At 49.6% G+C, this 144,179-nt stretch overlaps 3 protein-coding genes across 5 annotated transcripts in view; 2 read left to right on the top strand and 1 right to left on the bottom strand.

Moving 5' to 3' along the window:
- The first annotated feature begins 10,298 nt into the window (after positions 1-10,298).
- On the top strand, positions 10,299-67,834 carry LOC134981290 (cholesterol 24-hydroxylase-like). Its single transcript, XM_063948620.1, has 15 exons — positions 10,299-10,560; positions 14,237-14,314; positions 25,316-25,397; positions 27,312-27,385; positions 47,935-48,021; positions 48,192-48,330; positions 51,699-51,812; positions 54,434-54,590; positions 55,498-55,560; positions 60,888-60,960; positions 64,963-65,047; positions 65,579-65,689; positions 65,772-65,860; positions 66,919-66,985; positions 67,217-67,834. Exons 1-15 carry the CDS (start codon positions 10,406-10,408, stop codon positions 67,367-67,369), a joined length of 1,527 nt encoding a protein of 508 aa, XP_063804690.1. The 5' UTR covers positions 10,299-10,405; the 3' UTR covers positions 67,370-67,834.
- A 34,534-nt stretch (positions 67,835-102,368) lies between these two features.
- On the top strand, positions 102,369-103,412 carry LOC134980009 (loricrin-like). The gene has a single exon (XM_063946604.1). It carries the CDS (start codon positions 102,369-102,371, stop codon positions 103,410-103,412), a length of 1,044 nt encoding a protein of 347 aa, XP_063802674.1.
- Positions 103,413-113,687: 10,275 nt separating this feature from the next.
- The window catches only part of FOXN3 (forkhead box N3), a 166,570-nt gene continuing 136,078 nt past the window's right edge, over positions 113,688-144,179 (bottom strand). For 2 of the 3 annotated variants that reach the window (XM_063948622.1, XM_063948621.1), the window contains exons 5-7: positions 132,824-132,889; positions 121,201-121,309; positions 113,688-119,057 (exon numbers count right to left, since the gene is read on the bottom strand). In XM_063948622.1, coding sequence (XP_063804692.1) covers positions 118,520-119,057; positions 121,201-121,309; positions 132,824-132,889 — 713 coding nt within the window. In that variant the 3' untranslated portion in view covers positions 113,688-118,519. The remainder of the gene's footprint in view (positions 119,058-121,200; positions 121,310-132,823; positions 132,890-144,179) is intronic. The other variant, XM_063948623.1, reaches the window with a different exon arrangement.

Genomic DNA, 144,179 nt, shown 5'->3' on the forward strand with positions numbered 1-144,179 from the left:
TGTGTATAAGGGTTACTACAGTGGGGTGTAATGTGTATAAGGGTTACTACAGTGGGGTGTAATGTGTATAAGGGTTACTACAGTGGGGTGTAATGTGTATAAGGGTTACTACAGTGGGGTGTAATGTGTATAAGGGTTACTACAGTGGGGTGTAATGTGTATAAGGGTTACTACAGTGGGGTGTAATGTGTATAAGGGTTACTACAGTGGGGTGTAATGTGTATAAGGGTTACTACAGTGGGGTGTAATGTGTATAAGGGTTACTACAGTGGGGTGTAATGTGTATAAGGGTTACTACAGTGGGGTGTAATGTGTATAAGGGTTACTACAGTGGGGTGTAATGTGTATAAGGGTTACTACAGTGGGGTGTAATGTGTATAAGGGTTACTACAGTGGGGTGTAATGTGTATAAGGGTTACTACAGTGGGGTGTAATGTGTATAAGGGTTACTACAGTGGGGTGTAATGTGTATAAGGGTTACTACAGTGGGGTGTAATGTGTATAAGGGTTACTACAGTGGGGTGTAATGTGTATAAGGGTTACTACAGTGGGGTGTAATGTGTATAAGGGTTACTACAGTGGGGTGTAATGTGTATAAGGGTTACTACAGTGGGGTGTAATGTGTATAAGGGTTACTACAGTGGGGTGTAATGTGTATAAGGGTTACTACAGTGGGGTGTAATGTGTATAAGGGTTACTACAGTGGGGTGTAATGTGTATAAGGGTTACTACAGTGGGGTGTAATGTGTATAAGGGTTACTACAGTGGGGTGTAATGTGTATAAGGGTTACTACAGTGGGGTGTAATGTGTATAAGGGTTACTACAGTGGGGTGTAATGTGTATAAGGGTTACTACAGTGGGGTGTAATGTGTATAAGGGTTACTACAGTGGGGTGTAATGTGTATAAGGGTTACTACAGTGGGGTGTAATGTGTATAAGGGTTACTACAGTGGGGTGTAATGTGTATAAGGGTTACTACAGTGGGGTGTAATGTGTATAAGGGTTACTACAGTGGGGTGTAATGTGTATAAGGGTTACTACAGTGGGGTGTAATGTGTATAAGGGTTACTACAGTGGGGTGTAATGTGTATAAGGGTTACTACAGTGGGGTGTAATGTGTATAAGGGTTACTACAGTGGGGTGTAATGTGTATAAGGGTTACACAGTGGGGTGTAATGTGTATAAGGGGGATACAGTGGGGTGTAATGTGTATAAGGGGGATACAGTGACAATGCCTATATATTTATCCTATTTAAAACACTCTAAAAGGTTAGGAGACACAGTACGCAATTGGCGCAAAAGGTACCGCAAGGGTACGCCCTTAGTGTAGCAGACGCTGTGCACAGGGTGTGAGCACAGGCGTCGCAGACACTTACAGAATTAAACTTTAATAAATATACCATAAACAATGTACTTATACTGTAAACCCTTGTGCAGTGATAATGTGTAAATGCAACACAGTGTAACCTTGTTAGTCTAAAAGCTGTATGAGCGTATGTGACGCTCAGAGAACCCCTTAGCAATATAATAAACACTCAAATACCGGTCTAAGGGTCTAACGCCTTTTAAGGAAATGAATGAACGTTCAATTGCAAAAGAATAATACAATACAAGTTATACACTACCAAGATAACATAAAATACCTAACCGGATAACTACACATAAAATACAATACAGATACAATTACATTTAAAGGGGGGAAGGAGAGAGAGAGAATGGCTTATAACATTAAATAAGAGACAATATGGTTGCAGAGAATTTACACATGTGAGAAACAATCGCTGCGCAGTTAGTCAATGCTGAGACCCTTTGTGGAGAGAAAAATTGAGCTCACCCAGGCTGGCTGTCCCTATATACACAACACCCAGCAACAACACAATGGTCCCTACAATACCGCATGGGACAGAAGCTAGACTCCATTTTGGGAAAAACTCCCATGATTCCAAAGTCTGTAACATATGATTTAAAAGGGAATGTTAGCAGCCATTTTAGATTTGCAAGTCCAAACACATGGCACTCTCTGCTACACCACAATCACATAGCAGAAGACACAAGACTCCACTATATTCCAAAATGTCCAAGCCTCAACACAATGCATATGTTCTGATTTTACAATTCCAAACCATCTAAATCACCTTTCACAATTTCAAGCCAACACAGTATCTCAATAACCAGAGCATATGGTATGCTGACTATGCTATCCTTCCAGAATCAGCACCACATATCTCATGCTGTCCATATGAGCCATCACAAGACCAGATCACCAGGTACCCACAAGTATCAGCCTGCTATTGCTACAAGCACATGACTACAGTAACAAAAGGAAGTATGTTTTGACTTCTAACCTTCAGCAAGATGTATCATGTAAAACTACTATAATCTGTTATAAATCACCATCCATAAATGTATACCAGAGATGCTATGTTACAGATTGTCTACTGTTCCAATTCATTACAGATTTCATAGAGTATCATCCCAAACACCCAACAATCACACAACTGCACAAGCATCATTAACCTTAAGCCATTTGTATCTCCAAACTAACTATTCTATGCCATTATTTCACAACTACTTTACCACAAACACATATTTAAACTTTTCTATGCCATTAAGCCATGAGTATACAATACTTAGCCTTTCGCTTGGAGCCTGGTGATAAGCAAGCCATGCTTCTGGATGCTTGCTTGGTTCTGAGTGAGTCAGTGAGCCCCGTGATTTCCAGTGGATAATCTCATACCTGCATTCCAGCTGTGGGGGTGTGTCAACCACAGGAAGTGTGTGTCTTTCACAGCATGTGGGCTAGCTGTATCAGTGAGCAGAGCTGACCATGTGATCTTGGTTATGCACTTGTTTCAAATTCCTGTCTTGTGGGAAGCTATTGTTTGGCGAATACTGTCTCACTGTCCACTTTCAGTTGAGACAATGACATCCCAGCAATCATTCTTCTGGAGACAAATCCAGCCCCATTCGTAAACACAAGTGTTGGCCCTCCTCATTGAATCTCAAAGCTTAGTGTAATTAAAGGCTATTGTATTCCGTCTGCGGGACAGAAACTGACTATTCTTAGGTGTAATTTATTCGGAATACAATTAATCTTCAATTACTATTCCTGTGCTTAACTATGCATAAGAACATGTGAAGCCCTTTTAACATGCAAAGGGGAATCTCTAAGGTCTAAGAGCCATCTTGAGACCCACTGATACCTGTTGAACTCAGGGGAATATTAACTTATAAAATACATTATTTTGATTAAATATGCAGCGTGCACACGCATGAAGTGCATATATGGCAACGTGCAGCATGATATTTTTCTGACTTTGACAACAGTGTGGTGTAATGTGTATACAGTGTGGTGTAATGTGTATAAGGGGGATACAGTGGGGTGTAATGTGTATAAGGGGGACTACAGTGGGGTGTAATGTGTATAAGGGGGACTACAGTGGGGTGTTATGTGTATAAGGGGGACTACAGTGGGGTGTTATGTGTATAAGGGGGACTACAGTGGGGTGTTATGTGTATAAGGGGGACTACAGTGGGGTGTTATGTGTATAAGGGGGACTACAGTGGGGTGTTACGTGTATAAGGGGGACTACAGTGGGGTGTTATGTGTATAAGGGGGACTACAGTGGGGTGTTATGTGTTATGTGTATAAGGGGGACTACAGTGGGGTGTGATGTGTATACAGTGGGGTGTCATGTGTATACAGTGGGGTGTCATGTGTATACAGTGGGGTGTCATGTGTATACAGTGTGGTGTCATGTGTATAAGGAGGATACAGTGTGGTGTCATGTGTATAAGGGGGATACAGTGTGGTGTCATGTGTATAAGGGGGATACAGTGTGGTGTCATGTGTATAAGGGGGACTACAGTGGGGTGTCATGTGTATAAGGGGGACTACAGTGGGGTGTCATGTGTATAAGGGGGATACAGTGTGGTGTCATGTGTATAAGGGGGATACAGTGTGGTGTCATGTGTATAAGGGGGACTACAGTGGGGTGTCATGTGTATAAGGGGGACTACAGTGGGGTGTCGTGTATACAGTGGGGTGTCATGTGTATACAGTGTGGTGTCATGTGTATACAGTGTGGTGTCGTGTATAAGGGGGATACAGTGTGGTGTCATGTGTATAAGGGCGATACAGTGTGGTGTCATGTGTATAAGGGGGATACAGTGGGGTGTCATGTGTATAAGGGGGATACAGTGTGGTGTCATGTGTATAAGGGGGATACAGTGGGGTGTCATGTGTATAAGGGGGACTACAGTGGGGTGTGATGTGTATACAGTGGGGTGTCATGTGTATACAGTGTGGTGTCATGTGTATAAGGCAGATACAGTGTGGTGTCATGTGTATAAGGCGGATACAGTGTGGTGTCATGTGTATAAGGGGGATACAGTGTGGTGTCATGTGTATAAGGGGGATACAGTGTGGTGTCATGTGTATAAGGGGGATACAGTGTGGTGTCATGTGTATAAGGGGGATACAGTGGGGTGTCATGTGTATAAGGGGGACTACAGTGGGGTGTGATGTGTATACAGTGGGGTGTCATGTGTATACAGTGGGGTGTCATGTGTATACAGTGGGGTGTCATGTGTATAAGGGGGATAGTGGGGTGTCATGTGTATAAGGGGGATACAGTGTGGTGTCATGTGTATAAGGGGGATACAGTGTGGTGTCGTGTATAAGGGGGATACAGTGTGGTGTCGTGTATAAGGGGGATACAGTGTGGTGTCGTGTTTAAGGGGGATACAGTGTGGTGTCATGTGTATAAGGGGGATACAGTGGGGTGTCATGTGTATAAGGGGGATACAGTGGGGTGTCATGTGTATAAGGGGGATACAGTGGGGTGTCATGTGTATAAGGGGGATACAGTGGGGTGTCATGTGTATAAGGGGGACTACAGTGGGGTGTGATGTGTATACAGTGGGGTGTGATGTGTATACAGTGGGGTGTTATGTGTATACAGTGGGGTGTTATGTGTATAAGGGGTACTACAGTGGGGTGTCATGTGTATACAGTGGGGTGTCGTGTATACAGTGGGGTGTCATGTGTATACAGTGGGGTGTCATGTGTATAAGGGGGATACAGTGTGGTGTCATGTGTATAAGGGGGATACAGTGTGGTGTCGTGTATAAGGGGGATACAGTGTGGTGTCATGTGTATAAGGGGGATACAGTGGGGTGTCATGTGTATAAGGGGGACTACAGTGGGGTGTGATGTGTATACAGTGGGGTGTGATGTGTATACAGTGGGGTGTGATGTGTATACAGTGGGGTGTTATGTGTATACAGTGGGGTGTTATGTGTATAAGGGGTACTACAGTGGGGTGTGATGTGTATACAGTGGGGTGTGATGTGTATACAGTGGGGTGTCGTGTATACAGTGGGGTGTCATGTGTATACAGTGGGGTGTCGTGTATACAGTGGGGTGTCATGTGTATAAGGGGGATACAGTGTGGTGTCATGTGTATAAGGGGGATACAGTGTGGTGTCGTGTATAAGGGGGATACAGTGTGGTGTCGTGTATAAGGGGGATACAGTGTGGTGTCATGTGTATAAGGGGGATACAGTGGGGTGTCATGTGTATAAGGGATACAGTGTGGTGTCATGTGTATAAGGGGGATACAGTGTGGTGTCATGTGTATAAGGGGGATACAGTGTGGTGTCGTGTATAAGGGGGATACAGTGGGGTGTCATGTGTATAAGGGGGATACAGTGGGGTGTCATGTGTATAAGGGGGATACAGTGGGGTGTCATGTGTATAAGGGGGACTACAGTGGGGTGTGATGTGTATACAGTGGGGTGTGATGTGTATACAGTGGGGTGTGATGTGTATACAGTGGGGTGTGATGTGTATAAGGGGTACTACAGTGGGGTGTGATGTGTATACAGTGGGGTGTCATGTGTATACAGTGGGGTGTCATGTGTATACAGTGGGGTGTCATGTGTATACAGTGGGGTGTCATGTGTATAAGGGGGATACAGTGTGGTGTCATGTGTATAAGGGGGATACAGTGTGGTGTCATGTGTATAAGGGGGATACAGTGTGGTGTCATGTGTATAAGGGATACAGTGTGGTGTCATGTGTATAAGGGGGATACAGTGGGGTGTCATGTGTATAAGGGGGATACAGTGGGGTGTCATGTGTATACAGTGTGGTGTCATGTGTATAAGGGGTACTACAGTGGGGTGTCATGTGTATAAGGGGTACTACAGTGGGGTGTAATGTGTATAAGGTGTATACAGAGGGGCGTAATGTGTATAAGGGGTACTACAGTGGGGTGTAATGTGTATAAGGGGTACTACAGTGGGGTGTAATGTGTATAAGGGGGATACAGTGGTGTAATGTGTATAAGGGGGATACAGTGGGGTGTAATGTGTATAAGGGGGATACAGTGGGGTGTAATGTGTATAAGGGGGATACAGTGGGGTGTAATGTGTATAAGGGGGATACAGTGGGGTGTAATGTGTATAAGGGGGATACAGTGGGGTGTAATGTGTATACAATGTGGTGTCATGTGTATAAGGGGTACTACAATGTGGTGTCATGTGTATAAGGGGTACTACAGTGGGGTGTAATGTGTATAAGGGGTACTACAGTGGGGTGTAATGTGTATAAGGGGTACTACAGTGGGGTGTAATGTGTATAAGGGGTACTACAGTGGGGTGTAATGTGTATAAGGGGGATACAGTGGGGTGTAATGTGTATAAGGGGGATACAGTGGGGTGTAATGTGTATAAGGGGGATACAGTGGGGTGTAATGTGTATAAGGGGGATACAGTGGGGTGTAATGTGTATAAGGGGGATACAGTGGGGTGTAATGTGTATAAGGGGGATACAGTGGGGTGTAATGTGTATACAGTGGGGTGTAATGTGTATACAGTGGGGTGTAATGTGTATACAGTGGGGTGTAATGTGTATAAGGGGGATACAGTGGGGTGTAATGTGTATAAGGGGGATACAGTGGGGTGTAATGTGTATAAGGGGGATACAGTGGGGTGTAATGTGTATAAGGGGGATACAGTGGGGTGTAATGTGTATAAGGGGGATACAGTGGGGTGTAATGTGTATACAGTGTGGTGTCATGTGTATAAGGGGTACTACAGTGGGGTGTAATGTGTATAAGGGGTACTACAGTGTGGTGTAATGTGTATAAGGGGGATACAGTGGGGTGTAATGTGTATAAGGGGGATACAGTGGGGTGTAATGTGTATAAGGGGGATACAGTGGGGTGTAATGTGTATAAGGGGAATACAGTGGGGTGTAATGTGTATACAGTGGGTGTCATGTGTATAAGGGGTACTACAGTGGGGTGTAATGTGTATAAGGTGTATACAGTGGGGTGTAATGTGTATAAGGGGTACTACAGTGGTGTAATGTGTATAAGGGGGATACAGTGGGGTGTAATGTGTATACAGTGGGGTGTAAGGTGTATACAGTGGGGTGTAATGTGTATAAGGGGTACTACAGTGGTGTAATGTGTATAAGGGGGATACAGTGGGGTGTAATGTGTATAAGGGGGATACAGTGGGGTGTAATGTGTATAAGGGGGATACAGTGGGGTGTAATGTGTATAAGGGGGATACAGTGGGGTGTAATGTGTATAAGGGGGATACAGTGGGGTGTAATGTGTATAAGGGGGATACAGTGGGGTGTAATGTGTATAAGGGGGATACAGTGGGGTGTAATGTGTATACAGTGTGGTGTCATGTGTATAAGGGGTACTACAGTGGGGTGTAATGTGTGTAAGGTGTATACAGTGTGGTGTAATGTGTATAAGGGGTACTACAGTGGGGTGTAATGTGTATAAGGGGTACTACAGTGGGGTGTAATGTGTATAAGGGGGATACAGTGGTGTAATGTGTATAAGGGGGATACAGTGTGGTGTAATGTGTATAAGAGGGATACAGTGTGGTGTAATGTGTATACAGTGTGGTGTCATGTGTATAAGGGGTACTACAGTGGGGTGTAATGTGTATAAGGTGTATACAGTGTGGTGTAATGTGTATAAGGGGTACTACAGTGGGGTGTAATGTGTATAAGGGGGATACAGTGTGGTGTAATGTGTATAAGAGGGATACAGTGTGGTGTAATGTGTATACAGTGTGGTGTCATGTGTATAAGGGGTACTACAGTGGGGTGTAATGTGTATAAGGGGGATACAGTGGTGTAATGTGTATAAGGGGGATACAGTGGGGTGTAATGTGTATAAGGTGTATACAGTGTGGTGTAATGTGTATAAGGGGTACTACAGTGGGGTGTAATGTGTATAAGGGGGATACAGTGGTGTAATGTGTATAAGGGGGATACAGTGTGGTGTAATGTGTATAAGAGGGATACAGTGTGGTGTAATGTGTATACAGTGTGGTGTCATGTGTATAAGGGGTACTACAGTGGGGTGTAATGTGTATAAGGTGTATACAGTGTGGTGTAATGTGTATAAGGGGTACTACAGTGGGGTGTAATGTGTATAAGGGTTACTACAGTGTGGTGTAATGTGAATTGGTACTATTATGTGGCCCCACACCTTCCCAATGAAGCCATTATTTATTATTACCAGTTATTTATATAGCATACACATATTATGTACGCTTTATAAAATTATTCATTTTTGTTGGGAGCCAATTAACCTACCAGTATATGTTTGGATTGTGGGAGGAAACAGGAGCACCCGGAGGAAACATGCAGGGAAACAGGGAGAATATCCAAAACTCCACACTGTTAGGGCCATAGTGGGAGTGGAACCCATGACCTCAGTGCTGTGAGACAGTAATGCTAACCATTACGCCAACCGTATTGCCATGCACCTATATTGTTGTTGCAAGCCATCGGCACCCACTGACCTTATTTAATGGCAGAGTCTCGTGCACATGTGCAGGTCTCCGGGAACATGGCGTCTGGATATCTCCAGTGTGTATGCGCAAATCACTTTGAAATAGCCACGGTGGCTGAGTGATTTGTGCCCGCAGTGCAGGGCCGCATCCGCGGGACTCTGGAGGGGTAAGTATAGTATATGGGTGTGGTGTGGGCTACCGTGGATCATGGGGCCCGTGTGCACCGCACACCGTGGGCGTCTGGCGTCATACTGAGAGCACTTAATGCTGACCAGCATAAATAAACCCCAATGGGTACATAAGCCACACTTTTGGTATTAACATCCCCCTGACTCCGGATTCCTTTCTGGGCATGTTTGTTTTGACCTGGAACTTACCTCGCTCTCACTCACATTTTGTTCCCCTATTATGGGTGATTCTTACAGTTGGGAAGAAACTGATTTTAACTCAATGGATCTGTGCGTCTCTCCCAAGGTTGGAAGTTTTGAAATCCTCTTTGATAACACTATTATACTTTGAGGGGCAATCCACCTTGCCAGATTTAGGTACCAAAGTAACCCACTTTTATAAGAAATGGGGCCCCCTGGTGGAATCCTTAGCTCCTTTGCACTCATATATTACAACTGTTTGATGGCCTTTCGTTGACATCTTACAAAACTGTGTCTGAGGACTGATCATTTGTCTATTTGTTCTGTTATTGCCCCAATATATGTTTTTAAAAAAATAATAATAATTTATTCTCCTTTGGACCACTGGTAGGGGAGTCCTGATCTCACCCCACCCCCCCCCCCCCCTTTCCCTTTTTTCGTCTGTGTGTCTTGTGGTGTGAATGTGTGGTGAATGTTCTTTGGAATCTGTTTATTTTACTGGTTATGTGTATTGCCATTCTTTATACCTCTGGGGAGATGTTTGAGGAATACGTTTTTGAGATGACGATTTATGATCCCCTCCATCTTATCACATTCTGATTTGTACAATTCTAATGCTACATGGCTTTTTGATACAGATTGTCTGTTTGTATTCATTATTGAAAAATTCTCAATAAAAACATTTAAAAAAACAAAACAAAAAAACAATGGGGCAGGTAAATCTCACAATCCCCGGGATTGGAGCTTTCATTCCCGGGATTGAATCCCTGCCATTTTTTGGCCTAAATCCCGGATCCTGCCGATCTCGATCCCAGGATTGGCCTCCTATCTCTGCCCGCCTCCTCTGCAGGTGTTGGGGAGAGGCTGGGTCTCCCGGATACGTTCCCTGTTACATGGGTGTTGGTGGATTTAAAATAGAAAAAGCCGATACATTGTCATAACTCACGCCTGATATAGATAACTGTGTGGAAGAAACGTGTAATCACAAGAGCTGTGTTATTATACTAGTGTCTGATGAAGAGAGGATGTGTGGCCACAGGGTGGCAGTATTGGATTTCCTATCCAGAACCTGTAGGAATATTGGGACGTCTCCTGAACATCCTGTTCCAGGAAGACCAAAGGTCCCCTGGTTGACATTGCGGTGTGTACAGGACAGACAGCCGGCGCACTCGGTCAGGACGCAGGGCAGTAAGGGTATATCACTATGTGGCACCCTGCAGTGTATACCTGCCTCTCCTGGGCGTATTCCGGGCTCCTGCTGCTGATCACTGGAGTCCTTGTTGCTTTTCTTATGTATTGTGCCTATGTGAAGTACATCCACATGAAGTATGACCACATCCCCGGGCCCCCGCGATCCAGGTCAGTCACACGGTCACCATTAACCATCTGTGCTCTGTACTAAGTATAAAACTGCAATTTACTTTTTACACATTGACGTATTTCTTTTTACACAAATGACTGTGGCGCCTAGTTACTAAGGGGCAGATTTAACAACCGGTGATATTCTTGTCATTACCCGTTATGATAATTGGCGCTCCAGCCAAACAGCTCCTGTCATGTATTTGAAAAATGGGCGTTACAGTAGGGTCTGACCCACCGATGTGTTCACAATTCCGCAAATGCAGCCGCAGAATTACAAATGAATTGCAGAAATTGATTACCGGCGACCGTTGCGGATGACCCAGGGCTACTCGGAATAATGAGAATGCGGCCATACCAGGCGCTATGTTTTAAGTCACAGAAATCGCAGCTGTTGTCAGATGCTCGCCCTGAAAACTGGTATGACACGCCTGCGTTTTCTCAACCACTCCCGCAAACACCAAGTGTCTGCCCACGATTGCCCACCACCTGTCAATCAGGATGCAATCACGTAAGAATTGCAAATTGCAGGTCATGCGTGAGCAATGCGTTTGCAGTGCATGCGTTGTCCGATAATAGGACGATTTGCAATTTTGTGAAATTGCAACTGACGCTGAATACGGCCGTAAGTGCTGAAGCAATTATTACTGAGTGCTGAAGATAGTTGTGCTACTGAACAATAAGCTATATAGAAATAATTGTTGGAGAGCTGAGACTGTTGTTTTCTCTGAACCAAGGATGATCAGCTTTAGATGCTAACTTTGAATATTGTGGATTCTCATAGAAGGGGCGTAAGTTTATATCAGCGCCCGGAGGTGAAACGGATGTGGCACCCCCTCCCCCCGATGACTCCAGTTTATGCATGCGCCCACATCTGTCGGTGCACATGCAGTAGCGCAGCTGAGGGGGCAGAGGAGGAAGTGATTTGCCAGTACTCCTGCAAGTTAGAGGGGAGGTGATGCAGGCAGCTGTGAACTCTCAATACATCGCCACCCCTCGACACCTACTGCAACGATGTTAATCGCATATGTACTAACATATGCCATCAACATTGCAATGCGGTGACGGAGGCCCCCCGCGATACCTGTGAGGTGGTGTGCGGGGGGTCTCCGTCACCTCACAGGGGTCTCCACACTGGGAAGCAGCAGCAGGCTGCCCCGGCGCCGCCTCCACCCCCCTGCAGCCGGAGAGGACCTCCGGCTGCGTTGCTAGGGGGAGGAGGAGACTACCTTCCGGGTCCAGGCTGCCTGAAGGAAGGTATGCCGGGGGGCAGGGGGGGTCGGCATCTGTGGCGGCCAGCGATAAGAAGCCCATAGGCTTCTATAGGGTATCACCCTCTAGAGATGGTGATACCCTGGGCGGCGAAAAACTGGCTGTGGGGGTCTTTGTACATTTGAAAATGCTGTATACCCCGAAAACGGGGGTTTTAATGCATTTTTCCCTTAGTACATCCCGCCCAGAAAAGGAAAAACACTGACCGTACGTCTAGGTGGTACAGTAATAAAAGGAGGTGAGGCAACAAGGGCTGATGGTAGACTGAGTTGTAGAAACACTGCGGCAGGAGGGGGGTCCTAGTGATGTGGGGAGTGTGAGCAGTGTTGTGCCGGTGAGGCCTGTCTGCACGGGGAGTGTGGCCTGTGCCGGGGGGTAAGACCAGCGCCTACCTTCAAAAAACTCAATCTCCCCCCCCCCCCCCCACTTCTTCGCTAATATCAGTACCTCCCGCTTTCCTCTTTTGGGAAAAGCCATAAAGGGTTTTGGTGTTTCCTGCACCCTACCAGAGAGAGACCTCCCTCCGGCAGCCCCATAGCAGGTAATTGGCTAAAGCTATCTGAAGATGGCATTAGCCCACTAAGGCAAGATCCCCAGAGAGAAGCTTTGCGGCTCTGGTTAAACGCTGTTCCCATAGAAAACGATAGGGACGGCTATTGCTGGAACCAGCGTGCAGAGATATCTCCTGCGTTTATCATTGGTGCATCTCAGGGATACTCAATTCTGTTCTTAAACGTACAAAAGTTTCCACATACTTTACGAGCAGAATTGGTTAATAAATATATCCCCATAGTGAGAAGATATTAGATCTAGACAATTACTAAGGTTGCGATTCAATTCAGCGTGATATGAATATCCCCAGGACCCCATCGCGTCCCGCACTTTAGTTGTGAAATGTATGTAGGAGAAGAAGAAATTAGACTCTCACTGAAGAAATTCAGTTAAATATGACAAATTTTAAAACAACGTTTAATAAGTATTTAGAATATGTTTGTGTGTCTAAGTAAAAAATAAGAACAAAATGGAACTACGCTGTTTATCCCTATGCGTGCAGCCGCGATCCATTCGCTTCTATGGGAAAGCCGCGGCTGGGAATGAAACGCAGCCTCCGCAGCGCACCGCAGGAGCAAACGCTGCAAGGACGCAGCAGGGCACAGCTGGAATAACGGCGCAGGGTCACACATGATAATAGGTTTCCTGGTTCTCATAATTTTCATACAACGTATAAATTCCTAAACTGACATTTTTAAAACCTATAAAATCCTAAAACATGGACAGAGAAACCTAATTCTAGTATTTTAGATCCTACAAATCTGAGGCCTGGTAATAATTGTCTTTTGCTTGTTTGCTATTCGTTATGGTGGCGAGCCCCTCGTCATTTGTGTGCTGATCGTTATCTCCTGCACGCAGTTTGTGGACTCGTGTCCTCTTACTCCACTTTCATAGAACCTGCCAGACTAATCTGCTGATCACGGTTTGGCCTGGCCTGTCTGCTACAGCCTGAGAAGGACAGGTGGAGTGACAGGGCAGATCTACAGGAGCTGTAGCGTTGTACAATATTGCACAGCGGCAGAGAGGCGCAGGGTAGGGGCTGTGCGATACCGTGCAGCTCATATGCTAATGCAGCAGGAGGCATCTGGGGTAAGTAGACGCCTCCTGTCGGCTTCCGTGATCCGCTGCTGCATCTCTGCGGGACCATCGGTCATCTGAGTAACCTGCTGGAGACCAGTAAATCTACGTTGCCAGGTGCAGACACTGACTTTGGCGCTCCCACAAAACGGAGGTGACACGCCCCTTCCCCACCCCCACATGCCCTCAGCCTGTCCATCAGGCTTGCGTGCAAGGACGCAGTACCCCTTCTGCGCAGGTGCAGTGTCCCCACCATTGGACCTGAATGCTAAATGTCGGATTTGTGTGTACAAGTCTGAATCAGGCCATAAGTGCAAAATATATATAATGTCATTGGAAGTTTTTGTTTTGCTCTGTTTGGGGTCCTGTCCTGTTTGCTGTCAATTCTGATGAAATAAGACCAATAACTGCACTTCATGAAGCACCCGATACCCACTTCCTCCACCCCGTGTGTTTGTGAGGACTGGAAATGTACATCACTATACTGACCGGTGTTGGGTCCATCATTCAGACCCAGGATGAGAGCTGAGGTATAGATGGCCCCACTCCATGGTAAATATGACCATTAAAGTGCTATATATGAGGGGGGAAACCAAGAGCTCACTTATTTACAGTATAATTTTTATGTAACACAAATGTCAGTAGATGCAACAGGGTCCATAAACCCCTAATGTCTGAAGCGCATAAATGCTTTTGCGTGTTTACAGGTAACAGATTCGCACCCGTTAGACTGTGTTGTGTGTTATAACAAAGGTTCCTCATCTTCCCGTTCCAGCTTCCTCATGGGTCATTCAGCAACCATTAGCAAAGCCTCGAAGGACTACAAGGTGGTGCATGACCTCTTCCTGCGATGGTACGTCTCTTGCTGTAAGGGTAGGACCATTCTCTGTGTCTGTACATATGCTATTGTGAGAGACTAGGGCGTGTTAGACCCATATAATTACTGACCCCCTCCGTGTCCGCATTTATGGAGCGTATCCTGAACGTGTCACCCGCAGGACATATACCAGAGGTAATTCCTCCTGACAGCGGTGTTACTGGTTCCTCACACACAAATATGCTGAATATTATTGTTACTGGGAATAGTTATACATCAAACAACAAAGAGGAAGGGGGGTGCAAACCCTAAATTCCCTTCCGCACACTGAAAATTACCTGTAACCATCCCTGAACCTATCTGGTAATAAAATTCAGAGAATTAGTCACAAATGTTTGCAAACACATGTTTAGCTGCTGGCCACGTCACGGCTTCTCTGATACAGCAGTCCTAACCTACGTAATAGCAGTGCCCACATAGGGCCATGTAATTTGTCACAGTAGGCCTCATGATAAAGGCTATTACTAAAACACTTCTAGTTATACATCTCCAGGATAATCCCCAGCACTCATTACAGAGGTGCTACCATGGTAATGACAGATAAACAAAGAGGCCGCAAAGCAGGACCCTGCTTACAATCTATAGGACATGTCTTTTGGCCATGGATATACTATACGTTCCTGTCTCCGAGAGGAGGAGAGTGGGGGCACTGCCACATATAGATTTCCTGTCTCAGAGAGGAGGAGAGTGGGGGCACTGCCACATGTAGACTTCCTGTCTCAAAGGAGAGTGGGGGCACTGCCACATGTAGACTTCCTGTCTCAAAGGAGAGTGGGGGCACTGCCACATGTAGACTTCCTGTCTCAAAGGAGAGTGGGGGCACTGCCACATGTAGACTTCCTGTCTCAAAGGAGAGTGGGGGCACTGCCACATGTAGACTTCCTGTCTCAGAGAGGAGGAGAGTGGGGGCACTGCCACATATAGACTTCCTGACTCAGAGAGGAGGAGAGTGGGGGCACTGCCACATACTGTATAGACTTCCTGTCTCAGAGAGGAGGAGAGTGGGGGCACTGCCACATATAGACTTCCTGTCTCAAAGGAGAGTGGGGGCACTGCCACATATAGACTTCCTGTCTCAGAGAGGAGGAGAGTGGGGACACTGGCACATATAGACTTCCTGTCTCGGAGAGTGGGGGCACTGCCACATGTAGACTTCCTGTCTCAAAGGAGAGTGGGGGCACTGCCACATATAGACTTCCTGTCTCAGAGAGGAGGAGAGTGGGGACACTGGCACATATAGACTTCCTGTCTCGGAGAGTGGGGGGCACTGCCACATATAGACTTCCTGTCTCATAGAGGAGGAGAGTGGGGGCACTGCCACATATAGACTTCCTGTCTCAGAGAGGAGGAGAGTGGGGGCACTGCAACATGTAGACTGCCTGTCTCAGAGAGGAGGAGAGTGGGGGCAGAGTGGGGGCACTGCCACATATAGACTTCCTGTCTTAGAGCGGAGGAGAGTGGGGGCACTGCCACATATAGACTTCCTGTCTTAGAGCGGAGGAGAGTGGGGGCACTGCCACATATAGACTAACTGTCTCAGAGAGGAGGACAGTGGGGGCACTGCCACATATAGACTTCCTGTCTCAGAGAGGAGGAAAGTGGGGGCACTGCCACATGTAGACTTCCTGTCTCAAAGGAGAGTGGGGGCACTGCCACATATAGACTTCCTGTCTCAGAGAGGAGGAGAGTGGGGGCACTGCCACATATAGACTTCCTGACTCAGAGAGGAGGAGAGTGGGGGCACTGCCACATACTGTATAGACTTCCTGTCTCAGAGAGGAGGAGAGTGGGGGCACTGCCACATATAGACTTCCTGTCTCAAAGGAGAGTGGGGGCACTGCCACATATAGACTTCCTGTCTCAGAGAGGAGGAGAGTGGGGACACTGGCACATATAGACTTCCTGTCTCGGAGAGTGGGGGCACTGCCACATGTAGACTTCCTGTCTCAAAGGAGAGTGGGGGCACTGCCACATATAGACTTCCTGTCTCAGAGAGGAGGAGAGTGGGGACACTGGCACATATAGACTTCCTGTCTCGGAGAGTGGGGGGCACTGCCACATATAGACTTCCTGTCTCATAGAGGAGGAAAGTGGGGGCACTGCCACATATAGACTTCCTGTCTCTGAGAGGAGGAGAGTGGGGGCACTGCAACATGTAGACTGCCTGTTTTAGAGAGGAGGAGAGTGGGGGCAGAGTGGGGGCACTGCCACATATAGACTTCCTGTCTTAGAGAGGAGGAGAGTGGGGGCACTGCCACATGTAGACTTCCTGTCTCAGAGAGGAGGAGAGTGGGGGCACTGCCACATACTGTATAGACTTCCTGTCTCAGAGAGGAGGAGAGTGGGGGCACTGCCACATATAGACTTCCTGTCTCAAAGGAGAGTGGGGACACTGCCACATGTAGACTTCCTGTCTCAAAGGAGAGTGGGGACACTGCCACATGTAGACTTCCTGTCTCAAAGGAGAGTGGGGGCACTGCCACATATAGACTTCCTGTCTCAGAGAGGAGGAGAGTGGGGGCACTGCCACATGTAGACTTCCTGTCTCAAAGGAGAGTGGGGACACTGCCACATATAGACTTCTTGTCTCAGAGAGGAGGAGAGTGGGGGCACTGCCACATGTAGACTTCCTGTCTCAGAGAGGAGGAGAGTGGGGGCACTGCCACATGTAGACTTCCTGTCTCAAAGGAGAGTGGGGGCACTGCCACATATAGACTTCCTGTCTCAGAGTGGAGGAGAGTGGGGGCACTGCCACATGTAGACTTCCTGTCTCAAAGGAGAGTGGGGGCACTGCCACATATAGACTTCCTGTCTCAGAGTGGAGGAGAGTGGGGGCACTGCCACATACTGTATAGACTTCCTGTCTCAGAGAGGAGGAGAGTGGGGGCACTGCCACATATAGACTTCCTGTCCCAGAGAGGAGGAGAGTGGGGGCACTGCCACATGTAGACTTCCTGTCTCAGAGAGGAGGAGAGTGGGGGCACTGCCACATACTGTATAGACTTCCTGTCTCAGAGAGGAGGAGAGTGGGGGCACTGCCACATATAGACTTCCTGTCTCAAAGGAGAGTGGGGACACTGCCACATGTAGACTTCCTGTCTCAAAGGAGAGTGGGGACACTGCCACATGTAGACTTCCTGTCTCAAAGGAGAGTGGGGGCACTGCCACATGTAGACTTCCTGTCTCAATGGAGAGTGGGGGCACTGCCACATATAGACTTCCTGTCTCAGAGAGGAGGAGAGTGGGGGCACTGCCACATGTAGACTTCCTGTCTCAAAGGAGAGTGGGGACACTGCCACATATAGACTTCTTGTCTCAGAGAGGAGGAGAGTGGGGGCACTGCCACATGTAGACTTCCTGTCTCAGAGAGGAGGAGAGTGGGGGCACTGCCACATGTAGACTTCCTGTCTCAAAGGAGAGTGGGGGCACTGCCACATACTGTATAGACTTCCTGTCTCAGAGAGGAGGAGAGTGGGGGCACTGCCACATATAGACTTCCTGTCTCAAAGGAGAGTGGGGACACTGCCACATATAGACTTCCTGTCTCAAAGGAGAGTGGGGACACTGCCACATGTAGACTTCCTGTCTCAAAGGAGAGTGGGGGCACTGCCACATGTAGACTTCCTGTCTCAGAGAGGAGGAGAGTGGGGGCACTGCCACATGTAGACTTCCTGTCTCAAAGGAGAGTGGGGACACTGCCACATATAGACTTCTTGTCTCAGAGAGGAGGAGAGTGGGGGCACTGCCACATGTAGACTTCCTGTCTCAGAGTGGAGGAGAGTGGGGGCACTGCCACATACTGTATAGACTTCCTGTCTCAGAGAGGAGGAGAGTGGGGGCACTGCCACATATAGACTTCCTGTCTCAGAGAGGAGGAGAGTGGGGGCACTGCCACATATAGACTGCCTGTCTCCGAGAGGAGAGTGGGGGCACTGCCACATGTAGACTGCCTGTCTCAGAGAGGAGGAGAGTGGGGGCACTACCACATGTAGACTGCCTGTCTCAGAGAGGAGGAGAGTGGGGGCACTGCCACATATAGACTGCCTGTCTCCGAGAGGAGAGTGGGGGCACTGCCACATATAGACAGCCTGTCTCCGAGAGGAGAGTGGGGGCACTGCCACATATAGACTGCCTGTCTCCGAGAGGAGAGTGGGGGCACTGCCACATGTAGACTGCCTGTCTCAGAGAGGAGGAGAGTGGGGGCACTTCCTGTCTCAGAGAGGAGGAGAGTGGGGGCACTACCACATGTAGACTGCCTGTCTCAGAGAGGAGGAGAGTGGGGGCACTGCCACATATAGAGTGGGGGCACTGCCACATATAAATAAAAGGCCACGCAGCTTGGCAGTCTGACCAGAGATGCCAGAAGCACGCTGCTTGTGTACAGATTTGCAGGCGCACCCAGCGTCATGCATCAAGAACGACAGCGAAACACCTGTGTTTTTGCCACCACTCCCCTATCAACACCCACAAATACCTGACTATAATTCACTCTGCGTAAAGGTAAACACTGCAAGTGGCATCGCTATTAGACTGTCTCTCATGCGTTTAATTGCAAAAACATCGGCCTAGCGTCTGTTATCCCTACTTCTATAGGCTTCATCATGAAGGTTTATGGAATAACAGCTAAAATGTTCTGTCTGTTATTAGTCTATTATTTGGGGATTTGTAGTTCAATTTTGGGTTTGATTTTCAATTCGAATGTAAGTAAATCAGGGGATCCTACTTTCAAGTACCAATGTTTTGCCGATATTTGATTTTGAGTGGGATTTAGTTTTATATTCGATTCTACATTTGATTTTGTCTTTAGTAAATCTCCAAATGCAAAATCAGCCAAAACCAAAAAACTGAACTTTAGTAAATACACCCTGGTGTCTTTCAGTAGCTGATTGGTAATTACTCTGAAAAAAGGTGAAAACCTGAAACCTTTTTGAATCACGGCACCTACAGTGTCAGTAATTACTTTTCTCTAACGTCCTAGTGGATGCTGGGGACTCCGTAAGGACCATGGGGAATAGACGGGCTCCGCAGGAGACTGGGCACTCTAAAGAAAGATTTAGTACTACCTGGTGTGCACTGGCTCCTCCCTCTATGCCCCTCCTCCAGACCTGAGTTAGAATCTGTGCCCGGCCAGAGCTGGGTGCTTTTAGTGAGCTCTCCTGAGCTTGCTAATAAGAAAGTATTTTAGTTAGGTTTTTTTATTTTCAGAGAGCTTCTGCTGGCAACAGACTCTCTGCTACGTGGGACTGAGGGGAGAGAAGCAAACCTACTAACTGCGGCTAGGTTGCGCTTCTTAGGCTACTGGACACCATTAGCTCCAGAGGGATCGAACACAGGACCTGACCTTGTCGTCCGTTCCTGGAGCCGCGCCGCCGTCCCCCTCGCAGAGCCAGAAGTCAGAAGCCGGCAGAAGCAAGAAGACATCGAAATCGGCGGCAGAAGACTCCTGTCTTCACATGAGGTAGCGCACAGCACTGCAGCTGTGCGCCATTGCGCCCACACTACCCACACACTCCGGTCACTGTAGGGTGCAGGGCGCAGTGGGGGGCGCCCTGGGCAGCAATTAGAATACCTCTTGGCAAAAAGATACATATATACAGCTGGGCACTGTATATATGTACGAGCCCCCGCCATTTTATTACACAGACCCGGGACTGAAGCCCGCCGCTGAGGGGGCGGGGCCTTCTTCCTCAGCACTAACCAGCGCCATTTTCTCTTCACAGCTCCGCTGAGAGGAAGCTCCCCAGGCTCTCCCCTGCAGTATCAAGGTAGAAAAAGGGTAAAAAGAGAGGGGGGGCACATAATTTTGCACCTAAATTTATCATAAACAGCAGCTACTGGGTAAACACTAAATTACTGTGTAATCCCTGGGTTATATAGCGCTGGGGTGTGTGCTGGCATACTCTCTGTCTCCCCAAAAGGCCTTGTGGGGTCCTGTCCTCAATTAGAGCATTCTCTGTGTGTGTGCGGTGTGTCGGTACGTTTGTGTCGACATGTTTGACGAGGACGGTTACGTGGAGGCAGAACAAGTGCAAGTGACTGTGGTGTCGCCGCCGACGGCGCCGACACCTGATTGGATGGATATGTGGAAGGTGTTAAATGATAATGTAAGCTCCTTGCATAAAAGGTTGGATAATCAGTCAGGGTCTCAACCCGTGTCTGATTCTGCAGCTCAGAGGCCGTCAGGGTCTCAAAAGCGCCCACTATCCCAGTTGGTTGACACAGATGTCGACACGGATTCTGACTCCAGTGTCGATGACGATGAGGCAAAGTTGCAGCCTAAAATGACTAAAGCCATCCGATACATGATTATAGCAATGAAGTGAAGGATGTATTGCACATATCAGAGGTAAACCCTGTCCCTGACAAGAGGGTTTATATGTATGGGGAGAAAAAGCAAGAGGTGACTTTTCCCCCTTCACATGAGTTAAATGAGTTATGTGAAAAGGCGTGGGATTCCCCCGATAGGAAAGTGCTGATTTCCAAAAGGTTACTTATGGCGTACCCTTTCCCGCCAACGGACAGTGTGTGCTGGGAATCCTCTCCTAGGGTAGATAAAGCTCTGACACGCTTATCTAAGAAGGTGGCCCTGCCGTCACAGGATACGGCCGCCCTAAAGGATCCTGCAGATAGGAAGCAGGAAAGTATCCTGAAGTCTGTTTATACACATTCAGGTACCATACTGCGGCCGGCAATTGCGTCGGCCTGGATGTGTAGTGCTGTAGCAGCATGGACAGATAATCTGTCTGAGGAACTGGATACCTTAGACAAGGATACCATTTTACTGACCCTGGGGCATATAAAAGACGCTGTCCTATATATGAGGGATGCCCAGAGGGACATTTGCTTACTGGGCTCTAGAATAAATGCAATGTCAATTTCTGCCAGAAGGGTCCTGTGGACTCGGCAATGGGCAGGTGATGCCGACTCCAAAAAGCACATGGAGGTGTTACCTTACAAGGGTGAGGAATTGTTTGGGGACGGTCTCTCGGACCTAGTTTCCACAGCTACGGCTGGGAAGTCAAACTTTTTGCCATATATTCCCTCACAGCCTAAGAAAGCACCGTATTACCAAATGCAGTCCTTTCGATCACAGAGAAGCAAGAAGGTCAGAGGTGCGTCCTTTCTGGCCAGAGGCAGGGGTAGAGGAAAGAAGCTGCACCATTCAGCTAGTTCCCAGGAACAGAAGTCCTCCCCGGCTTCCACTAAATCCACCGCATGACTCTGGGGCTCCACAGGAGCCAGGAGCGGTGGGGGGCGCGTCTCCGAAATTTCAGCCACCAGTGGGTCCGCTCACAGGTGGATCCCTGGGCTATACAGCTTGTGTCTCAGGGATACAAGCTGGAATTCGAAGTGATGCCCCCTCACCGTTACCTCAAATCGGCCCTGCCAGCTTCCCCCATAGAAAGGGAAGTAGTGTTAGCGGCAATTCACAAGTTATATCTCCAGCAGGTGGTGGTAAAGGTTCCCCTCCTTCAACAAGGAAGAGGATACTATTCCACAATGTTTGTGGTACCGAAACCGGACGGTTCGGTCAGACCCATATTGAATTTAAAATCCCTGAACATTTATCTGAAAAGATTCAAATTCAAAATGGAATCGCTCAGAGCGGTCATTGCAAGCCTGGAAGAGGGGGATTTTATGGTGTCTCTGGACATCAAGGGTGCGTACTTGCATGTCCCCATTTATCCACCTCATCAGGAGTACCTCAGGTTTGTGGTACAGGACTGTCATAACCAATTCCAGACGTTGCCGTTTGGCCTGTCCACGGCACCGAGAATATTTACCAAGGTGATGGCGGAAATGATGGTGCTCCTTCGGAAGCAAGGGGTTACGATTATCCCATACTTGGACGATCTCCTCATAAAGGCGAGGTCCAGGGAGCGGTTGCTGATCAGCATAGCACTCTCTAAGGAAGTGTTGCAACAGCACGGCTGGATTCTGAATATTCCAAAGTCGCAGCTGATTCCTACGACGCGTCTGCCCTTCCTGGGCATGATTTTGGACACAAACCAAAAAAGGGTGTTTCTCCCGGAGGAGAAGGCTCAGGAGCTCGTGACTCTGGTCAGAGGCCTCCTAAAACCAAAACAGGTATCGGTGCATCACTGCACGCGTGTCCTGGGAAAGATGGTGGCGTCATACGAAGCCATTCCCTTCGGCAGGTTCCATGCGAGGATCTTTCAGTGGGATCTGTTGGACAAGTGGTCCGGATCGCATCTTCAGATGCATCGGCTAATCACCCTGTCCCCCAGGGCCAGGGTGTCTCTTCTGTGGTGGCTGCAAAGTGCTCACCTCCTCGAGGACCGCAGGTTCAGCATACAGGACTGGGTCCTGGTGACCACGGATGCAAGCCTCCGAGGATGGGGGGCAGTCACTCAAGGCAGAAACTTCCAGGGGCTGTGGTCAAGTCAGGAGACTTGTCTGCACATCAATATCCTGGAACTAAGGGCCGTATACAACGTCCTGAGTCAAGCGGAGCCTCTGCTTCGAAACCAACCAGTGCTGATTAAGTCAGACAACATCACGGCAGTGGCCCATGTAAACCGCCAGGGCGGCACAAGAAGCAGGGTGGCAATGGCAGAAGCCACCAGGATTCTTTGTTGGGCGGAGAATCACGTATTAGCACTGTCAGCAGTGTTCATTCCGGGAGTGGACAACTGGGAAGCAGACTTCCTCAGCAGGCACGACCTCCACCCGGGAGAGTGGGGACTTCATCAAGAAGTCTTCACGCAGATTGCAAGGCGGTGGGAACTGCCACAGGTGGACATGATGGCATCCCGCCTCAACAAAAAGCTACAGAGATATTGCGCCAAGTCAAGAGACCCTCAGGCGATAGCTGTAGACGCACTAGTGACACCGTGGGTGTTCCAGTCGGTTTATGTGTTTCCTCCTCTTCCTCTCATACCAAAGGTGCTGAGAATTGTAAGAAAAAGAGGAGTGAGAACAATACTCATTGTTCCGGATTGGCCAAGAAGGACTTGGTACCCGGAATTGCAAGAAATGCTCACAGAGGACCCGTGGCCTCTGCCTCTCAGACAGGACCTGTTACAACAAGGGCCCTGTCTGTTCCAAGACTTACCGCGGCTGCGTTTGACGGCATGGCGGTTGGACGCCGGATCCTAGCGGAAAAAGGCATTCCGGATTAAGTTATTCCTACGCTGATAAAGGCTAGGAAGGATGTGACAGCAAAGCATTATCACCGTATATGGCGAAAATATGTTGCTTGGTGTGAGGCCAGGAAGGCCCCTACAGAGGAATTCCAGCTGGGTCGATTCCTGCACTTCCTACAGTCAGGAGTGACTATGGGCCTGAAATTAGGGTCCATAAAGGTCCAGATTTCGGCCCTATCTATTTTTTTTCAAAAAGAACTGGCTTCACTGCCTGAGGTTCAGACATTTGTTAAGGGAGTGCTGCATATTCAGCCCCCTTTTGTGCCACCAGTGGCACCTTGGGATCTTAACGTGGTGTTGAGTTTCCTGAAATCCCACTGGTGTGAGCCACTTACGACCGTGGAGCTAAAGTATCTCACGTGGAAAGTGGTCATGCTATTGGCCTTAGCTTCGGCTAGGCGTGTGTCAGAATTGGCGGCTTTGTCATGTAAAAGCCCCTATCTGGTTTTCCATATGGATAGGGCAGAATTGAGGACTCGTCTGCAATTTCTGCCAAAGGTGGAGGATTCCAAGTTGCTTGACGTAGTCCGGGCTTTGAAGATTTATGTGACCAGAACGGCTGGAGTCAGGAAGACTGAGTCGCTGTTTATCCTGTATGCATCCAACAAGCTGGGTGCTCCTGCTTCAAAGCAAACTATTGCTCGCTGGATCTGTGGCACGATTCAGCAGGCTCATTCTGCGGCTGGGTTGCCGCATCCAAAATCAGTGAAAGCCCATTCCATGAGAAAGGTGGGCGCTTCTTGGGCGGCTGCCCGAGGGGTCTCGGCATTACAGCTTTGCCGAGCTGCTACTTGGTCGGGTTCAAACACATTTGCAAAGTTCTACAAATTTGATACCCTGGCTGAGGAGGACCTAGAGTTTGCTCATTCGATGCTGCAGAGTCATCCGCACTCTCCCGCCCGTTTGGTTTGGTATAATCCCCATGGTCCTTACGGAGTCCCCAGCATCCACTAGGACGTTAGAGAAAATAAGATTTTACTCACCGGTAAATCTATTTCTCGTAGTCCATAGTGGATGCTGGGCGCCCGTCCCAAGTGCGGACTTTCTGCAATACGTGTATATAGTTATTGCTTAATAAAGGGTTATGTTATGGTGGCATCCATTGTTTGATGCTCTGTTGTTGTTCATATTGTTGATTGGGTAAGTTTATCACGAGTTATACGGTGTGATTGGTGTGGCTGGTATGAGTCTTTCCCTGGATTCCAAAATCCTTTCCTTGTAATGTCAGCTCTTCCGGGCACAGTTTCCTTAACTGAGGTCTGGAGGAGGGGCATAGAGGGAGGAGCCAGTGCACACCAAGTAGTACTAAATCTTTCTTTAGAGTGCCCAGTCTCCTGCGGAGCCCGTCTATTCCCCATGGTCCTAACGGAGTCCCCAGCATCCACTACGGACTACGAGAAATAGATTTACCGGTGAGTAAAATCTTATTTTTTCCTGGCACCCCAGGGTCAAATGTTACTTATTGGGAAATTCTGCAATAAAGTATTACCTTAAGTGAGTGGTGCTCATCTGTCAGCCTTAGGGTCAGGTATGTGGTGGGGACAGGGCTGCAGTTCTGTCTGTCCACATATTCTATGATTGTCAGACACCAGCTCAGGTCTTCTCTATCACATAAACCATAAAACATGCGATTTGCTCATGGATCACCAAGCTGAGGCACCCAGGTAAGTGCCCCGCGCAATGCCATAATGTACTGGTTATTCTAGGGGTCTGATCAGAGGGACTGGCGACATCACTGAGGCATGAGGAAATCCAGACGGTGTACAAGACTGTATGATGTCTCTAACTTCCGTTTGCTTTGTGTGTGTAGGGCAGAAGAGTACGGTCCGATCTACAGAATAAACTTTCTGCATTATGTGATGATCAGCACCACCAGCCCGGAGTCCGTGAAGGTGAGAGGGGGAAATAGTCCCATATGAATCGCACACAGTGCGCCAACTCTTATACTAGCTGTCTGGACTTCACTACTACTTCACTACTACCTGCCGTCTTTTCTGCTAGGGAGCGGATTTACTAAAACTTCTAAAAAGGAAACGTGGTACAGCAACCAATAAGATTCTGTCGTTCTCTAGGATGCAATAGAGAAATAATAACTTGAATATGATTGGTTGCAAATGCGGGAATAATGTGTAGCACATGTTGGCGGCCAAACTAGATGAAAGACGGTTGTGCGGCCAGATAGACCAGGATACTACGTCACTTACGCCTGCCAGGGATGTGTTGTTGTGACCATCTTCTACATAACCATACTGTATGGGGATCCGGTCTCTAGGTTGACACTATCTAGGTCGACTACTGTTGGTCAACAGTAACTAGGTCGGCAGGGTTTCTAGGTCGACAGGGTCTCTAGGTTGACATGTTCTAGGTCGACAGGTCAAAAGGGGGACATGAGTTTTTCACAATTTTTTTTTTATTTTTTTTAACCTTTTCATACTTAACGATCCACGTGGACTACGATTGGGAATAGTACCGCTGCAGCGAGGCACCTTGTCCAAAGCATGGCGAGCGAACGCCAAAAAAACATAAACTCATGTCAACCTTTTGACCTGTTGACCTAGAGACCCTGTCGACCTATTTACTCTCGACCAATAGTGGCTGACCTAGTTACTATCTACCTTCCACACCACACCCACTGTATGTAATATGTCACATTTACAGAACGTGTGAGAGTCTGAGGTAAGCCAGGTTCCCGGTTCTCACAGCACTCACAGGCTGTCATGGGCAGCTTCTTCCTCCTAACCCCTGTAGTATGGTGGAGAATGAGGGCCTGGAGGCCTGTCCTGAGGAGAAGAGGAACCTGGGTGGACACAGCCTGAGTGGGAGCTGACATAAGCTGGGCTTTACGAGTGAGCGATCCTCCTCCGCTGGAGAATACTCTTCCATACTTTGTCTCTCTGCACCCTTCCCGGCACATCCTCATTTGGATCTTGCTTCCGTGACAGCCCCCAAACCATTGTGTGCATTCTCCGGAAGGCTCCAGGCCTGTACATCCCCCCAGCCTTCATAGTGTGATTTGCTATTGCAGGCTGTACTGGTATCACTCAGCATTACAGTCCCATGGCACACACTGTACATCATCCAACAATTCCCTTACACCATTACCGTGTACCAGGCAGTAATGTATACAGAGCTTACATGGTCTGAGAGTGCTAGTGTTTGTATAGCTGGCACACATGGAAAGCAGAAGGCGTGGCAGGATAATAGGTGCAGGAACTGGAAGAGAGTGGGATTATTTATAGTATATTATCCCAGAGGGGCCTCATCCAAGATAGCGGAGAAAGTTCCCAGGCATGGGAAACACAGTAGTTGTGAGCAAAATATTTTTTTGCAGTTGAGTCACATATCCCGCCCAGTGGGGCATCTAGGGTGTGCTGAGTCCACAACCTATGGCATCTCCATGCCTCACACCCTGAACCCAGCACTAAGCCTGTGGGGCATCCTCTATTCTGTATTGTCCAGTGGTACCATCTGTCCTGTGGCCTATCTGGCACTGTCTAACAGTAGCTTTGTTGGATATTCTATGTTAGATATTGGAAGGGCTCTTGGCCATGGAACGCCCGGCTCCCTCAGAGGGTGTTTCGGCAAACGTTGGCCAGTTTATCGTTACAGGAATACGTTCCAGCTGCAGCATTGAGCGGATGTCTGTCCGGTTGGTGCGGATATAGCGGCAGTCACATTGGTGTAACATCTAATAATACACTGTACAGTCTATGCATCATATCCGCAGTGCTTTATATAAGCACTGTCATGCTACAGGAGAGTGTGACATAAAATGTTAATGTATGGTCCATTTATTCTCTATACAGGAGTACTTGGTGTCTCCGAATTCCCCGAAGGATCCGTATACCTACAAACGTCTCTTTTATCTGTTTGGTAAAAGGTATGTAAATATCTGACTGTAAGTGGTACTCAGTATATGGTATGGGAAGGGAGGGAGAGAGGACATATCTCCTCGTAGCTCATTGTACAGCCCAGAAGAAGCATGAGCAGAAAGAGAACCGCTTTTCAGCAAGCTTAATTTGGCAGGTACCACGCCCCCTGATACTCCCCTGGCACGCCCCCTGTTACCCTCCTGACACGCCCTCTGTCACGCCACTGTTTTTTACGCCCCTTCTGATTGTGTTTGATATAAATTTGATATCAAATGATAATTGTTTTGATATGAATGGAGAAGTAGATAGACAATTAGCGCATTGAAAAGACGAATATTGTTAACGTGAATTGGTTGCGCTTATTAAATGGCATTTCTCTAACGTCCTAGTGGATGCTGGGGACTCCGTAAGGACCATGGGAATAGACGGGCTCCGCAGGAGACAGGGCAGTTTAAGAAAGAATTTGGATACTGGTGTGCTCTGGCTCCTCCCTCTATGTCCCTCCTCCAGACCTCAGTTTGAATCTGTGCCCGGACGAGCTGGGTGCTACTTGGTGAGCTCTCCTGAGCTTGCTATAAGAAAGTATTTTGTTAGGTTTTTTATTTTCAGGGAGCTCTGCTGGCAACAGACTCACTGCTACGTGGGACTGAGGGGAGAGAAGCAGCCCTACTCTCTGAAGATAGGTCCTGCTTCTTAGGCTACTGGACACCATTAGCTCCAGAGGGATCGTACACAGGATCTCACCCTTTGTCTTCCGATCCCGGAGCCGCGCCGCCGTCCCCCTCGCAGAGCCGGAAGACAGAAGCTGGTGAAAGAAGCAAGAAGACTTCGAAATCGGCGGCAGAAGACTCCAGTCTTCACTGAGGTAGCGCACAGCACTGCAGCTGTGCGCCATTGCTTCCACATTAAACCCACATACTCCGGTCACTGTAGGGTGCGGGGCGCAGGGGGGGGGGGGGGGGGGCGCCCTGTGCAGCAATTAGAGACCTCTTTGGCAAAAGTTTGCATAATATACAGTTGGGCACTGTATATATGTATGAGCCCCCGCCAAAATTGTACATGAAAGCGGGACAGAAGCCCGCCGTCGAGGGGGCGGGGCTTCTTCCTCAGCACTCACCAGCGCCATGTTTTTTTCTCCACAGCACCGCTGAGAGGAAGCTCCCCAGCCTCTCCCCTGCAGTTACACGGTAGAAGAGGGTAAAAAGAGAGGGGGGGGCACATAATTAGGCGCAAAAATCAATATAAACAGCAGCTACTGGGTTAACATTAAGTTACTGTGTTATTCCTGGGTTAATAGCGCTGGGGTGTGTGCTGGCATACTCTCTCTCTGTCTCTCCAAAGGGCCTTATGGGGGAATTGTCTTCAGATGAGCATTCCCTGAGTGTGTGGTGTGTCGGTACGTGTGTGTCGACATGTCTGAGGTAAAAGGCTCCCCTAAGGAGGAGATGGAGCAAATATGTGTGTGAGAGGGTGTCTCCGTCGACAACGCCGACACCTGATTGGATATGTGTAATTAAGTGCTAAGGTGAATTTATTGCACAAAAGATTAGAGAACAGACAGGGAATCTACCCATGTCTGTCCCTATGTCGCAGAGACCTTCAGAGTCTCTCAATGATCACTATCCAAAATAATAGACACTGATATCGACACGGAGTCTGACTCCAGTGTCGACTACGATAATGCAAAGTTACAGCCAAAATGGCAGAAAAGTATTCAATATATGATTATTGTAATAAAAGATGATTTGCATATCACTGATGACTCATTTGTCCCTGACACGAGGGTACACATGTTTAAGGGGAAGAAAGCTGAGGTAAATTTCCCTCCTCTCATGAAGAAAAAGAGCGGGAATCTCCAGACAAGAGACTGCAGTTTCCCACAAAGAATTCTCAGGGAATATCCTTTCCCCACTAGGGCCAGGATAGGATGGGAATCTTCCCCTAGGGTGTCACGTTTGCCCAAAAGGTAGCCCTGACGTAACAGCTATTCTCAGGGATCCTGCAGATAGCGTGCACATTCTGGTACACTACTCAGACCGGCGATTGTGTCGGCATGGGTTTATAGCGCTGTGGCAGCGTGGACAGGTACCTTATCAGCAGAGATTGAGACCCTAGTATGTAGATATTGTCAAAGTCAGAAAAATATCTCTATGCACACTACCATATTTGCACCTCACACAGGTCCGTGCTGCGCGTGCGTACGCTCTCCCGTACGTGCGCATACTCACAGTCGCGGGCACCCGCAGGCGCATGGTATGCGTATTTACGGTAGAGTTTATGCGATCATAGCGTGCGACTCAATCATTACATATTTTCACTAATAATGTATTTTGTAGATCATGGTCCCTTTGATAGATTCTGAAAGTTTGGTTAATATAGAATGTTTATGAACAGAGGAATCCCTCTTTGTTTGATACGAAGGGTCAGATAGGAGTAATACAGTGGTGTTTAGAATCCATCGGAAGAATATTTAATTAGAAATATTCCGGTGTTGGTTTGAAGCAGATCAATCGCTCGTGCGAATAGTTATGGACATAAGAAGTTTATGAACATTTACTTTATTTGCACTTTATTACCCATGCGGCGGGAAACCCAGTTTCCCTCCCACCTGAGCAGTTGGAAATAGTCCCAGCCCACCTGTATGAATCAACCTATGACCTTTTGTTATAATGCGAAGCCGAATTCCTGTGTCCAATGAACAATGAGATTGTAGGGACCATTGAATTGTATTGTGTGTGGGGCATAAATAGCGGGCCGACCATATCCAACTTCACTCTCTCTTCAACGGTTCTCATTGCTGATAATCGGGAGCTGGATATCGAGGCGCATGCGATCGTTCCCCTTGTGCGTAAGTTCTCTCCGTAATCATATTGTCTTACTGTGAGCCATTTCTCTCTCTCCCTCTCTTCTCTTTCTATCGTATTTTTCCTTGATTAGACTTGAATTGTATTGTATTGTATTTCCTGTGTAGTTATCTGGTTAGTTGGTTTATGTTATATTGTAGTGTATGCTTTGTACTGTGATTCCTTTTGCAAGTATAATAGTCATAATACACATAATAGGCTTCGGACCCTAAGCCCAGGTATCTGTGTATTCTTTATAGTATTAAGTACTCCCTGAGCATCGGTGACACTCAAGCAGCTTTGTAGTTAATCAGGTTACACAAGGTTGCACTTACACTTTGTCTCTACATTAAGGTTTGCTGTGTATTTCATTACTAAAGGTATAGATATAAAGGTTTAACGTTGTGAGCGTCTGCATCGCTGGTGATCTCCTCGTGGTCCCGAGCGCCGCTACGCTATAGCGAATCATTACGATAAGTCAACAGCCAATAGTCTGCCTGCCTGCGATCACTTGGCCGTGAGTGAACGTGACGCCTGAGCGTCTCGATCACGGCTAAGCGATCGATACGCAACTTGCGTACCCTTACGGTACTTCTTACGTAGATAGCGTACCGTGTTCTTAGACCTCATAAAGGGTTATATACACGATAAATATTTAGCTTTATCAATTGGCGGCTCGTCCTGTCCTTCACATATCTGCACTAGGTAGATCAGCAGACATTATCCCTCAGCAAAGGGCGGGAGGTTGTCTCGTAGTGCTGACGGGATAAGCGTCTGCTTCGCTTAGATAAAAGAGTGCTGAAGGAATCCGGGAACCGGAGGTAAGAACAAAACGCTAGTGTCTTTTAAAACTGTATTTTTCTGTCTTGCGTACACACGCACGCACACATATATATCTGCATTTCTTTTTCTTTTTCATTTTCGTATATCACTCTCCTGTCTGCCAGTTTTATAGTCGATAGAAGTGCTAAAAAAAGATTTGCCGTTATTTCATAGTTTAAGAGTAAAGGTAATATAGTTAAAAGATAGACAAACACACAGTTTTGCCTGGGAGATAAGGCGAAGTCAGTGTGTTGTGTGGTAGATGACCAGGGATCATCTACATTGATAAAAATATAAATTGTGTTACGGTGGATCTTTGCTTTGCGTACACGTGTCCCTAACAAAAGACTTGTGTACGCAATCCAAAGGCAGACGCACGCAGCGTACATTACGCAACGGAGCGTCCGGTTACGCCCACGTAGCTCAAGTCACGATAAGTTGATTTTTAACGCAACGCGATAAGTAACGCAAAGCGGTAAATAGCGCCACAGGCGATAAATAACGCAAGTCTATTTTTGGAAATCCAAAATTTAAATTAACAGATCCTGCTCCTAATTGGTAACATAGCTGGGCTAAAGAAAAATTTCTGCGCAGAAATAGAAATAGAAGCAAAAGTGTACATGTGATGAGTGAGTGTTTTTGTATTACATAAGTTTATATAACTTAAAGGTTGAACCACAAGAAAAGTCGAGTACTCGTGAGGTACACGCGTGTAAGTGACGTGCACGGTGGCTAGGGAGGCATCCTTGGTTAAACATAATATTTGAGCATTAGAGTATAGCGGACCAGTATAGAACAAGACCAGGAGGTCAGACCAGGAGGTCGTACAGAACAAGACCAGGAGGTCATAGTAGACCAGCAGGTCCAGGTACAGTAAACAGGGAAGTCCGCTATACAGTTCAGAGGCACAACACCAAGAGAAGGGTTGGTGCAAGACCCATATAGGCCGTACAAGCTCTGGCTGAAGGAATTCGCAGTCGTAAGTTTCGATTCCATTGGTCTTTCCGTACACAAGCTTAGTTGTTTGTGTACTGAACGACTGGACCGCACGTAATTGTGTACAGTAGTTAGTAATCTGACCTAGTACCATTAGAGTAAAGGGGTCACAAACGCTATTTGTACATTCTGACGTGATTTGAGTAATTTTTTATTTTTCAAGAAGGGAAGTTCGCTGGTCACTCAGGAACTATCTGACAAACCTCACCTTTACTGGAAAGAGTAAGTGTTCTGCGGATAACCCTCGCATGTTCCAGTAAACAACGGTTTTTATAGGTGCCCTGGGTCGAGTGCGCCAGCACCATATCGGTGTGATCAGGTCGCATTGGTCGGCGTGGGCGAGTGAGTGGGGTACTCGGTAAACCGCCACCGTCAGCCTATTGTGAACAATCTGGTTTTCTGTAAGGGTTCGCTGAAGACCTTGATAGAGAGATCAGAGGTAGAGCAAGCAACGCCTGCAGAGTTATGGGGGCCAGTTGTTCAGGTAGGGGGCGATCAACCTCGGTTCGGGTTGATTCAGTGGTCCGACCAATTGGGTCGGCCAGGTATATCATGTGTGAGAAATATGGAAGTCACACAGAGGTTTTATGTGATGAATGGGAGAGAATGACGGTACAAGACCGGGAGAAATTCCCAAGAATAGGTAGCTTCAGCCCAGAGGTGTTACAAAATTTAAGGAGGAGGATATGTCTCATAAAATCAACAAAGAGACGAATCCAGCATTATGATTATTTACAGTTGTGGCAACAGGAAGGTGAGATACAGAGAGGTTTAGCTCAGGCGGCAGGATCTGGCTCTAACAGAAAACTGATTGCCACGGCCCCGCCGCCACCATATATATCAGGAGAGAAGTTGATTACGGAGAAAGACGCACTAAAGTGTAACACAAAATCACTTAGTAACTGTGTAAATGTTAATGATAATGTTAACCCATTAACCCATGCAAGTATTAACCCGTGCAAGTTGTACCCTGTTTTGAACTTTCCTCAGGAGTGTGACCAAGAGGACGAAGCGACAACGATTTCAGCGCTCTCTCCAGCAGCCACCATAGCAGAGACCACAGTAGGCACAGCAACACCCACGAGATTAGTAAAGGCCCCTAGCGGAGGGATAGGTGAGGTCGTATCAACTGGTAAGTACGGCACCATGCATTATGCTGAGACTATTTCACCACAAGCTGTAGAATCTACACAGAATGAGGTTGTTAGAATTACTCCTGTTAGGGTAATAGCAGTTCCCAATGGGAAAACAGATGTATCAGGAGCCACTCCCATAAGGAACATTGCCATGTACAGCCCATTTTCCCGAATGGAATTAAGGACCATAGTGTCTGAATTCCCTGACCCTAGAAAAGATTTAGTTGCCAGCCAAAAATACATCACAGACTTAGGAAACACTTTAGAGCCCAACAATAAAGATTGGCAGATATTGCTAAAAGCTTGTTTACCCTCCAATGTCGACTCAGCTCAATTTTTAGCTGATTGTGGACTAGATCTGGATGTACCTCTTACAGATGTGTACAACAAAGATAACGTAAGAAGGATAAACTTACAGTTAAAGGAGCATTTCCCAGCAGTTGTTAAATGGAACAAAATATTTTCCATTAAACAAAAAGAGTCAGAAACAGCTGCAGAATATTTTCACCGGGCACTATTAGAAATGGCAAAGTACACTGGTATAGAGGACATTAGGACAAATCCAAACCATCGAGAAGTAGCAGTATCTGTACTAATGGATGGTTTGAAGGAAACATTAAAGGCAAGGGTACAGACCACGCAACCATGTTGGCGAGGTCTGTCAGTGTCCACTTTGAGAGAGGCTGCTATTGATCACGACCGAAACATCACCAGACACAGGGAGTCGCAGAGTGATAAGCTAATGTCAGTAAGTATACAGGCTCTGACCACAAAGCAGCCTGCGTATGTACCATCCAACCCTGTGGGTAAGTCAACTATGATAACATGTTATTCTTGTCAAAGACAGGGACACTATGCACGAGACTGTAGAGCGAAAAATTCGCAGAGATCATACCAACCCCCTAGACAACAACACGACACACGACATTGGGAGCAGGGTCCGCAGAAACGGAGTTATGAGCCACATACAGGGGAAACAAAAAGATACCCCCCGAACAGAGATTGGCATGCCTCTGGTAGTTCCCAACTATCTCCCTCACAAGTAGTTGCTGCCAGCGGGATTCAGGGAGGTCACCATACCCAATAGGGGTGTGGCCATACCTGTAATCTGCAGCCAGTGAAATTGATTGCCAACCTTGAAAGTGAACCCGAGGTCGCAATTAATGTAGCTGGTAAAACTTTGAACTTTCTTGTAGACACAGGGGCGGCCAAGTCAGTGATAAATTCGACAGTGGGCATGAGAACCACTGGTAGGACAATTCCAGCCATGGGAGTAACAGGAGTAGTCCAGCATTACCCTGTTAGCAAACCAGCCGAGATTACAATAGGGCCTTTGCATACCAAGCATTCCTTTTTGCTGGCTGCATCGGCACCAACCAATCTCCTGGGAAGAGACTTACTGTGTAAAATGGGGTGCGTCATTTATTGTACTCCTGAAGGTGTATTCGTGGACATACCTGAGAAACACGCTCCGGAAGTGCGAGACATGTTAGACTCCCCATCAAAATTAATGTCACATACCATTATGACAAATAGGAATCCATCCCAAGTAGAAGAGATGACATCTCAGATACCAGAGTCACTTTGGACAAAAGACGGACAGGACACTGGATTAATGGCAAACGTAGCTCCAGTAGTTGTACAAGTAAAAGATGGTAGGATAGCTCCAAAAATCCCACAGTATCCTCTGAAGCCAGAGGTGGAGTTAGGAGTTTACCCAGTAATAGAGCGCTTGCTACAACAGGGCATTCTGGTAAGAACGTCCAGCACTGCCAATAGTCCCATCTTCCCTGTTAAGAAGAGTGGGGGGAGGGGTTACAGGCTAGTGCAGGATCTAAGGGGGATTAACAAAATAGTTGAGAGTCAGTTCCCCGTAGTGCCAAATCCAGCTGTCATCCTAATGCAAATCCCTCCCACTGCCAAATTTTTCACTGTTATTGACCTCTGCTCCGCTTTCTTTTCGGTACCTCTGCACCCTGACAGCCAATATTTGTTTGCATTCACATACAGAGGAGTCCAATACACGTGGACTCGATTGCCCCAAGGTTTCATAGATAGTCCAAGTATATTTTCTCAGGCTTTGCATGATTGTTTACAGTCTTTCCAACCAGACAGTGGATCAGTATTGATACAGTATGTGGACGATTTATTACTGTGTTCAGATTCACTGGAAGCATCTCTGAAGGATACGAAACAGCTCCTGTTTCATCTTTCAGACACCGGACACAAGGTGTCCAAAGACAAGTTGCAATTATGCCAAACTAAGGTAAAATATTTGGGACATTGTCTAACACAAGGACTGAGACACCTGACCGCTGATAGAATCCAAGCAATTAGAGACATGACCCTGCCACAAACCCAGCAACAGATCAGAACGTTTTTAGGAATGTGTGGGTATTGCCGTAATTGGATCCCAGGGTTTTCCATTTTAGCGTTACCTTTGCAGGAAATGGTCTCCTCGAACAAACCTGATAGGATTTCGCATACAGACGAGTCCGAAACAGCATTTGAGAGACTCAAACAGTGCCTAACGCAGGCACCAGCACTAGGTATGCCAGACTATGGGAAACCCTTTGAACTATACGGAACAGAAAGTGCTGGTTGCGCGGCAGGCGTACTAACCCAAAAACACGGTGATGCCAGCAGGCCAGTTGCATACTACAGCGCTCAGCTAGATACGGTAGCGCGATCCCTCCCCACATGCTTGCGAAGCGTTGCTGCGATAGCATTGCTAGTGACAAAAAGCGAAGATGTCGTGCTAGGCCACAACCTCACAATCCATACGCCACATGCGGTATCAGCCTTATTGAATTCTGCCCAAACCAGACACGTCTCATCAGCGAGGTTTACAAGATGGGAATTAGCACTAATGGCCCCCGCAAACATCACCATAAGGAGATGCAGTGCATTAAATCCTGCAACATATCTCCCAGGTGTGCCTGGTCAGGCACAAAGGGTGGAAGGTGAGAGTGCTGGGGAAGGAGGATTTAATACAAAGGAAGATACACATGATTGTATGGAATATTTGACCCAAAATTTTACCGCAAGGCCTGACATCAGTGACAACCCACTGGAAGATGCAGAACTCACGTTCTACACGGACGGTAGTTGTCACAGACAGTCAGACTCGGGAGACTTGTGTACTGGATACGCAGTCGTAGATGACCAAGACACCATAGAAGCGGAACCGCTAGGCCCACCTCACTCAGCCCAGGTTGCTGAACTGGTCGCCCTAACCAGAGCATGTGAATTGGCTAAGGGTAAGTCAGCCAATATCTACACCGATTCTAGATACGCATTCGGGGTAGTCCAAGATTTCGGAGCCCTATGGCGCCTCAGAAATTTCATGACGGCAGCTGGTACACCGGTAGCGCATGCAGCTCACATAAAAAGGCTTCTAACAGCGATACAGGAACCCGACAGAGTGGCTGTTATCAAATGTAAAGCACACACATATAGCCAAGACCCGGTATCACTTGGTAACAGCCGAGCAGACGAAGCTGCTAAGTTAGCAGCTGCTACCCCCATACAGACAGACACCACACAACTGATGGTATTCAATACCATCAACACACAGAAGTTGTGTAAAATGCAAAATTTGTGTTCCACACAGGAAAAGGCAGTCTGGAAGGCAAAGGGATGTGGCCAAGAGTCCTCAGGACTCTGGACGGATGGACATGGTAAACCAGTGGCCCCCAGAGCATATCTTCCATGTCTGGCTGAAGCAGCTCACGGGCTGACTCATCTAGGCAAGGAGGGAATGTGCAAATTGGTAAGAGCCTATTGGTGCGCCCCAGGATTCTCCTCTCATGCGAGTAAAAGAGCAATGTCATGCCTTACCTGTCTGAGAAAGAATATTGGAAAGGCAATACCTACAGAACCATCCCATATCCCACCTGCCGGCGGCCCTTTCCAGGTAATACAAATTGACTTCATTCAATTACCCCCTTGTCGGAATTTGAAATATGTACTTGTTTGTATAGATGTTTTCTCGAATTGGGTCGAAGCATTTCCTGCAGCTACAAATACCGCTATGTTTACAGCTAAGAAAATTGTGCAGGAATTTGTATGTAGATATGGTATCCCTAGAATAATCGAAAGTGATAGGGGTACCCATTTTACAGGTGATGTCTTTCAAGGAATGTGTAAGTTGATGGGAATTGATAGCAAGCTGCACACTCCGTACCGTCCACAGGCGAGTGCGAAGGTCGAAAGAGTGAACAGCACTATTAAAAATAAATTGAGTAAAGTGATGGCAGAGACAGGATTGACATGGCCAGAAGCTTTACCCATTGTATTGTACAGTATCAGAACCACTCCCAGGTCCCCTCTTAATCTGTCCCCCTTTGAAATCTTATTTGGTCGACAACCGCATGTCATGATTAACCCTCAGGATGATTTGAAATGTAACAATGAAGTAACTGTAAAGTACTTGATTAACATGAGTAAACAATTAAGGAATCAAAATGATAATCTAAAGTTGGTGATTCCTGATCTACCTGATAGTAATTGTCATGACATTGAACCTGGGGATTATGTAATGATACGAAATTTTCTACGCTCAGGTTGCCTTATTGACAGATGGGAAGGACCATACCAGGTCTTATTGACTAGCACTACAGCATTGAAGGTTGCTGAGAGAGAGACTTGGGTCCATTCATCCCACTGCAAGAAGGTTGCTGATCCAGAGAAGTCCCGTGATAAGGAACAGACGGTAGAGGTTGTATCACTGGAGTGTCTGTTCCAGGAGGACTGAGGCGGCACCTGAGCCTTGAAGACCGAGAGCTGTTGTCGACTCCCCACTCCCTTTTATTGTTTTTCTTCCACTTCCCATCCCCTCTCCCTCAAATGTATTTTTCCTCCTTCTCATTCTTCTTCGTCTCCTCCTCAAAGATGGACTTGCCCCAAGAGACTGTGATCCGGATTTTCCTGTTGACCATGATGTTGACCAGAGCAGTCTGTTCCGGCGAGAGTACCATGGAGGTCGATAGAGGTTCTGGAATGAGTTCTGATGATAAAGATGGAGGCGTAGTTTTCCAAGATCAACCTAACCAACAAGCAAAGGCGAGTATCAGAAAACGATCCGATAGCATTGACCATAGAAGAAATTGTGACGGATTGTTAGCTGAAGAAAACTGTATCTGTAGGCTCTGTAACAATGTCATTGAAGATGGGTGCATTAAGAAATGCCAATCCAGTTTTAATATCCATATGGACCGGCATCCATTGAGTGATTATCACTCCTTAGTGGGTAATGTATTAAACAAAACAGATTGTTGGGTATGCTCTCAAATACCTCAGGGTCATAGCAAATCAGGGCTAGTACCATTTCCTTTAACGATAGGGGAGGTACTTGAGTTAAATGGTGGGAGACCGGTGGACCGGAGGTTTAATATCTCCAACCCTCCTAGTTTGAAGCTCCACCAATACCACGTGGATAGGTCCCTATTATGTTTTAACATCTCCAATCCCAGAAAGCCGGGAAATTGGGAAGTATCATGGAGTAACCACACCATGACCTTTTCACATAGAGCAGATAGAATGCCTACAGATACAGAGCTTGTACGCCACATAGCCAGTAGAGGAAAATCTTTCCGGTATAGATACACCTTAGGAAATAGGATTACTAGAGTTGGAGAAGTATCACCAGGATACTGTGCACATATCGTACAACCTGATACGTGCATTAAGCAGATGGAAGAATTAGGGCTAGGAGATTTCACCTGGAAGGTGTGTAATATGGTAATGTCTTTCTCCGTCCCATATGTTCTCCCCGATGATGCATATTTCATATGCGGGAGAAAGGCGTACAAGTGGCTTGCCCCAAACTCTGAAGGATTGTGTTATATTGGAAGAGTATTGCCTGAAGTAATGACTGTAACCCATGATAAAATGAAAGACATACACCGTGGTGCCCAAGCTCCTTATACTCACACTCATTACGAGCACCTCGTTAAAAGACAACTGTCAGAAAGGTTAGAGCATCCGGCCTCTGATCTGATCCATGAATCCACCGGGATTCAGGTTCTGGTGGCGTTAGATTTCACTCGCACCGCTCGAGGAGTGATGAATTATAGATACATTTCCGCACTCGCCAATTTGTTAGATAATATCACTGAAATGTATGATGACACGTTTAGATATACTGGAAGAGAACTTCAGGCTTATAAAACAGAACTGGTACAGCATAGAATGGTTCTTAATTACCTCACAGCAGTGACAGGCGGATATTGTGTTACATTGGCAACACAGTACGGCGTGAAGTGTTGCACGTATATCACAAATAGCACCGAGGATCCGGTAGAGGTCATAGACCAAAAGATGGACGATATTCTCCAATTAAAGTGGGAATTTCGCCGAAAACACAATCTCACTCTTGCTGCTGTAGGTAATGAGCTGACTGGTTGGGTGTCATGGTTGAACCCGCAAAATTGGTTCTCTGGTTTAGGAGACTGGGCTCAAGGAGTCATAATGGATGTTGGGAAGTTTCTACTATGTATCTTAGGTGTCGTTATATCGATTGGAATGATATTTAGATGCGGGCAGGCTTTAATGAGGTACAAACAAAGTACCAGAGTGATGAGTTTGAGGAGTGAGGAAACTGTAATTAACCTGGATTTGATTTACGACCCAACGATAGAAACAATGATGTGATGAAAATGCAATTTCTACGGTCCGTTTCTTTCACCTGTTTTTCTGGTTTTTCTCCAAGATAACAAGACCCCCTTGGACGAGGAAGTTGATGAGACGCTATACAGACAACGGATAGACCAAAGAAGAAGTTTTGACCACTTGAGATATGGACACTTGATGAACTTTGCCATGGATCCCCAGTTTCCCTAGAATTCTTAAAATTACGCTAGCCCAACATTTTTTGTAAATCTAATGGCATTGACAAAGCTTATTGCTCACGCTTAATGAGCAAAACAGCGCAAAGAAGACGACTTTCAACTGATACCGAACAAAACTTCAACCGACAGATGTACATTAACCTGACATAGAATACCACCGCATTTACCGTAATTATGTCTTTTCTTCATTTCTACAACCCTCAGGTAATGACACACATAGTATAGGGAATACAGGCACAGATATCAGCAATCACATATTCCCCCATTCATGTATCATCAACTAAAATGTGCTCCCCATTTTGTTCAAAATCCGAAAAGAGCTCGGTAAAGTTTGACAGCCCATCCACAGACCTGTACCACGGGATAAGAAGGAATTCAAATGTATACTTCGCAATACCTCGAAGCTTGATTTACAACACGTACGGCACGATGATACATGACCCCCCAAACATGGACTCATACACACATGCTTCTGCTATCTCACTAGGTCATACCCTCTTCCCACCTACTCCTCTCTCCTCCCTTACCCAACCATGGAAATGAATTAACCCCTGACATATATTTTTCTCCTTTTGAAATGTTTTCAGGAAGTGGCAGTTATTATTGACTGCCAAAGGGTGGACTGTCAAAGTCAGAAAAATATCTCTATGCACACTACCATATTTGCACCTCACACAGGTCCGTGCTGCGCGTGCGTACGCTCTCCCGTACGTGCGCATACTCACAGTCGCGGGCACCCGCAGGCGCATGGTATGCGTATTTACGGTAGAGTTTATGCGATCATAGCGTGCGACTCAATCATTACATATTTTCACTAATGTATTTTGTAGATCATGGTCCCTTTGATAGATTCTGAAAGTTTGGTTAATATAGAATGTTTATGAACAGAGGAATCCCTCTTTGTTTGATACGAAGGGTCAGATAGGAGTAATACAGTGGTGTTTAGTATCCATCGGAAGAATATTTAATTAGAAATATTCCGGTGTTGGTTTGAAGCAGATCAATCGCTCGTGCGAATAGTTATGGACATAAGAAGTTTATGAACATTTACTTTATTTGCACTTTATTACCCATGCGGCGGGAAACCCAGTTTCCCTCCCACCTGAGCAGTTGGAAATAGTCACAGCCCACCTGTATGAATCAACCTATGACCTTTTGTTATAATGCGAAGCCGAATTCCTGTGTCCAATGAACAATGAGATTGTAGGGACCATTGAATTGTATTGTGTGTGGGGCATAAATAGCGGGCCGACCATATCCAACTTCACTCTCTCTTCAACGGTTCTCATTGCTGATAATCGGGAGCTGGATATCGAGGCGCATGCGATCGTTCCCCTTGTGCGTAAGTTCTCTCCATAATCATATTGTCTTACTGTGAGCCATTTCTCTCTCTCCCTCTCTTCTCTTTCTATCGTATTTTTCCTTGATTAGACTTGAATTGTATTGTATTGTATTTCCTGTGTAGTTATCTGGTTAGTTGGTTTATGTTATATTGTAGTGTATGCTTTGTACTGTGATTCCTTTTGCAAGTATAATAGTCATAATACACATAATAGGCTTCGGACCCTAAGCCCAGGTATCTGTGTATTCTTTATAGTATTAAGTACTCCCTGAGCATCGGTGACACTCAAGCAGCTTTGTAGTTAATCAGGTTACACAAGGTTGCACTTACACTTTGTCTCTACATTAAGGTTTGCTGTGTATTTCATTACTAAAGGTATAGATATAAAGGTTTAACGTTGTGAGCGTCTGCATCGCTGGTGATCTCCTCGTGGTCCCGAGCGCCGCTACGCTATAGCGAATCATTACGATAAGTCAACAGCCAATAGTCTGCCTGCCTGCGATCACTTGGCCGTGAGTGAACGTGACGCCTGAGCGTCTCGATCACGGCTAAGCGATCGATACGCAACTTGCGTACCCTTACGGTACTTCTTACGTAGATAGCGTACCGTGTTCTTAGACCTCATAAAGGGTTATATACACGATAAATATTTAGCTTTATCAATATATATATATATATTTCTTTTCTTTCACCTACACCTTGACAAAGGGGTTGGAATCCCTGAAACGTTGGTGGGGCGCGGGTGCGTCATGTAACTGAATTCTTAAATACAAATCTTTCCAAGCAAAAGACCCTGAGTGCCGCAGTTTTTGTCCTCTGTATATATATATATATATATATATATATATATATTAAAGATGCTGTCTTAAGAGATATATATATATATATATATATATATATATATATATATAAAACATGCCCAAAGAGACATGAGTATACTGGGTCCTAGAGTCAAAGCTATGTCGATTTCTGCTTGTCGTGTCCTGTAGAATATGCAATGGACAGATGATGCCGATTTAAGAGGCATATGGAAGGCTGAGGATTGTGTGGAGAAGGGTTCTCGGACCTGGTCTCCACAGCTATAGCTGGTAATTCTGATATTTTGCCTTATAATCCTGCACAGCCTAGGAAAGCACGACATTATCAATGCAGCCTTTCGAACAAAGAAACAAGAAACTCCGAGGTGCGTCCTTTCTTGCCAGAGGCGGGGGCAGAGGAAAGAAGCTGCACAACACAGCTAGTTCCCAGGAACAGAAGTCCTCCCCGGCCTCTACAAAAATCCACCGCATGTCGCTGGGGCTCCACAGGCGGAGCTAGGCCCGGTGGGGGCACGCCTTCGTAAGTTCAGCCACAAGTGGGTTCACTCCCTGTTAGATCCCTGGGCAATAGATATTGTGTCTCAGGGATACAAGCTGGACTTTGAGAAGATGCCCCCTCACCGACGGCCCTGCCGGCTTCCCCCTACGAGAGGGAAACAGTGTTAACTGCAATTCACAAATTGTATCTTCAACAGGTGGTGGTCAAGGTTCCCCTCCTTCAACAAGGAGGGGGTTATTAATCGACCATGTGGTAGTCCCGAAACCGGACGGTTCGGTCAGACCCATATTGAATTTAAAATCCCTGAACATATACCTGAAAAGGTTCAAGTTCAAGATGGAATCGCTAAGAGCGGTCATTGCAAGCCTGAAAGGGGGAGATTTTATGGTGACTCGGGACATAAAGGATGCATACCTTCATGTCCCCATTTATCCACCTCATCAGGCGTACCTCAGAATTGCGGTACAGGATTGTCATTACCAATTTAAAACGTTGCCGTTTGGTCTCTCCACGGCCCCGAGAATGTTCACCAAGGTAATGGCGGAAATGATGGTGCTCCTGCGGAAGCAAGGTGTCACTATTATCACGTACTTGGACGATCTCCTCATAAAAGCGAGATCAAGAGAGCAGTGGCTGAACAGCGTATCACTTTCTCTGGAAGTGTAACGGCAACACGGCTGGATTCTATATATTCCAAAGTCGCAGTTGGTTCCTACAGCTGATCTGCCTCTCCTAGGCATGATCCTAGACACAGACCAGAAAAGGGTTTATCTCCCGGTAGAGAGAGCTCAGGAGCTCGTGACACTGGTCAGGAATCTATTAAAACCAAAACAGGTGTCAGTGCATCACTGCACTCGAGTCCTGGGAAGAATGGTGGCATCATACGAGGCCATTCCCTTCGGCAGGTTCCATGCGAGGACCTTCCAATGGGACTTACTGGACAAGTGGTCCGGATCACATCTTCAGATGCATCGGTTAATCACCCTATCCCCCAGGGCCAGGGTGTCTCTCCTGTGGTGCCTGCAGAGTGCTCACCTTCTCGAAGGTCGCAGATTCGGCATTCAGGACTGGGTCCTGGTGACCACGGATGCAAGCCTCCGAGGGTGGGGGGCAGTCACATAGGGAAGAAATTTCCAAGGGCTGTGGTCAAGTCAGGAGACTTGCCTTCACATCAACATCCTGGAACTAAGGGCCATATACAACGCCCTACGTCAAGCGGAGTCCCTGCTTCGCGACCAACCGGTTCTGATTCAGTCAGACAACATCACCGCAGTGGCTCATGTAAACCGCCAAGGCGGCACAAGGAGCAGGGTGGCGATGGTAGAAGCCACCAGAATTCTTCGCTGGGCGGAGAATCACGTAAGCGCACTGTCAGCAGTGTTCATTCCGGGAGTGGACAACTGGGAAGCAGACTTCCTCAGCAGGCACGACCTCCACCCGGGAGAGTGGGGACTTCATCAAGAAGCCTTCACGCAGATTGCAAGGCGGTAGGAACTGCCACAGGTGGACATGATGGCATGCCGCCTCAACAAAAAGCTACAGAGATATTGCGCCAGGTCAAGAGACCCTCAGGCGATAGCTGTAGACGCACTAGTGACACCGTGGGTGTTCCAGTCGGTTTATGTATTTCCTCCTCTTCCTCTCATACCAAAGGTGCTGAGAATCATAAGAAAAAGAAAAGTGAGAACAATACTCATTGTTCCGGATTGGCCAAGAAGGACTTGGTATCCGGATCTGCAAGAAATGCTCACAGAGGACCCATGGCCTCTGCCTCTAAGACAGGACTTGTTGCAACAGGGGCCCTGTCTGTTCCAAGACTTACCGCGGCTGTGTTTGACGGCATGGCGGTTGAACGCCGGATCCTAGCAGAAAAAGGCATTCCGGATGAGGTTATTCCTACGCTGATAAAAGCTAGGAAGGACGTGACGGCTAAACATTATTACCATATATGGCGAAAATATGTTGCTTGGTGTGAGGCCAGGAATGCCCCTACGGAGGAATTCCAGCTGGGCCGTTTCCTTCACTTCCTACAGTCCGGAGTGACTTTGGGCCTGAAATTGGGTTCCATTAAGGTCCAGATTTCGGCTCCATCTATTTTCTTTCAAAAAGAACTGGCTTCTCTTCCTGAAGTCCAGACGTTTGTAAAGGGAGTGCTGCATATTCAGCCCCCCTTTTGTGCCTCCAGTGGCACCTTGGGATCTTAACGTGGTGTTGAGTTTCCTGAAGTCACACTAGTTTGAGCCACTCAAAACCGTGGAGTTAAAATTTCTCACGTGGAAGGTGGTCATGCTATTAGCCTTGGCTTCAGCTAGGCGTGTGTCAGAATTAGCGGCTTTGTCACATAAAAGCCCCTATCTGGTTTTCCATATGGACAGGGCAGAATTGCGGACCCGTCCACAATTTCTGCCAAAAGTGGTGTCATCCTTTCATATGAACCAACCTATTGTGGTGCCTGCGGCTACTCGTGACTTGGAGGATTCCGAGTTACTAGATGTGGTCAGGGCTTTGAAGGTTTATGTAGCCAGAACGGCTAGGGTCAGGAAATCAGAATCTTTGTTTATCCTGTATGCTTCCAACAAGCTTGGGGCGCGTGCTTCAAAGCAAACTATTGCTCGCTGGATCTGTAACACGATTCAGCAGGCTCATTCTGCGGCTGGGTTGCCGCTGCCTAAATCAGTTAAGGCCCATTCCACAAGGAAGGTGGGCTCTTCTTGGGCGGCTGCCCGAGGGGTCTCGGCATTACAGCTTTGCCGAGCGGCTACTTGGTCAGGTTCAAACACCTTTGCAATGTTCTACGAGTTTGATACCCTGGCTGAGGAGGACCTTGTGTTTGCTCATTCGGTTCTGCAGAGTCATCCGCACTCTCCCGCCCGTTTGGGAGCTTTGGTATAATCCCCATGGTCCTTACGGAGTCCCCAGCATCCACTAGGACGTTAGAGAAAATAAGATTTTACTTACCGGTAAATCTATTTCTCATAGTCCGTAGTGGATGCTGGGCGCCCGTCCCAAGTGCGGACTTCTTCTGCAATACTTGTATATAGTTATTGCTTAAATAAGGGTTATGTTGGTTGCATCAGGGTTGATCTGATGCTCCGTTGTTGTTCATACTGTTAACTGGGTAAGTTTATCACGAGTTATACGGTGTGATTGGTGTGGCTGGTATGAGTCTTGCCCTGGATTCCAAAATCCTTTCCTTGTACTGTCAGCTCTTCCGGGCACAGTTTCTCTAACTGAGGTCTGGAGGAGGGACATAGAGGGAGGAGCCAGAGCACACCAGTATCCAAATTCTTTCTTAAAGTGCCCTGTCTCCTGCGGAGCCCGTCTATTCCCATGGTCCTTACGGAGTCCCCAGCATCCACTACGGACTACGAGAAATAGATTTACCGGTAAGTAAAATCTTATTTTTATTCTAGCATAGAATATATGTATATAATTATAAATTAATGTATCATTGCTCTCAATAGCAAAATGCTTAGACAATTTGAATACATTTTTGTTGACCATGCCGCTCAGTCACATGTCATTGGAAAATCTAAATTGATATTATGCAGCAGTGTGTAGTGATTATTTGTATTATAAGTCGCATATGGCCCTGATATATATATATATATATATATAGATAGATATATATAGATATATATATTGTATAATGGTTTTGATTCAGTAACTTAATCAGTGTTTGCCTGTAAAATGAAAATGTCATGTTTAAAACAGAGGACATGCTCAGACAAGTTCAGAGTGTGTGTGTGTGTGTGTGTGTGTGTGTGTGTGTGTGTGTGTGTGTGTGTGTGTGTGTGTGTGTGTGTGTGTGTGTGTGTAATTCTTAAATTAGTACAAACTTTAAAAAAAAATATATTACAAAGTATAAATATAGCTAACATACTGTAGATGAATTATGTATTTATTATAATGGTGCAACGCAAATGTACTTTTACATTCTCACGCCTGATATGTGATTGATTGATTGATTGATTGATTGATTGATTGATTGATTGATAGTAATCAGGGTGTATATAAAATGAAAAATATATATTCTGTATATATTATGAGACCAATTTGTGTAAAATGTAAAAAAGAATGAAATGCCAATATGCAGGTGTTTGAGCGTCACATTTAGAAAAAATATGCTGATTTACTGATGAAAATGTAAATATTATAGAAAATTCAAGAGAAAAAATATTAATACTTGAAGAAATCATACATAACTTTACATAGCAAAATTGTCCTCTCCCCTAATTGTATGAGCCATTAACTCTACTACTGTGTAAGAGGCAAAGACAAACTGTACAGTTCACATCTGAATCCGATCTCAGAAACACTAAGGGTGGGATTCAAATGACATATCACGCCCAATTTCCTTTCTAAAATTATCTCCGTTATCACGCATATTGTGCCCATAGTGATCAGGTTTAGCTGTGTAAAGGGTTGGGTGCCCCCCTACTTTGTGGGTAGCGAGCTGAAATAATGATACCACGCCCTTGAGGGCAGAAACAGAACGGGTGTGAAAAGGGGTGAAAAGAATTGAATCCCACCCTATGTGTGGTAATTATTATTTACTAGTTAAAAGCCCATCAAAATGACGGACACCGGGGCCAGATTATAGGAGCGGGGGCAGTTTGCTACTCACACAGGAACTCCTGCTGCTGGGAATCGGGGCTCTGTTGTGCTGTGTAGGTGTATGCCTAGGGTAAGCCCAGCATCTCCAAGCTCCGCCTCCTGCCAGCTACCAATGCAGAGGCCTGGTCACTGACCAGTGGGTGTCATCTGACGCTAGTCAGGAGGTGTGACAGAAGTGCGTCGACGCATACACTTTAGCACTTGGTTCCAGACGCCACATATTAGGAGTCTAGTAGTGGCAGTGACATACCCGCTCACTGCGCAGTGGGTGGAGTCAGTAACAGGTGGTTACTGAAGGTAAGAGGGAATCGCTGTGCGGTGAGGTCCGGCGTCTGGTCAGAGGGGGATTGTCAGGGGGCATGGTATCTGTCAAATTAAGTTTGATGAATAGCGGTTCTCTTTCTACTAGCATGTTCTATCATACAGAATGTCATTGTGTCTGACGTTTTCTTGGTGAAAGTAAATATAATATATTCTCTTATTATGTGCCTGGCATTGTTGCTGTATAGCCAAGCACTGCATACTTGTGCCGCTGATGATGTAAAGTAGATGACGAGGACATGGGAGGAAGACATAACGTAGAGTATAATGTGCCAGTAACAAGCTGCAGGCAGCACTATATCTCCTCTGCAGGTTCCTGGGGAAAGGCTTGCTGACGGACCCGGACCACAATCACTGGCATAAGCAGCGGCGTATTATGGATCCCGCCTTCAGTCACACGTGAGTCTGGAACTCTTCTGGATATTGCTTATGGCGTCAGGACTGGGGGAATTGCGGGACTAGGCATGCTGTGTTATTGAACAGACTTTCCCTAACCTAACCCTACAATACCCTCCGTCTGCCCCAGTCTGTGGGCAATCAGGTCTGGCCCTAACAGAAGGCTCTTGTAGGTATCTCAGGCAGATGATTGGAGTCTTTAACGAAAAGGCCGAACAGCTCATGGAACAACTGGCAGAGAAAGCGGATGGCAAACAGGAAGTGAGTCTACACGCCGTCATCAACTGCACAACACTGGACGTCATCACGAAGGTGAGATGCTACCCTGTAACACCACCCTATACCGTAACCTCCGCTTTTCTGTAACGCCACCATACACCGTAACCTCCGCTACTCTGTAACACCACCCTACACCATAACCTCCGCTACTCTGTAACACCACCCTACACCATAACCTCCGCTTTTCTGTAACACCACCCTACGCCGTAACCTCCGCTACTCTGTAACACCACCATACACCGTAACCTCCACTACTCCGTAACACCACCCTACACCGTAACCTCCACTACTCTGTAACACCACCCTACACCGTAACCTCCACTACCGTGTACCTCACCCTACACCATAACCTCCACTACTCTGTAACACCGCCCTACACCTTAACCTCCACTACCCTGTAACACCGCCCTATACCGTAACCTCCACTACTCTGTAACACCATCCTACACCATAACCTCCACTACCCTGTAACACCATCCTACACCGTAACCTCCACTACCCTGTAACACCGCCCTATACCGTAACCTCCGCTACTCTGTAACACCATCCTACACCATAACCTCCACTACCCTGTAACACCATCCTACACCGTAACCTCCACTACCCTGTAACACCGCCCTATACCGTAACCTCCGCTACTCTGTAACACCACCCTACACCGTAACCTCTTCTACCCTGTAACACCACCCTACAACGTAACCTCCGCTACTCTGTAACACCATCATACACCGTAACCTCCACTACTCTGTAACACCACCCTACACTACTCTGTAACACCGCCCTACACCGTAACCTCCACTTCTCTGTAACACCGCCCTACACCGTAACCTCCACTATTTGTAACACCACCCTACACCGTAACCTCTGCTACTCTGGTACACCGCCCTACACCGTAACTTCCGCTACCATGTAACACCTCCCTACACCATAACCTCCACTACTCTGTAACACCGCCCTACACCGTAACCTCCACTACTCTGTAACACCGCCCTACACCGTATCTTCCGCTACTCTGTAACACCACCCTACACTGTAACCTCCACTACTCTGTAACACCACCCTACACCGTAACCTTCACTATTCTGTAACACCGCCCTACACCGTATCTTCCGCTACTCTGTAACACCACCCTACACCATAACCTCCGCTACTCTGTAACACCACCTTATACCGTAACCTTCGCTACTCTGTAACACCACCCTACACCGTAACCTCCACTACCGTGTAACACCACCCTACACCGTAACCTCCACTACTCTGTAACACCACCCTACACCTTAACCTCCACTACTTTGTAACACCACCCTACACCGTAACCTCCGCTACCCTGTAACACCACCCTACACCGGAACCTCCGCTACTCTGTAACACCACCCTACACCGTAACCTCCGCTACTCTGTAACACCACCCTACACCGTAACCTCCGCTACTCTGTAACACCACCCTACACCGTAACCTCCGCTACTCTGTAACACCACCCTACACCGTAACCTCCGCTACTCTGTAACACCACCCTACACCGTAACCTCTGCTACTCTGTAACACCACCCTACACCATAACCTCTGCTACTCTGTATCACCACCCTACACCGTAACCTCCGCTACCCTGTAACAGGACCCTACACCGTAACCTCCACTACCCTGTAACACCACCCTACACCATAACCTCCGCTACTCTGTAACACCACCCTACAGCATAACCTCCACTACTCTGTAACACCATCCTACACCGTAACCTCCACTACTCTGTAACACCACCCTACACTGTAACCTCCGCTACTCTGTAACACCACCCTACACCGTAACCTCCACTACTCTGTAACACCATTCTACACCGTAACCTCCGCTACTCTGTAACACCACCTTATACCGTAACCTTCGCTACTCTGTAACACCACCCTACACTGTAACCTCCACTACCGTGTAACACCACCCTACACCGTAACCTCCACTACCCTGTAACACCACCCTACACCGTATCTTCCGCTACTCTGTAACACCACCCTACACCATAACCTCCACTACTCTGTAACACCGCCCTACACCGTAACCTCCGCTACTCTGTAACACCACCCTACACCGTAACCTCCGCTACCCTGTAACAGGACCCTACACCGTAACCTCCACTACCCTGTAACACCACCCTACACCATAACCTCCGCTACTCTGTAACACCACCCTACAGCATAACCTCCACTACTCTGTAACACCATCCTACACCGTAACCTCCACTACTCTGTAACACCACCCTACACTGTAACCTCCGCTACTCTGTAACACCACCCTACACCGTAACCTCCACTACTCTGTAACACCATTCTACACCGTAACCTCCGCTACTCTGTAACACCACCTTATACCGTAACCTTCGCTACTCTGTAACACCACCCTACACTGTAACCTCCACTACCGTGTAACACCACCCTACACCGTAACCTCCACTACCCTGTAACACCACCCTACACCGTTACTTCCGCTACTCTGTAACACCACCCTACACCATAACCTCCACTACTCTGTAACACCGCCCTACACCGTAACCTCCGCTACTCTGTAACACCACCCTACACCGTAACCTCTGCTACTCTGTAACACCACCCTACACCGTAACCTCCGCTACTCTGTAACACCACCCTACACCGTAACCTCTGCTACTCTGTAACACCACCCTACACCATAACCTCCGCTACTCTGTAACACCACCCTACACCGTAACCTCCGCTACCCTGTAACACCACCCTACACCGTAACCTCCGCTACCCTGTAACAGCACCCTACACCGTAACCTCCACTACCCTGTAACACCACCCTACACCATAACCTCCGCTACTCTGTAACACCACCCTACAGCATAACCTCCACTACTCTGTAACACCATCCTACACCGTAACCTCCACTACTCTGTAACACCGCCCTACACCGTAACCTCCGCTACTCTGTAACACCACCCTACACCGTAACCTCTGCTACTCTGTAACACCACCCTACATCGTAACCTCCACTACTCTGTTACACCACCCTACACCGTAACCTCCACTACCCTGTAACACCACCCTACACCGTAACCTCCACTACTCTGTAACACCACCCTACACCGTAACCTCCGCTACTCTGTAACACCACCCTACACCGTAACCTCCACTACCCTGTAACACCATCCTACACCATAACCTCCGCTACTCTGTAACACCATCCTACACCATAACCTCTGCTACTCTGTAACACCATCCTACACCGTAACCTCCACTACTCTGTAACACCACCCTACACTACTCTGTAACACCGCCCTACACCGTAACCTCCACTACTCTGTAACACCACCCTACACTACTCTGTAACACCGCCCTACTCCGTAACCTCCAGAATTGGTGTAAATAGATTGCGGTTATCTCACATGCAGGTTGCATTTGGCATGGAGCTTGGCTTGGTGGAGGGAAACCAGACGGCTTTTCCTAAAGCCATTTCCACAGTTCTGAAGGGGATGGTGCAATATATGCAGAAACCATTCATGCAGGTAAGATGCTGGGGGCCGCACGCTGACTTACTGGTGCGGTCTCCCATGCAGGGTGTTACATCCAGCATGGAATACAGGTAAGCAGGACCCAATGTACAATACATCTTATTCTGTATACTGGGCCTAATTCTGAGTTGATCGCAGCATCAAATTTGTTAGGAGTTGGGCAAAACCATGTGCAGTGCAGGTGGGGCCGATGTAACATGTGCAGAGAGAGTTAGATTTGGGTGGGTTATTTTATTTCTGTGCAGGGTAAATACTGGCTGCTTTATTTTTACACTGCAATTTAGATTTCAGTTTGAACACACCCCACTCAAATCTAACTCTCTGCACATGTTACATCTGCCCCCCCTGCACTGCAGTATGGTGATACCCAGGTCTCTCTGCACATGTTACATCTGCCCCCCCTGCAGTGCACATGGTTTTGCCCAACTGCTAACAAAAATCCTGCTGCGATCAACTCAGAATTACCCCCACTGTGCGCATCTCTCACCATCTGCTGTATACTCTGCGCTTTATACATTAACTAGTGACGGAACAACGGAACAGCTGTGCGCACCTAAACACAGCAATAATTGAATTGCTCCATTGGGCACCATCTATTGTTGGCCAGTGTGCAAAATACATGAATTCTCCCCATAGAGGTGAGGAGCAGCGTTAGCCTTTTATTATATAGGATATTCAATTGAGTATTATTGAACATCATAATGGGGATTATAGTACATAAAGGACACAATGCGCTCTCAGAGGCAAAGCGTCTTCACATATTACAGCAATGGTAACTATGCGCGGTGCATTGTGTGACCGCAGAGTATCGGGGGTCATTCAGATGCGGCAGCGCCTGCGCTATCATGTGTAAAGTACCGATGTTGCATGCGCAAGACCCGTTCTGTGCGTACGCAAGCGGGTTCTGCGACATCAGAATCAGGACAGCAGCAGACGCTCAGTGATTGACAGTCTACTGCCATTCGGGGGATGGTGACGGCCGCCATATGTGAAAATGGAGGCATGTCGCTGCTGTGTAGAGGGGTGAAGAGGTCAGGGATGGGGATTTCCTGGCCTCTGCGACTATGGCCGCCCGATGGTGAGTGATCCAATGCCTGAGGCCTAGGACGCAGGTGGGATCACTAGTGCAGCAGTACTAGATGCCTCCTTCTGCATCACCGTACAGCGCCGTCACTGCTGCATCACCGTACAGCGCCGTCACTACCACCTCACCATACATCGGCATCACTACCACCTTCCCGTACAGCGCCGTCACTGCTGCATCACCGTGCAGCGCCGTCACTACCACCTCACTGTACAGCACCATCACTACCACCTCACCGTAAAGCGCCGTCACTGCTGCATCACCGTACAGCGCCGTCACTGCTGCATCACCGTACAGCGCCGTCACTACCACCTCACCGTACAGCGCCGTCACTACCACCTCACCGTACAGCGCCATCATTCACTACCACCTCACCGTACAGCGCCGTCACTGCCGCAACACTGTACAGCGCCGTCACTACCACCTTACCGTACAGCGCCGTCACTGCTGCATCACCGTAGGGAAATGACCATACACCGGTCACTGTATAACGCACACGCCTATAGCTCTATGCTGACTCCATGCATTAGGGAAATGACCATACACCTGTCACTGTATAACGCACACGCCTATGACTCTATGCTGACTCCATGCATTAGGGAAATGACCATACACTGGTCACTGTATAACGCACACGCCTATGGCTCTATGCTGACTCCATGCATTAGGGAAATGACCATACACTGGTCACTGTATAACGCACACGCCTATGGCTCTATGCTGACTCCATGCATTAGGGAAATGACCATACACTGGTCACTGTATAACGCACACGCCTATGGCTCTATGCTGACTCCATGCATTAGGGAAATGACCATACACCTGTCACTGTATAACGCACACGCCTATGACTCTATGCTGACTCCATGCATTAGGGAAATGACCATACACTGGTCACTGTATAACGCACACGCCTATGACTCTATGCTGACTCCATGCATTAGGGAAATGACCATACACTGGTCACTGTATAACGCACACGCCTATGGCTCTATGCTGACTCCATGCATTAGGGAAATGACCATACACTGGTCACTGTATAACGCACACGCCTATGGCTCTATGCTGACTCCATGCATTAGGGAAATGACCATACACCTGTCACTGTATAACGCACACGCCTATGACTCTATGCTGACTCCATGCATTAGGGAAATGACCATACACCGGTCACTGTATAACGCACACGCCTATGACTCTATGCTGACTCCATGCATTAGGGAAATGACCATACACCTGTCACTGTATAACGCACACGCCTATGGCTCTATGCTGACTCCATGCATTAGGGAAATGACCATACACCTGTCACTGTATAACGCACACGCCTATGACTCTATGCTGACTCCATGCATTAGGGAAATGACCATACACCTGTCACTGTATAACGCACACGCCTATGACTCTATGCTGACTCCATGCATTAGGGAAATGACCATACACCTGTCACTGTATAACGCACACGCCTATGGCTCTATGCTGACTCCATGCATTAGGGAAATGACCATACACCTGTCATTTGTGTCCCCAGTACATGCCCCAGCACTGGGCATTCATTCGGGATGTGCAGGAGAGTGCGGAGCTGCTGCGGAGAACTGGCCGTGAATGCATCATGCAGAGGAAACGAGAATTGCTGAACGGGGAGGAGGTTCCCAAAGACATCCTGACCAAGATCCTGCAGAGTGCAGGTACCGGTGTCCTAAGCACGCACGCACTGCGTCATTCCTCAAGTCATCCCCATTCCAGTACTGTCATCTCCCAGTACACAGGCTGTGGTGCCCCCTACAGATAAGGGGTTACCACTGTAAATAACACTGCTGTCCCCAGGTATAGCTCTGCCGGCGGCACTGGCTCTCGCCTGTTAGTATTGCGGGTCTAGGTGTAGCTATATGTCCCCTCCTGAGATGAAATAAGAATTTATTAATGATGTGTAATAAATAACATTTGTATATTATAGAATCCGTGTATTGTTTAGATGTGAAATGTTATTGTGTATTTATTTAATATTGGTTATAACAGTAGAACTAACAGATCATTTCCAAGCAGGCGCCATTCCCCACCAATAGAATAATGTTTATTATTATTCTTTATATGACGCCACAATAGCCTAAAGTAATATTATACACGTATAGCGGTCATAGCATCTATAGGGGAATTCAATTAGGTGTGAGTTTGCAGAAGGCGGACCCGCCTTCATTGGGGGGGGGGGGGGTAAAGATTGTCCCTGCCTTCTCACCTGCCCATGGGGTGTGATCAAAAACACCCATATTACTCTGAAAAACGATTGTGAGCTTGGAATTGAATTGCACATGTATTCTGCAATGTGAGATTGCCGTGTATTCTGCTTGCAGGACCAAACTCACACCTAACTGAATTCCCCCCTTAATGTTTGGGCCACTAAATACTAAGCAGGATAAGTATTTAATGAGAGCTATATGTTGAACATTAAGCAAGGATTTGTACAACATAATTTTATGACATTTACTGTTACTCAGTGCCTCGTGCCTCAGGAGGCTGTATGCCACATGCTGGCAGCCTGATGACACATTACCAGTAACCTTACCCTGCCCGTGTTCCTCTCTCCTGTCCCCGCAGAGCTGGAGAACGGCCTGGACGATGAGATTATGCTGGACAACTTTGTAACCTTCTTTATAGCAGGTAGGTAGCAGAGGTGTGTATAGCACATAGACAGTCATTAGGTAGACACCGTAGGGTCACAGTCAAAAGTCAGACACAAAACAAACATTTGTTTTGTGTTTCTAAACATTTTTAACCTAAATGTGGTGAAATTCGTCCCCTCGCGGGCTCGCTACGCTTGCCACAACTTTACTAAAAGGTACTAGTTTGGACATGGATAGTAAATGAGGCAAAAGTTGTAAAAAACACACACTTATGACCTTGTGTGACTTATGACCTTGTGTGACTTATGACCTTGTGTGACTTATGACCTTGTGTGACTTATGACCTTGTGTGACTTATGACCTTGTCTGACTTATGACTTTGTCTGACTTATGACTTTGTCTCACTTTTGACTGTCTATCTATAGACTGGAACCCAAGTAGCAGACCCCCATGGTGCCCCCAGCAAGCAGGGATATAGTGGGGCCAGACCTCCCTTGTATGGCTTATTTGTTACTTGCATGATATATATCTTACACATTGCAGAGACGCCCCAGGGGCATAAAGCCCCCACTCCTGTGTGTGTGGGGTTACACTGTTACCTGTGTGTGTGTGGGGTTACACTGTTACCTGTGTGTGTGTGGGGTTACACTGTTACCTCTGTGTGTGTGGGGTTACACTGTTACCTCTGTGTGTGTGGGGTTACACTGTTACCTCCGTGTGTGTGGGGTTACACTGTTACCTCCGTGTGTGTGGGGTTACACTGTTACCTCCGTGTGTGTGGGGTTACACTGTTACCTCCGTGTGTGTGTGGGGTTACACTGTTACCTCCGTGTGTCTGGGGTTACACTGTTACCTCAGTGTGTCTGGGGTTACACTGTTACCTGTGTGTGTGTGGGGTTACACTGTTACCTCTGTGTGTGTGGGGTTACACTGTTACCTCTGTGTGTGTGTGGGGTTACACTGTTACCTCTGTGTGTGTGGGGTTACACTGTTACCTCCGTGTGTGTGGGGTTACACTGTTACCTCCGTGTGTGTGGGGTTACACTGTTACCTCCGTGTGTGTGGGGTTACACTGTTACCTCCGTGTGTGTGGGGTTACACTGTTACCTCCGTGTGTGTGGGGTTACACTGTTACCTCCGTGTGTGTGGGGTTACACTGTTACCTCCGTGTGTGTGGGATTACACTGTTACCTCCGTGTGTGTGGGATTACACTGTTACCTCCGTGTGTGTGGGGTTACACTGTTACCTCCGTGTGTGTGTGGGGTTACACTGTGACCTCCGTGTGTGTGTGGGGTTACACTGTGACCTCCGTGTGTCTGGGGTTACACTGTTACCTCCGTGTGTCTGGGGTTACACTGTTACCTCCGTGTGTCTGGGGTTACACTGTTACCTCCGTGTGTCTGGGGTTACACTGTTACCTCCGTGTGTGTGGGGTTACACTGTTACCTCCGTGTGTGTGGGGTTACACTGTTACCTCCGTGTGTGTGGGGTTACACTGTTACCTCCGTGTGTGTGGGATTACACTGTTACCTCCGTGTGTGTGGGGTTACACTGTTACCTCCGTGTGTGTGGGGTTACACTGTTACCTCCGTGTGTGGGGGGTTACACTGTTACCTCCGTGTGTGTGGGGGGGTTACACTGTTACCTCCGTGTGTGTGGGGCTACACTGTTAGCTCTGTGTGTGTGGGGTTACACTGTTACCTCCGTGTGTGTGGGGGGGTTACACTGTTACCTCCGTGTGTGTGGGGGGGTTACACTGTTACCTCCGTGTGTGTGGGGGGGTTACACTGTTACCTCCATGTGTGTGTGGGGTTACACTGTTACCTCCGTGTGTGTGGGATTACACTGTTACCTCCGTGTGTGTGGGGTTACACTGTTACCTCCGTGTGTGTGGGGTTACATTGTTACCTCCGTGTGTGTGTGGGGTTACATTGTTACCTCCGTGTGTGGGGTTACACCGTTACCTCCGTGTGTGTGGGATTACACTGTTACCTCCGTGTGTGTGGGATTACACTGTTACCTCCGTGTGTGTGGGGTTACACTGTTACCTCCGTGTGTGTGTGGGGTTACACTGTTACCTCCGTGTGTGTGTGGGGTTACACTGTTACCTCCGTGTGTCTGGGGTTACACTGTTACCTCCGTGTGTCTGGGGTTACACTGTTACCTCCGTGTGTCTGGGGTTACACTGTTACCTCCGTGTGTGTGGGGTTACACTGTTACCTCCGTGTGTGTGGGGTTACACTGTTACCTCCGTGTGTGTGGGGTTACACTGTTACCTCCGTGTGTGTGGGATTACACTGTTACCTCCGTGTGTGTGGGGTTACACTGTTACCTCCGTGTGTGTGGGGTTACACTGTTACCTCCGTGTGTGTGGGGTTACACTGTTACCTCCGTGTGTGTGTGGGGGGGTTACACTGTTACCTCCGTGTGTGTGGGGCTACACTGTTAGCTCTGTGTGTGTGGGGTTACACTGTTACCTCCGTGTGTGTGGGGGGGTTACACTGTTACCTCCGTGTGTGTGGGGGGGTTACACTGTTACCTCCTTGTGTGTGGGGGGGTTACACTGTTACCTCCATGTGTGTGTGGGGTTACACTGTTACCTCCGTGTGTGTGGGATTACACTGTTACCTCCGTGTGTGTGGGGTTACACTGTTACCTCTGTGTGTGTGGGGTTACATTGTTACCTCCGTGTGTGTGTGGGGTTACATTGTTACCTCCGTGTGTGTGTGGGGTTACACTGTTACTGCCGTGTGTGTGTGGGATTACATTGTTACTGCCGTGTGTGTGGGGTTACACTGTTACCTCCGTGTGTGTGGGGTTACACTGTTACCTCCGTGTGTGTGGGGTTACACTGTTACCTCCGTGTGTGTGGGGTTACACTGTTACCTCCGTGTGTGTGGGGTTACACTGTTACCTCCGTGTGTGTGTGGGGTTACACTGTTACCTCCGTGTGTGTGTGGGGTTACACTGTTACCTCCGTGTGTGTGTGGGGTTACACTGTTACCTCGGTGTGTGTGGGATTACACTGTTACCTCCGTGTGTGTGTGGGGTTACACTGTTACCTCCGTGTGTGTGGGGTTACACTGTTACCTCTGTGTGTGTGTGTGGGGTTACATTGTTACCTCCGTGTGTGTGTGTGGGGTTACATTGTTACCTCCGTGTGTGTGTGTGGGGTTACATTGTTACTGCCGTGTGTGTGTGTGGGGTTACATTGTTACTGCCGTGTGTGTGTGGGGTTACATTGTTACTGCCGTGTGTGTGGGGTTACATTGTTACCTCCGTGTGTGTGGGGTTACACTGTTACCTCCGTGTGTGTGGGGTTACACTGTTACCTCCGTGTGTGTGGGGTTACACTGTTACCTCCGTGTGTGTGGGGTTACACTGTTACCTCCGTGTGTGTGGGGTTACATTGTTACCTCCGTGTGTGTGTGGTGTTACATTGTTACCTCCGTGTGTGTGTGGGGTTACACTGTTACCTCTGTGTGTGTGTGGGGTTACACTGTTACCTCCGTGTGTGTGGTGTTACACTGTTACCTCCGTGTGTGTGTGTGTGGTTACATTGTTACCTCCGTGTGTGTGTGTGTGGTTACATTGTTACTGCTGTGTGTGTGGGGGGTTACACTGTTACCTCCGTGTGTGCGGGGTTACACTGTTACCTCCGTGTGTTTGTGGTGTTACACTGTTACCTCCGTGTGTGTGTGGGGTTACATTGTTACTGCCGTGTGTGTGGGGGGTTACACTGTTACCTCCGTGTGTGTGGGGTTACACTGTTCCCTCCATGTGTTTGTGGTGTTACACTGTTACCTCCGTGTGTGTGGGGGGGGTTACACTGTTACCTCCGTGTGTGTGGGGCTACACTGTTACCTCTGTGTGTGTGGGGTTACACTGTTACCTCCGTGTGTGTGGAGGGGTTACACTGTTACCTCCGTGTGTGTGGGGTTACACTGTTACCTCCGAGTGTGTGTGGGGTTACACTGTTACCTCCATGTGTGTGTGGGGTTACACTGTTACCTCCGTGTTTGTGGGGTTACACTGTTACCTCTGTGTGTGTGGGGTTACACTGTTACCTCCGTGTGTGTGGGGTTACACTGTTACTCCGTTTGTGGGGTTACACTGTTACCTCCGTGTGTGTGGGGTTACACTGTTACCTCCGTGTGTTTGTGGGGTTACACTGTTACCTCCGTGTGTGTGGGGTTACACTGTTACCTCCGTGTGTGTGGGGTTACACTGTTACCTCCGTGTGTTTGTGGGGTTACACTGTTACCTCTGTGTGTTTGTGGGGTTACACTGTTACCTCTGTGTGTTTGTGGGGTTACACTGTTACCTCCGTGTGTTTGTGGGGTGACACTCTTACCTCCGTGTGTGTGGTGATGGAACTAGACAAACAGTCATGCTCGCTGGAGGTGTGTGGGGGGAAAGAAGTGGCGCTGGGAGGAGGGAGGATGGGTGAAGTAATAATACTTCTAGTCAGTAACGTTACTCATGCCTGTGAGAAGTACTCTATTATGGAGTATGGACTCATCATTGGTCACTAAACAATTTTATTTTTTACATAAGATTGTGACTTTGTGGAAATGTGAAGGGTCTCATATACTGAAAGCCACATATTATTATTTATCACCCGATAGGGGAAACCCGTTGTCACCGCCCTCATAACGACAAACTTGAGGGGTGTGAAGGGGGTGTGAGGGTGGTCCATAGGGAGAAAGGAGCGATGGGAAGCTGGAGGTCCGTGTAAGAGACGTCAGCTCCTATGTTGGCATGTACCCCTCGGACTAAGACGTGTCGGGGATATGCCATCACCAGATTAAGGTTGGAGAGCAGGTAACAGCGGCTGCTGGCTGGGAAGTCCCGACCTCTGTATAGTGCTGAGTGTTTTATCCCCCCCCAAATACCAGCCACTCCTGAATGTGACCTAGGAGGGAATTAGGGGCTGTGACCGATGGCGTAGAAGTCTCAGGATATTATCAGTCTGTGGCGGGAATCTCTATCCGTCCTGATGGCGGTGAGGCCTTGGAGCAAGCGCTCTGTATAGAGGGTCTCCTGTGTACTGGGGCTGGACATTACAGATATCCGGAGCTGCTGGGCTGTCACATATAATGTAGTTCTATGGGACTAGTGACGCATGGCGGGAGAGAGACACATTCTGGAGGCAGTAATCCCATTCCCTGATACTGGCGTCTCCTCTACGTGTAACAGAGGATCCTCACCGCTGTGCGCAGGGGCTTTTATCTGCGATCACAGGATTTACTGTGGTAATAATGACTTTATGATCCTACTACAGATGGGGTATATAAATATATATATGTTAGACAGCCGCGGTGTCATACTATATACAGACGACTGTCACCTCTCACATACAGGGCAAGAGACTACAGCCAACCAGCTGTCATTTACAGTGATGGAGCTGACCAGACAGCCGGAGATCACACACAGGTGAGTCCCTGCAGGTACGCGGTGCCCCGCCCCTTCCCCCATGGCGCGCCTGGTGAATAACCCGCCGCATGTTCCAGCTTTTCCAGGTTTCTCCTGAATGCTCCTCAGTTTAGCCTTATTAATTAGTCATGAGACAGACGGGTCACTGATGGGTCTCCTTGTGTCCTGCCCAATATGTGTATACATCTATAAATGCAGGTGTAGCGTCAGTATTGTACAATCTGGGACAGGTCCATGATACGATCATTACTGCACGTCTGCTTTTAGTAAGTAAGGCCCTGCTGCGCATCTCTGCCTGTTCTGACACCTTTCTATCTCCTGTGCCCCCCGGGGTAGTGCTGCGGGCAGTCAGCTGGCTCTCCATCTCAGCCACAGCTGTGACGTTGCCTGTGGCCTACTGTCACCGGGCATGGGACTATGCTGCTGGGCCTCCCTAGCCTCCAGGGCTCCTTCAACACCTGCCCACCACAGATTATGCTCCCCACTCATGTGAGGTCACTGCTGGTTGGAACTCCGCTCGCCTATCTCACAGCCCAGTTCTCACCCTCCTTGACTTCCCTGAACTTGGTCTGCTCCTACATATTTCTGTTCCACATGCTACAGACGCCATCTTGCGGATACCACCCTGCTTGGAGCGTTGCTCCTAAAACCCCTCCATTGGGTCTACTGCTTCCTGCCAGCTGTGTCCTCCATCTGCAAAAGTGGCCACCACCACATTGTGACTTTTGCTATTACTGACCCCCACCTAGTGGTCAACCGCACATGTGACACTGAAGTCCCGTTTACCCTTTCTGGGATACGAAAGTCCTAAAGCGAAGCCCCAGCACCCTCCCTCACACAAACCCCGGGGTCTCTCCCCTGCAGCAGACTCTTTAGTGAATACTCCCCCTTCAGAGGCGAAAACATATGTTACATCTGAACACCTGAAGACGTGGATCTTCCACCTCCGCTAGTTACCTTCTCTGATGTACCACGGGCTATTAATGAAACCATGGAGCCTCTTAGATCTTAAAGACCAACTACAACACACCTGTAAACAGGTAGCTCCATACAGATGTGGCCATGCTCATCTAGGCTGCAGTTTGCCATATTTGCGCCAAGCCAGGCACGGCAAGTGTGGCCTAGACTAGGACACACGCGATGACCCGAAAAATAGATTACCATGGAACAACCTTCACCAGATCGGCCCTCCTGACTCATTCAAGGGACCTGCTCTGATGTCTTTCTTCCAGAAAAGATCTTCATGAGGTATTGGTGATCACAGGAGAGCGCTCCACATGACTTCTTCCTTTCCAAAATGGCCCGAACGCCAGGCATGGAGCTGTCATTTTCTGTTGGCTTCATTTCCTCCACAAGATGACACTGTGGTCCATAGCAGGTCAGGCTGGACAGATTAAATGGAATGATTTTACCTCCTCATGTTCCAGGACTCTGCAGAAGACACAAGGGCTCGTCGTGATATGGCTCCCATTTATACCAAGCTTACCAGAGAACAACACTAAGTTGCTTTGCTTTTCCCAGCACGCCTCCGCATTTATGAGGGGAAAGATTTCAAGGACCTCACACACAGCCCCTTGCTGATACTCAAGAGGTCCTCACAGATGAAGATCTGGAATGATCAGAACTGGCATGACCATGCAGCTGCAGATTAACCAGGCTGAGTATTATTATTACTCCTTTTAGCTTTATTACTGTAAGTTCTTTGTCGTTCCTTATCCTGATGCAGGCGTGATGGACGTTATTCTGCATTATCAGGTTAAGTGTTTGTTTCCTCTATTCGCTATCAGTTTATAAGTTCTCCTAACAGCTGTACTGATTCCATTTACTAATGCTGTTCTATATTATTGCTCCATAAGTTATATATTAATATTATTACTGTACATTTTATTATGTTTTTATGCGTCCACATGTTTCTCTTTTCTTCTTCTGTTCTTTTTATTCTTTACAAGCACTAGGGTGTGGCCGGAGACCCGTCACATATAAACTCGTGGCATGTTCACCATTATCTAAATGGATGAATTAGCGCTAGACGCCATGTACATTAAATGTATAGGTAATAATGTGTTTAATGATATATTTAGTGCTCTATGCGTGGTTGTAGAATTACATGTTACAATGCATGGACGAAGCCCTTATGAGGAATGTATAAGTTATTTTGGTTTTAAAATGTATAGACATCCGGGAACAAATTGCCCTTGGGACATGCTCAATATAGGGGGCGGGATGTATTAACATACATCACCGCCCATTGCATCGATGTTGATCGCATATGTACTAACATATGCGATCAATATCGCAATGCGGTGACGGAGGCCCCCCGCGATACCTGTAAGGTGGTCTGTAGAGGGTCTCCGTCACCTCCCTGGGCTCTCCTTCTCCTCAGCTGCTGGGAACAAGGCAGCAGGCTGTCTCCGGCGCCTCCTCCTCCCCCCCTGCACCCAGAAGGACCTCTGGCTGCGTTGCTAGGAGGAGGAGTTTACCTTCCGGGCCCAGGCTGCCTGAAGGAAGGTATGCTGGGGGGAAGGGGGTCGGCGTCTGCGGTGGGTTGCGGCGGCCGGCGATAAGAAGCCCATAGGCTTCTATAGGGTATTACCATCCCGAGATGGCGAAAAAAACGGCGTCTGGGTCTTAGTACATTTGAAAATGTGGTAAAAACCCCGAAAACTGGAGTTTTACTGCATTTTTCTCTTAGTACATCCCGCCCAGGAACTGATATGTAAATGACCCTGGCACTTGTAAGGGGGTCTCTGGATAAGAAATTACTTTGAGATGCAGTCCCCGGGGAGTATTTCTGTGTCTTTGTGAGACGCACAGGAGAAGAGACTGTTGTTTTTCAGAAATCCCTGCGTTTGAAACTTTCTATGAAATGGGGAGATGCAATTGAAATTTGAGTTAATATTTGCATTTGTGAAAGAGACGGGTATATGTTAATCAGACTCTGCTTGGGGAAGCAAACTTGTGTGGTTTATATATATATATATATATATATATATATATATATATATATATGGGGAGCAGGAAACTGTATCCTTTATTTAACCCCTGTGAAATGTAAAATGTATTTATGTGTTTTGTGAAATTGCCTGATTGGTTAAAGAGACCACGGCGGAACCACCCCCCTGTGGCATTATGTGTAAGGACAGAATAAAAACAGGGCCTGTGAGCCCTTATATATACTTTCTGTGACATTAACAAGTATTGAGCTGCTGTAACATCTTATATGCTGTATCCCCCTTGCAAAGGAGGAGGAGGAGTCTTTTTTAAGACTATTTGAGCAATAAACATCTTGCCTTCAAGACGGCTGCCTTCATCTTGCGACCAGCAGGAATGCGACGCAGTACCGTTCTCCGCCTGTTCTAGGCTGAGCCCAGCATCTCTAAGCTCCACCCTCTGTCAGCTACTGTGCAGGGACATTAGAGGGAGGGTTAGTGGATATATACTCACCGGAGTGCTGGAGGACTGAACTCTCACTCAGTAGTCACTATCACAGCACCCCCAGGACCTGGAAGAAGTCAGTGGAGCTGCCGCTGCCACCAGGAGCAAGTAAGAAGACCACCAGGGATGGTTTGTCGACAGTTTATCATGTTAACATATTATCCGGCACACATGATTAATGTCAGCATTCAGCATATCAACAGTTCAACCCTGTGGACAGTCTCATGTTGACCTGGTGACCAGTTCTGAGCACTTTGGGTATAATGTGTAAAGGTAACGCTCTGCTCCTCTTGGTGCCCCTCACCCCTTGTGTGTACCGGCCGGGCGGACACTACGCTGCTTCTGTTACAGATTTCTGGGTCGTCTTGTTCTTCTGAGCGTCATAGGTTTCGGAAGATACATATTGTGGTCGCTGTAGGGGGTATTTTACACTATCCGTCAGTTATATCTTTGGGACACGTTGAGTGTTTTCTTATGGGGACATCCAAGAAATCTGTCTAGGTATAGTTCACATTTCCGTTCAGAATTCCTCATTAATTAGTTTTGCAAATGTTCTATTCCTCCCAGGCTGCGGGCAGAGCTGGATGACGTCATAGGCTTCAGACGTGACATCAGCTATGATGATGTAACAAACCTCAGCTATATGACCCAGGTAAGTACTTGGCCGTATCGGAGAGTGAGGACAGGAAAGTGTGATAGGTATATATTATGGGGTTGCAGTTAAAATGCCGGCTGTCGGGATCCCAGCATTCAGGATACCAACGCCGAAATACCGACATCCGGAATCCCGATGCACCACGGCTATTCCCACTCGTGGGTGTCCACGACAACCATAGTGAGAATAGATCCTGTGGCGTGCATAATGAGCCCGCAAGGGGACGCTTAGCGCTCGCCCCACTTCCGTCATTCTGATGGACGGAGTATTGACAGCCGGCATCCCGTCCGCCGGTAAATAGTATCTATTCCATGTATCATTGCCACCTACTGTACATATAGATGAATACATACGCAATGTGATACAGATATTCATACTGTATATACACACAGCGCTGTTCTGCATGTCACTTACCCTCTGACCTAGGGGGCGCCATCCTCTGCTGAGCAGCTGCATTCACCTAGTCAGACAGCGCCCCCTATAGGATGTCTTCTGCTTTGTTGGCTTCACTATTGTGTCTCCTTCCAGGTTCTAAAGGAATCTCTGCGGCTTTACCCCCCGGCTCCCGGAACCTCGCGTTACATACAAGACGATACGGTCCTTGAGGGCATCCAGATTCCAGGGGGCGTGCCCATCGTTGTGAGTGGTTATATGGACCCCTATAGGATGCACCGTTTATAGATGTATTTATTCTATACCTGCCCGTCTTTTGTCTCTCCAGTTCAGCACATACATTATGGGCAGGATGGAGAAATTCTTCCCAGATCCTTTCAAGTTTGACCCAGAGAGATTCCATCCTTCAGCCGAAAAGTGAGTTGAATACACTGTAAAATATTGTGTCATCTGATTGTCACACAGCCGGTGCTAGCAGCAGCCAGGAGCGCGAGGTGGCCACACCGGCCGCAGCCAGGAGCGCAAGGTGGCCATTCCTGCAGCAGCCAGGAGCGTGATGCGGCCATTCCCGCCGCAAGCAAGGAGCACACGGCGGCCGTTCCTGCCGCAAGCAAGGAGCACATGGCGGCCATTCCTGCCGCAAGCAAGGAGCACATGGCGGCTGTTCCTGCCGCAGCCAAGAGCGCGAGGTGGCCATTCCTGCTGCAGTCTGGCCACTAATGGACCTGGTTTGTGTGTCTGGAAACTTTCATCATCACATCCCAATGTGCCAGATAATGATCCTATCAACAAGCTAGACTGGGTCATGTGACGCAGTTACTGCGATATTGCAGTTCTTACGTCTTACCAGCGTCATCCATTCCGCATCTTTCCTCGTCTTACAGAGCGTTCCTGCTGCTGGTACCACGACAGCTTGCTGACCATTCCTATATATACTGACCACTGTGCTCGCTGCTGCCATAGCTGGCTGGCATATAATACACAATGTAATACACCGGTCATAGTTCAGCAGCAGATGGAGTATATATACTGACCACTGTGCTCGCTGCTGCCATATAATACACACTGTAATGCCCCGGTCATAGTACATCAGCAGGTGGAGACGCAGCCTCAGCTTTGGGGCATTAGACACATTCTTATTTCTCTTATGTACTGTTCCATCAGAAAACGTTAATGACAGATGCATCCCGCCTACAGCACGCAGGAAATAGAATATACTAAATACAGACATTATAAAGAGGTTGTTTAAATAAATGCCCCGAATTATCCCACTCGCTATTTGTTCTAGAAAACAATACGTTTAGTTATTTTACTTCTGTGCTTGCGGCTCCACCTAGTGGCAGGGGCTGTTATAGCAGAGTGAGTAAGGGACAGGTTCAGAAAGCGTTCTGGTAGGTCACACAGAAGGGCGGCTCCTGTTGCTTTGTGAGGGAGGATGAAGCGTTTTCCTCACACCCAGTGTCCTCTCCTTTCAGGCCGCACTACTGTTACTTCCCGTTCATGCTCGGTCCTCGCTCCTGTCTGGGTCAGGTGTTCTCTCAGGTAGGTTACCTACGACACATGTCACAATGTAAGTGGAGAACCCCAGAGTCCTGGTGACCGGTATGTAGCTCATTGTATTGTGCATTGTATTATATAAGTATGTTATACTATAGATGTATCACTGACGGGCACACAACGTCAGACACCAGGCTGCAGCAGAGCGATCCGTATGATGCACACATGGAGGGATTTCTGTGGCCCCTAATCTCTCTCCTTCCTTCCTTCCTGCAGCTGGAGGCCAAGGTAGTGCTGAGTAAACTGCTGCAGAGGTTTGACTTTCAGCTGGTTCCCGGGCAAACGTTTGAGATAATGGACACTGGAACCCTCAGGCCACGAGACGGCGTTGTCTGCACTCTGACACCCCGACATGTATCATCTAAATGACACAAACAGGTAGAGGAGGAAATGCAGCCCTGCAGAGGAGGCTTCGTTATTACACTGACCAAAACCCATCTTATCGCCCGTCATGGTACAGAGATTTGGGGTAACTCTGTGGCGCTGATTCTGAATGTAAGATTTGGCTCTACTTCTTGAGATACGCGGACGAGAAACAAGAAAACACAACAGACAATAAGAAACGCTCACCTGACAGCGGCCAATCACTTATAAACACAGGGGGAATATTCTAGAATGATCCCATATCTCACCTTCTGGAATGTTCCGGTAGATGTGCGCGTTCCGGCTAAGTTCTCTATTAATAAAGAGTATACATTATCTCAAGAACTAGAGCCAATCAGAAAGAAAAACCTTTCATTTTTAAGTTCCGCATTCCCCAAATACCTGTGTTATCAATAAGTGATTGGCCAATATCCGCTTTAATGACAGTGAATAAAACCTGATTCTTCCTGAGTAACTGTCACTGCACCATCCTCTATTCTCACCCCCCTCTCTCTACTCATATACATGTGACGTTATATCAATATCAGAGAATGGGGTTATCACACTTTATATTGTATCAGTTTCCATGCAGATTGGACAAGTTTCTATTCTCTTCTTACTATCTGTTACCTAGGAGACTGCAAGCCACAATCAGTCTTGTCATTGCCCCAGGGCGTCAGATCTATCCATACACTAGTAGCTTAGAATAGAGGAGAATGAGCTACAGAAGCTCAAGTGGAAGTCCTGGTCCAGAGCCTTCCTTGTTCCCCTGTATACTGTTCCCTACTCCCATATGGGTATGGGACTCAAGGTTAACACCAATTAGGTTGACACACATTTGGTCGACAGTGGGTAGGTCGACACTGCCATAAGGTCGACATGAAAAAAGGTCGACATGAGTTTATGGGTTTTTTTGTGTCGTTTTCACCATCAAGGGACCAGGAACCCCAATTAGTGCACTGCGACCCCTTGCTTGGCAAGCGAAGCGGACAAGGTGCCACGCTCAGCACAGGTTACCGTTCCAAACTGTAGTCCACGTGGATCGTAGTATGAAAAAGTAAAAAAAAAAAAATTATGAAACACTAGTATTGACCTTTTTTCATGTCAACCTAATTGGTGTCGACCTGGAGTCCTGAAACCCTCCCATATAGCCAATCAGCACGGACCAGTAGGAAGGGTGCGTCCTATTTTGAGGCTCTGACGCCTGGGTGCGTACAGTGGTTGCATTTCCAGAGCGCTATAGACGCTGAATATAATGGGTCCTAGATGCTGTTTAGCAGAATATATACCATGAACACTAATAGCTATATCTAAAGGCAGGGCTGTTTCTAGACAATATGGCTCCCAGTGCAGACAGCCGCTCCTGATTGGCTGCCGGTCCACAAGCTTTGACTGGCTGGCAGCCATGCTGTCAGCACTGTCTCTGTCTCCATGGCTGCCCGCTGGCTAAGCATTACATACCGCTGCCACTCAGCCCCGTCTGTCCGACCCCGGGGCATAAGTCCCGACAGTCTCCCCCCCCCCATGGCGGCAGCAGAAGCCTGTGCGGTTGCCTGGCTCGGCCGCTGCTACAAATGCCCATCTAAGGTGTTCTGTCCTTCATTGACGTATAAGGGACACACATGGGGTCCATGGAGGGAGAATTGTGAGAGTTTGCATTGCCGGGCAGCAGCGTGTTTCCCATGGCTCTGCAGCGACTGCCGGTCACCACGAACCTATGTAATGGATATGTGATACCGGGAACAGCGGACTGTTAGGTAGCAGTATTTAGTTGGGATAGCTACTGTTAATTAAAACAGAAAAGTCTGAAAGTCCCGGCAGTTACCCTGCGTTTCAATGCTGGGACCAGCCTGACCCCCCCCGTTTCACACAGACAAGCAAGACTTTCGACCCGGTAATTTGCAGATCAACACGGGTATTTTGTCTGTGCGAAAGGGTCAAACCGGGTCCAAATTCCTGTGTCTGGTAAATTCCAGGGACGACACTTTCACACAGAAAAAGCACCCGGTGTTTCATTACTGGGTGGAGCTGCTTCACCCGGTAATTTCAGTTTCTGTCTGAAAGGGGTAGAAGGAGGATATTTTAAGTCACCATACAAAGATAAATACAGGTCACCTTTATTTGTAAGACTGTAGTGATGCAGACAGGTATAGCCACCAGCAAAGGACACACTATAATAACCAGTCCTGGGCATTATATATATATATCTATATCTCCTATATATTTGGCTACATCTGTGACTCTGTGCCTGGCCGTAACGCTGGGTGGAGTCACAGCGGTGGGCGGGGTCAGCAAGTCTCTGCTCCTGCTGCCTGTCCATCTCTCTCTCTCCCCTCCCCCCACCCATCAGCAGCTCTGACTCCCCGGCCGCGGCGCCGGGCCAACAACAACGGCTGATGCCGCCCCCGGCATACACATTAGGAGGGACGGGTGGCGCAGGAGAAGGCTTTCATAGCCCTCCCTGCCCCGCATACACACACCCGCCGCCTCCTCCACACACATCCAGCTGTCCGCTCTCCTGCTGTGACAGGAGCCGAGTGCTGCAGTGACGTCATCTCCTGCAGCACTCGCCTCCTGTCACAGAGAAGATCCGGCACACACACTCCAGTCTCCGGGGGCTGCCAGCATCTACAGGCTAGCTGGAAACACCCCCGCAGCGAGAGAGAACATACCCGCGAGGCCACGCCCCTTTTACAGCAGGCCATGCCCCCTTTTCGGCCGCTGGGGGGGGTGAGAGATGTGTGTAACAGTAATACTGACCCGGTGACGCCTCTGGACACTACTGTTTACCAGCCTGCAGCAGCCGCCCACAGCCCCAACGGTGAGTCCCTCCGGCCATCCTACCCACTGATTCTATGTGTGGGCGCCACTTTACACAAGTCTCCTCTTCTGCTGCCCTCCCCCTCCACTACTTTCCCCTTCTCTTCATCAGCTTCCTCACTGGGGACCCTCCCTGCTGACCCGCGTCTCTATATCCCCTCCTTACCGCCCCGCATCTCTCTATCCCCTCCCTACCGCCCTGCGTCTTTCTATCCCCTCCCTACCGCCCTGCGTCTTTCTATCCCCTCCCTACCGCCCGCGTCTTTCTATCCCCTCCCTACCGCCCTGCGTCTCTCTATCCCCTCCCTACCGCCCGCGTCTTTCTATCCCCTCCCTACCGCCTGCGTCTTTCTATCCCCTCCCTACCGCCCTGCGTCTCTCTATCCCCTCCCTACCGCCCGCGTCTTTCTATCCCCTCCCTACCGCCCTGCGTCTCTATATCCCCTCCCTACCGCCCCACGTCTCTCTATCCCCTCCCTACCGCCCGCGTCTTTCTATCCCCTCCCTACCGCCCCGCGTCTCTATATCCCCTCCCTACCGCCCCGCGTCTTTCTATCCCCTCCCTACCGCCCGCGTCTTTCTATCCCCTCCCTACCGCCCCGCGTCTCTATATATCCCCTCCCTACCGCCCCGCATCTCTCTATCCCCTCCCTACCGCCCCGCATCTCTCTATCCCCTCCCTACCGACCCGCGTCTCTATATCCCCTCCCTACCGCCCCGCATCTCTCTATCCCCTCCCTACCGCCCCGCGTCTTTCTATCCCCTCCCTACCGCCCCGCGTCTCTATATCCCCTCCCTACCGCCCCGCGTCTCTCTATCCCCTCCCAGCCGCCCCGCCTCTCTCGCCCCGCGTCTCTATATATCCCCTCCCTACCGCCCCGCATCTCTCTATCCCCTCCCAGCCGCCCCGCCTCTCTCGCCCCGCGTCTCTCTATCCCCTCCCTACCGCCCGCGTCTTTCTATCCCCTCCCTACCGCCCGCGTCTCTCTATCCCCTCCCTACCGCCCGCGTCTCTCTATCCCCTCCCAGCCACCCCGCCTCTCTGTATCCCCTCCCTACCGCCCCGCGTCTTTCTATCCCCTCCCTACCGCTCCACGTCTTTCTATCCCCTCCCTACCGCCCCACGTCTTTCTATCCCCTCCCAGCCGCCCCGCGTCTTTCTATCCCCTCCCTACCGCCCCGCGTCTTTCTATCCCCTCCCTACCGCCCCACGTCTTTCTATCCCCTCCCTACCGCCCCACGTCTTTCTATCCCCTCCCTACCGCCCCACGTCTTTCTATCCCCTCCCTACCGCCCCGCATCTCTATATCCCCTCCCTACCGCCCCGCGTCTCTCTATCGCCTCCCAGCCGCCCCGCCTCTCTGTATCTACCTGCTGCCCCGCGTCTCTGTATCCCCTCACTAACACCCTGCATCTCTGTATCCCCTCCCTACCGCCCACGTCTCTCTATCCCCTCCCTACCGCCCCACGTCTCTCTATCCCCTCCCTACCGCCCCACGTCTCTCTATCCCCTCCCAACCGCCCCGCCTCTCTGTATCCTCTACCTGCTGCCCCGCGTCTCTGTATCCCCTCCCTACCGCCCGCGTCTTTCTATCCCCTCTCTACCGCCCCGCGTCTTTCTATCCCCTCCCAGCCGCCCCGCCTCTCTGTATCCCCTCCCTACCGCCCGCGTCTCTCTATCCCCTCCCAGCCGCCCCGCCTCTCTGTATCTACCTGCTGCCCCGCGTCTCTGTATCCCCTCCCTAACACCCTGCATCTCTGTATCCCCTCCCTGCCGACCTGTGTCTCTATACCCCCCCCCCTACCGCCCAGTGTCTCTATATCCCCCCCCTACCGCCCAGTGTCTCTATATCCCCTCCCTACCGCCCACGTCTCTCTATCCCCTCCCTACCGCCCTGCGTCTCTCTATCCCCTCCCTACCGCCCCGCGTCTTTCTATCCCCTCCCTACCGCCCGCGGCTTTCTATCCCCTCCCTCCCGCCCCGCGTCTTTCTATCCCCTCCCTACCGCCCCGCGTCTCTATATCCCCTCCCTACCGCCCCGCGTCTCTCTATCCCCTCCCAGCCGCCCCGCCTCTCTGTATCTACCTGCTGCCCTGCGTCTCTGTATCCCCTCCCTACCGCCCCGCGTCTTTCTTTCCCCTCCCTACCGCCCCGCGTCTTTCTTTCCCCTCCCTACCGCCCCGCGTCTTTCTTTCCCCTCCCTACCGCCCCGCGTCTTTCTTTCCCCTCCCTACCGCCCCGCGTCTTTCTATCCCCTCCCTACCGCCCCGCGTCTTTCTATCCCCTCCCTACCGCCCGCGTCTCTCTATCCCCTCCCTACCGCCCCGCGTCTCTCTATCCCCTCCCTACCGCCCCGCGTCTCTCTATCCCCTCCCTGCCGCCCCGCGTCTCTCTATCCCTTCCCAGCCGCCCCGCCTCTCTGTATCCTCTATCTGCTGCCCTGCGTCTCTCTATCCCCTCCCTGCCGCCCTGCGTCTCTCTATCCCCTCCCTGCGTCTCTCTATCCCCTCCCTACCGCCCCGCGTCTCTCTATCCCCTCCCTGCCGCCCCGCGTCTCTCTATCCCCTCCCTGCCGCCCCGCGTCTCTCTATCCCCTCCCTGCCGCCCTGCGTCTCTCTATCCCCTCCCTACCGCCCCGCGTCTCTGTATCCCCTCCCTACAGCCCTGCGTCTCTCTATCCCCTCCCTGCGTCTCTCTATCCCCTCCCTGCGTCTCTCTATCCCCTCCCTGCTGCCCTGTGTCTCTCTATCCCCTCCCTGCCGCCCTGCGTCTCTCTATCCCCTCCCTGCCGCCCGCGTCTCTCTATCCCCTCCCTGCCGCCCCGCGTCTCTCTATCCCCTCCCTGCCGCCCCGCGTCTCTCTATCCCCTCCCTACCGCCCTGCGTCTCTGTATCCCCTCCCTACAGCCCTGCGTCTCTCTATCCCCTCCCTGCGTCTCTCTATCCCCTCCCTGCATCTCTCTATCCCCTCCCTGCCGCCCTGCGTCTCTCTATCCCCTCCCTGCCGCCCTGCGTCTCTCTATCCCCGCCCTGCGTCTCTCTATCCCCTCCCTGCCCCCCTGCGTCTCTCTATCCCCTCCCTGCCGCCCTGCGTCTCTCTATCCCCTCCCTGCCGCCCTGCGTCTCTGTATCCCCTCCCTGCCGCCCTGCGTCTCTCTATCCTCTCCCTGCCGCCCGCGTCTCTCTATCCCCTCCCTGCCGCCCCGCGTCTCTCTATCCCCTCCCTGCCGCCCCGCGTCTCTCTATCCCCTCCCTACCGCCCTGCGTCTCTGTATCCCCTCCCTACAGCCCTGCGTCTCTCTATCCCCTCCCTGCGTCTCTCTATCCCCTCCCTGCATCTCTCTATCCCCTCCCTGCCGCCCTGCGTCTCTCTATCCCCTCCCTGCCGCCCTGCGTCTCTCTATCCCCTCCCTGCCCCCCTGCGTCTCTCTATCCCCTCCCTGCGTCTCTCTATCCCCTCCCTGCCGCCCTGCGTCTCTCTATCCCCTCCCTGCCGCCCTGCGTCTCTCTATCCCCTCCCTGCGTCTGTGTGCCCTCCCTACCGCCCTGCATCCCCTCCCTGCCGCCCTGCGTTTCTGTATCCCCTCCCTACCGCTCTGCGTCTCTCTTTCCCCTCCCTACCGCCCTGTGTCTCTGTATCCCCTCCCTACCGCTCTGCGTCTCTGTATCCCCTCCCTATGGTCCTGCGTCTCTGTATCCCCTCCCTACCGCTCTGCGTCTCTGTATCCCCTCCCTACCGCTCTGCGTCTCTGTATCCCCTCCCTACGGCCCTGCGTTTCTGTATCCCCTCCCTACCGCCCCGCGTCTCTGTATCCCCTCCCTACCGCCCTGTATCCCATACACGGTCCATACCACTGGCTCCTTGATACCTCCCTGACAAACCCTCACCAGGAGTACAGGAGCCATAACCCCCTGCGGTGCCCCCCATAGTTACACGTATATCGGTGATGCTCCGCTCTGCCGCCTCCTCCCTATCCCTCACACAGCAAGCGCAGGGCGCAAGCCCAGCACCGAGCACATGACCGCGCTGTCCATGCCCATTTGCCCTGATACCAGCTCCAGCCATCGCCCCCTCCTCCTACTGCACCTGAGGGGGGCGCGCACATAGCGCATGCAGAGGGGACTGGTGCACCTGCGGCCGCGTGGAGACCTTGCGTGCGCAACCTGTCCGTGTTGCTACACCTGAAGGATGGTACGGTGTAGAGAGAGGACACAGCTGCCCCTGATCCGCATTGTACCAGCACTACCCTCTGTGTCTAATGACACCATTTACCTCTTCATGCGGGTATGTCTATATCACATACATCCTTATCCGTGTCCTATATATTGTTACAAATAAAATGACATAGGTATAGGTCCCGCACCCCCCCCCCCCCCTGCATCCACCTCCCCCTCCACTCGCAGCATCTACATACTCCCTGCCTCATCCGCGGTCCCCCCCGCACCCGCTACATTCTGTACATCGTGCTCTGAAGGCACTGTTCACGCCGTCGCAAGGGGCTACGCCCCCTTCACCATTGGAAGCATTTTCGTCGTGCAATATTTAACCACTAACAAACCTAGGAATGCAGGTAATACTCATACAAATATTGAACCTAGGCAAGGCGTGCAGGGGTTAAGGGGGCGTAGCCCCTTTCGACGGTGTGAAGAGCGCCCGTAGGGCGCGATGAAGCACCTAGTGTATATATATATATATATATACACTATTTATTGAAGCAGCACAGAATCTGTGTCATTTGTATGTGCGCCGTGTTATAGGGACAGTCTGGCGACCCTAGTATGGGGGGGTAACACAGTAACACAAGTGTTGGATGCAGAGACCGTGAGCAACAAAGAACAAACTACAAAATGGGAGAATAAGTTACATAATCCTGGAAATTCCCACAGACCTGGTGAGGAAGAAAGGGGCGAGTGGTGTGGCCGGTGTCTGAATAGGGTCACTATTGTGCAAGGGCATGGGATTGTACTACATGTGCCTGGGGGTGATAGGTGCTTCCTTAGGGGACTCATTGTCCATGATAATGGGTGTTTCAACACCCCCAATCACATACCCCTAGGAGGTGGCACCTGTTGCACTCATACAAAACACTGTCAGATTACACCACATAGCTTCTGGGCCTATTAGAAGATCCCTGCACAGTCCTGACTCTGTCAAACCTGACAGGGGTCTGGATGGAGACGGTCTATCCAGGTCTTAACAATGGGAGGTTCTCTCATGAGTGGCTTTGAGTAGCAACCTGGAGTTCTTCAGAGCATCTTGCGTGTTGTTCTCAGTTTATAGTCTTGGTGGGAATGATGGTGTGGGTGTTACTGGCCAGATGGCATTGAGCAGGAGAAGGAAGTCCACCTCTTGAGTATTTTTCAAATTGAGGGGCGCCATAAACATGTCAGAACCATCTCTATAACATTTGTCTAACAAGTCTGTACTGCCCTTTCTGCTAGTCGCTGGACTGTGGATAGCGAGGGCTGCTGGTGACTGATGAGAGTCTGTAACTCACCACTCATGAACTGCATGACATTGTCCAGGGGAGGTCAGGAACCTCATGGAGAGCGGTTCCTTGGCATGATGGACCCATACAGCATTGCTGGGGCAATAGGCAGAGACAACTTGCTTAATGTCAGCAGCCACAGAGGACAAAAACAGGGCATCCTTAACCCGCTCTATGAGCGTAAGGTATCACAAAATGTGATCCCATGCAGGAGGAAGCCATCTGTGAGGGTTCATTCATAGTGGAAGGTGTAGAAAGACTTAAGGTCATTACCTTTCAAAACAACTCCAGTGGCTACAGTGGGTAGCAGTCCAGATGGGGCAAGTACCCTGGTACCAAGCACACTGACAAGCAGTCATCATACCGGGGTTTACCCCCACCCAGAACGGTCTGTGGTGAGGGACCGTGCTGTTTGCTTCGGGTTTTGAACTCTGTGAATGCTTCTACTTCAGATTAGTAGGTGGAAGGTATCCTAGAAATAGGCTATATTCTAGACCTTGCTGGACCTCTGACCTGATGTGCTTTGCCACATCTCTTCCACAGGATGAGGTTAGGCAATTGGCCTTGTAAGGGGTCATTCACTCATCCCAAAGGCCCAGGAAGGATTTCGTTTTTACTCCAATCTGTTCCTTCTTCAGAAACCAAATGTATCCTGTCCAATTACCATGAGTCCACATGTCCTCAAGAACAGCAAGGCCCAGAATGTCCCAGTCATTCTGAGGTCCTCGGACTGGATACAACAGTCTTGGTATGCTGGCAGTAGAATCTCCATGGAGACTGCCCAACTGGGTAAACCTGTTAGGTCAAGGTCCCTTCTAAACTTGGCTAAAAGTCAATCTAATCTAAGGCCTTTTTATCACCAGGCCGTCCAAAAGATGATCAGGGCTAGAAAACATGTATCTTCAAAAATCTACTGCAGAGTTTGGAAGATATACATTTCTCGGTGTGAGCAGAAGAAGACATTCAAGTTGGCTTACCTCTTGTCATTCCCGCAGGGTAGCTTGGAGAGCAGATTAAAGCTGGGCTTCCTGAACAGGTTTTGGCACTCCCCATCTTTTTTTTCAAATTAAATTGGCTTCAATTCTGGAAGCACAAACCTTCCTGCAGGGTGTTTTGCATGTCCAAATGCTTCATGTTCCATAAGTGGTGACTTGGAACCTTTAATTTGGTTCCCTCTGCATTATGGAATCCATCCTTTGAGTCGCTTGAGTCTGTGGACTGCAAGTACCTTACCTGAAGGTGTTTTTTTTCTATCGGACATCTGGTCTGCCAGATAAGTGTCTGAATTGCTATCCCTCTAATCTAGATCTCTGTACTTGGCTTTCACCAGGAGTGAGCTGTCCTGGGAACAGGTCCCTCTTTTCAGCCGAATGTGGTGTCCAGGTTTCACTTAAATCAGGACATTGTGATTCTGCCATTGCACCACGATTAGTTCTAGGTAGTGAAGAAGATTTTTCACTTCTGGGTGTGGTTCTGTCCCTTGAGGACCTATGTGGATAGATCAGCGTCATCTTGTATCATGTGCTCAAACATGGTTGGCCAGCAACTAAACAATCAGCGACTGGATGAATCATGACTACTATTCTTCAGGTTCCTGAGCTTACATTGGCTCACTCCACTAGATCGTTGAGCACTTCTTGGGTTATGTGTTTAGGGGAGCAGTTGTCCAAGGTGGCCACTTGGTCAATCGTTCACACTTATATCAAATTTTACAAGTTCAATGTGTTGTTAGCTTTGGGTGGAAGGTTTTGCACACAGCTTTGCCTGAGTATACCCACCCTCAGGGGCAGCTTTGCCTGAGTATACAACCCTCAGGGGCAGCTTTGCCTGAGTATACCCACCCTCAGGGGCAGCTTTGCCTGAGTATACCCACCCTCAGGGGCAGCTTTGGACCATCCCCAAGGTTGGCAGCGTCCCCCAGATCGGAGGATTTTTGGCACTGTTAAATCCATTTTACCTACTCAACCTTGGGGTGTAAAGGGTTCTCTTACTCCAAAAAATGGGGAAATGGTTCCACCAGCGCATAAAAACAGAATGCAGCTACGCTCCTTTGTTAATAACACTTGCAGAGAATTCCTCCAATTATTACTGGAATTTCCGTCTCCGTGTGGTTTCAGTCGGTATACACCCTCCACTTCCCTCTGCTATGAATAGGGTCCATAGTACAGAAGGAGGGGACAGTGATAATGCAATGTATGTACATGTCAGGACATGTAACCGGTGTCTTTACCATATAACATGCTCATACCTCCCAGTCTAAGCCACGTCCAACAGGCTTCTCTGTACATGTGAGCAGTATCTTCTGCTGAAACCTTCCAGATAATTAGGATGCGGAAGACGGAATCACAACAAAACAATCAGCAGATGCTCTGAGAACAAATGAGGTTTGCACTTTGCAGACTCTCCATCTGTCTGACGGACAGAGCTTAACACAAAGGAGAACATCCTACCAAAGAAATATGTAATGAGCCGAACGTGCAGTAGTGTAATGTGAGGAAGACGATTGCTGGTACCACGTAGTAGTGTAATGTGAGGAAGACGATTGCTGGTACCACGTAGTAGTGTAATGTGAGGAAAACGATTGCTGGTACCACGTAGTAGTGTAATGCGAGGAACACGATTGCTGGGACCACGTAGTAGAGTAATGTGAGGAACACGATTGCTGGTACCACGTAGTAGTGTAATGTGAGGAAAACGATCGCTGGTACCATGTAGTAATGTAATGCGAGGAAGACGATTGCTGGTACCACGTAGTAGTGTAATGCGAGGAACACGATTGCTGGGACCACGTAGTAGTGTAATGCAAGGAAGATGATCGCAGGTACCATGTAGTAGTGTAATGCGAGGAAGGAGAGAGCTGGTACCACGTAGTAGTGTAATGTGAGGAAGATGATCACTGGTACCACATAGTAGTGTAATGCGAGGAAGGTGAGAGCTAATAATATGTAGTAGAGTAATGCGAGAGCGGGTACCACGTAGTAGTGTAATGCGAGGAAGATTATCGCTGGAACCACGTAGTAGTGTAATGCGAGGAAGAGGATCACTGGTACCACGTAGTAGTGTAATGCGAGGAAGGCGAGAGCTGACAATACGTAGTAGAGTAATGCGAGGAAGAGGATCGCTGGTACCACGTAGTAGTGTAATGCGAGGAAGGCGAGAGCTGACAATACGTAGTAGAGTAATGCGAGGAAGAGGATCGCTGGTACCACGTAGTAGTGTAATGCGAGGAAGGCGAGAGCTGATAATACGTAGTAGAGTAATGCGAGGAAGAGGATCGCTGGTACCACGTAGTAGTGTAATGCGAGGAAGGAGAGAGCTGGTACCACGTAGTAGTGTAATGCGGGGAAGGCGAGAGCTGGTACCACGTAGTAGAGTAATGCGAGGAAGAGGATCACTGGTACCACGTAGTAGTGTAATGCGAGGAAGGCGAGAGCTGATAATACGTAGTATAGTAATGTGAGAAAGGCGAGAGCTGGTACCATGTAGTAGAGTAATGCGAGGAAGACGATCGCTAGTACCACGTAGTAGTGTAATACGAGGAAGATGATCGCTGGTACCACGTAGTATAGTAATGCGAGGAAGGCGAGAGCTGATAATACGTAGTAGTGGAATGCGAGGAAGGCGAGAGCTGGTACCATGTAGTAGAGTAATGCGAGGAAGATGATCGCTGGTACCACGTAGTAGTGTAATGCGAGGAAGACGATCGCTGGTACCACGTAGTAGTGTAATGCGAGGAAGATGATCGCTGGTACCACGTAGTAGTGTAATGTGAGGAAAATGATCGCTGGTACCACGTAGTAGAGTAATGCGAGGAAGATGATCGCTGGTACCACGTAGTAGAGTAATGCGAAGAAGATGATCGCTGGTACCACGTAGTAGAGTAATGCGAGGAAGATGATCGCTGGTACCACGTAGTAGAGTAGAGTAATGTGAGGAAGACGATCGCTAGTACCACGTAGTAGTGTAATACGAGGAAGATGATCGCTGGTACCACGTAGTATAGTAATGCGAGAGCTGATAATACGTAGTAGTGTAATGCGAGGAAGGCGAGAGCTGGTACCATGTAGTAGAGTAATGCGAGGAAGATGATCGCTGGTACCACGCAGTAGAATAATGCGAGGAAGAAGATTGCTGATACCACGTAGTAGTGTAATGCGAAGAAGATGATCGCTGGTACCACGTAGTAGTGTAATGTGAGGAAAATGATCGCTGGTACCACGTAGTAGAGTAATGCGAGGAAGATGATCGCTGGTACCACGTAGTAGAGTAATGCGAGCAAGGCGAGAGCTGGTACCACGCAATAGAGTAATGCGATAGTTGATAATACGTAGTAGTGTAATGCGAGGAAGGCGAGAGCTGATAATACGTAGTAGTGTAATGCGAGAGCTGATAATACATAGTAGAGTAATGCGAGGAAGGCTAGAGCTGATAATACGTAGTAGAGTAATGCGAGGAAGATGATCGCTGGTACCACGTAGTATAGTAATGCGAGGAAGGCGAGAGCTGATAATACGTAGTAGTGGAATGCGAGGAAGGCGAGAGCTGGTACCATGTAGTAGAGTAATGCGAGGAAGATGATCGCTGGTACCACGTAGTAGTGTAATGCGAGGAAGACGATCGCTGGTACCACGCAGTAGAGTAATGCGAGGAAGAAGATCGCTGATACCACGTAGTAGTGTAATGCGAGGAAGATGATCGCTGGTACCACGTAGTAGTGTAATGTGAGGAAAATGATCGCTGGTACCACGTAGTAGAGTAATGCGAGGAAGATGATCGCTGGTACCACGTAGTAGAGTAATGCGAAGAAGATGATCGCTGGTACCACGTAGTAGAGTAATGCGAGGAAGATGATCGCTGGTACCACGTAGTAGAGTAATGTGAGGAAGACGATCGCTAGTACCACGTAGTAGTGTAATACGAGGAAGATGATCGCTGGTACCACGTAGTATAGTAATGCGAGAGCTGATAATACGTAGTAGTGTAATGCGAGGAAGGCGAGAGCTGGTACCATGTAGTAGAGTAATGCGAGGAAGATGATCGCTGGTACCACGCAGTAGAATAATGCGAGGAAGAAGATTGCTGATACCACGTAGTAGTGTAATGCGAAGAAGATGATCGCTGGTACCACGTAGTAGTGTAATGTGAGGAAAATGATCGCTGGTACCACGTAGTAGAGTAATGCGAGGAAGATGATCGCTGGTACCACGTAGTAGAGTAATGCGAGCAAGGCGAGAGCTGGTACCACGCAATAGAGTAATGCGATAGTTGATAATACGTAGTAGTGTAATGCGAGGAAGGCGAGAGCTGATAATACGTAGTAGTGTAATGCGAGAGCTGATAATACATAGTAGAGTAATGCGAGGAAGGCTAGAGCTGATAATACGTAGTAGAGTAATGCGAGGAAGGCGAGAGCTGGTACCACGTAGTAGTGTAATGCGAGGAAGGCGAGAGCTGATAATACGTAGTAGAGTAATGCGAGGAAGGCTAGAGCTGATAATACGTAGTAGAGTAATGCGAGGAAGGAGAGAGCTGGTACCACGTAGTAGTGTAATGCGAGGAAGATGATCGCTCGTATCACGCAGTAGTGTAATGCGAGGAAGACGATTGCTGGTACCACGTAGTAGTGTAATGCGAGGAAGATGATCGCAGGTACCATGTAGTAGTGTAATGCGAGGAAGGCGAGAGCTGATAATAAGTAGTAGAGTAATGCGAGAGATGGTACCACGTAGTAGTGTAATGCGAGGAAGATGATCGCTGGTACCACGTAGTAGTGTAATGCGAGGAAGGCGAGAGCTGGGACCACGTAGTAGTGTAATGCGAGGAAGGCTAGAGCTGATAATACGTAGTAGAGTAATGCGAGAGCTGATAATACGTAGTAGTGTAATGCGAGGACGGCGAGAGCTGATAATACGTAGTAGAGTAATGCGAGGAAGGAGAGAGCTGGTACCACGTAGTAGTGTAATGCGAGGAAGATGATCGCTGGTACCACGTTGTAGTGTAATGCGAGGAAGGCGAGAGCTGATAATACGTAGCAGTGTAATGCGAGGAAGGCGAGAGCTGATAATACGTAGTAGAGTAATGCGAGGAAGGCGAGAGCTGATAATACGTAGTATAGTAATGCGAGGAAGGCGAGAGCTGATAATACGTAGTATAGTAATGCGAGGAAGGCGAGAGCTGATAATACGTAGTAGTGTAATGCGAGGAAGGCGAGAGCTGATAATACGTAGTAGAGTAATGCGAGAGCTGATAATACGTAGTAGAGTAATGCGAGGAAGAGGATCGCTGGTACCACGTAGTAGTGTAATGCGAGGAAGGCGAGAGCTGATAATACGTAGTAGAGTAATGCGAGGAAGACGAGAGCTGGTACCACGTAGTAGTGTAATGCGAGGAAGATGATCGCTGGTACCACGTAGTAGTGTAATGCGAGGAAGGAGAGAGCTGGTACCACGTAGTAGTGTAATGCGAGGAAGGAGAGAGCTGATAATACGTAGTAGAGTAATGCGAGGAAGAGGATCGCTGCTACCACGTAGTAGTGTAATGCGAGGAAGGCGAGAGCTGATAATACGTAGTAGAGTAATGCGAGGAAGGAGAGAGCTGGTACCACGTAGTAGTGTAATGCGAGGAAGATGATCGCTCATATCACGCAGTAGTGTAATGCGAGGAAGACGATTGCTGGTACCACGTAGTAGTGTAATGCGAGGAAGATGATCGCAGGTACCATGTAGTAGTGTAATGCGAGGAAGGCGAGAGCTGATAATATGTAGTAGAGTAAGGCGAGAGCTGATAATAAGTAGTAGAGTAATGCGAGAGATGGTACCACGTAGTAGTGTAATGCGAGGAAGATGATTGCTGGTACCACGTAGTGGTGTAATGCGAGGAAGGCGAGAGCTGGTACCATGCAGTAGAGTAATGCGAGGAAGATGATCGCTGGTACCACGTAGTAGTGTAATGCGAGGAAGGCGAGAGCTGGGACCACGTAGTAGTGTAATGCGAGGAAGGCTAGAGCTGATAATACGTAGTAGAGTAATGCGAGAGCTGATAATACGTAGTAGATTAATGCGAGGAAGGCGAGAGCTGGTACCACGTAGTAGTGTAATGCGAGGAAGGCGAGAGCTGATAATACGTAGTAGAGTAATGTGAGGAAGGCGAGAGCTGGTACCACGTAGTAGTGTAATGCGAAGAAGATGATAGCTGATACCACGTAGTAGTGTAATGCGAGGAAGGCGAGAGCTGATAATACGTAGCAGTGTAATGCGAGGAAGGCGAGAGCTGATAATACGTAGTAGAGTAATGCGAGGAAGGCGAGAGCTGATAATACGTAGTAGAGTAATGCGAGGAAGGCGAGAGCTGGTACCACGTAGTAGTGTAATGCGAGGAAGGCTAGAGCTGATAATACGTAGTATAGTAATGCGAGGAAGGCGAGAGCTGGTACCACGTAGTAGTGTAATGCGAGGAAGGCGAGAGCTGATAATACGTAGTAGAGTAATGTGAGGAAGGCGAGAGCTGGTACCACGTAGTAGAGTAATGCGAGGAAGACGATTGCTGGTACCACGTAGTGGTGTAATGCGAGGAAGGCGAGAGCTGGTACCACGCAGTAGAGTAATGCGAGGAAGATGATCGCTGGTACCACGTAGTAGTGTAATGCGAGGAAGGCGAGAGCTGGGACCACGTAGTAGTGTAATGCGAGGAAGGCGAGAGCTGACAATACGTAGTAGAGTAATGCGAGGAAGGAGAGAGCTGGTACCACGCAGTAGAGTAATGCGAGGAAGATGATCGCTGGTACCACGTAGTAGTGTAATGCAAGGAAGGCGAGAGCTGGTACCATGTAGTAGTGTAATACGAGGAAGGCGAGAGCTGATAATACGTAGTATAGTAATGCGAGGAAGGCGAGAGCTGATAATACGTAGCAGTGTAATGCGAGGAAGGAGAGAGCTGGTACCACGTAGTAGTGTAATGCGAGGAAGATGATCGCTGGTACCACGTAGTAGTGTAATGCGAAGAAGGCGAGAGCTGATAATACGTAGTATAGTAATGCGAGGAAGGCGAGAGCTGATAATACGTAGTAGAGTAATGCGAGGAAGGAGAGAGCTGGTACCACGTAGTAGTGTAATGCGAGGAAGATGATCGCTGGTACCACGTAGTAGTGTAATGCGAGGAAGCTGATCGCTGGTACCACGTAGTAGTGTAATGCGAGGAAGCTGATCGCTGGTACCACGTAGTAGAGTAATGTGAGGAAGGCGAGAGCTGGTACCACGTAGTAGAGTAATGCGAGGAAGACGATTGCTGGTACCACGTAGTGGTGTAATGCGAGGAAGGCGAGAGCTGGTACCACGCAGTAGAGTAATGCGAGGAAGATGATCGCTGGTACCACGTAGTAGTGTAATGCGAGGAAGGCTAGAGCTGATAATACGTAGTAGAGTAATGCGAGGAAGGAGAGAGCTGGTACCACGCAGTAGAGTAATGCGAGGAAGATGATCGCTGGTACCACGTAGTAGTGTAATGCGAGGAAGGCTAGAGCTGATAATACGTAGTAGAGTAATGCGAGGAAGGAGAGAGCTGGTACCACGCAGTAGAGTAATGCGAGGAAGATGATCGCTGGTACCACGTAGTAGTGTAATGCAAGGAAGGCGAGAGCTGGTACCATGTAGTAGTGTAATACGAGGAAAGCGAGAGCTGATAATACGTAGTATAGTAATGCGAGGAAGATGATCGCTGGTACCACGTAGTAGTGTAATGCAAGGAAGGCGAGAGCTGGTACCATGTAGTAGTGTAATACGAGGAAGGCGAGAGCTGATAATACGTAGTATAGTAATGCGAGGAAGGCGAGAGCTGATAATACGTAGCAGTGTAATGCGAGGAAGGAGAGAGCTGGTACCACGTAGTAGTGTAATGCGAGGAAGATGATCGCTGGTACCACGTAGTAGTGTAATGCGAAGAAGGCGAGAGCTGATAATACGTAGTATAGTAATGCGAGGAAGGCGAGAGCTGATAATACGTAGCAGTGTAATGCGAGGAAGGAGAGAGCTGGTACCACGTAGTAGTGTAATGCGAGGAAGATGATCGCTGGTACCACGTAGTAGTGTAATGCGAAGAAGTCGAGAGCTGATAATACGTAGTATAGTAATGCGAGGAAGGCGAGAGCTGATAATACGTAGCAGTGTAATGCGAGGAAGGAGAGAGCTGGTACCACGTAGTAGTGTAATGCGAGGAAGATGATCGCTGGTACCACGTAGTAGTGTAATGCGAAGAAGGCGAGAGCTGATAATACGTAGTATAGTAATGCGAGGAAGGCGAGAGCTGATAATACGTAGTAGAGTAATGCGAGGAAGGAGAGAGCTGGTACCACGTAGTAGTGTAATGCGAGGAAGATGATCGCTGGTACCACGTAGTAGTGTAATGCGAAGAAGGCGAGAGCTGATAATACGTAGTATAGTAATGCGAGGAAGGCGAGAGCTGGTACCATGTAATAGTGTAATGCGAGGAAGGCGAGAGCTGATAATACGTAGTAGGGTAATGCGAGGAAGACGATCGCTGGTACCACGTAGTAGAGTAATGCGAGGAAGGCGAGAGCTGATAATACGTAGTAGAGTAATGCGAGGAAGACGATCGCTGGTACCACGTAGTAGTGTAATGCGAGGAAGGCGAGAGCTGATAATACGTAGTAGAGTAATGCGAGGAAGGCGAGAGCTGGTACCACGTAGTAGTGTAATGCGAAGAAGATGATCGCTGATACCACGTAGTAGTGTAATGCGAGGAAGGCGAGAGCTGATAATACGTAGCAGTGTAATGCGAGAGCTGATAATACGTAGTAGAGTAATGCGAGGAAGGCGAGAGCTGATAATACGTAGTAGAGTAATGCGAGGAAGGCGAGAGCTGGTACCACGTAGTAGTGTAATGCGAGGAAGGCTAGAGCTGATAATACGTAGTATAGTAATGCGAGGAAGGCGAGAGCTGGTACCACGTAGTAGTGTAATGCGAGGAAGGCGAGAGCGGATAATACGTAGTAGAGTAATGTGAGGAAGGCGAGAGCTGGTACCACGTAGTAGAGTAATGCGAGGAAGACGATTGCTGGTACCACGTAGTGGTGTAATGCGAGGAAGGCGAGAGCTGGTACCACGCAGTAGAGTAATGCGAGGAAGATGATCGCTGGTACCACGTAGTAGTGTAATGCGAGGAAGGCGAGAGCTGGGACCACGTAGTAGTGTAATGCGAGGAAGGCGAGAGCTGACAATACGTAGTAGAGTAATGCGAGGAAGGAGAGAGCTGGTACCACGCAGTAGAGTAATGCGAGGAAGATGATCGCTGGTACCACGTAGTAGTGTAATGCGAAGAAGGCGAGAGCTGATAATACGTAGTATAGTAATGCGAGGAAGGCGAGAGCTGATAATACGTAGTAGAGTAATGCGAGGAAGGAGAGAGCTGGTACCACGTAGTAGTGTAATGCGAGGAAGATGATCGCTGGTACCACGTAGTAGTGTAATGCGAAGAAGGCGAGAGCTGATAATACGTAGTATAGTAATGCGAGGAAGGCGAGAGCTGGTACCATGTAGTACTGTAATGTGAGGAAGGCGAGAGCTGGTACCACGTAGTAGTGTAATGCGAGGAAGGCGAGAGCTGGTAATACGTAGTAGTGTAATGCGAGGAAGATGATCGCTGGTACCACGTAGTAGTGTAATGCGAAGAAGGCGAGAGCTGATAATACGTAGTATAGTAATGCGAGGAAGGAGAGAGCTGGTACCACGTAGTAGTGTAATGCGAGGAAGATGATCGCTGGTACCACGTAGTAGTGTAATGCGAGGAAGCTGATCGCTGGTACCACGTAGTAGAGTAATGTGAGGAAGGCGAGAGCTGGTACCACGTAGTAGAGTAATGCGAGGAAGACGATTGCTGGTACCACGTAGTGGTGTAATGCGAGGAAGGCGAGAGCTGGTACCACGCAGTAGAGTAATGCGAGGAAGATGATCGCTTGTACCACGTAGTAGTGTAATGCAAGGAAGGCGAGAGCTGGTACCATGTAGTAGTGTAATACGAGGAAGGCGAGAGCTGATAATACGTAGTATAGTAATGCGAGGAAGGAGAGAGCTGGTACCACGTAGTAGAGTAATGCGAGGAAGATGATCGCTGGTACCACGTAGTAGTGTAATGCGAGGAAGATGATCGCTGGTACCACGTAGTAGAGTAATGCGAGGAAGATGATCGCTGGTACCACGTAGTAGAGTAATGTGAGGAAGATGATCGCTGGTACCACGTAGTAGTGTAATGCGAGGAAGATGATCGCTGGTACCACGTAGTAGAGTAATGCGAGGAAGATGATAGCTGGTACCACGTAGTAGAGTAATGCGAGCAAGGCGAGAGCTGGTACCACGCAGTAGAGTAATGCGAGGAAGGCGAGAGCTGGTACCACGTAGTAGAGTAATGTGAGGAAGATGATCGTTGGTACCACGTAGTAGAGTAATGCGAGGAAGATGATCGCTGGTACCACGTAGTAGAGTAATGCGAGGAAGATGATCGCTGGTACCACGTAGTAGAGTAATGCGAGGAAGATGATCGCTGGTACCACGTAAGTGTGTAATGCGAGGAAGATGATCGCTGGTACCACGTAGTAGAGTAATGTGAGGAAGATGATCGCTGGTACCACGTAGTAGAGTAATGCGAGGAAGATGATCGCTGGTACCACGTAAGTGTGTAATGCGAGGAAGATGATCGCTGGTACCACGTAATAACGTCTCGGGACATTCAGTCCCATCACCAGGTCGGGGAGAGGGGGGAAAGGGGGTTGCGGCATGGGTATGAACAGCAGCCCATTGGTGTGTGAGGCGTTACTAATTGTTACTTCCAATATTTTGGGAGGTATGATGTGAGTGGCCTGGTTAGTGCGGAGTTTTGGTATAAATACTATTTTATTCTACTTGAAGCTTTATTGTCATAATTACTCCCTCTTGTAGTTTATTGTTTTTATGTTATCCATCCATCCATCATCTATTTAAAAAAATAACTTTGGCACCTGAACCTCTCGATCCCTGTGTTCTGCATATTTCCATCTGGACTTCTATATAGTAACTACTCCACCATTTACATTGTATTTACGGAGGGCTGGATAGATTCATGTCTGGTTGTATCTGCTGTTTGCGGTGACTTCTATATCTTATATATAATTTACTATAAACAGTTGACCAGTTGTTTCATAGTAGCGGCAGCCAGACACCCGTACAAGGGATCAGTCTCTGATAATATTCGCATGCAGGAACGCATAGCCGGCTCACACATACCTAGTGGAACTGAAAGCACAAATGGTGGCGCACAATGACACACATGAATGAAATCTTACAGCGCTGAGCAATCCTGAGATAAGAGAACAAACACGTGACACGCCGTATATCTGTGATACAGGACAAAGCAATGACAACTCATATTGTAGACGAAACCAATTGGTTGGGGATAGAATCTCGGCGGTCAGAATACCGACACCAGGATCCCGGCCGCCAGAATGCCGGCAGTGGGGCAAGCGCTAGAAAGCCCCTTGCGGGCTCGTTGGTTCGCTGCGCTCGCCACAGGTTCTATTAACACTCTATGGGTGTCGTGGACACCCACAAGTAGGAATAGCCCTGGCGCAGCTGACGGCATACTCTACGGTCGGGATCCCGGCGTTGGTATTCTGACCGCCGGGATCCCGACCAGTGAGATATTAACTACATCCCCAGGTAACAGGGCTTTCCATCCTTTAACAAATCATCATCAGCGACAACGTTACTCAAAGTGATTGTCTTCAAAATTGTATTTCCTGCATTTCACCACAGGGTGTCAGTGTTCCCCCACTACAGCCTCTACTACACCAGGATCCCTCACAGTATAATCCAAAAGATATCTGTAAGATAGGAATTTAAAGAGAATCACATTATATATATATATATATATATATATATAAATAATATAAAGGAGGAGGGTGCGCTCATAGTGCAAATCAATTTAATTCATAAAAACACATAAAAACAGGACAAGTCAAATAATAGCACAGGACCACACACTAGTAGCCCACTCTGTGGGCTGGATACCGCATAATAGATACAATCCACAAAGCAACACTGCAAGCCACTGCGCCTGGATCCAGGACCATACACCGCAACGGCTGGATAGACCGATCCTTCAGGACACCTGTACCGGGTGAGTCAGGGTAATGCAGCCCGAGTGGCACAGCTATTATCTGGCAAGCCCCGCCTCAACACGTTTCGTAATCACTTCGTCAACAGCATCAATTCTTCTAGGTACACTTGCACACAGCTTTTGAAGGAACGCGACGGAGATTGTTCCAAACATCTTGCAGAACTAACCACAGATCTGTGGATGTAGCTTGCTCAGATTCTTCTGTCTCTTCATGTAATCCCAGACAGACTCGATGATGCAGAGATCAGGGCTCTGTGGAGGCTGTATCATCACTTCCAGGACTCCTTGTTCTTCTTTACACCGAAGATCGTTCTTAATGACATTGGCTGTATATTTGGGGTAACTGTCCTGCTGCAGAATAAATTTGGAGCCAATCAGACGCCTCCCTGATGGTATTGCATGATGGATGGAAGTACACAGCCAATGGTAGCGGGTCCCTGGGGAGGGGGTCAGCCATCACAGGCATGAACAAATCATTGCCAGCTTCTGTCACTGTATGCCAGGTCCGGCTCCTGATCAGCGGTGGGTAACGTATTTAAAAAAAGTCCAATAGCGGTTTTGCGTCCCCACCCGTCACCGTATATGCAGCTGTGCGCAAAACCCCCACCCGTCACCGCATATGCAGCCGTGCGCCAAACCCCGCACCAAACCCCCACCCGTCGCCGCATATGCAGCCGTGCGCCAAACCCCCACCCGTCGCCGCATATGCAGCCGTGCGCCAAACCCCCACCCGTCACCGCATATGCAGCCTGTGCACCAAACCCCCACCCGTCACCGTATATGCAGCCGTGCACCAAACCCTCACTCGTCACCGTATATGCAGCCGTGCGCCAAACCCCCACCCGTCACCGTATATGCAGCCGTGCGCCAAACCCTCACTCGTCACCACATGCGGCCATGTGCCAAACACCTGCCACCGCATGCAGCTGTGCGCCAAACCCTCACCCATCACCGCATGCAGCCGTGTGCCAAACTCCGACTCCCCACCGTATGCAGCCGTGCGCCAAACCCCACCCATCACCGCATGCAGCCATGTGCCAAACTCCGACCCCCCACCGTATGCAGCCGTGCGCCAAACCCCACCCATCACCGTATGCAGCTGTGCGCCAAAGCCCCACCTGTCACCGTATGCAGCCGTGCGCCAAACCCCACCCATCATCTATCTATACATTAGTGAACAAGGCTAACTGTGCACTACCAGCCTCCTGCCAGCGGGTACCCATTTGGGATTCTGCCCCATAGGACCTCGGCTGCTGTGTCTGGAGCTGCACAGGACGAAGGGGAAACGTTCACGGGAACTTCTGCTGAGGACACAGAGAAAAAGAAATGATCAGTAATTTATATTTCCCCCCCCTTTGTGTCAGATAAGCGGATCCGGAATCCCTGTACAGGGACAGACTTGGAGCGCGTCCAGTCACACAGCGCCCTAATGACCATTAATGGAGAGAATAATTATCCCGGAGTCCACAATGCAAACAAGAGCTTTATATTGCGATCACTATCAGACTATTAAGTCTGGCTGCGATTCTCCCCGGCGCTTCCCTGTTGCCTGGCGATGGGAAATGCATTCTTCTTATCAGCAGCAAGATGGCTCCAGCAATGCTCGTTATGGGGCTGAATATGTACAGATAGTTCATTATTCCTCTTGCCAAGCTGACTTGGCAGTAAAGATACCGAATGATGACAGCTCCTGTTTCATAGGATGCTGCTCAGAACAAGCTAATGCTTAACCATTCCAGTGGCCGTGCCGGGGTAGTGACCGTGGCGGGATAGCAGAGGCAATAGCCAACAGAAACACCACCTTAAGCGTAAGCCATTTAAGGTCCACAGACTCAAGAGGTTCAAATGGAGACTCTTATAGGGCGTTCAGAACAACAGACAGATCCCATGGAGCCACAGGAGGGACATAGGGTGGCTGAATCCGTAGAACACCCTGAGTGAACGTCAGGATGAGACGTAATTTTTCTCTGAAACCACACCAACAAGGCAGATAAATGGACCTTGAGGGAGGCCACACGAAGGCCTAAGTCTAGGCCTTGTTGTAGAAAAGCCAAAATCCTGGAAGTTCTGAAAGTATATGCATCATAATTCTTAGCAGCACACCAGGTGAAGTAAGAATTCCAGACTCTGTAATAAATCCGAGTCGAAGCTGGTTTACGGGCTTTCAACATAGTGTGAATGACCGTCTCAGAGAATCCTTTTTCTCCCAGGAGTGAAGCTTCAAGAGCCACGCCGTCAAAGCCAGTCTGGCCAGGTCCGGGTAGACACAAGGTCCCTGAACGAGGAGGTCTGGGTGGGGAGGAAGTAGAAGAGGATGCACTATCGAGAGACCCTGTGCCATCTGGGCCACACTGGAGCGACTAGAAGTAGTATTCCTCCTTCTTGCTTGAACTTCCTTATTACCCTGGGCAGGAGTGACACTGTAGGGAACACATACGGCAGCCGAGAGTTCCATGGAATTGCCAGCGCGTCCACGAATGCTGCTTGAGGATACCTTGTCCTTCCACCGAAGACCGGAACCTTGTGATTGTGTCGAGACGCCATCAGGTCTACATCTGGTAGGCCCCACTAGGAGTTGAAAGACTTCTGGATGAAGACTCTCTGGCGTGCACGTCCTGACGACTGAGGAAGTCAGCTTACCAGTTGAGGACCTCCGGAATGAACACTGCCGATATGGCTGGCAAATGGCGTTCCGCCCATTGGAAAAATTTTGACACTTCCATCATTGCCATGCGGCTTTGAGTGCCGCCTTGATGATTTATGTACGCCACCGTGGTGGCTTTGTCTGATTGTACTTGAACAGGCCTGTTCTGTGCCAGAGGCAGGGCCAGTGTCAACGCATTGAACACTGCCTGCAATTCCAGAATGTTTATCAGGAGGAGAGATTCCTCCCTGGTCCACCGACCCTGTAGAAAGTGTTGCTCACCGCACCCCAACCTCGCAGACTGGCGTCCGTTGTCAGGAGGACCCAGTTGGAGATCCAGAAGGTACGGCCCCTGATCAACTGTTGGTCCTGTAGCCACCAGCTCAGTGACAGACGAACCTCCGGAGTCAAGGAGATCATTTGAGATCTGATCTGATGAGGCAGGCCGTCCCACTTGGAAAGGATTAACCTCTGCAGAGAGCGGGAATGAAATGGAGCGTACTCTACCATGTCGAAAGCTTGCACAATGAGGCCTAGTACTTGCATCACTGAGTGTATTGACACTCTCGGGTGAGAGAAGTATCTGATCTTGTCCTGAAGTTTCAGGACCTTCTCCGGCGATGGCCTGAAACTTCAAGACAGAAACATTCTTTGGCTGTGTGTGCCCAGTAACGCCCCCAGGTGCACCATGCTCCGAGCAGGGACCTGCGAGGACTTCTTCCAATTGATGAGCCACCCGTGGGCTTGTAGGAATTGTACAGACATCTCCAGTTGACTGAGGAGGCCCTCTTGGGTGTTTGCCAGAATCAGCAAGTCATCCAGATACGGCAGGTTCCTGATTCCCTGATGACGGAGATAGGCTGTCATCACGGCCATGACCTTGGTGAAAATCCGAGGTGCCGTGGCCAGTCCAAATGGCAGAGCCTGGAATTGAAAATGAAGGTTGCCAATAGCAAACCGCAGATATTGCTGATGGGACATGGCAATAGGTATATGCAGGTAAGCATCCTGTATGTCCAGGGATACCATATAGTCCTTGGGTTCCATGGCCAGCACAATAGAGCACAGGGTTTCCATACGGAAATTGGACACTCTCACAAGCTGGTTCAATGATTTCAGGTTGAGTATAGGCCGTAAAGACCCATTCGGTTTCGGAACTAGAAACAGGGTCGAATAGTATCCCCTGCCTCTCTGTGACAGAGGTACCAGCACTACCACTCCTGTTGCCAGGAAGGATTGTACAACCAAGTGTAGAGCTTGTGCTTTCAACGGATCCGAGGGGATAACCGTTGAACAGAACTGGCGAAGGGGGACATCTCTTGAAAGAGATCGCGTACCCGTGAGAGACAACTTCCTGCACCTAGGTGTCTGAAGTGGTCTTTAATCAGACCTGGGCGAACTGCAGAAGTTGGCCTCCCACCCTGGGGTCCCCCAGGGGGAGGCCCGCCCCGTAATGCAGCAGGCTTGTCTTGTTTGGAAGCAGGCTGACAGGCAGCCCAGGGTTGTTTTGTTTTGGGCTTAGTGGTTTTGGAAGTATGAGCCTGTCTCTGGTACGCCTGACCTTTTGCTTTACCTGGAGGTCGAAAGGAACGAAAAGTTGTACTCTTACCCTTCGGAGCATAAGGATTAGTACTAGGGAGAAACGCAGTCTTGGCCGTTGCCAAGTCGGTCACAGTCTTGTTCAGATCCTCCCCAAATAGTATGTCTCCCTTGAAAGGAAGTACCTCCAAGGTCTTTTTAGAGTCCAGGTCCACTTTCCAAGATCTCAAACACAGAATCCGGTTGACGTAGTAGATGCCTTAGCCGTCATGACCCCTGCATCTGAGGCCGCCTCCTGAATATAGTGAGAGGCGGTGGTAATATACGACAGATATTGTCTGGCAGTGTCAGATATATCCTGAGGCAGCTCATCCTGAATTGCCTGAACCCATGCTTCAATTCCTTTTGCAGCCCAGGAGGCTGCTATAGCGGGTCTATGTACAGCACCTGTAAGGGAGTAAATAGACATCAGGCATCCCTCCACACGCTTATCCGTCGGTTCCTTCAGTGAGGTGACAGGCAGAGTAGATGACACCACAAGATGGGTGACATGAGAGTGCACCGGTGATGAAATTTCCCACTTGTTACACAACTCAGCAGGGAGAGGATAACGAGCTGGCATCTTTTTAGACAGGTAGAATTTCTTTCCTGGCGAAGACCAGGGTTCCTTATGTATGTCAATTAAATGGTCAGAATGTGGTAAGACTACTGTAGCTAGGTCAGGTACATCAACCTGAGTTGTAGGTTCCTCGTCAGAAGCAACTGTATCAGTGTCTGACGGATCAGCATATTCTCCATCCTCATCAGACGAATCATCTGGGCTATTAGTGGATTGTGAGGAGGAAGCGGCCCGCTTAGATGACCACCTGACACCAGAGTGACGTGGGGTAGGTTTCTGTCTAACCAAAGATTGATTTAATTGCTGCAGCTGGGTAGACAGAGTATCTGCCCATAGTGGATTAACTACAGGGACAATATGTGGCTGCAATGGCACAGGAGGTCCCACAGGGGGCGTAAGACGCGTTACAAGCGTAGTCAGCATATTTGAAAACGCTGCCCAAGGTGTGTCCTGATTGACCACAGGTGTCACAGATGGACTGGGAGACGTATGATCCGCAGCGCCTGAACCAGCAGCTAACACTTTCCCCATCGGTGAATCCGTGACAACAGCGCTGCATGATGCAGGAGCGTCTGCGGATGTGCCGCCCTGTGTAGCAGACAGCATGTGGGATGTAGCCTTAGGATGTAATAGTACAATATAGCCAGACAAACACAAAAAAAACACAGCAAATAATCCCCTGAGTTTTGTGACCGTAAATACAGAGCACAAACAGTGGATATAAGCGGTGTGAGGTGACTGAAAAAGTGAGAAATACAAACAGTATACCTTATGAAACACTATATATTATATGAGACCCTGACGCACCTAGTTCCCCAGGGTACAGAATATAGTGATAGCAAACGTGTGATACACAAGAGTGGAATCCACACAGCAGCTATAGGCACACACAGTCACATGTACAATGCAGAAATGATCACATAACAATAAAACTGCACTGGACTAGTAATTACATAGAGATATGTATGTATACAGATATAACAATGCACAGTAAACACTGGATGTATATCACAGAATACTTGTCCTAAATATTCAGATAGTAGTACACTTGTTTTTAACGAACGCTGTCTAAACGACATGTAGAATACTTAAGTGTCTGTAAATGCACAGCGCTGATGAGACAGGCGGCATTACAGAGGAGACACCAGCAGAAGATGGCGCCCGGAGCTGGGGGAGGGGCTACAGGTCAGCACCTTATCCCCTATGCTGGTCCTCACCACCGGGTACGGTGGAGCCTATTATAAACGGATTTTAGTAAATCTGACCTGTGCTCCTTGCCCTGTTGGATATAGTGGGGTCCCTGTGCGACAGTGTCCACGCCAGTGGCGCGGTCCGTCTCCTGGGACCGCAACCGGATCACGATTTACCGGCGGGTCCCACCTGGGGCAGGGTAGTGGCAGTGCCGGGGTAGTGGCCGTAGTGGTACTGGAACTGCTAGTACCAGGCAGGTGCACTCAGGATAGGACTGGACCACAGGGGGAGCCCCCGGTGGGATCAACTGCCTGAGGGTCCATCATCTCAGGGTCCAAACTGTGCACTTGCATTATACATAAATTACCTTACACTGCACCAGAGTATGGTGTATTCTCTACAGTGCATTCTTGTTATTAACCTAGGCCATAACCATGCATGCACTGGCAGTATACACAGCCTAATCCTAACCTCCCTTCCTGCATCCTAAACCTAAGCCTCCCACCCCCGCAGTTTAGGCCTAACTCTCCCTTCCCCCGCAGACTAACCCTAACCCCCTCCCCTCACGACTTACCGAGCAGGAGTTCCTGCAGAGCTCGATAAGGATTGGCATTCCAAGCAGTGTCGGGATTCCGACTGCCGGGATGCCAAACACCAGTATCCTGAACAGATCCCACAGGACACACTAGGATGCAGGAGCCAGTTGTGCAGCAAGAAGGTGATTTGCACTGAGAATCAGTGAAAGGTCTTAGCAAGGCATTGCACTGGCATCTTCTGTCTCAACAGGAAGTCTCTTTATACCTCTGGCTGAACAGGGATTGGCTGTGGGCGTCATGTGACTGCAGACTGGTCTCTCATTGGAGCTCCTGCAATCACCTAAGATTGTCATGCCTTGACTGGAATACAGTTCTATTAAATTCTATGGCGATAGTTGCTAACATGCATTTGGATGTGAGGACACAATTGCTTGGCATTGAGTAGGGATCACTGATCCCTATCACAGAAGCAGCAGATGGCCACAGTGACCACACTTGTACTGTCTCATGGCAGCTGACGTGTCTGTGTTGCTGTGGGGGCAAGAGCTTGTAACACTCTCATTTCCACCACACTTTATGCAGAGCTCCGTCTGCAGTAATCCAGGTACAGCAACTGGGCACCGCAACGTATCTCACACAGCGAAGAGTGATAGCGCGTTGGAGCAGCAGCGGTCACTCATCTACCGTGTACAGACTTGTCCCTATAATGTCCCTGCCTTAGCCCTTCACGTTCTACAGCAGGACTTACACATTTACTGAGGGGGAGAATTTATACTGGAAGCAAATGTGTTGTCTTCCAGGTCAGTGATTACTGTCCCCGATAATGGTGACATGATGGGTATTACGGTTCTCGATGGAGGGGACGCGATGGTGAGAGCGGTCTGTGATAAAGGTGACGCGATGGGGAACGCGGTCTGTGGTAAAGGGGATGCGATGGGGAGCGCGGTCTGTGGTAAAGGTGACGCGATGGGGAACGCGGTCTGTGATAAAGGGGACGCGGTGGGGAGCGCGGTCTGTGATAAAGGGGGCGCGGTGGGGAGCGCGGTCTGTGATAAAGGGGGCGCGATGGGGAGCGCGGTCTGTAGTAAAGGGGACACAATGGGGAGCGCAGTCTGTGGTAAAGGGGACACGATGGGGAATGTGGTCTGTGATAAAGGGGACGCGATGGGTAGCGTGGTCTGTGGTAAAGGGGATGCGATGGGGAGCGTGGTCTGTGGTAAAGGGGATGCGATGGGGAGCGCGGTCTGTGGTAAAGGGGATGCGATGGGGAGCGCGGTCTGTGGTAAAGGGGATGCGATGGGGAGCGCGGTCTGTGGTAAAGGGGACGCGATGGGGAGCGCAGTCTGTGGTAAAGGGTACGCAATGGGGAGCGCGGTCTGTGGTAAAGGGGACGCGATGGGGAGCACGGTCTGTGGTAAAGGGGACACGATGGGGAGCGCGGTCTGTGGTAAAGGGGACGCGATGGGGAGCGCGGTCTGTGGTAAAGGGGACGCCATGGGGAGCGCGGTCTGTGGTAATGGTGACACGATAGGGAGCGCGGCCTGTGGTAACGGTGACTCGATGGGAGCGCGGTCTGTGGTAACTGTGACACGATGGGGAATGCGGTCTGTGATAAAGGGGACGCGATGGGGAGCGCGGTCTGTGATAAAGGGGACACTATGGGGAGCGTGGTCTGTGATAACGGTGACACGATGGGGAGCGCGGTCTGTGGTAAAGGGGATGCGATGGGGAGCGCGGTCTGTGGTAAAGGGGACGCGATGGGGAGCGCGGTCTGTGGTAAAGGGGATGCGATGGGGAGCGCGGTCTGTGGTAAAGGGGACGCGATGGGGAGCGCAGTCTGTGGTAAAAGGGACGCGATGGGGAATGCGGTCTGTGATAAAAGGGGACGTGATGGGGAGCGCGGTCTGTGGTAAAGGGGACGCGATGGGGAATGCGGTCTGTGATAAAGGGGACGCGATGGGGAGCGCGGTCTGTGGTAAAGGGGACACTATGGGGAGCGTGGTCTGTGATAAAGGGGACACTGTGGAGCGTGGTCTGTGATAAAGGGGACACTGTGGAGCGCGGTCTGTGATAACGGTGACGCGATGGGGAGCGCGGTCTGTGGTAAAGGGGATGCGATGGGGAGCGCGGTCTGTGGTAAAGGGGACGCGATGGGGAGCGCAGTCTGTGGTAAAGGGTACGCAATGGGGAGCGCGGTCTGTGGTAAAGGGGACGCGATGGGGAGCACGGTCTGTGGTAAAGGGGACACGATGGGGAGCGCGGTCTGTGGTAAAGGGGACGCGATGGGGAGCGCGGTCTGTGGTAAAGGGGACGCCATGGGGAGCGCGGTCTGTGGTAACGGTGACACGATAGGGAGCGCGGCCTGTGGTAACGGTGACTCGATGGGAGCGCGGTCTGTGGTAACGGTGACACGATGGGGAATGCGGTCTGTGATAAAGGGGACGCGATGGGGAGCGCGGTCTGTGATAAAGGGGACACTATGGGGAGCGTGGTCTGTGATAACGGTGACACGATGGGGAGCGCGGTCTGTGGTAAAGGGGACGCGATGGGGAGCGCGGTCTGTGGTAAAGGGGATGCGATGGGGAGCGCGGTCTGTGGTAAAGGGGACGCGATGGGGAGCGCAGTCTGTGGTAAAGGGGACGCGATGGGGAATGCGGTCTGTGATAAAAGGGGACGTGATGGGGAGCGCGGTCTGTGGTAAAGGGGACGCGATGGGGAATGCGGTCTGTGATAAAGGGGACGCGATGGGGAGCGCGGTCTGTGGTAAAGGGGACACTATGGGGAGCGTGGTCTGTGATAAAGGGGACACTGTGGAGCGTGGTCTGTGATAAAGGGGACACTGTGGAGCGCGGTCTGTGATAACGGTGACGCGATGGGGAGCGCGGTCTGTGGTAAAGGGGATGCGATGGGGAGCGCGGTCTGTGGTAAAGGGGATGCGATGGGGAGCGCGGTCTGTGGTAAAGGGGACGCGATGGGGAGCGCGGTCTGTGGTAAAGGGGACGCGATGGGGAGCGCGGTCTGTGGTAAAGGGGACGCGATGGGGAGCGCGGTCTGTGGTAAAGGGGATGCGATGGGGAGCGCGGTCTGTGGTAAAGGGGACGCGATGGGGAGCGCGGTCTGTGGTAAAGGGGACGCGATGGGGAGCGCGGTCTGTGGTAAAGGGGACGCGATGGGGAGCGCGGTCTGTGGTAAAGGGGACGCGATGGGGAGCGCGGTCTGTGGTAAAGGGGATGCGATGGGAAGCGCGGTCTGTGGTAAAGGGGATGCGATGGGGAGCGCGGTCTGTGGTAAAGGGGACGCGATGGGGAGCGTGGTCTGTGATAAAGGGGGCGCGGTCTGTGGCAACGGTGACATGATGGGGAGCGTGGTCTGTGGTAAAGGGGATGCGATGGGGAGCGCGGTCTGTGGTAAAGGGGATGCGATGGGGAGCGCGGTCTGTGGTAAAGGGGACGCGATGGGGAGCGTGGTCTGTGATAAAGGGGGCGCGGTCTGTGGCAACGGTGACATGATGGGGAGCGTGGTCTGTGGTAAAGGGGATGCGATGGGGAGCGCGGTCTGTGGTAAAGGGGATGCGATGGGGAGCGCGGTCTGTGGTAAAGGGGACACGATGGGGAGCGCGGTCTGTGGTAAAGGGGACACGATGGGGAGCGCGGTCTGTGGTAAAGGGGACGCGATGGGGAGCGCGGTCTGTGGTAAAGGGGACGCGATGGGGAACGCAGTCTGTGGTAAAGGGGACGCGATGGAGAGCGCGGTCTGTGGTAAAGGGGACGCCATGGGGAGCGTGGTCTGTGGTAACGGTGACACGATGGGGAGCGCGGTCTGTGGTAAAGGGGACACTATGGGTAGCGTGGTCTGTGGTAAAGGGGATGCGATGGGGAGCGCGGTCTGTGGTAAAGGGGATGCGATGGGGAGCGCGGTCTGTGGTAAAGGGGACACGATGGGGAGCGCGGTATGTGGTAAAGGGGACACGATGGGGAGCGCGGTCTGTGGTAAAGGGGACACGATGGGGAGCGCGGTCTGTGGTAAAGGGGACGCGATGGGGAGCGCGGTCTGTGGTAAAGGGGACGCGATGGAGAGCGCAGTCTGTGGTAAAGGGGACGCGATGGAGAGCGCAGTCTGTGGTAAAGGGGACGCCATGGGGAGCGTGGTCTGTGGTAACGGTGACACGATGGGGAGCGCGGTCTGTGGTAAAGGGGACACTATGGGTAGCGTGGTCTGTGGTAAAGGGGATGCGATGGGGAGCACGGTCTGTGGTAAAGGGGACGCGATGGGGAGCGCGGTCTGTGGTAAAGGGGACACGATGGGGAATGCGGTCTGTGATAAAGGGGACGCGATGGGGAGCGCGGTCTGTGGCAACGGTGACATGTTGGGGAGCGCGGCCTGTGATAAAGGGGACGTGATGGGGAGCGCGGTCTGTGATAAAGGGGACGCGATGGGGAGCGCGGTCTGTGATAAAGGGGGCGCGATGGGGAGCGCGGTCTGTAGTAAAGGGGACACAATGGGGAGCGCGGTCTGTGGTAAAGGGGACACGATGGGGAATGCGGTCTGTGATAAAGGGGACGCGATGGGGAGCGCGGTCTGTGGCAACAGTGACATGTTGGGGAGCGCGGTCTGTGGTAAAGGGGACACGATGGGGAGCGCGGTCTGTGGTAAAGGGGACGCGATGGGGAGCGCGGTCTGTGGTAAAGGGGACGCGATGGGGAGCGCAGTCTGTGGTAAAGGGGACGCCATGGGGAGCGTGGTCTGTGGTAACGGTGACACGATGGGGAGCGCGGTCTGTGGTAAAGGGGACACTATGGGGAGCGCGGTCTGTGATAAAGGGGACGTGATGGGGAGCGCGGTCTGTGGTAACGGTGACACGATGGGGAGCGCGGTCTGTGGTAAAGGGGACACTATGGGGAGCGCGGTCTGTGATAAAGGGGACGTGATGGGGAGCGCGGTCTGTGGTAATGGTGACACGATGGGGAGCGCGGTCTGTGGTAAAGGGGACACTATGGGGAGCGCGGTCTGTGATAAAGGGGACGTGATGGGGAGCGCGGTCTGTGGTAACGGTGACACGATGGGGAGCACGGTCTGTGGTAAAGGGGACACTATGGGGAGCGCGGTCTGTGGTAAAGGGGACGCGATGGGGAGCGCGGTCTGTGGTAAAGGGGATGCGATGGGGAGCGCGGTCTGTGGTAAAGGGGATGCGATGGGGAGCGCGGTCTGTGGTAAAGGGGATGCGATGGGGAGCGCGGTCTGTGGTAAAGGGGATGCGATGGGGAGCGCGGTCTGTGGTAAAGGGGACACGATGGGGAATGCGGTCTGTGATAAAGGGGACGCGATGGGGAGCGCGGTCTGTGGCAACAGTGACATGTTGGGGAGCGCGGTCTGTGGTAAAGGGGACACGATGGGGAGCGCGGTCTGTGGTAAAGGGGACGCGATGGGGAGCGCGGTCTGTGGTAAAGGGGACGCGATGGGGAGCGCAGTCTGTGGTAAAGGGGACGCCATGGGGAGCGTGGTCTGTGGTAACGGTGACACGATGGGGAGCGCGGTCTGTGGTAAAGGGGACACTATGGGGAGCGCGGTCTGTGATAAAGGGGACGTGATGGGGAGCGCGGTCTGTGGTAACGGTGACACGATGGGGAGCGCGGTCTGTGGTAAAGGGGACACTATGGGGAGCGCGGTCTGTGATAAAGGGGACGTGATGGGGAGCGCGGTCTGTGGTAATGGTGACACGATGGGGAGCGCGGTCTGTGGTAAAGGGGACACTATGGGGAGCGCGGTCTGTGATAAAGGGGACGTGATGGGGAGCGCGGTCTGTGGTAACGGTGACACGATGGGGAGCACGGTCTGTGGTAAAGGGGACACTATGGGGAGCGCGGTCTGTGGTAAAGGGGACGCGATGGGGAGCGCGGTCTGTGGTAAAGGGGATGCGATGGGGAGCGCGGTCTGTGGTAAAGGGGATGCGATGGGGAGCGCGGTCTGTGGTAAAGGGGATGCGATGGGGAGCGCGGTCTGTGGTAAAGGGGATGCGATGGGGAGCGCGGTGTGTGGTAAAGGGGACGCGATGGGGAGCGCGGTCTGTAGTAAAGGGGACGCGATGGGGAGCGCGGTCTGTGGTAAAGGGGACACGATGGGGAGCGCGGTTTGTGGTAAAGGGGACGCGATGGGGAGCGCAGTCTGTGGTAAAGGGGACACGATGGGGAGCGCGGTCTGTGGTAAAGGGGACACTATGGGGAGCGCGGTCTGTGATAAAGGGGACGTGATGGGGAGCGCGGTCTGTGGTAAAGGGGACGCGATGGGGAGCGTGGTCTGTGATAAAGGGGGCGCGATGGGGAGCGCGGTCTGTGGTAACGGTGACACGATGGGGAGCGTGGTCTGTGATAAAGGGGACGCGATGGGGAGCGTGGTCTGTGATAAAGGGGGCGCGATGGGGAGCGCGGTCTGTGGTAACGGTGACACGATGGGGAGCGCGGTCTGTGATAAAGGGGACGCGATGGGGAGCGCGGTCTGTGGCAACGGTGACATGATGGGGAGCGTGGTCTGTGGTAAAGAGGATGCGATGGGGAGCGCGGTCTGTGGTAAAGGGGACGCGATGGGGAGCGCGGTCTGTGGTAAAGGGGACACGATGGGGAGCGCGGTCTGTGGTAAAGGGGACACGATGGGGAGCGCGGTCTGTGGTAAAGGGGACATGATGGGGAGCGCGGTCTGTGGTAAAGGGGACGCGATGGGGAGCGCAGTCTGTGGTAAAGGGGAAGCGATGGAGAGCGCAGTCTGTGGTAAAGGGGACGCCATGGGGAGTGTGGTCTGTGGTAACGGTGACACGATGGGGAGCGTGGTCTGTGGTAAAGGGGACACTATGGGTAGCGTGGTCTGTGGTAAAGGGGATGCGATGGGGAGCGCGGTCTGTGGTAAAGGGGATGCGATGGGGAGCGCGGTCTGTGGTAAAGGGGACACGATGGGGAGCGCGGTCTGTGGTAAAGGGGACACGATGGGGAGCGCGGTCTGTGGTAAAGGGGACACGATGGGGAGCGCGGTCTGTGGTAAAGGGGACGCGATGGGGAGCGCGGTCTGTGGTAAAGGGGACGCGATGGAGAGCGCAGTCTGTGGTAAAGGGGACGCCATGGGGAGCGTGGTCTGTGGTAATGGTGACACGATGGGGAGCGCGGTCTGTGGTAAAGGGGACACTATGGGTAGCGTGGTCTGTGGTAAAGGGGATGCGATGGGGAGCGCGGTCTGTGGTAAAGGGGACGCGATGGGGAGCGCAGTCTGTGGTAAAGGGGACGCCATGGGGAGCGTGGTCTGTGGTAACGGTGACACGATGGGGAGCGCGGTCTGTGGTAAAGGGGACACGATGGGGAATGCGGTCTGTGATAAAGGGGACGCGATGGGGAGCGCGGTCTGTGGCAACGGTGACATGTTGGGGAGCGTGGCCTGTGATAAAGGGGACGTGATGGGGAGCGCGGTCTGTGATAAAGGGGACGCGATGGGGAGCGCGGTCTGTGATAAAGGGGGCGCGATGGGGAGCGCGGTCTGTAGTAAAGGGGACACAATGGGGAGCGCGGTCTGTGGTAAAGGGGACACGATGGGGAATGCGGTCTGTGATAAAGGGGACGCGATGGGGAGCGCGGTCTGTGGCAACGGTGACATGTTGGGGAGCGCGGTCTGTGGTAAAGGGGACACGATGGGGAGCGCGGTCTGTGGTAAAGGGGACGCGATGGGGAGCGCGGTCTGTGGTAAAGGGGACGCGATGGGGAGCGCAGTCTGTGGTAAAGGGGACGCCATGGGGAGCGCAGTCTGTGGTAAAGGGGACGCCATGGGGAGCGCAGTCTGTGGTAAAGGGGACGCCATGGGGAGCGCAGTCTGTGGTAAAGGGGACGCCATGGGGAGCGTGGTCTGTGGTAAAGGGGACGCCATGGGGAGCGTGGTCTGTGGTAAAGGGGACACGATGGGGAATGCGGTCTGTGATAAAGGGGACGCGATGGGGAATGCGGTCTGTGATAAAGGGGACGTGATGGGGAGCGCAGTCTGTGATAAAGGGGACACTGGGGAGCGCGGTCTGTGGTAAAGGGGACGCGATGGGGAACGCGGTCTGTGGTAAAGGTGACGCGATGGGGAGCGCGGTCTGTGGTAAAGGTGACGCGATGGGGAGCGCGGTCTGTGGTAAAGGGGACACTATGGGGAGCGCGGTCTGTGGTAAAGGTGACGCGATGGGGAGCGCGGTCTGTGGTAAAGGGGACACGATGGGGAGCGCAGTCTGTGGTAAAGGGGACACGATGGGGAGCGCAGTCTGTGGTAAAGGGGACACGATGGGGAGCGCGGTTTGTCGTAAAGGGGACGCCATGGGGAGCGCGGTTTGTGATAAAGGGGACGTGATGGGGAGCGCGGTCTGTGATAAAGGGGACGTGATGGGGAGCGCGTTCTGTGATAAAGGGGACGCGATGGGGAGCGCGGTCTGTGGTAATGGTGACACGATGGGGAGCGCGGTCTGTGGTAAAGGGGACACTATGGGGAGCGCGGTCTGTGATAAAGGGGACGTGATGGGGAGCGCGGTCTGTGGTAACAGTGACACGATGGGGAGCGCGGTCTGTGGTAAAGGGGACACTATGGGGAGCGCGGTCTGTGATAAAGGGGACGTGATGGGGAGCGCGGTCTGTGGTAACGGTGACACGATGGGGAGCGCGGTCTGTGGTAAAGGGGACACTATGGGGAGCGCGGTCTGTGATAAAGGGGACGTGATGGGGAGCGCGGTCTGTGGTAATTGTGACACAATGGGGAGCGCGGTCTGTGATAAATGGGACACAATGGGGAGCACGGTCTGTGATAAAGGGGACGCGATGGGGAGCGCGGTCTGTGGTAAAGGGGACGCGATGGGGAGCGCGGTCTGTGGTAACGGTGACACAATGGGGAGCGCGGTCTGTGGTAAAGGGGATGCAATGGGGAGCGCGGTCTGTGGTAAAGGGGACACGATGGGGAGCGCGGTCTGTGGTAAAGGGGACACTATGGGGAGCGCGGTCTGTGATAAAGGGGACGTGATGGGGAGCGCGGTCTGTGGTAATTGTGACACAATGGGGAGCGCGGTCTGTGATAAATGGGACACAATGGGGAGCACGGTCTGTGATAAAGGGGACGCGATGGGGAGCGCGGTCTGTGGTAAAGGGGATGCGATGGGGAGCGCGGTCTGTGGTAACGGTGACACAATGGGGAGCGCGGTCTGTGGTAAAGGGGATGCAATGGGGAGCGCGGTCTGTGGTAAAGGGGACGCGATGGGGAGCGCGGTCTGTGGTAAAGGGGACGCGATGGGGAGCGCAGTCTGTGGTAAAGGGGACACGATGGGGAGCGCAGTCTGTGGTAAAGGGGACACTATGGGGAGCGCGGTATGTGATAAAGGGGACGTGATGGGGAGCGCGGTCTGTGGTAACGGTGACACAATGGGGAGCGCGGTCTGTGATAAATGGGACACAATGGGGAGCGCGGTCTGTGGTAAAGGGGACACTATGGGGAGCGCGGTCTGTGGTAAGGGGGACACGATGGGGAGCGCGGTCTGTGGTAAAGGGGACACTATGGGGAGCGCGGTCTGTGGTAAAGGGGACACGATGGGGAGCGCAGTCTGTGGTAAAGGGGACACCATGGGGAGCGCAGTCTGTGGTAAAGGGGACGCCATGGGGAGCGCGGTCTGTGGTAACGGTGACACGATGGGGAGCGCGGTCTGTGGTAAAGGGGACACGATGGGGAATGCGGTCTGTGATAAAGGGGACGCGATGGGGAATGCGGTCTGTGATAAAGGGGACGCGATGGGGAGCGCGGTCTGTGGCAACGGTGACATGTTGGGGAGCGCGGCCTGTGATAAAGGGGACGTGATGGGGAGCGCAGTCTGTGATAAAGGGGACACTGGGGAGCGCGGTCTGTGGTAAAGGGGACGCGGTCTGTGGTAAAGGTGACGCGATGGGGAGCGCGGTCTGTGGTAAAGGGGACGCGATGGGGAACGCGGTCTGTGGTAAAGGGGACGCGATGGGGAGCGCGGTCTGTGGTAAAGGGGACACGATGGGGAGCGCAGTCTGTGGTAAAGGGGACACGATGGTGAGCGCAGTCTGTGGTAAAGGGGACACGATGGGGAGCGCGGTTTGTCGTAAAGGGGACACGATGGGGAGCGCGGTTTGTCGTAAAGGAGACGCGATGGGGAGCGCGGTTTGTGGTAAAGGGGACGCCATGGGGAGCGCGGTTTGTGATAAAGGGGACGTGATGGGGAGCGCGGTCTGTGATAAAGGGGACGCGATGGGGAGCGCGGTCTGTGATAAAGGGGACGCGATGGGGAGCGCGGTCTGTGGTAACTGTGACACGATGGGGAGCGCGGTCTGTGGTAAAGGGGACGTGATGGGGAGCGCGGTCTGTGATAAAGGGGACGTGATGGGGAGCGCGGTCTGTGGTAACGGTGACACGATGGGGAGCGCGGTCTGTGGTAAAGGGGACACGCGGTCTGTGATAAAGGGGATGTGATGGGGAGCGCGGTCTGTGGTAATGGTGACACAATGGGGAGCGCGGTCTGTGATAAATGGGACACAATGGGGAGCACGGTCTGTGATAAAGGGGACGCGATGGGGAGCGCGGTCTGTGGTAAAGGGGACGCGATGGGGAGCGCAGTCTGTGGTAAAGGGGACACGATGGGGAATGCGGTCTGTGGTAAAGGGGACGTGATGGGGAGTGCGGTCTGTGGTAATGGTGACACAATGGTGAGCGAGGTCTGTGGTAAAGGGGACACGATGGGGAGCGCAGTCTGTGGTAAAGGGGACACTATGGGGAGCACGGTATGTGATAAAGGGGACGTTATGGGGAGCGCGGTCTGTGGTAACGGTGACACAATGGGGAGCGCGGTCTGTGGTAAAGGGGATGCGATGGGGAGCGCGGTCTGTGGTAAAGGGGACACTATGGGGAGCGCGGTCTGTGGTAAAGGGGATGCGATGGGGAGCGCGGTCTGTGGTAACGGTGACACAATGGGGAGCGCGGTCTGTGGTAAAGGGGATGCAATGGGGAGCGCGGTCTGTGGTAAAGGGGATGCGATGGGGAGCGCGGTCTGTGGTAGCGGTTACGCGATGGGGATTGCATGGCTCCAGGGCTCGCTCAGACATTATTACGCGGGTCAGATGCCCCTGAAACACACTTGGCCGCTACCTACCTGACCCTCTCTGGGAATAACCAGCGGGTAAGTGCAGGTATTATCCTATGCAGACATTCTAATGGAGCAACAGGACTTCGTCCACTTACAGTTACACAGGCCAGATGATTACTCTAGTAAGGGCGGGCAGTGGGGGGTCATTCAGACCTGATCGCTCGCTTGCCATTTTTTTGCAGCGCTGTGATCAGATAGTTGTCGCCTATAGGGGAGTGTATTTTTGCTTTGCAAGTGTGCGATCGCATGTGCAGCCGAGCGGTACGAAAAAGTTTTGTGCAGTTTCTGAGTAGGTCTGGACTTACTCAGCCGCTGCGATCACTTCAGCCTGTCCGGGACCGGAATTGACGTCAGACACCCGCCCTGCAAACGCTTGGACCCGCCTGTGTTTTTCCAACTACTCCCAGAAAACGGTCAGTTGCCACCCACAAAACGCCCTCTTCCTGTCAATCTGTAGTATGGCATGCTGGGATGTGTAGTCCCACAGGTGATGGAGGGCCGTTTATTGCTTACCCCCTACTGTAGAGAGATCAACACCATGTGTATTGGCCATTTCCAGGAATATGATGCGGATAATACGGTGAGGTGGAATCAGGCGCAGAGTGACGTCATGTAACGGGGAGACGGGAGAGGTTAGCCGGATAGTGTCATGTGACCTGTAGGTTATACAGCAGCACCTCCACCCATATGTATACGCTGGGTCTCTCTAGACTCGGGAGATGTGAGCTCAGTCCGCGTTGGGTTGCTGGTCACGCAGCGCTTCACCCTCGCCATCATCTGGATTTATTAGTGGTGTTTCTATAGAACTGTGAGAAGTGGCCACTTCCTCAACGGAGAGCCGGGGGCGAGGTGGAGCTGGCTTGTCACTGTGAATGAGCCTCTTTACCGCAGACTGAATTTATAGCTCCTCTATGCTGCGACCGGGACCCCCACATGAATATAGCCATCAGCAGGAGGGATGTAACTACTTCATGCCCAGGTCCTCACGCCGGAATAGGAAAATAAACGGAGATACGAGGAATTGGGACAAGAGACGGTGATAATATATAATATAGCAGTCACGTGTTCATACGTCACTACATTCTCACACACAGACTACCCCGAACCACCGCACCCTGGAGTGTCCGCATTTCCTCATGGCAGCCACAGGCGTCAGCCGGGAACACGCTGGATGATTATACGCTCCATGAGCGATACCGTCAGGGTTTCCCCTGAACTCCTGGGCAAACGATAGTGTGCATACACACTGACGTCACCCGGCCGCCATCCCGAACATGCAGTGTCCGATGATATCGCTGAACCTGACCTGCATGTACAGGTGACAGAACCTCGTTAACGCCCCGGGGGAGCGCGCATCATTAACGATATTGTGCGTAAACATGATATTGTTTAAAATACCATCTAGTGTAGTGTGTACCCAGCTTTACTGAGAAACTCTGAAACAAATGATGAAATTGCGCTAATCTCTCACCCTTAGGGTCAGTTATGGAGTTGGGGATGGGACTGTGCTTGCCTTCCTGCATAGGCCACGCTCTCAGTGAGGTCACTGGCTCCTAGTGACTGGATAGGCTGCACTTTCACTGATTACTAGTGACTGGATAGACTGTACTCTCAGTGATGTCACTGGCTTCTAGTAAAGGGATAGGCTGCACTCTCAGTGATGTCACTGGCTCCTAGTGACTGGATAGGCTGCACACTCAGTGATGTCACTGGCTTCTAGTAACGGGATAGGCTGCACTCTCAGTGATGTCACTGGCTTCTAGTAAAGGGATAGGCTGCACTCTCAGTGATGTCACTGGCTCCTAGTGACTGGATAGGCTGCACACTCAGTGATGTCACTGGCTTCTAGTAAATGGATAGGCTGCACTCTCAGTGATGTCACTGGCTCCTAGTGACTGGATAGGCTGCGCTCTCATGATGTCACTGGCTCCTAGTGACTGGATAGGCTGCACACTCAGTGATGTCACTGGCTTCTAGTAACAGGATAGGCTGCACTCTCAGTGATGTCACTGGCTTCTAGTAAATGGATAGGCTGCACTCTCAGTGATGTCACTGGCTCCTAGTGACTGGATAGGCTGCACTCTCAGTGATGTCACTGGCTCCTAGTGACAGGATAGGCTGCGCTCTCAGTGAGGTCACTGGCTCCTAGTGACTGGATCGCTCTCAGTGATGTCACTGGCTCCTAGTGACTGGATCGCTCTCAGTGATGTCACTGGCTCCTAGTGACTGGATAGGCTGTACTCTCAGTGATGTCACTGGCTCCTAGTGACAGGATAGGCTGCGCTCTCAGTGAGGTCACTGGCTCCTAGTGACTGGATCGCTCTCAGTGATGTCACTGGCTCCTAGTGACTGGATCGCTCTCAGTGATGTCACTGGCTCCTAGTGACTGGATCGCTCTCAGTGATGTCACTGGCTCCTAGTGACTGGATCGCTCTCAGTGATGTCACTGGCTCCTAGTGACTGGATCGCTCTCAGTGATGTCACTGGCTCCTAGTGACTGGATAGGTTGCATACTCAGTGATGTCACTGGCTCCTAGTGACTGGATAGGCTGTACTCTCAGTGATGTCACTGGCTCCTAGTGACAGGATAGGCTGCGCTCTCAGTGAGGTCACTGGCTCCTAGTGACTGGATCGCTCTCAGTGATGTCACTGGCTCCTAGTGACTGGATAGGTTGCATACTCAGTGATGTCACTGGCTCCTAGTGACTGGATAGGCTGTACTCTCAGTGATGTCACTGGCTCCTAGTGACAGGATAGGCTGCGCTCTCAGTGAGGTCACTGGCTCCTAGTGACTGGATCGCTCTCAGTGATGTCACTGGCTCCTAGTGACTGGATCGCTCTCAGTGATGTCACTGGCTCCTAGTGACTGGATCGCTCTCAGTGATGTCACTGGCTCCTAGTGACTGGATCGCTCTCAGTGATGTCACTGGCTCCTAGTGACTGGATCGCTCTCAGTGATGTCACTGGCTCCTAGTGACTGGATAGGTTGCATACTCAGTGATGTCACTGGCTCCTAGTGACTGGATAGGCTGTACTCTCAGTGATGTCACTGGCTCCTAGTGACAGGATAGGCTGCGCTCTCAGTGAGGTCACTGGCTCCTAGTGACTGGATCGCTCTCAGTGATGTCACTGGCTCCTAGTGACTGGATAGGTTGCATACTCAGTGATGTCACATACAGTACTGCCTGTTCTGCGGGTGACTGGTGGGCAGCACTTCCAATAGGAAGTCACTGCCATTCACAGTGTAGCCATGGCAGTGGCTCACTGCAGTGGCGGATATACCTGCCTGACCGTCGCTGCTCCCGATGCTTTTAAGCCTTGAATTTTGCTCTTTCCCGCAGACTGACCCTTGCCGGTGACACCGCGCCGAGGGGACAACTAAACTGGTCGTTTCCCAGGACGGTGAATGACAATGAGTGTTCAATCTGATTATAGGTCGGGCTGAAGGATAAAGTGATTTAGTGAACGTTGAAGGGGGATATGTACAAACCCTTTCTGACAGGCTAATATTCAGAGTACTCAGAATGTGTTATATCAGAGCTCTATGTATGTGACAGGGGCCCGATGGGTGAATGTGCGGAATGTGTGACGGAGGATACAGAAAGTGACGTATACGGGGGGGAGTAAGCGCCGTTTGGCGGTAACAGCTTTTTTTCCCTCTTGTTTGGTGTAATTAATTTGGTGCAGGATTGTACGGCGTGCGCTGCTGCCAGGAGGAAGCAGCACAGATGGAAATGTTTCTGCACAGACTTTATATAAATAACAAACATTCTCATCTCTGCAGAAAACACTGAATATCCGGCGCTCATTATCACAACAGCCGCTCCCACATTCTGGAGTCATGCTACAATATCATTTTACGCATCATCCAGTGACAGAATGCCACATTGTACGCTCAGCGCTGCTACTGCCGGTCCCCCGTTACTAGGGCCCTGAATCCAAGCAACAGGAGCCTGATAGACTTAGGGGTCAACTCAGCTAGCTGCGAGCAAGTGCAGCACGGATGGCGTAGTGGTTAGCATTGCTGCCTCACCGCACTGAGGTCATGGGTTCAATTCCCACCATGGGTCCTCCGGTTCCCTCCCACAATCCAACAATATACTGGTAGGTTAATTGGCTCCCAACAAAAATTAACCTGAGTGTGTGTGTGTACATATAATAGGGAATAGAGTGTAAGCTCCACTGGGGCAGGGATGGCTAAATATTCTCTGTACAGCGCTGCAGAATGTGTGTGCGCTATATAAATAATCCCGCACTGCCAGACCAGCTAATTTCGGTTCACGGCTCCAGAGGACTACGAAGAATAATCTGCACGCCACAAGGGGCTTATTCAATCAACGCAATAGATAGGAAATACACATTTTATAAATTCTCCCTATGTTGGCATGACAATGTGCCAGTGTGGGCATTGGGTAACCCCAGGGATCAGTAGACCCACCAGCAATGGACTCATCATCACACTCATGGCCAGATTAAGCGGGGGCCACAGGCAGGGTTGGGTCTGGCTCTCCTCTGGGAATCATGTTCTGGGATATGCACTTGAGTTATACATATGTCTATCATACATGCACCATCAATATTTAATAAAAAAATAAATACATTTTATATATATATATATATATATATATATATATATATATTTTCATTCATCAAGGGGCCCATGCACTCTCTAATGGCTATCCAAAATCTCTGAGGTGGTTAACCACACCCCTAAACATGGGCCCCCACCACAGCTTTTCCCCGATGGGACCTTCATGCCCCAGTCCGACACTGGCCACAGGAGATACTGTACCCCAAGCCCCCCCTCTGTCAGAGGGCCCCCCAGCTGGAGCACAACAACATCACTAGCTCTATCTTGCGTGCATCAGCAGAACCAAGTAGTCCTCCTGAGTCCTGTCCCAGTGTGTAAGTAGTACAGAGGCTGCTGCTATTCTTGCATGTGACAAGATACATTATAGATTTTATTTTTCTATGTGTATTTTAAGTTTGAGTTGTCACTCACAGTACCGGATTCTCATTTGTAAGTAAAGCAGAAACAAACAAAAAAAGTAGTAACGTTGTGTCTGGAACACACCATGCTGCCATGCAAGGGGAGCAAATACATGTAAATTGTTTCTGTGCAGGGTAAATAAATACTGGCTGCTTCTGCATATAGCCCACACTTTTTATATTTACACTGCAAATTAGATAACTCCCACTGCACGTTACATCTGCATTACTGTATTTTCTAATAAGAATCAGCAGACTGTCCAGGTAGTAAGGCAGTGGTTCTCAAACGCAGCCCTTAAAGCATCCCAACACTCCCAAGTTTTCAGGATATCCATGCTTAGGCACAGGTGACATTTAGTACAGTAACTCAGTTAGTTTGATTTATCCATCTGTGCTGAAGCAGGGCTATCCCTAATGGGGTGTGGTTCATCAAATCGACAGTGTCTAGGTCGACCACTATAGGTCGACAGTCACTAGGTCGACATGGATGGAAGGTCGACAGGGTTTCTAGGTCGACATGTGCTAGGTCAACAGGTCTAAAGGTCGACATGAGGATTTTTTTTTTTTTGTGTCGTTTTCTTCGTAGAGTGACCGGGATCCCAAATTAGTGCACCGCGTTCGCTCGCCATGCTTCGGGCATGGTGCCTTCGCTCCGCTACCGCTTGGCACACTTTACCGTTCCAATCGTAGTCCACGTGGATCGTTAAGTATGAAAAAATTCAAAAACAGAAAAAAATTTGAAAAACTCATGTCGACCTTTAGAACTGTCGACCTAGCACATGTCGACCTAGAAACCCTGTCGACCTTCCATCCATGTCGACCTATAGTGGTCGACCTAGACACTGTCGATCTTCAGACCGGATCCCCCCTAATGTCTTGCCTTGAGTAGGCCCCTGCTCCCACGCTTTGTTACCAGCCGTCACTCCTACATAAGGTCAGACACAGGAGCAGGGACATCACTACTTTCTTTTTCTCCTTTATTTATATGCGTAACAAAGTACAGAAACACATGAGCACAACAAGAGCGCAGGACAATGCAGGACACGCACACGGCATATAAACATCGCTGCATCAGGGGACAGGACGCTGACATAAGCAACAGGATGGCAGTAACAGAGGGTAAGGAGCATGGAGTAGATGATGGTATCAGTAAGAGGGATAAGCACATGAGAGAAAAGGACCCTGCTCGTGAGAGCTTACATTCTAAAGGGGAGGGGCAGACAGACAGGGGAGACACAGACGGGTAGACAGTGAGCATGGAACAGAGGGTTAGGAGGAGATTTGGCTGGGTTTGGTGAAGAAGTGGGTCTTGAGAGCCCGTTTGAAGTTTTGTAGAGAGGTGGAGAGGTAGAGAATTCCAGAGGTAGGGAGCAGCTCATGCAGAATTTTGGAGGTAGGAGTAGGCAGGAGAGGTGGCGTGCATTAGCAGAGTGAAGAGGATAGGTGGGAGAGTAAAGGGAGAGAAGGTCAGAGATGTAGATGGGAGAGGAGTGGGTGAGGGCTTTGTAAGTGAGTGTGAGAAGTATGAATTGGATTGTGAAAGGGAAGGGCCTGTAGGAGAGGGGAGGTGGACGTAGTGCGTTTGGTGAGGAAGATGAGCCGGGTAGCCGCACTGAGGATAGATTGGAGGGGAGAGAGGTATGTGTCAGTGAGGAGGAGATTACCAGTGTGCAGGGGCCACCTGCACACTGGTGATAAGAATAAGCAGTGCCGCCACCAGGCTCCTCCTCCTGGGATCACTTACTTCTGGATGCATGGAACAGTTGCTGCAGAACCTCTTTTATGCCACTTACTTTGGATGAATACTTCATAGAGAATGATGATTTGATGACGTGACCGTCACAGGACAGCCAGGGAACCAGCGTTAGCTCCTATCTTCAGGTGATAGGATGACAGCAGGTAACACGCAGGCTCGTGTGTTTACTACAAATGGACGCGTCAGTGAGATGTGCTCTTTATATGGAGGTAAAACCAGTTTCCCCAATGCCAGGAATTCTCATTTCCCATTTCTGCGTCACGGAAGATGGATCCGGCGTATTATCATATCTACAAACGTACTAGGATTCGCTGGTCGCAGCTTGCGCTCCTCTGGCGCCTGTGCGATGTGAAACGCACTGTAACGAGCGCACAGCGCCAGGTGTAATCCTCCCAGGCGCACGGGACAAAGGCAGACGACCACTACGAAAATTGATGCAACTCAGTAAATTTTTATTGCAACTGGAAGACAATACATCACAGAAACGTTATGGTAGATTTTGGGGAAGTGTTATTTACATTAATTGATGAAATTGGTTCTTTGGCAATATGATTACACATCAAGAAAATGTGAAATGCAGAAAAGTATGCATTTAAATCAACTTTGTACTTAGTCAGCGACCGCACTCGCTTTCCGTCTGCTCGTTTACCTGAACAGAGAGTGCAGCGCGGCGCTCCTTCTCATTCGCAGTTCTCCAGCAGCTACACACACCTACAGAAAAGAAATATTGCATTTTTTTTCCACTGCACTCTCCTGGTTTGTTGGCCAGATGAATGCAGACACCTCTATAAATCCCCTGTTAATCCTTCCACTGCTCCAGAGGGTCCTGAAGCTAACTGCAGTGCAATATGCTGCATGCAGCACTCCGGATCCTCCACAGGAGGGCGATGAACCAACCACCCTGTTATACTGCAGGGACAGCTTACCATGCAACGCAGGGCGCTCTGGCAGTGCACAGGTTAACCATATCAAACTTTTTTTTTTGATTGCTTTATCACTTAATAAAATAATAATAAAAAAAATCTTAGAAATGTTACAAAGTCCATAAAATAAAAATCTACAAGTGTAAAATGCTTCCCGTACAGACATACACAATATTAATATCAGAAAAACGTGATGTAGTGAGTGAGGCTGGGGTGTAATCTGCTACAGCGACAGGCAATGCGACACTGACACAACTGACGCTTTCCGCCACGGAGCGCTGGCGAGCAGACGGGGTGAGGGGAACGAGCTGGGTTTTGGCAGTGAATTGCATTATGTTTCTAGAAAAATATATGTAAATGAAAATGTAAAGGGCACCTGATGCCAGGGAGCCGCACAATACAGGAGAGGCGGGACAGACGCTCATGCAGGCGGCAGTGCTTGTGGCAGAGGAATACAATTGGCACAGATCGCTTCATTCTATAACTTGTCCGTCCGTCCGTCCCCCCCCCCCCCCATATGCTTATCACACAGTGGCACTGACAGACGCCGAGGCGGGGTGCGGATCGCACACACACATCTCCTGGTCACCACCAACCAATAAAAGTGCAAATGCCATTTTGTGATGCATCTGCTTTTGCACAAATATAGCTATGTACTGATAGCAGAGGGGTTGTGGGCAGTTTGGCACCCTAAGACGACGCAGTGCCCGCAGTCACACACAATATGAAGTAGACAGCGCCCCCTCCCCTGTAAAGTGGGCTTAGCGGCTGCTCTCTGCCAGGAGAAAACACCCAACAAAAACATTACACCCAATAGTCTACCATTGTAACACAACACGTGGGGTCATGGCTAGTTTGGGGAGAGGACATTTACCCTCAGGTTCATTATTTATTTATTACAGGGAAAATGGAGAGAGGCCACCAGGGCTTATTACTATGTAACACGTGAGCCTTGTTCTCTGGTGCAACGCCTGCGGGAGCTCAGTGATCAGACACAGAAGAACTCGCTCCCCCGACCTCTATAACATCACACAACAGCGTATCACTATTAACAGATAAGTGGCTTCATTCTGTTATATCAAAGCAATTGTGTATAGTAACACTAACCTGCGTCCTAACGGCAGTGACACAACACGTGGCAGTGTGCATGTGCCTGAGGGCCGGCTGCCCAGCAATTGGCACATAGCATGCTTACAGTTGCCACTGGCTCCCCCCTGTGCTATGGGCAGCTTGTAGAGAACCAGTGCAACAAAAACACTATTAACATAAAATGATATAGATGTGAAAATAAAGTGTTTGAAGTGGCTAGAGTGGGCGAGTGGCACATTGCAGTGTGACCCCAGGCAGCTGTAAGACAGGGCTGGGTGGAAGTGTCCTAAGTGCCCCATGTATCACTGCAGCAGTGCAGGCAGAACCAGCCCTACACCAGCCACGCAGGGAGATTTCCCGAGACTCAGAGAGCATAGAGCAAGGGGAGGGGAGTAAGGTAGATTTCATTGTCAGAAGGGGGACTCAAATTTATTTTTATGATCTAAAAGTTTCAAATACACGCTGGAAGCCGTTTGCTAGCGTTAAGTCAAGAACTACTGCTAAATGAGCTATAGACACTAATAGCACCAGTATCACAGCGAGAATCAGACAGTAGTGCCACGCACGGCTGCCAAACAGACTAGGACGCACCAGGAGACTGCGGTGAGTAATGTGACAACTGTATACTGTGTGTGACTGAGGCTGTATACGGAGCACAATGTGACTAGGACGCACCAAGAGACTGCGCTGAGTAATGGTATATAGGACACTTGTATACTGTGTGTGACTGAGTCTGTATACGGAGCAGAACACAACTTGTATTGGAAAAAAGCTGCGGATGCTACATTGTAGCACTTCCTGTACAGACTCAGTCACACAGTATACAGATGTCACATATCACATCTCTCAGCGCAGTCTCCTGGTGCGTCCTAGTTGCATTGTGTCTAAGACGCATTTTCAGCATAAAAGACACCTGACACATGGCGTGCTGAGGAGTTCTGTTTGGCGTGACCGCAGCAACTATGTATGAGCACACATCTGTATGTGCATCAGCTGATGCTCTTACAAGCTCTGAGTCTTTGGCCAAAAACTACAGCTGGCAGTGTCTGCACCTATCGCGTGGCTGCAGAGGCACTGCCATAAGATTCAAGCTCTATGCCTTTATGTTTTACTTAAAGAATGAAAGTGTAGAAAGCGTGTGTGTGGCATACAGTACTACAGTGTCTGAGGCCTTGCACTCACAGCACAGGTCTTAGGTAACGTATAGATCTTCCTGGTGAACGGACTACGTGGGCAGGAGAATCTGACGGTTGTAGCGGGACGCGGCAGGGGTAACATAAAGCTGTCCGCCCTCTCCAGGGATGCGTTTAGTTACATGTGGATACGACAAGAAATAAGCCCAGGTCTGCAGAAATCTGTCCTATCTACGGCAGCGGAAACAAGGACCCCCCAAACGCACTTTCATGATGACGGGCCCCTCCGGGGTTGGAGGGCCCCTTTACGTTACGTATACAGGTAAATACAATTATCGGTGTATGTCCTTAGATGGACTCGAGTTTTATAGAAAAATATATATATTTTTTTAAATTCCACTCTAATGTTTCGCACATGGAATTCATCATCACGATCCATAGCAAGTCATTAAACACTGAAATAGGAAACCGGGGAAAAAAATAATCTGGGGGTCACAGACACAATACAAAATGGAAGCGGGCATTATAGTCAGACGGGGGATGGGACTGCACCGAAGGTAAACATAATTCACGTCATCAAATGTTCTATTTCAAGCACCGTGCACCCACAAATCACACACAGCTAGGCCCGACTCTAGACGATGCGCCACGGAAGTTGCCCCGGGGCAGTGGTCACCCAGCAGGTGGGGCTCTCTGGAGCCAGAACACCCCAGCAGCCACAGTCACTACTCCGTTTGCCAACAAATTATTGCCTCGTGTTATCCATGTAGACAGAAAGGAGAAAGACATTATATATAAACAGAGAAGCACAGTAGGGGCGTGGGGGGCTGAATGTGCAGACAAGGCAGTTTAAGTTCAACCATCCAGGCCCTACCAGAGAATGACAATTGTAATTATTAGAATATTGCAGAGAAAGTTCCCCAACAGTCAATGTATTTCCCTGAAGAAGGCTAGACCTTAGAAACCTGCTTCCACAAAGGAGAAAAAAGAAAATCAAAAATGAAATAAAAGCAGAACGCAAAAAAAAAAAGGGGGAAATGAAGTCCAAGGCCCGTGGCCTAAAAATTAGAGGTGTTGCCTTTTTTCTCTATTTTCTCTATTTATATGAAAATAATTCATGCGTCATGCTAAATACATTATTTACCGTACAAGAACTGCTGTTTTGTCTTTGATTTAAAAAATAAAAAAATAAGCCCCAAAAACCTTATTTGTATGAGAACCCATGCATCACTGTGTGACATTGGATGGTAAATCCCCTCAGTGCCTGCGCGGTGAGCGGCTTTGCTTCATCCAGGCAATAATATGCTTCCGAACAGCGTAATACTGAGGCAGTTCCTGCGGCACTTGCAGCCTATCCTGGAAATGATCCAGGATGGTGGAACCCTCGCCTTGCTGGCCAGTTGCAAGACCCATCCATCTGGTCCAATCCGGCAGCTGAACGACAGAAGTAGTTTTGTATCGCTGTCTCGTTGGGGGGAGTCCTGGACTTCATTGCTGACCAATGGGTTTATTTCCAGAAGAAATCAGGATTGTACAGGAAACTCTGCAGCAGCACTCCATTCCATGGCATGGTAGAGGTGAAGATGTTGTAGAGTGTATACTGTGTGATGTTTAGCACAGTATACTCAGTGCTTGGCTTCTACTCTCCGTTACTGTATCTGTAGTACAGTACATTGTACCAAATTAGTCATTTTTTGTACAGGACTTAATAAAGGCTGCAACTTCTTTTCTGTTTTGAAACCGTCCCCGTCCCCCTGACTTTTAGTGGGCGGGGGCCTCTAATTTTCGGCGTAGGATCGTGCCGTTGCCACTGGCGGATTACAATCCCTGCCCGGGTGCTTGGCGAGCGCCACCTTGATTTTGGCTTCTGATTTTTTTTTTCCTTCGGTAAATGAAAAAGCATTTGCAAATTGGCTGAGTTCTATGGCTTCAATATCCTTTAAAAAATAAACACTTTAAGGGTTCCCCCCATCCCCCCAAAAAATAGAAAAAATAAAATAAAATTATATTAAAAAAGGGGAAAAAAGAAAATTGTTGATATTGCCACAAAATCATTAGAATTCACCTGACGTGCGGAAAGAAACTGTTTCAAAAGTTCAAAGAATTGAATAATTTCCTCTAATTTTTAGCAGTTTCTTTGTCCTTCTGCCCTTTAGCCGTCCGATTGGTGATGTTATTCAAACAAGAGCGGATCCCTGCCAAGTGCAAGAGGGACCCGGCCGCCTCTTTCATCTCCTCATCATCGCTTTCAGGCGGCTTTTCTGTGCGTCTCTTTTTCAGCGGCAGGGCGTCGCTGGGGATCCGTCGCACTTTCAGCAAGTGCTGTTTTTTCTTGTGTTGCGACGAGTAGCCGCTGTCCCCCAGGGAATCCTTGGCATCCTTCTTGGCCTGTTTCTTGTCCTCCTCCTCCGTCTCGCTGTAACTCTCGTGGCTCTGGAAGCTGAAGTCGCTGCCGTCCCGGCAGACTTTGGCTGCGAACTCGAAATGGTCATCGGCAGAGGAGGAGGAGACGGAGTCACTGGCGGGGGACGAGCTCCGTTTATTGGTGGATTTGGCGCTGCTGTAATTGTGGTCCTCTTTGGGGTCACTGCTGACTACTGGAGAACCGCAGGATGGCTCGCTCTCGGTCCTCATTCGGCAATTCGCTATCCCATTCCTGCAAAGGCAAGACAGGGTAAGGTGGTCAGTACAGCGGAACACACAATCCTCTCTCTCACAGACTATATAATGATGAGCGGGTGACCAGCAAGTATACAGACGGCCCCCAGACAGGAAGGCGTGACGGCGCTCGGTGAGGCCAGATGGAAAGCACTTAGCGATGAGAGACTGATGCTATAGTGAGTTCCTGTGTCTCACAGTCACAATACAATCCCGCTAATGGTAGTATTACACCGAGAAATACAACATAGTGACATCATAACGGTGATGTCACTTTTACACAGAAGTTACCCATTAGTAACACAGAGGACATGATAAATGGCTTCCAGTATAGGAGAGAGATTATACCTTGTTTCCACACCGGGGAAGAGATGTACTAATCCGTGGAGAGAGATACAGAATCAGCCAATCACCTCTTATATCTCTCTCCACGGATTAGTACATCTGCCCCTGGATGCTGGAGGTTATATATCACACACACAGAAACGAATGATACTTTCCAGTAACAATAATTCTCTTCCTGCAGCGCAGGGGTTAGCCTGAATCCTTTATTGTATCTCCCACTAACATTACAATGTATATCACAGAATAATATCCCGAGAGCCATCGGCCGGCCTTATAAATATTCCATACGCTACTATTTATTTGTAGCCACCGGGCAGATTCTCCATTTTCAAATATAATTTATTAAACTAGAAGGCGACTGTCCAGAAAGTGCTCCTAGTAAACTGGCAGTGTGATCCACGGCTGGAATAAGCTCCAGCGCCAGGGATGTGGTGGGTAACGCTGCTGCCCGAGGCGGTGACGTCTCATCTTATACAGTCAGCCTGTGACACAAAGAGGTTTATTTTTACTGACCAGTAACTTTGTCCATTGAGGAAATGGCGCACGCCAGGAGACTGGTAACGTTAGCTTTTACCCATTTATCAGCGGGTTCTAACCACTGGGACGTTCTCTGGTCTGTATACTTCCTGGCCCAGCGTTACGGAGCACTGTATATTAAAGATCACCCTTCTCATAAAGCTGGGAAGCATAAGGGCAGAATTACACCCTCGTTATCCGCAATGGACAAGGAACCCGCTCAATATCACCATCTCCCGTATTTGCACAGCATAAGGAAACACCCCAAATGCCCGGTCATTGCTGGGCCACTATCCTTGCAGAACTCCCCAATCTCTCCCTCAACCCCAATATAATACCATTACCGTGCAATCAGGTTCCACTTACAAACCTACTGCAGAGAAGAAGTCATCCTGCACGTTTTATACAAAGTACGGATTGCTAAGGAAAAGGAGACGGCCAGTAACATTGTAGCGGTGCAATACACGGTTACCACGGAGTGACGGAATAATAGATTCTTTTAGTAAATGATGTGGTACATTCAAGGTTTTGGGTTCCGGAATACAGACATAATTGCAGAACTCTCCTGGAGTCCGTTACTGCCCCCCGATGTGTTGGTGCGGCCTCCGCCTGTAACACACTGACCTCCGGGGCTGGAGGCTGCTGCATTTCCATAGTGTGCACATTATGCATGGTGACAAGTGGCAGACACTGCAGATAAGGGGTGTGGGCTGGTCAGGAGCTCAGTATGGCGATATGGGTAACGGGGTGTCATTCATGTAGCAATGGGTGCCTTCCAGGACGGTAACGAGCCGTCTGCAGAACACAAGTGGTCAGCCTATGGTTTGCAGAGGATAGCACTAATGTAACCCAAATGCCACCACCTTCAGCCTCACCAGATCTGAGCCCAGCAGAGCACTTCTGAGGTGTCCTGAATACGGCTTTATTATGGGCCTTCCTGCTAGATCTACAGTGTATCAGCTCTTCCTATAGTGACGTCTCTCAGTGGGGTGGTCTTCAGGTTGCCGGCGGCCGGGCTCCCGACCACCGGCATACCGACATCTTTTCTCCCTCTTGGGGGTCCACAACCCCCCTGGAGAGAGAATAGATAGCATGGCGCGCGTAGCGAGCTCACAAGGGGCTCATTTGCGCTCGCCCAGCTGTCGGTATGCTGGTGGTCTGGATTCCGGTGCCAGTATGCTGGTCGCCAGATACCCGACCGCCGGCAAACCATACTAAACCCCTATCAGTGTAGTGTTGTGCGTTTCCGGGGACACCGAGGATATGACCTGGGCACGTACCTTACTGCAGCAGCCATGCTTCCGATAGGATTGATTGGTAAAGGTCTGACGCCCTGGAAGATCCCTCTGCTGAGTACACGCGCTCCATTCTGTATGACTCCAGGAGGAACTAGGAGAGAAATAAGAGAAGATTGGCACAACATCAGACAGTGGCAGAATCAGTGTGACACACACAACAAGCCGCAATTCTCTGTACTGTGTGTACAGCAAGCACCGGACAAAGGTCAGGGAGATCCACATCGTCCCAGCCATCAACAAGCCCTAGAATTACCATACAAGACAGACCTGTACATGGAGGCAGTATAGAACTTACTCCGATAGGGTGTTCCGGCCTGGGGTTGTTGAAGTGTTCCGATTGGTCAAAAATAGTATTACCAGGCTAGCATCAGTGTGTGACCATATCACACAGCCCACCAAGAGCCTCTGCAATCTGGTGGACCATTATGCAATAGATAGCGCCTATCCTTGTGTATCAATACCACCATTATGCAATAGATAGCGCCTATCCTTGTGTATCAATACCACCATTATGCAATAGATAGCGCCTATCCTTGTGTATCATTACCACCATTATGCAATAGATAGCGCCTATCCTTGTGTATCAATACCACCATTATGCAATAGATAGCGCCTATCCTTGTGTATCAATACCACCATTATGCAATAGATAGCACCTATCCTTGTGTATCAATACCACCATTATGCGATAGCGCCTATCCTTGTGTATCAATACCACCATTATGCAATAGATAGCGCCTATCCTTGTGTATCATTACCACCATTATGCAATAGATAGCGCCTATCCTTGTGTATCATTACCACCATTATGCAATAGATAGCGCCTATCCTTGTGTATCATTACCACCATTATGCAATAGATAGCGCCTATCCTTGTGTATCATTACCACCATTATGCAATAGATAGCGCCTATCCTTGTGTATCATTACCACCATTATGCAATAGATAGCGCCTATCCTTGTGTATCATTACCACCATTATGCAATAGATAGCGCCTATCCTTGTGTATCATTACCACCATTATGCAATAGATAGCGCCTATCCTTGTGTATCATTACCACCATTATGCAATAGATAACGCCTATCCTTGTGTATCAATACCACCATTATGCAATAGATAGCGCCTATCCTTGTGTATCATTACCACCATTATGCAATAGATAGCGCCTATCCTTGTGTATCATTACCACCATTATGCAATAGATAGCGCCTATCCTTGTGTATCATTACCACCATTATGCAATAGATAGCGCCTATCCTTGTGTATCATTACCACCATTATGCAATAGATAGCGCCTATCCTTGTGTATCAATACCACCATTATGCAATAGATAGCGCCTATCCTTGTGTATCATTACCACCATTATGCAATAGATAGCGCCTATCCTTGTGTATCAATACCACCATTATGCAATAGATAGCGCCTATCCTTGTGTATCAATACCACCATTATGCAATAGATAGCGCCTATCCTTGTGTATCATTACCACCATTATGCAATAGATAGCGCCTATCCGTGTGTATCATTACCACCATTATGCAATAGATAGCGCCTATCCTTGTGTATCAATACCACCATTATGCAATAGATAGCGCCTATCCTTGTGTATCAATACCACCATTATGCAATAGATAGCGCCTATCCTTGTGTATCAATACCACCATTATGCAATAGATAGCGCCTATCCTTGTGTATCATTACCACCATTATGCAATAGATAGCGCCTATCCTTGTGTATCATTACCACCATTATGCAATAGATAGCGCCTATCCTTGTGTATCATTACCACCATTATGCAATAGATAGCGCCTATCCTTGTGTATCATTACCACCATTATGCAATAGATAGCGCCTATCCTTGTGTATCATTACCACCATTATGCAATAGATAGCGCCTATCCTTGTGTATCATTACCACCATTATGCAATAGATAGCGCCTATCCTTGTGTATCATTACCACCATTATGCAATAGATAGCGCCTATCCTTGTGTATCATTACCACCATTATGCAATAGATAGCGCCTATCCTTGTGTATCATTACCACCATTATGCAATAGATAACGCCTATCCTTGTGTATCAATACCACCATTATGCAATAGATAGCGCCTATCCTTGTGTATCATTACCACCATTATGCAATAGATAGCGCCTATCCTTGTGTATCATTACCACCATTATGCAATAGATAGCGCCTATCCTTGTGTATCATTACCACCATTATGCAATAGATAGCGCCTATCCTTGTGTATCATTACCACCATTATGCAATAGATAGCGCCTATCCTTGTGTATCATTACCACAATTATGCAATAGATAGCGCCTATCCTTGTGTATCATTACCACCATTATGCAATAGATAGCGCCTATCCTTGTGTATCATTACCACCATTATGCAATAGATAGCGCCTATCCTTGTGTATCATTACCACCATTATGCAATAGATAGCGCCTATCCTTGTGTATCATTACCACCATTATGCAATAGATAGCGCCTATCCTTGTGTATCATTACCACCATTATGCAATAGATAGCGCCTATCCTTGTGTATCAATACCACCATTATGCAATAGATAGCGCCTATCCTTGTGTATCATTACCACCATTATGCAATAGATAGCGCCTATCCTTGTGTATCATTACCACCATTATGCAATATAGCGCCTATCCTTGTGTATCAATACCACCATTATGCAATAGATAGCGCCTATCCTTGTGTATCAATACCACCATTATGCAATAGATAGCGCCTATCCTTGTGTATCAATACCACCATTATGCAATAGATAGCGCCTATCCTTGTGTATCATTACCACCATTATGCAATAGATAGCGCCTATCCTTGTGTATCATTACCACCATTATGCAATAGATAGCGCCTATCCTTGTGTATCAATACCACCATTATGCAATAGATAGCGCCTATCCTTGTGTATCAATACCACCATTATGCAATAGATAGCGCCTATCCTTGTGTATCATTACCACCATTATGCAATAGATAGCGCCTATCCTTGTGTATCATTACCACCATTATGCAATAGATAGCGCCTATCCTTGTGTATCATTACCACCATTATGCAATAGATAGCGCCTATCCTTGTGTATCAATACCACCATTATGCAATAGATAGCACCTATCCTTGTGTATCAATACCACCATTATGCGATAGCGCCTATCCTTGTGTATCAATACCACCATTATGCAATAGATAGCGCCTATCCTTGTGTATCATTACCACCATTATGCAATAGATAGCGCCTATCCTTGTGTATCATTACCACCATTATGCAATAGATAGCGCCTATCCTTGTGTATCATTACCACCATTATGCAATAGATAGCGCCTATCCTTGTGTATCATTACCACCATTATGCAATAGATAGCGCCTATCCTTGTGTATCATTACCACCATTATGCAATAGATAGCGCCTATCCTTGTGTATCATTACCACCATTATGCAATAGATAGCGCCTATCCTTGTGTATCATTACCACCATTATGCAATAGATAGCGCCTATCCTTGTGTATCATTACCACCATTATGCAATAGATAGCGCCTATCCTTGTGTATCATTACCACCATTATGCAATAGATAGCGCCTATCCTTGTGTATCATTACCACAATTATGCAATAGATAGCGCCTATCCTTGTGTATCATTACCACCATTATGCAATAGATAGCGCCTATCCTTGTGTATCATTACCACCATTATGCAATAGATAGCGCCTATCCTTGTGTATCAATACCACCATTATGCAATAGATAGCGCCTATCCTTGTGTATCATTACCACCATTATGCAATAGATAGCGCCTATCCTTGTGTATCATTACCACCATTATGCAATATAGCGCCTATCCTTGTGTATCAATACCACCATTATGCAATAGATAGCGCCTATCCTTGTGTATCAATACCACCATTATGCAATAGATAGCGCCTATCCTTGTGTATCATTACCACCATTATGCAATAGATAGCGCCTATCCTTGTGTATCATTACCACCATTATGCAATAGATAGCGCCTATCCTTGTGTATCATTACCACCATTATGCAATAGATAGCGCCTATCCTTGTGTATCAATACCACCATTATGCAATAGATAGCGCCTATCCTTGTGTATCATTACCACCATTATGCAATAGATAGCGCCTATCCTTGTGTATCATTACCACCATTATGCAATATAGCGCCTATCCTTGTGTATCAATACCACCATTATGCAATAGATAGCGCCTATCCTTGTGTATCAATACCACCATTATGCGATAGATAACGCCTATCCTTGTGTATCATTACCACCATTATGCAATAGATAGCGCCTATCCTTGTGTATCATTACTGATGGGGGAGATGTGTGCTGAGCGATCTTAACACAGACCACTCAGCACACATCACTCTCCCCGCTCATCACACATCTCTCCCCCCGCTCAGCACAGCGCGATGTGCTGAGCGAGGGGGGGGGGCACGACAGGGGGCGCTCACCTCACGCAGCGCTGAAGTGAGCGACCCGCTGGATTGAGCCTGCAAGCAGGCTCAATCTAGCACCGGCGATAGCGATGCGCGGCACCGCTGTCGCTGGGGGCCATACACACGGCAGATCCGTGCTTAAAATCTAAGCAATCTAGTCAGATCTCTCCGTGTGTACCCCCATTTAGCTTGTGAGCAGGGCCCTCCTACCTCTGTCTGTCTATTATTACCAAGTCTTGATTTATCACTGTTGTTTCCACCTGTAAAGTGCAATGGATTTGCTGCGCTATATAAGAAACGGCTAATATATAAATATCGGATACATGGGTGCAGCTCTGGGAGAGGCAGGGATACATACAGGTGTGCACATTAAGGGGTCTCAGAGCGCATATCGGATGTCTAGATCAAGTAGGTTCTCTGCTCCTATGTTCTGGTGGCTTCACATTGATTGTCAGTACTGTGCACAGTTCGGGGCTGACCCACAGTGAGACCACTGCCAGAGAGCCTCTCCACCTCTCGAATAGTTACCCTACTAAGAGGGTCAGATCGTTGGCGGAGCAGGAACGAGGACTGGTGGCTGGCATGAGTCCTTACCACTGAGTTCCCCTGCCCCAGTCCCACACTGCTCACCTTTCCCCGCACCCACTACTCCTATAACATGTCACAGTCACTGACCACATTCCTGTGCCGGCACCTGTGTATTTCCATAGAATAGTGTACAGTGCCGGCACCTGTGTATTTCCATAGAATAGTGTACAGTGCCGGCACCTGTGTATTTCCATAGAATAGTGTACAGTGCCGGCACCTGTGTATTTCCATAGAATAGTGTACAGTGCCGGCACCTGTGTATTTCCATAGAATAGTGTACAGTGCCGGCACCTGTGTATTTCCATAGAATAGTGTACAGTGCCGGCACCTGTGTATTTCCATACGAATAGTGTACAGTGCCGGCACCTGTGTATTTCCATAGAATAGTGTACAGTGCCGGCACCTGTGTATTTCCATAGAATAGTGTACAGTGCCGGCACCTGTGTATTTCCATAGAATAGTGTACAGTGCCGGCACCTGTGTATTTCCATACGAATAGTGTACAGTGCCGGCACCTGTGTATTTCCATACGAATAGTGTACAGTGCCGGCACCTGTGTATTTCCATACGAATAGTGTACAGTGCCGGCACCTGTGTATTTCCATACGAATAGTGTACAGTGCCGGCACCTGTGTATTTCCATACGAATAACGTACAGTGCCGGCAACTGTGTATTTCCATAGAATAGTGTACAGTGCCGGCAACTGTGTATTTCCATAGAATAGTGTACAGTGCCGGCACCTGTGTATTTCCATACGAATAGTGTACAGTGCCGGCACCTGTGTATTTCCATACGAATAGTGTACAGTGCCGGCACCTGTGTATTTCCATACGAATAGTGTACAGTGCCGGCACCTGTGTATTTCCATACGAATAACGTACAGTGCCGGCACCTGTGTATTTCCATAGAATAGTGTACAGTGCCGGCACCTGTGTATTTCCATACGAATAGTGTACAGTGCCGGCACTTGTGTATTTCCATAGAATAGTGTACAGTGCCGGCACCTGTGTATTTCCATAAGAATAGTGTACAGTGCCGGCACCTGTGTATTTCCATACGAATAGTGTACAGTGCCGGCACCTGTGTATTTCCATAGAATAGTGTACAGTGCCGGCACCTGTGTATTTCCATAGAATAGAGTACAGTGCCGGTACCTGTGTATTTCCATACGAATAGTGTACAGTGCCGGCACCTGTGTATTTCCATACGAATAGTGTACAGTGCCGGCACCTGTGTATTTCCATAGAATAGTGTACAGTGCCGGCACCTGTGTATTTCCATAGAATAGTGTACAGTGCCGGCACCTGTGTATTTCCATAGAATAGTGTACAGTGCCGGCACCTGTGTATTTCCATAGAATAGTGTACAGTGCCGGCACCTGTGTATTTCCATAGAATAGTGTACAGTGCCGGCACCTGTGTATTTCCATAGAATAGTGTACAGTGCCGGCACCTGTGTATTTCCATAGAATAGTGTACAGTGCCGGCACCTGTGTATTTCCATAGAATAGTGTACAGTGCCGGCACCTGTGTATTTCCATAGAATAGTGTACAGTGCCGGCACCTGTGTATTTCCATAGAATAGTGTACAGTGCCGGCACCTGTGTATTTCCATACGAATAGTGTACAGTGCCGGCACCTGTGTATTTCCATAGAATAGTGTACAGTGCCGGCACCTGTGTATTTCCATAGAATAGTGTACAGTGCCGGCACCTGTGTATTTCCATAGAATAGTGTACAGTGCCGGCACCTGTGTATTTCCATCCGAATAGCGTACAGTGCCGGCACCTGTGTATTTCCATCCGAATAGCGTACAGTGCCGGTACCTGTGTATTTCCATCCAAATAGCGTACAGTGCCGGTACCTGTGTATTTCCATACGAATAGCGTACAGTGCCGGCACCTGTGTATTTCCATCCGAATAGCGTACAGTGCCGGCACCTGTGTATTTCCATCCGAATAGCGTACAGTGCCGGTACCTGTGTATTTCCATCCGAATAGCGTACAGTGCCGGTACCTGTGTATTTCCATCCGAATAGCGTACAGTGCCGGCACCTGTGTATTTCCATACGAATAGCGCACAGTGCCGGCACCTGTGTATTTCCATACGAATAGCGTACAGTGCCGGCACCTGTGTATTTCCATACGAATAAGTGTACAGTGCCGGTACCTGTGTATTTCCATATGAATAGCGTACAATCCAAGATCCACCCACACTCAAATAGACAAATTCACATTCAAGAACATCCTGAAAACATGACCAGCTACGGGTGTATGGGAAATACCGTGTCACTGTGTGATCAGGGGTTATGAAAGGGAAGGAGCACTGCAGAAAACCGGGACCGAGAATACGTCCCAGGGACGTCGCCGACCGTTCCCCCAGTAGCGTCCTACGCTGTGACAGCCACGCGGCTAATGGTGTAGGAGATGCGACGCCATGTACTAATGTAATGAACTAGATCACGTCAGACCAAACGAAGAAAAGATGCTAAATCAACCTTTACAACTACTAAGTATAACTAAAGGAAAATCCAGACACATTTCCCTACAACGTCAGAACAGCTGAGCACTCAGACGGTTCCCACTGCCATATTTATACAAGACACCCTCCCACAAGTCACCAAGCTAGAACAGCAGGACCTATATACGTGTGCACCCACTGTCACATGTATGAACAAATACCTCTTACACAGAGATTGTATGCGAGCGGACACGCTACAGGAATTCTCGCACCTTGGTAAATATCACATCAGTAATTACGAAGGCAGTGCTGACTGCAGAGAAAGTGCTCGTCTGCTAATCGGGTTTTGGCGGGGGAAAGAACACAGATAAGGATTAGCATTTCATGCTTATGCTATGTGTATGATGGTAATATACAGATGTGCGCTCTAATACGTCCCACAGAACAGCCCCCCTATGGGGTGAGGTTCCATGTAAATACAATCACCATCACCGTTCTCACCAATCTTCCTCTATGACCTCCACAATAAGCCCCGATGTGGCCTGTGTACATTGCAGCCATGCACAGATGTCATAGACCCGTCAGCAGTACTACATCCGACCTAGAGTCACTAGCAATCTGCCGACACACGCCTATGTCCTGTGGCCCTGGTTTTCTCTGTAAGTTTATAAGAAAAGATAAAGTACAATAGCAGCTAGTAAGGGAGGTAAGTGACCAATCACACGACAATCTGATAGTCAGGCAGCCATACTTTGCACTCTCCAGAGAGATTTTGAAAAGGAGATAAATGATCTGTAGCAGGACAGCTAAGAAAAATTACTATTGACATATGTTTAAAAAGGAAGAAAAAAACCTATGCGGGATTGCTGATCACATTCACAATTGTTTTTCTGGACAGGGAATGGTCCTTATGTTCTGTGCTGCAATGTGCGCCATGAAAAGTGCTGGGCGCTGCGTGTGCCGGAGATCATCTCGCCACCAAGCACTAGACGCAGCGGAGACACCGTTCAGCCGGCGCTGTTTAAGCTACACACGTATGGATGATCATAATATTGAATTTACTGCTGACAATTTCCATGGAAGTGACAGCTGTTTGTGAATAATTTACCAGCAGCGGCTTCTAATTCTCCGTCATAAGCACACATTCCTGGAACGCTCCAGTACCACCGTCACCGGTAATGTCAGGTCACTCACCGGCGCGGTGTCCGGGACAGAAGCGCGCACTGCGTTATAGTGGCAGCACGCTATGGAAGGGTGTAAGTTATGATCTGAAGGATGAGCATCATCCAAATCACAGAACGGGGGGTGGGGGCAGCCTTGGCACCAGATATGGAGACCTGTGCCAGATCCTACAGGCGAAGAGAGAAACCATGGTATGACAGGCTGGGGGAAGATGCAAGCAGCGAGACGTTGTATGGTGAGGCACAGACATGACCATCGCAAAGGCCGGGTGCAGTTTATTTGCCGAATGATGGGATCCCGGCGGTCAGGATACTGACACAGGAATCCCGCCAGCCGACAATGACGACAGCCAAAATCCCGGCGCACAGGGGCTATTCCCAATTACGGCCGTCCACAATACCCAGAGTGGGAACAGAACCTGTGGTGAGCGCAGCAAGCAAGGAAGGGGACTCTCTGCGCTCGCCCCACTGACGGCCGGCATCCCGGCTGCCGATAAATCATACTGATCCCCAAAGGCTGCACACATAACGCAGGTCCGTACCCCGGACATCCCTACTTCCCGGTGTGCCGGTAGACCCAGAGAACCCCCCCCCCCACCCTCTACATGGGGAAACCTACTATCTACTATCTAAGAAGTACAGAACTAAACACCTGTGTTATGGGTCATGAGCCATATGATAGAGTCTCATAAATGGTCTTAACCAATAAAGAATAAAAACGTACCCCCCCACCCCCCCCCAAACACCCCCCTCCCCCCAAGACCCCTCATAAAAAAAGTAAAAACAAAATTAAACTTCTAAGCAACACCCTCTCACTGGCACCTGTATAAAGTTGTCTGAGGGTGGAGGCACCGCTTACATAAGATGTAGTGTGACACAGGTGAGATATAGGGCTGGTCACAGCCGCTGGAGGTCACTGGCACCTGTATAAAGATGTCTGAGGGTGGAAGTACTGCTTACATTAGATGTAGTGTGACACAGGGGAGATATAGGGCTGGTCACAGCCGCTGGAGAGGTCACTGGCACCTGTATAAAGTTGTCTGAGGGTGGAGGCACCGCTTACATTAGATGTAGTGTGACACAGGGGAGATATAGGGCTGGTCACAGCCGCTGGAGAGGTCACTGCCACCTGTATAAAGATGTCTGAGGGTGGAAGTACCGCTTACATTAGATGTAGTGCGACGCAGGGGAGATATAGGGCTGGTCACAGCTGCTGGAGAGGTCACTGGCACCTGTATAAAGATGTCTGAGGGTGGAGGCACCGCTTACATTAGATGTAGTGTGACACGGGGGAGATATAGGGCTGGTCACAGCCGCTGGTGAGGTCACTGGCACCTGTATAAAGATGTCTGAGGGTGGAAGTACTGCTTACATTAGATGTAGTGTGACACAGGAGAGATATAGGGCTGGTCACAGCCGCTGGAGAGGTCACTGGCACCTGTATAAAGATGTCTGAGGGTGGAGGCACCGCTTACATTAGATGTAGTGTGACACAGGGGAGATATAGGGCTGGTCACAGCCGCTGGAGAGGTCACTGGCACCTGTATAAAGTTGTCTGAGGGTGGAGGCACCGCTTACATTAGATGTAGTGTGACACAGGGGAGATATAGGGCTGGTCACAGCCGCTGGAGAGGTCACTGGCACCTGTATAAAGTTGTCTGAGGGTGGAGGCACCGCTTACATTAGATGTAGTGTGACACAGGGGAGATATAGGGCTGGTCACAGCCGCTGGAGAGGTCACTGGCACCTGTATAAAGTTGTCTGAGGGTGGAGGCACTGCTTACATTAGATGTAGTGTGACACAGGGGAGATATAGGGCTGGTCACAGCCGCTGGAGAGGTCACTGGCACCTGTATAAAGTTGTCTGAGGGTGGATGCACCGCTTACATTAGATGTAGTGTGACACAGGGGAGATATAGGGCTGGTCACAGCCGCTGGAGAGGTCACTGGCACCTGTATAAAGATGTCTGAGGGTGGAAGTACCGCTTACATTAGATGTAGTGTGACACAGGGGAGATATAGGGCTGGTCACAGCCGCTGGAGAGGTCACTGGCACCTGTATAAAGATGTCTGAGGGTGGAGGCACCGCTTACATTAGATGTAGTGTGACACAGGGGAGATATAGGGCTGGTCACAGCCGCTGGAGAGGTCACTGGCACCTGTATAAAGATGTCTGAGGGTGGATGCACCGCTTACATTAGATGTAGTGTGACACAGGGGAGATATAGGGCTGGTCACAGCCGCTGGAGAGGTCACTGGCACCTGTATAAAGATGTCTGAGGGTGGAAGTACCGCTTACATTAGATGTAGTGTGACACAGGGGAGATATAGGGCTGGTCACAGCCGCTGGAGAGGTCACTGGCACCTGTATAAAGATGTCTGAGGGTGGAGGCACCGCTTACATTAGATGTAGTGTGACACAGGGGAGATATAGGGCTGGTCACAGCCGCTGGAGAGGTCACTGGCACCTGTATAAAGATGTCTGAGGGTGGAGGCACCGCTTACATTAGATGTAGTGTGACACAGGGGAGATATAGGGCTGGTCACAGCCGCTGGAGAGGTCACTGGCACCTGTATAAAGTTGTCTGAGGGTGGAGGCACCGCTTACATTAGATGTAGTGTGACACAGGGGAGATATAGGGCTGGTTACAGCCGCTGGAGAGGTCACTGGCACCGCTTACATTAGATGTAGTGTGACACAGGGGAGATATAGGGCTGGTCACAGCCGCTGTATACACTATATGGCATTACCCAGTATCTGAGGGATAGTAAAGGCAGATGGGAGGTATATGGACAGCAGGTAGTTGTTCCATCTAGTGTCAAGAGCAGAGGGCTGTGTGTGAGGTGTGCTTGTATCTACTAAGAAGTGTACATAAGTGTCTACTCACAACCTGCGTGTAAATCATGGGGAGAATTCAATAGCATCATGGCGGCCGCGGCAGCAATGTCGGGATCTGGAAAAATCAACCAATAGACACGTTACTTCATATCACGCTGGAGAGCGCACTCACTTATAGTCTCTATGACACGGACAATAGAAGAAAGGTAACCCGCCACCGCGGCGCAGATCCTCAGTGCGCACACCCAATAGGCGGGAGATTCTAGGTGTAAGGTCCGGCCGCTGTCTGTGGTGTTCTCCTATCCTTATATATTAGTGATTAATGATAATATAACCAGAAAGGACGCATCTTACATCCGGACGGAACCGCCATCTGCGCAGTGGCTTCAGATATTCAATATTCCCTACACGGGACACAGCACTGGGTATATTCAGGGTACCGGTTCCTAGCGGACAGGAAAGAGGAGCAGCTGTTCCAGCGTTTGCGCCAGCGCTCACTACTGCACAATGCAGGAATACCCCAGGCCAGGACGGCATTGCATATACAGCACTGGTGGCTAATGACATGGATGGTGTTACCCGTAGCAACCAGGCACCTGCCCTTACTTTGTACAGCTACAGGTAACAGCATCTCTCATATGCAGTAGCCGCCATTCCGTTAGCGCTTGCGGACCATACGAAAACGCGGCCACCCAGACAATTGGCAGGGTGCAGGGACTGTGGGAAACCATATGTCTCTGCTGAGCGCACCCCTCCACCGCGCGCTGACATCACGCAGAGGCTAGCAGTTATGATGCCATGGTAACCGGTCGCCATGACAACAGTAAACATTCACGTCTCCTCGCAGTCTGTACTAAATTACACACCACACAAATCCAATTAGCAGCTAACATCTCTGTGGCTCTTTCATTTTGAGATTATTCGGGAGAAAAAGTAAAAATGCCATTCTGACGCTGGGAGAAGTGCGGTTACATGGCGCGCGGCGGGCCTATCCCCATAGGGGCTGCATACTGTATAACACCCCCCTGGCCAGTCCTTACAGCGAGCTATCTGTCTGCACGCTAATAAACCTAATGCAAGCTAGATATAGGTGTGGTATAGATGTACAGAGACATACAGGACAGTGTATCCAGCTATTGCTCTCTGCTATCAGCCATGTCAGTGAGGCTACTGAGGCCCATTTACAGTATACTGCGGCTATGGCTCATACACAAGTGTACACCGTGTTATTAGCATTGTATAGGACGTCCAAGGGGCCCTGACCATCAGTTATAGACACTATGACCCATCCTGATCTGTACCATTCTGATATTATAGCACTGGCCATTCACGTTACACGCCTCTGGGTGGGAATGTTACAGTAGTGGAATGTGATGGTGCTGAGAGGAATTTGTTTTGTGGCGAATTAAAGGACAAAACCACAGTTTAATATAAAACAATGCAACAGCAAAAGAGATCCTGCACAGAGCAAGAGAGCAGATACATACACCGAGATCCTGCACAGAGCAAGAGAGCAGATACTTACACCGAGATCCTGCACAGAGCAAGAGAGCAGATACTTACACCGAGATCCTGCACAGAGCAAGAGAGCAGATACATAGACCGAGATCCTACACAGAGCAAGAGAGCAGATACATACACCGAGAACCTACACAGAGCAAGAGAGCAGATACATACACCGAGATCCTACACAGAGCAAGAGAGCAGATACATACACCGAGATCCTGCACAGAGCAAGAGAGCAGATACATACACCGAGATCCTGCACAGAGCAAGAGAGCAGATACATACACCGAGATCCTGCACACAGCAAGAGAGCAGATACATACACCGAGATCCTACACAGAGCAAGAGAGCAGATACATACACCGAGATCCTGCACAGAGCAAGAGAGCAGATACATAGACCGAGATCCTACACAGAGCAAGAGAGCAGATACATACACCAAGATCCTACACAGAGCAAGAGAGCAGATACATACACCGAGATCCTACACAGAGCAAGAGAGCAGATACATACACCGAGATCCTACACAGAGCAAGAGAGCAGATACATACACCAAGATCCTGCACAGAGCAAGAGAGCAGATACATACACCGAGATCCTGCACACAGCAAGAGAGCAGATACATACACCGAGATCCTACACAGAGCAAGAGAGCAGATACATACACCGAGATCCTGCACAGAGCAAGAGAGCAGATACTTACACCGAGATCCTGCACAGAGCAAGAGAGCAGATACATACACCGAGATCCTGCACAGAGCAAGAGAGCAGATACATACACCGAGATCCTGCACAGAGCAAGAGAGCAGATACATACACCGAGATCCTGCACAGAGCAAGAGAGCAGATACTTACACCGAGATCCTACACAGAGCAAGAGAGCAGATACATACACCGAGATCCTGCACAGAGCAAGAGAGCAGATACTTACACCGAGATCCTACACAGAGCAAGAGAGCAGATACATTTACCGAGATCCTGCACAGAGCAAGAGAGCAGATACATACACCGAGATCCTGCACAGAACAAGAGAGCAGATACATACACCGAGATCCTGCACAGAGCAAGAGAGCAGATACATACACCGAGATCCTACACAAAACAAGAGAGCAGATACAGTGAGCCAGCACAGAGCAAGAGAGCAGATACAGAGAATAGTATAGGAACAGAGGAGCAGCTACTGAGAACTGCCCTGGGAATGGATACTGTCCATACAAGCAGAACACACACCAGCAGAGCACTGCATCCAGTATACAGGTAGAGAACAGGCCTATGCATACACAGCAGTAGTCCTGTGCTGTTAGAGTCTGCATAAAGTAAATGAAACTTTGACACATGCTGCTCAGACACAACTTGTGAGTAGTTTTGCTCCTTTAGCAATGTAAACCATGTAGATAGCTCTGATCCGTTCCTACAGAGCTGCAATAACACTGCTCAATGGCGCTTCCCATACTCGTTTCACCATCAGTAATCTTACTGTATGCCTTTATAACGGTCACACTGCTCTCCGGGGAGGAGTACATAAATGGTACAGAGCGGCAATTAGGAGGCATAACAGGTGCGGTGCTTCATTAACAGCCAGAATACTACAAGTGACATAACGCACTGTGTAATTCCCGCCCTCCAGGGACTTGCCGATCAGACACCAAGCCCTCCGAACACAGACCGGGAGACCGTTCCCCTGACACACGCTGCAGCCAGGGATGAGAGGCAGAGGTGTACGTGGATGAGATCAGACCGGAGCACATCACACACCTGGAGTGGCGTCATTTCTGGATTGCACATGGGAGGAGAAGTCAATTCCTCATGTGGCCTGGTCGGAGTGTAGGGACAGGAGGACAGTACAGAGCCTGCAACACTAAGAAAATTCTCTCATCATATAACTAAACTCTGGGGGGTAAATTTACAAAGATGGGAGTTCTATTTCAGATGGGATGTTGCCTATAGCAACCAATCCCATCTTAAATAGAACTCCCATCTTCGTAAATTTACATCCAAGACTCCAAAGCTGTTGGCGAACTACAACTCTCAGCACTCCCTACACCAACGTACAGGAACAGACACACTGTAGCGAGTTCATCATCCCTAGTGTAGATCGAGACATACAGATGTGTCCTCATACAGCTGCAGTCAGGTGTCGCGTGTCCTCATACGGCTGCAGTCAGGTGTCGCGTGTCCTCATACGGCTGCAGTCAGGTGTCGCGTGTCCTCATACGGCTGCAGTCAGGTGTCGCGTGTCCTCATACGGCTGCAGTCAGGTGTCGCGTGTCCTCATACGGCTGCAGTCAGGTGTCGCGTGTCCTCATACGGCTGCAGTCAGGTGTCGCGTGTCCTCATACGGCTGCAGTCAGGTGTCGCGTGTCCGCATACGGCTGCAGTCAGGTGTCGCGTGTCCTCATACGGCCGCAGTCAGGTGTCGCGTGTCCTCATACGGCCGCAGTCAGGTGTCGCGTGTCCTCATACGGCCGCAGTCAGGTGTCGCGTGTCCTCATACGGCTGCAGTCAGGTGTCGCGTGTCCTCATACGGCTGCAGTCAGGTGTCGCGTGTCCTCATACGGCTGCAGTCAGGTGTCGCGTGTCCTCATACGGCTGCAGTCAGGTGTCGCGTGTCCTCATACGGCTGCAGTCAGGTGTCGCGTGTCCTCATACGGCTGCAGTCAGGTGTCGCGTGTCCTCATACGGCTGCAGTCAGGTGTCGCGTGTCCTCATACAGCTGCAGTCAGGTGTCGCGTGTCCTCATACAGCTGCAGTCAGGTGTCGCGTGTACGCATACAGCTGCAGTCAGGTGTCGCGTGTACGCTTACAGCTGCAGTCAGGTGTCGCGTGTCCTCATACAGCTGCAGTCAGGTGTCGCGTGTCCGCATACAGCTGCAGTCAGGTGTCGCGTGTCCGCATACAGCGCCTCTTGGCGAGCCTGGTTCCATGCGACTCGCGCCTGAGCGCATTTTCTGCAGCCAGGACGCACCAGAAGACTGTGCAGGGTAATGTGATATGCGACACCTGTGTATCTGTGTGTGACTGGTAGTGCTGCAATGTAGCCGCCGCAGCCAAGTTCCACTGTGCTCCGTATACAGCCTCATATACTCGTATACAAGTGTTAACTTGAACTTATTGTTCCAACAGTTCATATGACAAGGCAATAATGGCACAGCTTATCTAAATTACTTGGGTCTTTCAGATGCAGACAATGGTTAAGGCGAGAAAAGTTTTAGTCCTGGGAATGGTATATCCACCTAAGATGTATTTACCAATTCCATAGTATTGGCGCTGATCCTCCAAATGCCTTGTATGACGGACAGATGATGAAGTTCTGCTTACAGCCTTGGTCCTTGGCCGCAATGCGGTATTGTTAGGTGCAGAGATTTCCGATACTGGACCCACACTATGCGCTTGTCTCCCGATTAATGTCCAGTGCCCGGCTTCTCCACCAACGCGTTTCACCGTGCACATGCTTTTTCAAGATTTGTGTTCTATTTGTCCAGGTGCGTGCAACCCTACTGCCCCCATTTTATCGGGAACATTAAGGAGTGACTATTAATTTTATTCATCTAATGGTTTGTGAGCATACGCTACATTTATTGGATGAGGACATTTATCTTCTGCGTTGACTATTTACTTTTTTTATATGATTTTATTAGGGTAGTTTGCCCATACACTTTTATTTGGTCTTATACACCTCTATAGGTTGGATCATGCACTAGTGTAAGAGGACCTGATCTTATACATGTTTATCTATTGCAACAATAGCCATGACGGCAGGAGAAATGGCGAATAACGCAGTGGCGGTGGTTTAGAACGCAGTGGTGGGAACGGCGCTGGTCTTGTCACTGCACTTTCATGCGTTTACGGACAGGTGAACAGCGCACTAATGGAAGGAGATGTGAGCATAGCCCATTGTGGGGCACAGGTGGGTGTGAGGAGACTCGGCTGCTACAGCAGATCACGCCCGCATTACAGAACGCGTGACAATGACACTGGAACGTTCCCATCCATTAGATACGGTGCTTACGTCGTCTCTCCAGAAGGGGAGGCACCAGGGGTTACAACAAGGACACCATTACATCAACACTCACATTTCAACACAAGACAAGACACATTCTTTCCAGATCATATAATCGCTGCTGCTCTCGGCTTCACGTTAACCCTCAAGCACGGCGCACGGATTGGGCTTCATCGCAGGACCTTCCAGACACACACTTACATTATTATACATATGGAGTCACACTAAACACTAATGAACCAGGAAATGACACAGAAACCACTACATCTGTGTATAGCAGCTAACACTGTAACACCAGTTCTTACACAAGAGGCTCAATGTGAGCACCAGGGGGCAGCACTGTATGGTCATTACATGACAGTATATAGGCGGTTACTATGTCGTCATGGTTAAACTGTTGACATGCTAAATGAGAAGATCAGCACCATGCCGACACATGACACGTACATATAGGAGGATAACAGAAATCTTAGGGTTAGTGTGAGGTTTTGACACTTAACACAACAACTTCATGGCAGCGTCGACATCGTACTGTGGTGTATATGTCGGCAAATCATGCCAAGGCACATTTTATATAGTACAGTGCTGTCAGCAATCGGGAAGAAACATCATATAAGAAGTTATACTGTGCACGTCCTCTGTGGCACCTATGGATACGTAGCGATACATTCATCCTATGGTTTTCATAATCAGCTTGCCACTGGGGGGCAGTGTGCTACTAGTGTCCATCATTGCAGCGTATAAAAGCAAATAGGGTTCTCCCATGATGTAAGACATACACATAGGAAGGTAATGGGCTATGTTCCATGCTGAACGGGCCACGAAAGGTGCAGAGAGGCGGTAATTCGGCGTTGAGTAGAGGGAACGCAGCTTTACACTTATCCCTAGCAACAACTAAAACAAAAGTTTTTCTGCCTGATTGAGGGCGGAGTCTGGGGGTCAGCCCGCAGCCGCTCAGGGGACCTGGCAATCAGCGGCATTGTTATACAGCCGGCTTTTGTATTCTCTCTCTATATCTTTTCAGAGAAGTAATTGAGTGGCGTAACCCCCCTACAGGGCCAGGGCGACTGGGGCCGGCCCGCCTGTTCTGCTCTCCTTTTATGTACTTCTGACTCCAGAAGAACCCAAACCTCCATGTAACAATTGGCGTTTGCTGAATGTAGATAAGCAGCTTTCATCTCTGCAGGGCGCAGCCGTGATTACAAGATCGCTTCGCGTTTAATATAAGTGCGCGCTCACAAATACAAATATTTCGGGTTTTCCCTCTGGACTGGTTTCATTTTCATTCACAGAAATCAGCTCACACGACAAAGACTGAACCCTGGGTGACACGGCACAAAGCGTCTGCAGAGGGGGAAACGCACACTACAGACAGGGGCACTGCCCCCGGCTCGGTGCACCAAGGTGATGGCATACCCTGACTGCGTCATCAGTCTATAATTAGTCTCGGGCAGGCTTACCACCATGGCTTGCTGGGAACGGTCCAGACCTCACCGTTTGCCGCCTATTCCCGGTCTGACACAGACGCAGGGACGGTGCAGCTAGCACATGTGTTAACTGAACAAATAATACTTAATGATTAATTTGGGATTTGCCTGGTTACATGTAACAAGCAGGGCTGGATGGCATGCCAGGATCACAGACACTGCTCCCACGAATGAACCCTATCCTGGGCCCTGAGGTCTATCTTTAGTACATACCAGACGGCTTACAAGTCCTACTTTTATTACTAGTTTTTCAGCTTTTGGAGCAACTGGCTGATTATGTACTAAGTGTTACGTTGGGCATTTACCAGCCTGGAAATAAGACGGGCCCTACCTCCGTGGTAATACTGGCGGGAGTCTCTACGGATATGGAGTCTTCAGATTTTTCTAATAATAGTTTTGTGCCACCTTGCCCCTACTAAACTCACCACTCACTCATTACACAGATATTCCCCATAATAATGCCGTATATAATTATATATCTGTGACCGGATAACCTCCCTCCACCAGACCATCACAGATTTATCCAAACCGCCAGTAAACCTACTGACTCCACCCACTGCGCAGTGGGCAGGTAACGCACTGCCATCAACAGGCTCCTACAACGGCACTTGGAATGGATGACTTCCGCTCAGGCTCCTACCATCAGCACCGGAACCACCTATTCCTGTTTATGTGTGGACACGCTGCTGCTGCACCACCTCCTGGCTGGCGTTGGCTCATTCCCACTGGTCCCTCACCATGGAGCAGTATGCACCGACCGCCGGCAGAGGGATGAGCACTGGGCTCAGTCCAGAACACGGTCTGAGAACGGACTTCTGGAGGTCATAGGATACAGCAGGTGAAGATGATGTTTATTGCTCCACAGCTACAATATGCTACAGACGCCCAGAGTAAGAGGACACCTACATTCAGGGCACACATTACTACAGGCTACAGCCCTGCACCCCGACCTCTAGGGCAACTAGCTGACAAAATACAAATACATCTTACATTTCACAGGAAGTGACCCGCCTGCCTCCTCTCATACACATACCGCCCCAACTCCTCTCATACACATACCGCCCCAACTCCTCTCATACACATACCGCCCCGCCTCCCCTCATACACATACCGCCCCAACTCCCCTCATACACATACCGCCCCGCCTCCTCTCATACACATACCGCCCCAACTCCTGTCATACACATACCGCCCCAACTCCTCTCATACACATACCGCCCCGCCTCCTCTCATACACATACCGCCCCAACTCCCCTCATACACATACCGCCCCGCCTCCTCTCATACACATACCGCCCCAACTCCTGTCATACACATACCGCCCCAACCCCTGTCATACACATACCGCCCCAACCCCTGTCATACACATACCGCCCCAACCCCTCTCATACACATACCGCCCCAACTCCTCTCATACACATACCGCCCCAACTCCTCTCATACACATACCGCCCCAACTCCCCTCATACACATACCGCCCCGCCTCCTCTCATACACATACCGCCCCGCCTCCTCTCATACACATACCGCCCCAACTCCTCTCATACACATACCGCCCCAACTCCTCTCATACACATACCGCCCCGCCTCCTCTCATACACATACCGCCCCGCCTCCTCTCATACACATACCGCCCCAACTCCTCTCATACACATACCGCCCCAACTCCTCTCATACACATACCGCCCCAACTCCTCTCATACACATACCGCCCCAACTCCTCTCATACACATACCGCCCCAACCCCTCTCATACACATACCGCCCCAACCCGTCATACACATACCGCCCCAACTCCTCTCATACACATACCGCCCCAACCCCTCTCATACACATACCGCCCCAACCCGTCATACACATACCGCCCCAACCCCTCTCATACACATACCGCCCCAACTCCTCTCATACACATACCGCCCCAACTCCTCTCATACACATACCGCCCCAACCCGTCATACACATACCGCCCCAACCCCTCTCATACACATACCGCCCCAACTCCTCTCATACACATACCGCCCCAACTCCTCTCATACACATACCGCCCCAACCCCTGTCATACACATACCGCCCCAACCCCTCTCATACACATACCGCCCCAACCCCTCTCATACACATACCGCCCCAACCCCTCTCATACACATACCGCCCCAACCCCTGTCATACACATACCGCCCCAACCCCTCTCATACACATACCGCCCCAACCCCTCTCATACACATACCGCCCCAACTCTCCTCATACACATACCGCCCCAACCCCTGTCATACACATACCGCCCCAACCCCTGTCATACACATACCGCCCCAACCCCTCTCATACACATACCGCCCCAACTCCTCTCATACACATACCGCCCCAACTCCTCTCATACACATACCGCCCCAACTCCTCTCATACACATACCGCCCCAACTCCTCTCATACACATACCGCCCCAACCCCTCTCATACACATACCGCCCCAACCCGTCATACACATACCGCCCCAACTCCTCTCATACACATACCGCCCCAACCCCTCTCATACACATACCGCCCCAACCCGTCATACACATACCGCCCCAACCCCTCTCATACACATACCGCCCCAACTCCTCTCATACACATACCGCCCCAACTCCTCTCATACACATACCGCCCCAACCCGTCATACACATACCGCCCCAACCCCTCTCATACACATACCGCCCCAACTCCTCTCATACACATACCGCCCCAACTCCTCTCATACACATACCGCCCCAACCCCTCTCATACACATACCGCCCCAACCCCTCTCATACACATACCGCCCCAACCCCTCTCATACACATACCGCCCCAACCCCTCTCATACACATACCGCCCCAACCCCTGTCATACACATACCGCCCCAACCCCTCTCATACACATACCGCCCCAACCCCTCTCATACACATACCGCCCCAACTCTCCTCATACACATACCGCCCCAACCCCTGTCATACACATACCGCCCCAACCCCTGTCATACACATACCGCCCCAACCCCTCTCATACACATACCGCCCCAACTCCTCTCATACACATACCGCCCCAACTCCTCTCATACACATACCGCCCCAACCCCTCTCATACACATACCGCCCCAACTCCTCTCATACACATACCGCCCCAACTCCTCTCATACACATACCGCCCCAACTCCTCATACACATACCGCCCCAACCCCTGTCATACACATACCGCCCCAACCCCTGTCATACACATACCGCCCCAACCCCTCTCATACACATACCGCCCCAACCCCTCTCATACACATACCGCCCCAACCCCTCTCATACACATACCGCCCCAACTCCTCTCATACACATACCGCCCCAACTCCTCTCATACACATACCGCCCCAACTCCTCTCATACACATACCGCCCCAACTCCTCTCATACACATACCGCCCCAACTCCTCTCATACACATACCGCCCCAACCCCTGTCATACACATACCGCCCCAACTCCTGTCATACACATACCGCCCCAACCCCTCTCATACACATACCGCCCCAACCCCTGTCATACACATACCGCCCCAACCCCTCTCATACACATACCGCCCCAACCCCTCTCATACACATACCGCCCCAACCCCTCTCATACACATACCGCCCCAACCCCCCTCATACACATACCGCCCCAACCCCTCTCATACACATACCGCCCCAACTCCTCTCATACACATACCGCCCCAACTCCCCTCATACACATACCGCCCCAACTCCTCTCATACACATACCGCCCCAACTCCTCTCATACACATACCGCCCCAACCCGTCATACACATACCGCCCCAACCCCTCTCATACACATACCGCCCCAACTCCTCTCATACACATACCGCCCCAACTCCTCTCATACACATACCGCCCCAACCCCTGTCATACACATACCGCCCCAACCCCTGTCATACACATACCGCCCCAACCCCTCTCATACACATACCGCCCCAACCCCTCTCATACACATACCGCCCCAACCCCTCTCATACACATACCGCCCCAACCCCTGTCATACACATACCGCCCCAACCCCTGTCATACACATACCGCCCCAACCCCTCTCATACACATACCGCCCCAACCCCTCTCATACACATACCGCCCCAACTCTCCTCATACACATACCGCCCCAACCCCTGTCATACACATACCGCCCCAACCCCTGTCATACACATACCGCCCCAACTCCTCTCATACACATACCGCCCCAACTCCTCTCATACACATACCGCCCCAACCCCTCTCATACACATACCGCCCCAACTCCTCTCATACACATACCGCCCCAACTCCTCATACACATACCGCCCCAACCCCTGTCATACACATACCGCCCCAACCCCTGTCATACACATACCGCCCCAACCCCTGTCATACACATACCGCCCCAACCCCTCTCA

The sequence above is a fragment of the Pseudophryne corroboree genome, chromosome 12 (assembly GCF_028390025.1).
Source record: "Pseudophryne corroboree isolate aPseCor3 chromosome 12, aPseCor3.hap2, whole genome shotgun sequence".
Lineage (NCBI taxonomy): Eukaryota > Metazoa > Chordata > Amphibia > Anura > Myobatrachidae > Pseudophryne > Pseudophryne corroboree.

Bases quoted from the DNA above. Each gene is read 5' to 3' on its own strand.
- LOC134980009 (XM_063946604.1), top strand. From the start codon at position 102,369: ATGGGGAGCGCGGTCTGTGGTAAAGGGGACGCGATGGGGAGCGCGGTC.
- LOC134981290 (XM_063948620.1), top strand. From the start codon at position 10,406: ATGTGGCACCCTGCAGTGTATACCTGCCTCTCCTGGGCGTATTCCGGG. The intron at 25,398-27,311 runs GTGAGAGGGGGA...TTCTCTATACAG, and splicing joins CCAGCCCGGAGTCCGTGAAG to GAGTACTTGGTGTCTCCGAA. The intron at 65,861-66,918 runs GTGAGTTGAATA...CTCTCCTTTCAG, and splicing joins TTCCATCCTTCAGCCGAAAA to GCCGCACTACTGTTACTTCC.